At 40.7% G+C, this 121896-nt stretch overlaps 3 protein-coding genes and 1 long non-coding RNA gene across 5 annotated transcripts; 1 reads left to right on the plus strand and 3 right to left on the minus strand.

Annotated features, from left to right (window-relative positions):
- Positions 1-41784: 41784 nt before the first annotated feature.
- zbtb44 (zinc finger and BTB domain containing 44) lies at positions 41785-56183 on the minus strand. Of its 2 annotated transcripts, none has more exons than XM_037775835.1 (6): positions 55879-56183; positions 50565-51668; positions 49964-50048; positions 49261-49412; positions 47230-47530; positions 41785-43654 (listed from the first exon to the last, which is right to left on the minus strand). In XM_037775835.1, exons 2-6 carry the CDS (start codon positions 51628-51630, stop codon positions 43243-43245), a joined length of 2016 nt encoding a protein of 671 aa, XP_037631763.1. In that variant the 5' UTR covers positions 51631-51668; positions 55879-56183; the 3' UTR covers positions 41785-43242. The 2 variants fall into 2 exon arrangements, with proteins under 2 accessions (XP_037631763.1, XP_037631765.1); XM_037775837.1 differs by having other exon boundaries at positions 43482-43654; positions 47447-47530.
- A 6559-nt stretch (positions 56184-62742) lies between these two features.
- On the minus strand, positions 62743-84998 carry LOC119491797 (A disintegrin and metalloproteinase with thrombospondin motifs 8-like). Its single transcript, XM_037776017.1, has 9 exons — positions 83741-84998; positions 81329-81568; positions 74950-75082; positions 74646-74813; positions 73505-73797; positions 68877-69063; positions 67380-67552; positions 66407-66582; positions 62743-63895 (listed from the first exon to the last, which is right to left on the minus strand). Exons 1-9 carry the CDS (start codon positions 84455-84457, stop codon positions 63160-63162), a joined length of 2823 nt encoding a protein of 940 aa, XP_037631945.1. The 5' UTR covers positions 84458-84998; the 3' UTR covers positions 62743-63159.
- A 2287-nt stretch (positions 84999-87285) lies between these two features.
- Positions 87286-104954, plus strand: LOC119491796 (A disintegrin and metalloproteinase with thrombospondin motifs 15). The gene is made up of 8 exons (XM_037776016.1): positions 87286-88239; positions 91769-91901; positions 93670-93837; positions 98178-98461; positions 98557-98734; positions 98948-99123; positions 101823-101998; positions 103098-104954. Exons 1-8 carry the CDS (start codon positions 87286-87288, stop codon positions 103873-103875), a joined length of 2847 nt encoding a protein of 948 aa, XP_037631944.1. The 3' UTR covers positions 103876-104954.
- LOC119491798 lies at positions 95211-109748 on the minus strand. Its single transcript, XR_005207657.1, has 3 exons — positions 109738-109748; positions 106012-106016; positions 95211-95291 (listed from the first exon to the last, which is right to left on the minus strand). It is a non-coding gene; the product is annotated as an uncharacterized LOC119491798 (long non-coding RNA).
- Between the last annotated feature and the right edge of the window lie 12148 nt (positions 109749-121896).

Here is a 121896-nt window from a genome sequence, read left to right on the forward strand (position 1 = left end):
GACATGCCCACTTTATGATAATCACATGCAGTTTTTTGAATGCAGTATAAATGTGTTATTTTCGCCTATTCTAAAATAGTGTATTTGAATATTTCTGCAAACTGGGGTCCCTAAACAGTCTTGGAAATACATAAACTTGGTATCACTGTAAAGCTGAGACTCTTGTGGATCCAATGAGCCCAACTGTATTCATGTGTGATAATGTTAATCCCCATAGTAGACATTTCATTGTAGTGAGACCATTTTTTGAAACTTGGACCTCACAGTATAAAATGACCTGTGGTGACCTCTAGGATAATCACAGCCTCATGAAACTTTACATCCACTAACTAGAGACCTAAAGCATTCAGAAGATGGATGGCTTTCCTAGCCAGATTGACAATGAGGGGGTTTCTGAGCAGTTTACACAACAGAAGTGCTCACCATCCAAACAACGAAAAATGCAATTCTTGCAGAAATCTTCAAATGTCAAAAGTTTTTGATACCAAATCACAGCTTGGCTTTTTCAATGGCGTTCCTCAAGATCTTGGCATCTTTATGTGGTATTTTGGAGGGATTAGTGATCATTTTTATCAATTCTCGAGTGGTAAAAAATGTTTAAATTTAGCACCAAATCTGTGTAACAAATGGTATCATCACAATAATTGCTGCAAGAACTTATAAGACATAAGTTAGCATGGGAACGGCCATCATATACTCCCATCATAATGTTCTAAGCCCTTATACACTCTCACAATTTATTTTTAATTCATTAATTTATTCATGTTTGTTTCTGATTTATGACTAGAACAACTTGATACACAGTGCTGAGCTGCATCTCACATTAATCTTCTTCTATGTGACATCTACTGTTGACCTGCTATCTCCCCCTAAAGACCACCTGTACACCCCTAAAAAAAGACAAAAACAGATCTATTGTGGGTCTCAGAGGGTTAAAGAAGGTTAATACACATGCAAACATGTATTTGGTATTTTATATTTGTAATGAATAACGAATTAAGTTTTGTCTTTGATATTAAAGGGTATGTTTTTCTTGCTCACTGTTATAAAAGCCACATCAAATCAAAGGGGGGTTAATAGTTTTTTTAATAGGCACTATAAATAGAGCTGGGTAGAATATTATTGCAGTTTTAGGAATATAAATATGTACAAATGTTGTGTGTTTCCAAGCTGACCTCCAGTGGAATCCTTTGGTCATAACAGCTGAAACACTCTGCAGTTTATCCACTAGAGGGCAGTAAGAGACAACTCAACACAGAAAACAGTCTGACAGCTACACAGCAGTGACAGGCAGGCCAACGGATGGACTGAAAATACAAGTAAACACAGAACAGGAAGATAAAAAATCAATAACAGAATGGTCCCACACATGGAATGGTAGACATCCACTGTAAACACAGATTGGATCAGACAGTCAATAGAAAGAGTCCGTCTGACATGCAGACAGAGAGGAGGAGCAGGAATACAGTTTCTCTCATCTCTCTGTCATCCGGGCTTGTTCGAACAGCTTTTGCTTATCGTGCTACACTGCTGAGTCATGATTTATCACAGGCTGGGTCTGATCACACATCTCCTCTGCTGCTGTTAGTCTCCACTGTCAACAAAGAACAGACTGTGCTCAGGTCAGACTGATATATCAGGCCAAGCTTTTTTTTTATTGGAAACTGGATATCGGCCAGTCGCTGTCTACTCATACAACTGCTGCTTCTACTGCTACTGTCACTATTCCTACTGCCTACTTATGATATTACCAATAATGATCATAATAATGTCTAATGATGGTCCACACATGAGGGTTTAAGGGTGCATTCACACCAGTCTTGTTTAGTCCGGTTGAACCGAACCCTGTAGCTTTTACCCCCTTGGTGCGGTCCGTCTGTATATAAGAAGTGGACGTAGTCACCGTGACGTTACCCATTGGTTTGTGGACTGCCATTTTGAAGCTTTTGAAGCCTCGAGTTTGGTATTTTGGCCATCGCCATCTTGGTTTTTGGCGGTCTTTTGCAACCAGAAGTGAAACGAAAGGGTGGAGCTAAGTACAACTGAATGCTGAATAAGATGTTTTTTAGGCGACCAAAAAGGTTATAATTCATTTTCATGAGCCGAAAACACATAAGTTCTAAGACCAAAACACGGATAACTCCCGGACCAGACAACGCAGTGGTAGCGACCTGTCAATCACAAGGTAGCCACGCCCTAAAGCATCCCCTGCTTTATGGTCTATTCGACTCTAAACGGGACCATAATTTACTTGCTGTATTGACGAACACTTACAATGTTTACTGAGGTGATAAATCAAGTTAGAAGTAGGTTAATTTTCTCATAGATTTCTGTACAATTGGACTTCTCTTTGGAGGAGTCGCCCCCTGCTGGCTATTAGATAGAATGAAAGTTTAAGGCACTTCCACATTGGCTTCATTTCTCAGTCCCCAGAGTCGCCCACTGGAACATTAACTTGGAGTCGTGTTTATGTCCATCTGATGAACTTAAGTTCTATATTCACTCTCTTTTATCTTCGTTTTTGGTCTCCACCAATTCCTGACGGAAACATCTTGCTTTTCAGCTACTAACTGCTTCACTATGTTCACCAGCTAGTAGCCAACTTTGTCTGGTCTGGTGACATAAAATGCCATTATGAGGCCAGTGAAAGTTGCAAGCAAGAAAACCAAAACAAGGACCTGAAAGGAGCTAAAATGCTCCTTTTCTGAGGGCAACTGCAGAGTAAATCTCTGTGGGTTTGCCACTATGAGGGACACCTTTCACATACCGTAGGCCTCATGTGATCAATTGTTAATAGAATCATATTGATTATTGTTTTAATGCAGAACTTTACTTGTATTTTGAGTAGTTGTGTACAATGTGGAATTGCAACTTTTACTTAAATTAACGAGCTGAAAACGTCTTCCTCCACTGGAACATATATATGGATAGGATTGAGCTGATTTTTCTATCCAAAAAATATCCATATTACCTTAATAAATCCATATCATTCCAGTCCTAGACTGTCTATATTCTTTAGTCCCTTGTTAGAAAGAGATGCTCCAAGAGTGTCCTCCCTTTTCCACTGCTATATGTTACATAAGAGTTGATGTTGAGGAACAGCAGTTTGCCTTCTGTCTCCAAAGTCTGTCTCTGAAAAAAATATTATTTTCCTATTATGCAATCTACCACTTTGAAAATGTGTAAGTTCAAACTAATTCATAAATATGTCTTTGACTAAGATAACAACCGAGACAAAACCCGACCAGATGGGGTCTGTCAGTTTAATGTGTGTCTGTTTAGAGTCCGTGACCTGAAAAGTCAAGCCAGGTTAGAAATATCTGTCATGTACAGCTGGACAGTCGCATTTTATAACAAAACCAGCAGAACCTTGTAAACTTTAAGACTAATTTGGGATTTTCAGCCTCTTAAAAAAACATCCCAAATTGTTATTTTCTCCGTGTCCATCAGGGATAACATGTTTCTTATCACAGGACATGGTCTTGGACCACTGAGTGGAATTTTCCAGAGGACGAAGTACTCTGTCTCGGACGGAGGAGGAAGCTGTATTGGAGAGGATTCTTCGTGGCTTCCTGTGCGCAGCATGCACATTTAGGTATTATTCTCATAAAGCCAAATTCCAGCTTGTAAAGTTTTGGTATGTCTCTGAGCCCCGTGCCACTTACTCTTTCTTGGAAATTATAGTGCTTCGTCACACTCGAGTGAAATACTTTAAATTCTTCAGAGAGTCTGGAAGATGTGTTTTGCTGAGTGGGGTAATATAAATGTTTATTCAAGCCCTGCCTGCGCAGATCTTCACATCGCTTTGACGCAAGGAGAACGACTCACATGAATCTGTCTCTCTGCAGAAATACCTGATCTTAGTGCATGCTAGAGAAGCCGGGAAAAATCAGACTTCAATTGCATTTTTATGTAGTCTTTCAAATAAAAGTAAATAATAGTTTGGCTTCCACTGAAGCAATGGTTTTCAGTTTACCAAAACAAACGGGTATTGTTCGAATAAAAGTCTCAATATCAACGCGTCACAAACACGGTAGGTATCTGGAACAAATACGGTAGTTATAATCACACAAAAAATATAGCAGTGGCCTCTAACAAACCTATCAAACTTCACCTAACAAAGGACACACAATGTGTCCACACTGCTATACTTTAGACAAATAAAAATACAAAGCATGAACTCAGAAATCATCATCAGTTTCCTAGCTAGCCCATGCACACTGAGCTCCAGTAGGTATCCACACGTTATGTTCAATCCACCCGCATCGGCAATCCTAGACTCTGGACTGTGTAAACAAACACTACTTTGGTTTTGTATCCTGTATATATTTTTATGTATGGCTTTTACCACCTGGTTACACTAGTATTTCCATGCTCAATCATTTGGGGAGACCATGAAGATGTACATCATATTCCATCTCTGCATTATTTATTGGAACTCATCGCTGGAGAAAGGGCCAGTTTCACCAAATTTGGATAAGAGAAAGAATGGATGGATAGATAGATAGATAGATAGATAGATAGATAGATGTTACAGCAGCAATTTACGTACATCAAAAAACTCATCACCCACACAAACGACATGAGGTAAGTACAAAAAAACACAGTATTTACAAATCACTATATACAGACGTAGGCAAAGTTGTTGGTAACGTTCCGTTAAAGAGAGAAAAACCCACAATGGTCACTGAAATAACTTGAAACTGACAAAAGTAATAATAAATAAAAATTTACTGAAAATTAACTAATGAAAATCAGCTGTTGCTTTTGAATTGTGGTTCAACAGAATCATTTTAAAAAACAAACTAATGAAACTGACCTGGACAAAAAATGATGGTACCCCTAGAAAAGATGTAAAATAATGTGACCATAGGGACATGTTAAACTAAGGTGTGTCCTGTAATTAGCATCACAGGTGTCTTCAAACTTGTAATCAGTCAGTCTGCCTATTTAAAGGGTGAAAAGTAGTCACTGTGCTGTTTGGTATCATGGTGTGTACCACACTGAACATGGACCACAGAAAGCTAAGGAGAGAGTTGTCTCAGGAGATCAGAAAGAACATTATAGACCTTCATGTTAAAGGTAAAGGCTATAAGACCATCTCCAAGCAGCTTGATGTTCCTGTGACTACAGCTGCACATATTATTCAGAAGTTTAAGGTCCATGGGACTGTAGCCAACCTCCCTGGACGTGGCCGCAAGAGGAAAATTGATGACATATTGAAGAGACGGATAATACGAATGGTAACCAAAGAGCCCAGAACAACTTCCAAAGAGATTAGAGATGAACTCCAAGGTCAAGGTACATCAGTGTCAGATCGCACCATCCGTCACTGTTTGAGCCAAAGTGGACTTAATGGAAGACAACCGAGGAGGACACCAAATCATAAAAAAGCGAGACTGGAATTTTCCAAAATGCATATTGACAAGCCACAAAGCTTCTGGGAGAATGTCCTTTGGACAGATGAGACAAAACTGGAGCTTTTTGGCAAGTCACATCAGCTCTATGTTCACAGACGAAGAGATGAAGCATCCAAAGAAAAGAACACTGTACCTAATGTGAAACATGGAGGAGGCTCGGTTATGTTATGGGGCTGCTTTGTTGCATCTGGCACAGGGTGTCTTGAATCTGTGCAGGGTGCAATGAAATCTCAAGACTATCAAGGCATTCTGGAGCGAAATGTGCTGCCCAGTGTCAGAAAGCTTGGTCTCAGTTGCAGGTCATGGGTCCTCAAACAGGATAATGACCCAAAACACAGCTAAAAACACCCAAGAATGGCTAAGAACAAAACATTGGACTATTCTGAAGTGGCCTTCTATGAGCCCTGATCTAAATCCTATTGAACATCTGTGGAAGGAGCTGAAACATGCTGTCTGGAGAAGGCACCCTTCAAACCTGAGACAGCTGGAGCAGTTTGCTCACGAGGAGTGGGCCAACATACCTGTCGACAGGTGCAGAAGTCTCATTGAGAGTTACAGAAATCACTTGATTGCAGTGATTGCCTCAAAAGGTTGTGCAACAAAATATTAAGTTAATGTTACCATCATTTTTGTCTAGGCCAGTTTCATTAGTTTGTTTTTTTAAATGATTCTGCTGAACCATAATTCAAAAACAATATCTGATTTTCATTAGTTAATTTTCAGTGAATTTTTATTTATTATTACTTTTGTCAGTTTCAAGTTATTTCAGTGATCATTGTGGGTTTTTCTCTCTTTAACGGAACGTTACCAACAACTTTGCCTACGTCTGTACATACCAACTACAACTTTAAACTAGAAATAGAAAATACAGTAAAAATAGAATTAAAGTGATGTCTCTGCTGTGCAAATTGAAAGTAAATGATCTGTTGTGCAAATGCAGACATATACTGAGCCCCTGATCTCCACAGACACGACTCAGTGAGCCGTGATTAGCTGAAGGCACGCTGCTTCTCAATCAATAACACATTTCGTCACATTATAGTAAAATGGAAATGTACACGTGAAACAAAACCCATGAATTTAAGCAAGCAAAGACAGCCAACATACTCTTACATAAAAGTAGTGATATATTACAGTACCCAGCTCTTGGACAAGCACATGGAAACATATTAAGTTGAAGGGAATCTAATCCTTTTCTTCAGCACTTTATATAAACAATTTCTCTTTCTGAATGTGCAGGAGTGAGAGTGAGCAGGACACATTAGTTAAGCAGAGACTTCTGTGGATGAAGCAAGAGATGGAACTATGAGGTAAACCAGACTGCTGGAGGGAACACTCCTTATCAACCTGGCATCAACCCACTGTAATACTGACAATACTGATAATGATGCACATGTATTACATTTTGTAAGATTACATGATGAAGACATAAAGCTCCAAAGCAATTTAATCACAACAAGAAAGCAGCTACTGTACCTGAGGCAGTGAACAGACGTCCAATGTGGCCAAATCTTCTGTGCAGGTGCATCGGTCAAACAAATAAACATTAATACGTCAAGAGGAAGAGAGTCTAGAGCGCAGAGACAGACTGCATGTCATTCAATCTAATATGTTCCACCTTTGCAGCATTGGTAGTGATTTAGTTACTTTAAAGTTCAAATCCTCTGGTGTTTTCATAGACATGGGTAAAGCCTGGCCCTGTTTGCTTCCCATAATAAAGCTCAGGGAAGCAGCTGTGTGCTCCTCTTTATTGGAAGTGGATTTCGTGCATTTGCCAAACCAACCACTCCAGTCTTCATCCATCACTCTTGTAAAACCAAAACTTTGCAAATTAACATACTATTCTTACTAAGTATGATGTAAAACAGAGTGTGTAGTGTGTTCAAACTGTATAATATGTGTTTTTTTGTGTACGCGAGAAATGTCCATGTATACTACATTAGCAAGAAAGGATGAGACATATACGCTTACTGGATAAACTCAACTGCCCCATAATGCACTGCGTCTCTTCGCACTGTCCAATGGCAGACTGCGAGACAGACGGTTAAAATAATTAACCGGTTGGATAAGATAATTACGAACGATGCATTGCAGAGTGGCGTTAAAGCTTCAGTAGGCAACAATTTTTGTTGCCTACTGAAGCTGAAGTGCTACATGGGACTTTTTGTAACGTAGTATAAATCTACCGCGTCGGTTTCCCATGCGCGCTCACATATGCGCTCTCGCGTGTGGCTACGCTGTTGAGGTCGCTCCTCTGCCCGCCTTCACTCACACAACGCGCTCGTACTTGCTCCACCTCACGTTCATGCACGCTCACTACACACTGCAGAAGAGTTAGTTTAGCTCTGAGAATATCTAGTGAATGTACAGTGGACGTTTGTGCAGAAATAACTGCTGCAGCTCCTCCAGACCAACAGAGGTTTCCCGTGTCTTGTGAAGTGACGGGGCTCCGCAGAGAGAAACGTTATCGTCTCCAACCAGGTGCCGGTGTCTCCCTCCCACCGCCGTCAGAGACGATAACGTTTCTCTTTCTGCTTCAGCCCCGGAGGCTGAAGCAGCGGGGCTGAAGCAGGAAAAGCCAACACTAGTATCAGCATTGATTCATGTAGAGACCTTCGTCTGGTCAGCTAACATTACTGCCAAGCAGGTGAAATATAGAGTGATATTGTGGTTTTAGCTGACGTATGTCGCCTCACTGTTTTGAGCGATGCTCGTTCATATCTATGTAGAGCGAGCAAGCTCGAACCCGACGCTGACTTCCGTTGACTTAACGGCCACAGGTGTCGCTGTTAACAAGCAATTCTGAAAGTTACAAACAGTCTCTTTAACCTTTTTCTGTCTAAAATAAATATAAATGACATTCATAATGACGTGAAATGGCCATTATGAAAGGCAAACTATGTAGAAAGAAAGGGCTGGCAGCAGCAGCAGAAACGCTGTCGGTGTGGACGCCACACGCGTGAGACACGCAGCAGTTCAGTGAGGCAGCCGTCACACGCTGCTGACGTTCACTGTGTGGCCCGGGCGTTAGTTCCTTTAATGTGTGCATGTGAACGTGCCCCACTGGCTAGCCCACTGTTAGTCCTACTAGCACCGTTAGCTGCGAGCCACTATTTACACACTATCAAAAGAAAATAAATGACTTCTCGTATGTCATTTTATTCTCCCTCAATACATTTTTCCCTTGTGTGTTACAACACTTTTCTCATCTCATGAACATTCCTGTGGCCAGGCAAAATCATCAGATTCTCATACACCCAATTTGGCCTAATTAGGGGATTAAGAGCAGAAGCAAATGTTTACATTCACCTCGGGACTCCTCTAGTCTGGATCACTCCGTACAGTGCCGGGCCCAGCTCACAGACAGAAGCTGCCCTCAGTTCACAGACAGGCCAATTTGCTGCCGGCCCCCAGAGGTCGGCATGCGGTGCGGCTAGACGTCAGCAGACGCTGCAGGTTCAGCAGAAACACACAAGCAGAATTAATATCAGCACTGCAGGAATGTGTTTAAGGGCGAGAGGTTGTATGGATTGTTTTGGGTGTGGGTGTGCTTGTGTGCGTAAGAAAGAGGACGAGGGCAGGAGGCAGGGAGGCACAGAGAGGGAGAAAGTGCAGTAAGCTGTGCGCTCACACACCATAAATATTGCCTTTTCACTTGCTGTGCCTCTTTCAACCAGTTTCTGTGCTTTGACAGCTCCAGTCTCCTTGAATGGAATTACACACCCGTAGTGAAGGCCTTTGAAGTTCACACACACACACACACACACACACACACACACACACACACACACGGTGCTGAGGTCGGACAGTAGCATGAACAGTGGGCGCATTAATCCGTCAGGCCACCCAATGTCCAGTGTTTTACTCTGAAAACAAAGCCAGCCCTGATCTGTTAACCAGGGCTAACACACTGAAGAAGCCTTGCAGTACTACTAATGAGATGATCACAAGGTTTTTGTACTCGAGACTCGAGTACTCAGTAGCAAAATAGCTCGGTGTGTTTTTGACTATTTAAAGCCCTGCAAAGAACTTTACAGCATCTTTCAAATTACTCTGATGGCTTTAGGCTTTGTTTGTAGACAAAAACAGTCCTGGTGAATCCACCAAATTGGTGCAGTCTAGGGTCCAAATTCAGACATTTTCAAACAATGGAACAATTGACTATGATGTGAAAATGTTGCTCATTGTGATAATTCCACAGATAATTACCACCCAGTCTGAGTTTTCCTCAGTTCTACGGAGTGTTTTAGCATCTTTCAGCTCCTTTTTGTAGTTTTTTACGGCCCGCAACTTAAAGGGGAACACCACCTAACTTAAAGTGGCAGTAAGCAGTATATTTTTGGCATCAGTGGGCAAACATTCCATAATAACCTTTCAGCATATTGTAATTCAAGTGCTCTGAGAGATAACTAGACTTCTGCACCTCCTCATGGCTCTGTTTTCAGGCTTTAAAGAAATCTAGCCAGTGATGGAAGACTTTGGCCAATCACAGGTAATTTCAGAGAGAGAGCGTTCCTATTGGCTGTGCTCCGGCTGGTGGGCGGTGCTTGGTATTTCCTCCACAGATCTCAACGTGGCTGCCGGGTCACAAACTTTCTCTTTTTACAGCTAAACAGTACACTACAAGATGATTCTGAAAACATTTGAGGAGAGAAATAGGCATTACAGTAACAGAATGTTGATTAATATTTGCGCTGCCTAGTTTGACCATTTGATTGGAGTTTGTGAGTGATGGACAGCCGGCTCTCATAGACAGAAGCTGGACGGCAGACTCCAGATCAGCTCTGACTGCATGTTTGTCCGGAAGACACAGAGGCATTTTTTTTTCAGATTACCTGTCTCATGGACTACTGTCAGGATATGGTGACCGTTTTATAAAAATAACTTTTTTTAATTATATTTGTTCCATTTCCACCTGCTTGAGCTTAAAGAATACTAATATGTTATTTCCCTGGCCTAGGAAAGTTAAATCAATATTTGTGAACATGAGCTACTCTCTCTCAAAGCCAGAAACCAGAGAAGTAAGCCTCAAACTTGTGATGTCATCAAGTATAAAGTGTGGACCTGCTCCATAGACAACGAATGGGAGACTGATGTTGTGGACCCACAGAATTCCCACAGTCTCCTCGCGGCGTGTCCGATGTCACGGTGCCATTGCCGCTGTGCGGCGCATTTCAGGCGGCATCACGTTCCCACTCCAAACGAGCTACACCTTGGGGAGGAGACCGGCGGTGGGTCCGCCAAACAGCTCAGCTTCAGATGGTTGATCTGCACACCTGTACCGGAATGAGGCAGCGGTGGGAGGAGTAGCAGCAGGCCGACAACCCGCTGTCTGGAGCCTAGAATGAAGACTGGAGTTGATAAGCAGAAGCAGACACCGTTAGCTATCTAGCTAGCTTATATCCTGACTCCATGACAACACACGTTGAGTGACAGCCCCCTCATTTGCATAATGAAGAACAAATACAGAAATAAATAAGTTTGGGGGAATAAATAAAATAAATAGTGCATAAATAAATAAATAAATGCATAAATACATACATTTATAAATAAATATAAAATAAATGCAAAAATATGAATGAGAATATATACATAAATAAAATAAATAAAGAAGCAAATTAAAACAGAAATATAAATTTATGTCACATGTTATCAATTAATTAATGGCTACATTTATTTTTAATATTATTTTTCTACATTAGGGACACATTTATTTATTTATTCATCAAGTCAGTTATTTATTTTTTGTTTTGGCAGGTTCCGTCCTCCATACCTCTGAAACGTGCTTTATGAATAAAACTGCCTCGCCATGTCTTATATGCTTCTCACTTTTTTTATAACTTGTGAGCGGCCTCAGAACCTCATGTTTACTTTTATTTGCTATTTCCCAAAAGTCTTTTCACACACTAATATTACAAAACTATTTGAACAAATATGGGAAGATGTTTAAGTGTTGATTTCACTCTTTGTGTAATACTGAATGTTTCTTACGTTAATATTAAAGCTAATAGTCTGTCGTCAACAGTTCTGCGTCTGTAGATGACGTTTTGTTCATTTGATGCTATACAGAGCAGCTGGCCAGCAGAGAAATTAATGCGGAAAGCAATGACATATGAAGTGAAGCCTGCGAGATTGAAAAAGAATATGTCCAAACCAAAGTGATGTACAACGTGTGGTCCATTTGTGAAGCCTTTTGCCATGGGCACTCTGAGGGCTGATGTTGGAGGAGTTGATTTCCAGATGTGTCTGCACGCCCTGACTTATGTAAGGTAAGGAGTCTGCACAGTGGGGGCAGGCGTTGGCCGTCTGCTCTCTTGATTGAAGAAGTTCAAATGTTGATTCAGTCTCAGTACACTAAGTATTTCTCTTTTCACTGTAGCAGGCATCATTAACCCTCTCCTTATTCATTCCTCTTGCGCGCAAACTGCAAGTCTTCAATACGCTGCACATCGTCTGTTTGCTTTCCAAACTGACCTCATGAATGAAAACACATAGGCCCATAATGACCGTATTTCATAACTTTTTGGCTGACAGAAGCGGGCCTGACAGCTTCAATTCATTTGTCGTGCAAAAGCACAGAAAGGTGGGCCTGTCAATCGACTTTTCTCTACGCATGAGCTGACACGAAGGATTAAAAGAAAACAGAACCTAAGGTTTGCTTGAATCACTCCTGTATGTACAGTGTCATCCCTCAGGGCCCAGCTATGTGTGTTTGGTTTACTCACCTGTGTGGACCTGCAAGTACTCCTCAACAGGTGCTTCTGTGGTCCGGGGTTGTGGTTGGTATAAAGCTGTTTACTTAAATAACAGCAGTGTGTGTGTGTGTGTGTGTGTGTTAAGCGGGTGGGGCTGCTTGGCCGCTCAGCTCTCAGAGATGACATCATCTGTTGCACTGATTGAAATGCCTACAAAATGCTGCTCAGAGCAAATTGAATTATGTAAAAACTGTTCACCAAACACTAAAAAAATTGAAATGACCTCAAAGTAAATGTTAATAAGGTACTCAATTAAAAAGGACATTGTCCCTTGTGAGATTTTCCACATGAAGGCAGGACAGAGGGTCCTTTCTTCCAACTTTAAGCTGGGGTCGGCAACACTGGAGAGACCAGCAAGAGTATACGCTAGATTTGTTCATTTGATTGCTAAAAATGATCCAACTGAAAAAACGAGCCCAGTGTTACCAACTCTTTTTCAATGAAAGTAGCTAGCAGCACTAGCAACAAAAGTCACCAAGTCTTCAACACTGACGGTCCGGCCCACTACCCCAAAATGACCGGCAGGCAGGCAGGTAGGCCGTCCAATCATTTCATTCGGCCCGATGTCGAGCTTATTACAGTCCTGCGACAGCCACAGATACCGGATTCTTCTCATTTTCTTTTTTTGGTAGAGCATTTGATTTATTGATTGCTGTCAGGATGTAATGGGAATATCATCAAACATAACAAAAAAGGCTTCTAAAATACATTACCTACCCGAGCTTTAAAGGCCCAGATCTTCTGACCAAATAATCAACAGGTTTATTTACACATCTAAAGAACAACTTTGACTTATAGATGAAAAAGCAGCATTTTGTAAAAGCATTAACCCACATGTTTTGACCACTTGGGGGCAGTGGAACCTACGAACACAACACTGAGATGTTAACTTTGTTAGCAAAGTTGCTTGTTTACACATCCGGCAGTTATTAAGCAACATTAGTTTTCATTCAAAGTTGTGTTTTTGGCCACCTGATGAATGTAAGTCCAATATTCACACCTCTTTTAGCTCAGTTTTGGTCACCACCAACTTCTGAGAAAAATATCTGTCTCTTTAGCTGCTAAAGGCTCCGCTATGTTCACCAGCTAGTCGCTTTGTTTGTCTGTTTGACATTTGGTGCTAGGCAGGTAGTGGGTTTATCAGAGCATTTTCTCTAAAAACAGCTGCCTGCGAGACTGATGAGAGCCATGAGAGTGAACCAAAACAGAAGGGTCAGAAAACCAAAACAACAAGCTAAAAGAGGCTAAAAAAAACCCTGTAGAGCTGAGGGGAACTTCAGAGTTGAGTGATAATTCTGTGTGGGTCCGTTACTACAAAAGACACCTTTGACATTACACATTGTTTTTTGGTTCACTATTGATGTAAAAATATTGACTCTTGCAGCTTTATTAGATAGACAGAGGAGGGACAATGCAGAGAGATCACACCTTCACTCATGCTTTACTTTGTCTACAATCACTACCTTTATCCTTTTATGTTTGTTTGCATCATTCAAGGACATGATTACCATGGCAATAATCTACGCACTCACACTGTGTCACATTATTCAACACGTATGTTCTATTGAAAATGCATAATTTCAGTGGAGGACTTTGAGCAACTGAGCATTAAATCTAGTTTGGTGTGTTGATTTTACAAAAGGGCAGAGTTAAGAACATATTTTGTCACTTAACCTTTATGGCATCTCCCATACACATAGTTTAAAAATGACACTGTAGCTGCAATGTGTCTTTTTTTTTTTAGAAAGTCCTGGTTATTTAGCCTAACCCACAGAACTCACTGTTAATCATTTTCATTGAGAACTATTCTGCATAGAGAGGGACAGTTGGCAATCAAATATAAAGGATAAGGCTGATGTTATTGTTCTTATTGTCAACTAATTCAATGAAAAGTCTTAAACCAATGACTTGTCCCTCAGTACTTTCAATTTACGCTTTATGTGGCATTCAGGCCCAAGCACATTTGCTCTTAGTAAGGATGTAAATCACAATTACAGTAATCACAAAAATCTAAATATAGTTTTATTTTGAAAAAGGCCAAGAAATACATCAACTACAGTGTGTGTGTGTTCATGGTAATGAAGGAAAATGTCACTCAGTGCAACAGTTACCCCCTTTATACCTGGCATTAAATTGGCAGACCCAAGATAAGCTCTGACTGCTTGTTTGCAGATGCCATTAGGAGCACCAGAGGAAACTGGAGGACACAGAGGCACATGATTTTTTTTAAGGTTACCTGTTTCATGAACTACTGTCACGATATAGCGACCGTTTTTAAAAAAATAACTTTTTTTAATCATATTTGCTCCAATCTAGCCTCCAAGCTTTAGATAAAATGTGGATACAAGACGCATTTTAATGCCAGGTGTAAAGGGGGTCTGTGTGGCTTACTGATGTGTTTTTTTTTAACTATGGAGCTCTATGGCACAGAGTAATAAAATATATCAGACAGCACTTGTTAGTAGGATCAACTCATTGTTGATTTTGGTCTTTTCATGGGATTTGATGACGATATTGAAACAGTATAGAATATCATAGGCCTTATCATTTCAGAAGGAAATTGTACTCACTGAAAACTGTTGACTCAGCTCAGGTTGCTCCCTGGCCTTTAAAGTCATTCTGGGAAAGGCGAAAATGACGCATTTTCAGGGGTTGGAGTGCGCACCAAAAACAAAGTGATGACGCTTGAACTAACTCCTGACATGCACTGGACATCATTGAATTACTGATTTCAAACAAAGTAAAGGCATCTAATGGTATCAACTCAGGAACATATAAGCCTCTCGGTTACAGTTACAACAATAAATGTCTCCTACAACAGTGCTCACCTCTTTCTAAAGCTGCTATAAAACACAGGGACATACAAAACAACACTACAAATAAATGAACTTAGTGAAACACAATATACTCACACAAAAAGGGTAACGGGATATACCTAAGATGGACCTTTTAAGAAATAAGCAGTACCTAGGCTGCAGCCTATAACACAGCCTATCTGCTCGTCATTTGTATTATAAACTGGCTGTTTTTAATCCAAGGCCACTCCTGACGTCAGCACTTTTGGAGAGGAACCTGCACGCATTCCTGAGATGAGGAGGGATCCAGACCCAGACTCTTTTCCCCCCATCCTCTTCCTCCTCCTCCTCATCATCCCCACTGCACTTATCAGCCTGGACAACAAGCGGAGCTCTCTGCAGACAGGCTCGTTGATAGATCAATTTGAGCAAACTTACAAGTCTATTTTTTTTTTTTTTTTTGCTCCAGACTGCCAAATAATGACACAGTGGTGCATTTTCTGAAACACAACTATGCGGGTTTATTGTTCGACAGCCAAGGCGGACTGACTTAAACTTGCCATGTGAGGGGAAAAAAAAGGTTTATTATTTACGAGGTACATCTGCTAACCCACAAACCCAGGTACAAACATGTTAAAATGTCAGACCGGTGCTGACAGTGAATTATTTGCTATATGGAAATCGTTCAAAATGGCTCATATTGTGTAAAACATTTGCACTGAGCGTTCTCATAAGACAGCTGTCTTGGCAAGAATAGGCCTTTCTTCCACTCATCCTTTCATTCTTTTCTAACAGTATTTATACTTGATATATCGTGGCTGCAGCTAAACCGTTTTTCACTGTTCTCTGTTTTTTCCACCTTTCTCCCACAAATCATTGGGAGGTGCTGTATTTACAGCGGGGAAAACCACAGCGCTGTTTGCTCCAAAACATAAAAATAGCTTACGTTAAAATACCATCCCCAATCCTCTTGAACGTGTTCCACACTGCTTTTAGGAACATAAACATTAATTGTGCTCATTACAGGACCTGTAAATCTGCTAGTAAATACTTTCAGAGAGCCCCTTCGACACACCTACACTATCTGTGAGCTGGGAAACACATGTTTGAAATGTTAGGCTACATCAGACAATGTGATAATCTGGGTAAATTATTTTCATTTTTGGATTATAATTAAGAAACTAAATATAAAATAAGCATTAAAATGACCTCGTCTTATGCCTATTTTGCTCAAAGTTAGTGTGAAAACTAGAAAGGGCAAAATGTTTGCCTATGCTGGATTGCAAATGTTTTAAGTAGGGCTGTCAGTCGATTAAAATGTTTAATCGCAATTAATTGATTGTCCATAGTAATTTGCGATTAATCACAAGTTTATCACACTTTACAGACATGCCCACTTTATGATAATCACTTGCAGTTTTTTCCATGCAGTATTAATGTGTTATTTTTGCCTATTATAAAATGGTGTGTTTGAATATTTCTGCATACTGGGGTCCCTAAACAGTCTTTGAATTAAATAAACTTGGTATCACTGTAAAGCTGAGACTCTTGTGGATCCAATGAGTCCAACTGTATTCATGTGTGGTGATGTTAGTCCCCATAGTAGCCATTCCATTGTAGTGACACCATTTTTTGAAATTTAACCTCACTATATAAAAAATGACCTGTGATGACCTCTAGGATAATCACAGCCTCATGAAACTTTACAGCCACAAACAAGAGACCTAGAGCATTCAGAGGATGGATGGATGTCCCAGCTAGATTGACAATAAGGGGGATTACAGAACAGAAGTGCTCGCCATATAATCGCAGAAAAATGCAATTCTTGCAGAAATCTAAATTTTTTTTCTACCAAATCACAGCATGGTTTTTTCTATGGTGTTCCTCAAGGTCTTGGTATCTTAATGTGGTATTTTGGAGGGATTATAGATAATTTTTATCGATTCTCGAGTGGAAAAAAATGGTTACATTTAGCACCAAATCTGTCAAACAAATGGTATCGACCCAAAAATTGCTACAAAAACTTATGAGACACAATAGAGATGGAAAGAAGGAATGAAGATGGAAATCATGTCCTTCAATCATAATGTTCTAAACCCTTATAGACTTTTACAATTCTTTTTTGAATAATTCATTCATTCATTCATGTTTATGACAGATTTTTGACACATAGGGCTGAGCAGCATGTCAAATTAATCTTCAGATTCCCAGCTTTCAGATGATGTACACCACTTCTATGTGACATCTACTGTTGACCTGCTATCTCTCCCTAAAGACCCCCTGTACCCCTCTAAAACAAGACAAAAATGGGTCTATTGTGGGACTTTTAAGGGATCTCTGGCCCCAAAAAGTTTGAGAACTCCTGATTTAAGATATCACTTGAAATGTAAAAGAAATGTTAAAGTGTCCATTTTTATGTAAAGGCTGCAAATCTGCATGCACGGCAACTCCTTATACATTCTTAGTAGGATATCATGATGAAAAATATCTCTCCATGTTCCCTGAAATTCATATGCAGGTTCTGGCCTCCACAAATTGGCCACATGTGCTGGCTGACACCGGGACTACTGGAAAATGTCACAGGTGTCATAGGCGTTTTACTGTCACTGCTGTCAGGTCGGCTTTTCCATGACTTCCCAGAAATGCAATGGAAAGACTTTGCCATGAAAGAATGGAAAAAAACAGCTCCAGACCCTTTTCTGATGGTTGGTTGGTGGGTTGGAAATCACCGCATCGCTTAAAGAAATCCCTCATGTGCTTCAAATACTGGTCCTATTTGTCTGATATAAATTTCAACCCTGGTCTCAAAATGAATTACAGCCGTTGCAGACAATGGCTGTGGCGCACTAATGAGGGAAAAAGTGAAAGCATGCTTTTAATATCTCCAGCACGTGCCTAATGTCACAAATCTGTCATCCTAAGAGCCTCCTTTCAACACGTATGTGAACAGGTTGAATCACTCACAGCTTGTGCAAGTAAACACGTCACAGAATGTGAATGAAACGATGATGCTACAGAGTGAAAAAACAGGCCCTCGCTTTGTCATCTGCTTTGCCTGTGCTGGATAAGCTTTCCAGGCAGTACCTTTGAGATCTCTGGGAGGATTATTTGGGAAGATGAGACCATTGTTTGATGTCAGATTCATGTGTCAAGCAGAGATAGTGTCCTTAGCAACGGCGGAAAACAGTGGATCACAAATACGATTTTGAGAGCGGCGGAGCCAAGAACCTCATCCCAGTATTGTTACAAGAATAACACATTCTTGGAAATTACTTTGAATAGCTCAGTTGTGAGTCATTAATTTCATCCCTACTCCCCCCGAGCACTGGAAACCTCTGCTGATCAGAGAAAAATGCTAACAGGTTCCACTCTAGTGAAATAGGCTATTATGATTTCATTGTCTTTCTTTGGAAGCTTGTTGTGATGCCATTTACAGTAACTTTAATAAAAGCGTTTACTGACATTCTTCTTCCAGTTTTCTCCAGTAAGGTGTAGGGATCATGAAGACCTTCTCCGGAGCAGAGGAAGTAAACATGACACCTTTTTTTCTATATCCTTTTGACCTTCCGAGACCCACAAAAGACCCATTTCTGTCTATTTTAGGGGGGTACAGGGAGTCTTTAGGGAGAGATAGCAGGTCAACAGTAGATGTCACATAGAAGTGGTGTACATCACTTGAAAGCTGGGAACCTGAAGATTAATTTGAGATGCTGCTCAGCACTTGTTCTAGTCATAAATCAGAAATGAACTTTAATTAATCAATTAATCAATTAATTAAAATAAATTGTAAACGTGTATAAGGGTTTAGATCATTATGATAGAAGTATATGATGGCCGTCCCCATGCTCTATTATGTCTCATAAGTTGTTGCAGCAAGTTTGGGATATGATGTCCTTTGTTACACAGATTTGGTGCTATATTCAAACATTTTTTACCACAATAAAAATGTTACATAATCCCTCCAAAATACCACATTAAGACAGCAAGACATTGAGGAACACCATAGAAAAAGCCATGCGGTGATTTGGTATCACAAATTGCATTTTTCGGCAATTGAATGGAGCACTTTTGTTCAGAAACCCCCTTATTGTCAGTATACCTAGGACAGCCATCCATCTTCTAAATGCTCTAGGTCTGTAGTTTGTGGTTGTAAAGTTTCATGAGGCTGTGATTATCCTAGAGGTCACCACAGGTCATTTTATACAGTGAGATCAAATTTAAAAAAATGGTCTCATTACAATGAAATGGCAACTATGGGGACTAACATCATCACACATGAATACAGTTGGGCTCATTGAATCCACAAGTCTCAAACACACCATAATAGAATAGGCAAAAATAATACATTTATACTGCTTTCAAAAAACTGCAGGGTGTTTGCTCCAAACTGCATGTGATTATCATAAAGTGAGCATGTATGTAAAGGAGAGACTCCTGGATACCCATAGAACCCATTTTCATTCACATATCTTGAGGTCAGAGGTCAAAGGACCCCTTTGAAAATCGGCACGCCAGTTTTTCCTCGCCAAAGTTTAGCGTATCTTTGTAGCGTTATTTAGCCTCCTTCCCAACATGCTTTCATGACATGGTTGGTACCAATGGATTCCTTAGGCTTTTTAGATTCAGATGATACCAGTATCTCAACTCTAACTTAGCCCTCAACAACCTCTGAAAGTCTTAACTTTCACAGTAACTTTATGCTACTGTAACCTATAACCCATGATGTCACCAGGTCAACAAAACCACAGTGTCACGGTAGCTGCAACTCTTTCGACTATAAGGACAATAGTGTTCATACTAATAATAACAGAATAAGAAATAAGAGATTCTTATTTCGACAATACACAAAAGTCTATGTCTTAGTAGACTATAACAGTTTTTTTTCCCCCAAAAATGAAACAGACAAGAAAAAGAATTTTGAGAGCTGGAAATCTTAGCAAGCCTGGCCAAGCAATCATTGAGTTACTGGTAGAGATCAGTGACCCTCCACAGACATAGCAGGGGCTTCATGTTACATAGCAGGAATATACGACTCACTGCCACTTAAAGAGCATCCCTACAGGGCGATCTCTGATGCATATCCAGGTGTGCTATGGGTTTGTACATTGTTGGTGTGGCAGCGAGGCTGCTGAAACAGGCTCTCTGTTTACAACAAGTAGTCCGATCACTGGGATGAAGCGGGATTTTAATGTTGTTTCCACACGATGACTTGAAAGGGCACGAAATGAAACAGTAAAACTTCCATACTTCTACTTCTATTTGCTACCTATACTTAAACCCTTTGAAACTTGCTTCTCCTCTCCTCTCCTTATATCACGATCCAGGATCAGATGAAAGTTTTAATTTTTCTATATATATTTGACTTTTATTTTAGGTCCTTGATTTAATTTTGTATCTGGAGACACAGCTCCTGGCAAACTAACAGAAATTACCGTCCTCTAGTTACTGAATTACTTATTCAAATGCTGAGCATCTCCAAAACTGTAATGTTTTTAGGAGGCAGTCGCCAGAAAGAGAAAATAAATGTCATTGCTTTTTTTCTTTTGCATAGCAAAGATGTGACTAAATACATGAAATCCATGCTCACATGTGTAGACACATGCCAGCTATCTGCTGTGGCAAAAACATGTGATTCATACTCTCCAAAATACAGGATTACATTACCCACTTGTTTTTTAGTTGTCAAAATAAAAGTGGGCTATGCCTGTCCATTTTCATATGCTATCTATTAATACTTGTATTCTCAAAATTGCAACAGTGTTTTGTCAATGCAGTGCTTTTACATTTATTGGGGATGTTTTTGATACAGAAAAAGCTAATGCCTGAACACTACTCCTGCCACAATATTTTTATTGACTATGTTTCGATCCTGGTTGGATCTTTGTCAGGTCAAAGTGTTCGAAAAGGTGGAAACCACACCCATATTTATACATAAAGCCCACCAATAGGCAAACGAGCTCTATGATGGCAGGTGAAGTTCATCCAAAACACCAGCGTGATAAAAAACATCCACAGACAATTCACAATTTGATAAAGTACATAAAAACAGCAATACAAAAGCCACACTTCTACATATCATACTTTTATATATAAAACATCTTATTTATAAGCATTATGTCATCATCACATGTATCAGAAAATCCATCACCTACATTCAAATATGTTACATTTCATTAAGGTAGAGATTTAATTTAATACAGATTTAATACTACAGTACAATAATTGGGATTAAAACACCCAAGTTATCTAAACCAAATACGGAAAAAAGACACACCTGTTTTTGTTTTAGAGAAAATGTTTGATCTTGATGTTTTTGATACACCAATAATGTTCCCATATCTTATTACACTTGGCATTCTTTCATTCATAAAACTTCCATAACAATGATTTATTTTACGATTAACTGTTATCCTCCCTTAGTCATCTGTAATTGCCTTCTCAAGAACTAGTAATTATTAAGGGATCACTTACGGTAAGCGGAAAGTCACATCCCTCTTCCCGCTCTGTTCTTCCTGTTGAGTTTACAAGTTGAAATCTATTTTTGTAACATACAAAGATTCTCTTTTATATTCTAACGGTGAATTCACACCAGGCAGAAGTGAGGCGCAGCTTGCTGCAATAATGACATTTTTCTGCGGCCAGGAGGCGTGTTCATGTGTTTCAGGCACGAAGAAGTTCTTTGTAACAGGTCAACATGTCAAAGGGGTCACAGGATCTGTTTACTGATTGGCTGCCGGTATTCTCTGGCCATACTTACATACATACTACTCGCTGAGCTCGGGAGCAGCAGCCGCAGCTTTTCAAAGACATTGCATGGTAGCTCGCCGCAGGCCGCTCTTCGCCACTGCTCTGGTGTGAATTTGGTGTAAGACCAACCCAGTTGCCAACAAATGTTGACATTGTACGTATCTGCAAACCACGGATACGTTGAAACTCGATGTTTCTGAACCAAAAACATTGATTCATATCAACATTTCTACATATCAACATTACAGTATAACCACTCGTGGCACTTTTGAAACTGCATTCTCAATTACGTTTAGGTTTAGGCAACAAAACCTCTTGGTTAGGTTTAGAAAGAGATCATGTTTTGTGATAAAATAAGTACTTTTGGTTTCACACAGGACACAAACACAGGTCTCCTGGGTGAAAGTCTCATGCCATCAGTCAACCCCCGACCTCTTCCCTATACGTGGACTTACACAGACTTTGATTAAACATATTTGTGATAGGTCAAATACAAATGTAATCCAGGAAAAACAAAAATTTCCCTCGAAACGTTATTGACAAAGCAGTTTTATGGGAACGTCATTTTTAGTAGACCAGGCTGCTAAGACAGTTTTTCCCAAGGGCTAAATGAAGATGATTAAAGGGGTGAGAAACATGAAATCTTATCAATCATTTCTGTTTTATTGTTTCTGATTTAAATTTTTCTTTAAACTTGCCCTTTTCTTGTAAAATTGTGGCCATTTTACCCTTTTCTGAGCCTCTAAATCTCCTTTAAATGAAACAATCAGTGTTTGGCAGAACTATACTCACAACTCATGTCCACACAAAAGGAGAAACCTGTAAGTAGACCCTGCTTCATTTTAAGGGGTCACAAGCTCCAAAAGTTGGGAACCACTGTGACATGAATATGTGTCACATCAGGACAAAAAAAAATAAAAAAATATTAATGCTGTAGGAAATGGCCTCTATAAGGTGGCCACACATTGTTCATATGTTTCAAGCCAGATTAAATTTGCTTAGTTTCTACAGACCTATTTTAACCTTCCTGTTAACTTCATTATATCATAAATATGGGTTTCTTTCATCTAACTGGCCCAAAATAACATGGATGAAAGTAATTCATAATTTCTGGGGGGATTTTATCATTAAAAAATTAGATATAATTTCATGTAAATGACGTTTATTGACCATAAATTACAAAAAGAAAAAAAGTGTAAAACTTGTAGTAATGAGTTGGAAAGCAGTTAGCTAAAAAGCTGTAATTATGTGCTGCCATTGAAAATGTTTTATATTATAATATTTATAATATTCTAAATAAACTTTGACATATACCAGTCTGTGATAATCCATCAACATTATGTTCCTCTGATACTAACTATAGTCAAAATAATTAATCATTTCTGCTTTTTTTTACTCAAAATTAGGTGTAATTTCATGGAAATAATGTTTATTAACCATAAATTACAAAAAAAAGTGTAAACAAGGTGTAACACAGAATTGGGTGACCGTATGCTTTATAAATCATCAACCAGACCAAAAGTTGTACGGTCGACGGGAAGACAACAGGAGGGTTAAATAGACTGGGTGCTCTTTTTAAACAGTCAGTGATAAGAATAAAGGTTTATGGTGTTGAAAAAGTGCACATTTTATTAAGGGGACCAGGATAAATCAAGGCCAAGATCAGTTACCCCTATGCAGAATATCAACCATGTGGAAAATAGGCAGTCTTACACCTTATTACACAAACTAAAAAGAGCATTAATGGAAATGTGACCACTCAGAGTGCAGTGACTTCATGCACTACAGGCCTTTCATATATTGCAATGCCATTTAGTCTCTTGGTGCCTGGCAAAAATACTTTTAAATCCATCTCTAGTTAGGTCAACTGTCATCTGACTGTGTGGGTCACTGAAAGGCCATCCGCACCCAACAAGAGCTATTCAACTCTATTCTGGTGGCCAGGGTAATAGACCACCGGCCTGCTCCCCTCACTCCCACACCTTATAGCATACCACTCTGTTCAGGAGCATTAGCACTAATGGAATACACTGCTGGGGTACAGAGTACTGGGCCATAAAATGACTCTTTATAAATGTCAACGCTGTTTTTTAATGTAAGTGATACTGCAGAGCAGGTTGAGGTGGTTTTACTGGAAAAAGGCTCCCCTTACACTGTAGATAACCATACTGTACCATACTGGGAAAATGAGGGTTGCTCTTATGCATCAATGCAAATGATCAGCCCAGGCGCACAGCAGTTCGTGAAATAGTCATGAATTTTAATGTATTGATTCGTGTGCATAGACATGAATTTCACATTTGTTTTCGCGATGGTCAGCATGAAATCAATTTGTATGCAATCCACGTAATTGTGAACCAGGAAGTATAAAGAGAGGCGAATGCAGTGTGGGGAAGAGGTCGGGGTGGATGGTTTCAACTGGACTTTCGCCCAGGAGACCGATGTTCATGTCCCGTATGAAACCACAAGTTAAAGTTGATTTATTTGTCACGTAACTTCCGTACTTCAGTTACTGTACAGCACTTCCAGAGTTACACATAGCTTCATAAAAACACATAACAACACATAATTTCATAGCAACATATAGCTTCATAAAAACACACAACAACACATAGCTTCATAGCAACACATAGCTCTAGTAACACATAGCTTCATAAAAACACTTAACAACACATAGCTCTAGTAACACATAGCTTCATAAAAACACTTAACAACACATAGCTTCATAAAACCACATAGCTTCATAAAAGCACATAACAACACATAGCTTCATAGCAGCACATAGCTTCATAAAAACACATAGCTTCATAGCAACACATAGCTTCATTTGAGATAATTCCAGGTTTCCAGGTCACGGGAGGAAAGAGGACGCGAGGTAGCATAAGTTAGCGTAATGAAAAGCACCCATGATACACACACAATCTAAGCACTGGCTCTGCTTGCTACTCTTCCAACAACTGCCGTTCACGTTTTCGCGTCGGCCACCGTAGCTCTCCAACACGCTTGGCACACGGGAGAGGCTTCAGCTGGTTGCAATCTCCTCACTTCACCGATAGATACCACCTGATCCTACACACTGCACCTTTAATAGACAAAATTGAGGGATCCTTATCATAACATTTATTTCTGTTAGTGTTTATGTTAAAAATGGCCTTTATATCCCACCAACACAATTAAAGCTGAAGTAGGTGAGATTTAAGCAAATATGATTAAAAAAAGTTATTTTTATAAAACGGTCGCTATATCCTTATAGTAGTACATGAAACAGGTAACCTGAAAAAAATCATGTGCCTCTGTGTCCTCCGGTACTCCTAACGGCATCTGCAAGATTTCACAAACCGGAAGAAAACAAGCAGTCAGAGCTGATCTGAGGTCTGCTGTCCAGCTGCCATCTATGAGAGCCGACTGTCAATCACTCGCGAACTCCGACCAAACGGTCAAACTAGGCTGCACTGATCAAATATGAATCAATATTATGTTAATTTCTCGCCTCAAATGTTTTCAGAATCATCTACTGTTTAGCTGTAAAATGAGAAAGTTTGTGACTCGGCAGCCATGTTGAGAACAGTTAAGGAAATACAAAGCACCTCCCACCAGCTGGAGCACAGCCAATAGGAATGCTCTCTCAATGAAATGACCTGTGATTGGTCAAAGTCTCCCGTCACGGGCTAGATTTTTTAAAACCCGAAATCAGAGCCATGAGGAGGAGCAGAAGTCTAGTTTTCTCTCAGAACACTTGAATTACAATATACTGAAAGGTTGTTATGGAATTTTTGCCCAATGATGCCAAAAATATCCTGCCTACTGCCACTTTAAGTTGAACTAATGAAGCTTTTTGGGTGAGTGATGACACACCTCAAACTCTACAGCTACAGGTTTTCACCTTGATGTAATGTATCTGGATGAGTCGGATTCATCTACACACTGTAACAAATGATGCTGACACTCTCTAGCGTTTCTATTGTGAACGTCTATGGATAGACTTTCCTTAGATGATTATTACTTACTTATACAGTCTAGTGAGAGACAGTGTAGAGTAGGCACACATACAAGTAAACCCTAGTAAAGCTTTTGCCAAAGTTTACTCATGCCTGCAGAATCATTTTTGCCCATCCTTATGAGGAGAAGAATTAGCGTATGTCTGGTGACACTTTTGCAAATGAACTCCCGGAGTCGTCAAAACAGAGCGTCACTTCCAGTTCAGAGTTACTGAGCTGACTATGTGCAGGCTTCTGGAACAATAACTGACAGATAGTGACGTTATGCTGCAGTATGCAGCCAGTCCAGGCGTTACAGTGCTCTAATGTTGATGCTTTTCTCTGTGTGTGTGAACCTCCTCTATGTAGAGCGTGAAGTGAATAAGCAGGCAGGCAGGCAGACGATGGGCCCGTAACCTGGTGACGAGAGACCATATACGGCAGCAATCTGAAGGAATGCACCGCAGCGAGGAGAGCCCCAAACACTCACACATGCCACACACACTTTTCCTCCAAAGTTGATACCACTACTCAGATGGATAGGTTTTCTTTTAAAGACCTAGTCCTGCTAACCTCACTATACAGTCTGACAGCAAGAATTTTACACCAATAACCCGAAGAGTCCTCGAGAGCCAGATGCCTCCTTAATAAATCAAGCTTACGTAAGCACCTAGGAGTGCTATTAGACAGCCTCATAAAGCATGTCTTACTCTACGATGCAAGAACATCACTGTAATGTTCCAGAGATATCTGACATTTAAGACGCCCCAAATTGCCAAACAGCTGCAGAACAAAGACAAGATGCAGCAGCAGTGCAGTGCGGTGTGTCGTCTGAAGCTCAAAATCGCCTCCAACACCGTGGCCATGCTGTCACTGTACTTTAAGAGTCAGGCTTGGCATTTATTACACCATTAATGTCTGTTTTCAAGTTTCTTGGCGGAGTTTTGGATTACACTAGACAATATTTCTATCAGCCTAAATGACAAAATGGAGCTGAAATGGAAAAGGGCACCCTATCCAAGCTAAGACGTCATATTTCCCTCATTTGTCCTAATGAAATGTGGCAGGTAGAGCGAACGGTAGGGCATCATCTCAATAAACAGGAAGTGCCAAAAAACAGCAGCAAATCTGTGCTCTGTACAAAGAAAAGTGGACGGCTGGATACTTAACTACCTGGCTCGTAAATAGGCATGCTGTTATTATTTTTTCTGATATCGGAAGACAGCCACCTCTCAGCAGCTAACTTGGTGAGTGCAATATTATAACTTATAATAGAAATGAAAGCTATGCAGCTACGAAAATGAGATGTAAATTCTAATAAACCAGAATTATGATTTCCAGATAACGTATCTTAGGGCGCTTTCAAAAATTAGAGTGGCATTGATACTTTTGGTTTGTTTTCTATTTAGTCTGGTTTGGTTTCATAGTGCACAAATTAAAGCGGACCAATTAAAAAAATTTGCTGACGGACATCTTTATCGTCTCAAGAGCTGCCACTTGTATGAAGGGGATCGCGGACTTTGATATATTGCTGGCAACTTTTTTTCACTTTGACTCGGCACTGATCTACTGTGCACACGAATTCCTTCTCCTCCGGTTTATTTCAAATGACTTTATAAACGGCACTATTTTTGCAGACTTTATTTAGAACATTCTGTATGTTCTGTTCTGCCCCGATGTCAAACAAACATCGGACTTCTTTAGACGTCTAGGTCAGTTCTCTCCCACTCATGTTAACCTCTCCTTTACCTGGATCCATCTCAACAAATGTTTGCACAGGCAGCCTGCGTTTTGGTTCACTTCCTTCAATCCATATTCTTTCCGAAATAACGTCCCATGGTAGTCCACTGGAAGGGGCGGGACTTCCCCACTTTCCTATTTCCTCTACTTGCTCGGACCACCCCCATCTTCGAACTAGGTCTTCATTTTGATCTCAACTACACTGTAAAGTTTTGTGACTGTATCTTGCACAGTCTCGCTGACAAAATCTGTCCACAGACAGACAAAAATATAAACACCTGGCAAAGTACTCAAAACTGCCTCTGTGGTAGTTCTTGCTACAGTAGGTTTCTCCAGGACCACAATTCCCCATGATGACACACACACACACAGACTCACAAGGTGAAAACAATACCAAAGTCACTGTCGCAGTTGGTAAATATTGTAGCTGTCATGTGCATAGGCTAGTGTAGAAGTGATTTAAAAAAGACTGTCATTGAATCCAATTAGTTTTTTTCCAGAAACGTTCAATATCAGCGTTCCTGTCTTGCTTTTTGGATGGATTTTGTAATTTGCGTCTCTGTAGGCAGCAGTCTTTCCCTATGAGCTGTCATTACTGCTCACGCAAACTACCTCGTCTGTTTATTCCAAACAGAAGCATACAGTATGACTAAACAACTTTCTTCATGCAAAGACAATATGGCTTGCATTTGCAACAGTCAATGCAAAAGCTTTCAATTACTGTTGAGTCACAGTAAGTAGCAAAACATTTTATGTTCAAATGTTTTGACTCACTCGAAAAATCTATTTCAGATATGTTTCCAAACTTTATCCGGCCACCTGTCTATCCTTAGGCCTGGGGCACATTTTTCAACAATATCAGCAAGCCGTCCAGTCAGTTACATAACGAAATCAACCTTTAATACATGTCTTGGTCACTGTACAGCATGGTTGCAAACGTGACTTCCTATTCAAGCCTTGGGAAGGTGGCCTCCTGCCCTGAGACTCATATGATTTCTATAAAAAGAAAGCGGCCTCACGTACAGAAGCTAGAGCCGTCAAAGCAGAGGTCCTGCTGTGTGATTCAGTGGCTGCTGCCTGCAGGCACGCCACATAGTTCTGCTTGAACTTATGTGACAGAGATTTATTGTTTTAAAAGAATCAATTTGAAGCCGCTCAGCATGGACCCGTTGTTGTAATTGACCCATACGGTCAGGCTGTTCAGACTTTGTGCGGCTGTCGGGTTTGACTGTTATTGTTTCAGGAAAGTATAGTTCCATGTGTTTCAGTACTTTTATATATACAAGTCTTTGCAGACAGGAGCAGTTAGTCTGCAGCCTTCGCCCTGCAGAGTTCAGTCCCAGCAGAAGATTTGTGTCATTGGATGATTGCAGTGGTTGTGATTAAAGAACAGCCTGTTCTGGGTACCCTGTAGCTCTCATACTGACCATTGTTTTTCCATTCACTCTGTCTTTTGTTTCCACTCATTTCACTTTATTTCATTTCTGCTCATCAGTGAACTGTACAGAAATGCCAAGATATGAACTGTAAATATTGGCCAAAGTATTCTGTTTCAGTTTACTTTCTTTGAAATGAGCAATAGAAATGATATAAATAAATTTGATCTCCGCTGCAGTGTTACCGGTAGCTCTTCAAAGCTGCATGAGGCAACAATAAATATCTTTTTTGGGCACTTGGGGGCAGTGGAACTATAGTTGTAACCTCAACTTTGACATATTATCTCCTTATAAAGCTGATAAGGTGATATTAGATGATATTAGGGATGCTAATTTAGATTTTTTGTCTAACTGATAACCGACCCTTGTTAACCAATTACGGTTAACTTAGCGAGTTTCCGACAGACCGTGTGTGTGTGGCGGCGGTGAGTGTGGGGTGGGGTTGTCGGTGGCGTTATAGCTGTGAACGTAGCTGTAGCCATGTGTGTACAGTTTATTTGTCGGTGAATAAATGCTAAAACTCCTCAGACCCGAGCCAACTTCCTGTATCTTGCAACACTGGCCCAGACTCTCTTAAGGTGGGCTGTTGAGGTGGACCAGCTATTCTCCTTTAAGTGACAAGCCGCTCCTCTGAGTTTTGCTCAGCTTTTTAATTATTTTTTAATTTCTTTTAACCGTTTAACCGATAGCATTAATCAGTTAAATTTCTTAATGTCGTTTAAGGGTTAAACGGTTAATTATTGACTCCCTAGTTTGCAAGCAGTCGCTTAATGTCTGTACAATGTTTTGGGCCAATCAGTTGAGTAGACATGAAGATATTTCACTGCATAAGTGAAACATTTTACCTGTTGGTGGCACTAGTTGAAAAGTCAGAGGATCACTAAAGTCTATAGGATTCATCCTCTGGGCACCATGAATATCTATACCTAATTTAACGGCAATCCCACCTACAGCTGTTAAGACATTTCACTTAGAGTCAAAAATGTCAAACGACGCTAGAGGAAGAGATAGGGGATCACCAAAATCAGTAGGATTCATCCTCTGGGAACTATGAATGGCTGTACAAAATGTCATGGCATTACATCCAGATGTTATTTCAGTCTGGACCAAACTGGCAGACTGACCAACAAAACCAACAATGCCATCCATACAGCCACACTGCTAGCTAGCATGGCTAAGAAAAGCGAGCGTTCATTGCAAGTCGGAAAGGACGCAAACCCAAGACTTCCGCCTGAAAGTCAGACGTGTTGCACGCTTCCTCTCTGCCTTGCTACATACGGTAAATGGCACACAGCTTCCTGTATTGGCAATGACCGTAAATCATGTGGTTCGTAATTATTAAATAGGAACATAATTCCCGGGCATTCTCGGCTAAAAGACGGCATCACAGAACCAACACGCTGCTTGATTGATGGGAGGTGCAGTAGAAAAAACATCAGTAATGACCTAATTGCAGACACATTGGTCAAAAAAACTGAGAAATTATTTAAAATGGCAGAGGGAAGTGTCTGGAACATCATGATCAGACACATTGCACGGACGAGGAGCAATAAGAGGAGTTCTGCTGGGAAAAGCACGACCTTAGTTTTAATTAGGCACATGATCCTCAGAGAATATATTGTTTGGCGTTTCTGTCAATGTCATTCTGACGTTTGAGGTGCAGAAATTGAAATGATGCAAGGTCCCGTCTAATGACAATTATATAACGCAAGCTTTGGTTTGGCTGGTGTAATGTTAATGTGGGCTAGGGGACAATTTGAACAATCAGATAGCTCTGCTAACAGTGATCACATGGGCCTCCAGTGCTCTCCAGTGCTTTTAACACCATACAGCCTGATGTTAGGAGACAAGCTCAGGGCCATGCAGGTGAACACTCCACTTTTATCCTGGATAACTTATTACCTGACCAGCATGCCACAGTCTGGGTTTCCACCAAAAGTTCCCAGGACTTTTAGTCCCTGGAGCTACTTTTCAAGGTATTAAAAGGTTCCTTCAGCCCACTGTTGTGTGTGTTTCCACCGTGGTTTAAAGACCTGCGAAGATTAGGCAAATTATTCAGCTGACATATGAAAAAGCAACATGACGTGAGACGAGGGCTGCTGGTGGTCACAGCAGTAAACACCCTTGCAGCCTGCAGTTCAGTGTGTCCGCCTGTTTACTCTAAAAACATGCTGGAAAAAGAATGTTGATGTACGAAGCCCCCCTAGATGATGTACTTCGGTAAGTTGGAAAGATATTGACAGATTCAAACTTCCTGGATCAATAACTCATAACAGAAACATTGTTAAAACACAAACAACGGCTCTGTCTAACCGTAGTAAGGTAGACAACGAGCTACAACCTCATTTTAATCAAAACGAGTCGTCCTCCTATAGCTGGACACATAACATTGGTCTCTATGTGCAGCCGGCTGTACTGTGAGACGAGTAGTCAGGGACCGTCTACAAAGTGCAACGCCGAAAAGAGAAAAATATTCAATAACTTCAGTATTATACAGTGTAGTACCACCAAAATTACTTCACACATCAATGATCTCATCATAGTTGTACTACAACACTTAGTTTGGAAAAATATGCTTTTGCATAATTTTGATGAATTTTGAATGGGAAAAATATTCATTTCAGCTGAAACGCGTTCGTTTGTTTGCCCAAAATAAACTAAAAAAGACTCTTTATCTATTAATATAAAGTGGGCATATCTGTAAAGGGGAGACTCATGGGTACCCATAGAACCCATTTTCATTCACATATCTTGAGGTCAGAGGTCAAGGGACCCCTTTGAAAATGGTCGTGACAGTTTTTCCTCGCCAAAGTGTAAGTTTTGAGCGTTATTTAGCCTCCTTCTCAACAAGCTAGTATGACATGGTTGAGCCCGCTACAACCTAAAAATCACAGGTTGCGTTAATGCGTTAAAGAAATTAGTGGCATTTAAATTAATTTGCATTATCGCGTTAACTTTGACAGCCCTATAGTCTTCAGTCACCAAGGTGTTCCACCGAGCACCACAGGAGGTCATTCCTGCCGGGGAGCCATAAAACTGTTTAACTTATCCCTGCTTTAACTTTTGAACTTCTGAATCCTCGGTTATAGGCTATACTCCCAAACAAACGCGTATATGCGTGGACACCATGGACACATATAGTTCTGTTCATACTGTCCGCTTGGAGTATGCGTTCCACACATGTGCAGTAGATTGGTACGCTACCACTTGTGGCGGCGGACAAGTCTGCGCAGTCACAACAAAAAGGCGGTATGTTGCTTAAGTTATAATTACAAACTTTCTTCACGGCAATTTGCACATTAACTTAAAAGACCATACTTTATAATGTTAATGTTAGTACTTTTTTTAATTCTTTGCATCCGAGTACTGCTGCTGTGACATGCGAATTACCCTCCGGGGATGGATAATCCAGCGGCAACACAATAATTGGATGGCGGAAACAGCGAAGTGTGTGGTTACCAGTCCTTAAAAAGCCATAAATGCAAGGCGGAGCAGCAGGGCAAGATATGAGCTGTTGGTTAATTGCTACAGGCCCTCTGGACTGCCCCCACATGTTTACCTCCTCTTCCCTCATCCACGCGCTGCGGGACATCACGTGATTCCAAGGAATTTACACTGGAATGAAGGCTGGATGTTCCATGTCTGGCTAAAATGAGGCTTTTCCAACCCTAGAGAGCAGATTCAATTCTGAGCTGTAGTGGAAAGAATCAAACAGCAAATAAAGGTCTGAGAAGCTCATTAGGATGGAAATTGACATAATACTAGAGGTGGGTGAATAGATTTCCCTTATTGCTTCTATTAGCAGATATTTGGTACAGTAGAGCTACTGATGGACAGACGTGCTGAGCTGAGGGAAAAGGGAGAAATCAGCTCAGTCAATACTTTTCAGACGCCTGTCATCGCTGTCCCTGAATCTTGGAAAATAACGGAACAAATGTATTCACTTTTTACATAACTGCAAGACGTCAGCCACAAGAATGGCCAGTAACATTACCGGAGGTCCTGGGGTCACTTCTTGAAATACAGACTTTGAATGTCTAACTATTATTTTCTGTGGCTACAAAAAAAGCCTAATGAATCTGGCAAGAATGTGATTTGTGGAATATTCCATTGAATCCAACCCCTTCCATTGATTGGGAATGTATGACACGTGTATTAGTCATGCAGTGTGTTTTATTTTTCCTGGCAGCGAGGCTCACCGCAGCATTATCACTCTCCTCACAAACTGCTGTATCCAGTTTGTCTAAAATCCCCCTACGGCCGCGCACGTCCAACAGATAAGCCCAAAATGTAAACAAGTCATAAATGCATCTGCAAACACATTTTTGGCTCCGCAGTAAAAGTTTACAAGGAAAAAATAAGAGCCCAGCGTTACGCAACCGGGTTGTAATGGAGGCAGTGCATGCAGGGTGAGTTCCACGAGTGCATGACTTCCATCACCCAGTAATTCATATTCATCCACCTGTCTTTTCCCAAACAGATAAACTGTAGCTTTGTTTTCGCTTTTATAATAAGTGATTAGCTTGCAGCTTGTTGAAAACATCCTGCAGAGTTCTTTATCAACAATACATGGAAAAGATGACAGGGGCTCTAGGAATATTCTATTTTGTATTACATTACATTTCTATGAAAAAAAATTCTGTTCTCTGAATTCTAAGAAATTGGCTTCATCTTTGAAAACACAAGTCGGGCAACATAATTTTCTACGATGGGTTGACAGTCTATACCAGAGGCCAAAACCAACAAACATGTGACTCCGTAAAATGGAATCGATCAGCTTCATTTTACCTATCATCAACCCCAATAACACATCCACATCCACCAGTTTCTGTCTTCTTCAACCAAGATTTCCAGTAATATTTATATTTAAAAAAAGTTGATTACGGAACACAGATTTATACCAAACCATGACATGTTAATCATCTAAAGATTCCTTCATAGTTCTTTGTGAGATAAAGGTCGCTTTAAAAAAGCTAAAGAGGTGGAGGAATGTTGAAACCTCATCTGTGACGATGGTTAATCCAAAGTATTCCAAAGTAATTTATATTTATAGAGCGTCAAATCAAAAGCTCCCATGAGCAGCACTTGGTGCGACAGTGGCAAGAAAAAAAAAATCCCTTTAACGGGTAGAAACCTTTGGCAGAACCCGGCTCTGTGTGGGTGGCCATCTGCCTCCACCGGTTAGGTTGAGGAATTTTAAGACCAATTAATACCGAGAAGCTCCTCTCCAGTCTTCAGACGGGATGAGCTGGATCACCAAATTTTCAAAACCAAATATCTGATTGGAAATATTGGACAGGTTTACACAAGTGTAAAAATAGAGGAAATCCTCTTTTATCCACATTTCACACATTCTTGATTTTGCCACATGTCTTGTCCACTGACAGTACGTCCGTATTGGAAGCAATGGAGGCAGTGTGCTTTCAGAGGAGGGAAGAGCGCAACTGAAATCTGGACGGATACGACTACTTACTAGATAAGATCATCGATATTTGACAATTTTGCAAATCCAGATTACTTTCATACCTCTGTCACACCGATAACCAGGGTTGGACCAAGCCTTTTCTGTTCTTAACAAATTCTAAATGGTATGCACGTGTCTTCAGCCACACAGGGAGTGATGCCTTGTATGTTTACGGAGACAATAATTGTGTTTTTTTCTGTTATAAATGAAAGAAAAACAGTAGTTAGCTCTGGCAGCCGTTTTCATCAAATCAGACGAAGAAAGAACTCAAATTTCATCAACAAAAACACAGATGAAGAAGAAGCACATGAATGGCTCGGAGGCTGTTCGCGGTAAAAGATATTTGGTGCTGTCGATGCTTTTTGTTTTCCTTGAGAGACAGCGGTGCCGTTATCCTCGACTGCAGTGGACCGCTGAGGTTGTTATGTCTTACTGTGCAAAGTTCGAAAGTTCTAAAAACTCATTTTTAATTTTACAGGTAATGCTACGTTAAAACAAGCGATTCTTCTGTGCATCTCTGAAAGAGTGGTGTACTAATGGCTAACTGGTGTGCAGATAGACGTCTGAAACACTGTCAGCACAACACAACGTATGATTCTTTGAAGACAAACTAGGAGGACAGTGCCAACAGAAACAAGAGAGCAGTCGACCACTGAGTTATGTAACTAAAGTCCTATTTGCACGGGACTAGTATTACCTGGAGGTCTCTTGTAATTTGTAATAACTGCAGATGTCTTCTGTGATCTTAATCCCGTGCGGTTCGCCATGTTTGTAATTTGTCAAGTAAAAATTTCACCACAATTACCTACCATATTTCGGTCATGTGATCATTGTCCCGTGCGAATCGGCATCTCGTGATGTGGGGTTGTATTTTTTGTTTTCTTGGTGCCTTTTTTCTGCCTCTTTTCCAGTCAAGAAAGCAGAGGCTCTGTTAGCAATCATAAATGAAAGTTTTGACAGCATTTTGGATGCAAATTCAGGAGGCTCATCTCACTTCACAGCATGGAGACCCATTTGTACAGGCACCAGAGCAAGAGGTCTCTGTGAATATATGAACATAAATAGGCCTATATAACATAAAAATAAGTATAATATTAAATGCGGATATTATATAGTATATATAATATTTTTAATATAAGTGGATGTCATATAATGTCAGTAAATTACATGGGGGTAATTTCTAAATCACGAAGTCCAAATATGCGTCTCAATTGGGGTTTTTACGGCAGTTTGCAACCCACGGTGTCTCGCCTGTTTGTGGACAGCTCTATGCGTTTTACACAAACCAACCAGCCAACAGTTTGCAGCAACACGTTTTCATCCCAACTCGTCATGTACTAACGCTGATAAGTAAGAGCTGATCTGAGGTCTGCCGTCCATCTGCTGTCTATGAGAGCTGGCTGTCAATCACTTGAGAACTCCGATCAAACGGTCAAACTAGGCAGCGCTGATCAAATATTAATCAATATTCTGTTACTTTAATGCCTATTTCTCTCCTCAAATGTTTTCAGAAACATCTTGTAGTGTACTGTTTAGCTGTAAAAAGGAGAAAGTTTGGGACGCGGCAACCATTATGAAATCTGTTGAAGGCACAACAAGTTACGGTCACATGACCAGAGCGCAGCCAATAGGAACGCTCTCTCTCTGAAATGACCTGTGATTGGTCAAAGTTTCCCGTCATGGGCTGGATTTTTTAAAGCCTGAAAACAGAGCCATGAGGAGGTGCAGAAGTCTAGTTTTCTCTCAGAACACTTGAATTACAATATGCTGGAAGGTTATTATGACATTTTTGCCCAATGATGCCAAAAATATACTGCCTACTGCAGCTTTAAACAAAAACACTTGCTTAGGTTCAGGCAACAAAACCACTTAGTTAAGTTTAGGAAAAAAACAACATGGTTGGGCTTCAAACTACTACGTTTGTACGGTGGAAATAACACTGAACATTGTGAACACGGGACATGAACGAACAGCTGATTGTAACGTGAAAGTGAAAGTGAAAGCACGGGACGCCTTGCGTTAGGCCTACGGAAGACTCGGCTATCAACAGATTTTTGGATACGTACAAATATCGCAACGACCTTTTCAAGAAGGTGATTGAAGCAATGAAAGAGGGAGGCTGTGTTTGCATGGTAGAGTATGCACGGCTGCATGTAAACGGTAATATTAATTTTAATGAGCCATGTAAACAGCTTAGTAGGAATAGTGTCTTTTTCGGAATAAGGGCAAGAAACAGAATATTTTGTGCATGTATACAATGGAAGAGCTGTGCATGGTGACATATCACCAATCAGACTGCAGTGTTGTTTCCTTATATGTTGATAGCTACAAATCTAACCCAACAAAGGCTCAGTGTTGACCTGAGCTTTTACCAAAACTTTGCATTCAACAGAGCACGAGTGTAGTTCAGACTGCTCTTCATGTGCTGGGGGCTTAAAAAGGATGACAACAATCTCTGAGCTAAAACATTAGTGTTGGCCTTCCAAGATGACAAACACTCCAAGAAGAGAAATAATTCTGAGGATGTGACTCCTTTCTACACTCTGTGCTCTGCGTGCGACTTCATGTTGGGCCGGTGCCTGCGTGGAGTGCAGAACTTTAAAACATTGAATGCTCGTAAGCATAACAAAGGTGTTTTGACCGCTTTAACTCCTGACACATCCCCAGAACATCTGGGAGAGCGCTGGTTGATCCAAACTCCAGCAAAAAATTGTCAAATTTATGGATTTTAGGATGTCCTGGTGGCTCAGGGGTCTAAGATGTTGACCATGCGATATGCTTGCAAACATGCAAGTTTGGAATATACCCACTTCAGTTCAGTTGTGTAACTCTAGCTGTAACTGAAGCTCCATATTAGCTTTAGAAAGCATTTTTGCACTGAACTAGGACTGAGGACTTTGCCCCAGAACTCTCAGGGCCCTGAAAGCTCCAAAATTACTGTCTTGAATCAAATTGCCAAATGGCAAATCTTGCTCCCAGCTAGAAAACTAGAAACTAGAAAACCTAAGGAATCCATTGGTACCACCCATGTCTCACTAGCTTGTTGCGAAGGAGGCTAAATAATGCTACAAAGTTACGCTAAATTTTGTCAAGGAAAAACTGGCATGGCCATTTTCAAAGGGGTCCCTTGACCTCTGACCTCAAGATATGTGAATGTAAATGGGTTCTATGGGTACCCACGAGTCTCCCCTTTACAGACATGCCCACTTTATGATAATCACATGCCGTTTGGGGCAAGTCAGAGTCAAGTCAGCACACTGACACACTGACAGCTGTTGTTGCCTGTTGGGCTGCAGTTTGCCATGTTATGATTTGAGCATATTTTTTTTATGCTAAATGCAGTACCTGTGAGGGTTTCTGGACAATATTTGTCATTGTTTTGTGTTGTTAATTGAGTTCCAATAATACATACATACATACATTTTCATAAAGCAAAAGTCTTTACCTTTAAGGTACATTTTAACAGAAAAAAGAAATGTGATTAATTTGCGATTAGATATTTTAATTGATTGACAGCCCTAATATATATTCTTTTTAGATGAGCAAGGTAAATATTATTTAGTTTGTGAGTAAAATGTCTGCAATAAAATGTAGATTTAAAAAGTTCTAATAGTTGCAAGCAGCGACTATAAAAACAGCCTTTGCTTTGTGATGACGTAGAGGTTTAGTAAAGTCATGTGTGTGCAAATTAACTTAACAGAAAAAACAACTTCAGACAAGTTTTAGACTTATTCCGACATAGGTTTTTTTTTTTTTATTTACATTTTTATACTTTTACAAAAACAACTCTTTTTTAATAACAGGACTGCAAAGCCAGAACACTAGCAAAGATTCAGAACAACCATAAACTCTAAAATACAGAGTGGTCTTGTCAGTTTTTAACAGCCAACTGTGGAATATGATCCAGTTAAAACACTCAACACCACAAACGTCAGTTCTCCCTATACAATGTGCAGGTTGCATTACTATCTGGGATGTTTTTTGTACAGTTTCTCCAAACTACAGTTTAAATACAGTATCAAAGACACAAAATACAACATCTGTCTCAAAGCAGGTTGTAATCAAGTAGCCTACAGTATAAAGAATATGCAACATCGTATGAGTGTATATACTGTATATTTATATATTCATATATATATATATACACGCACACACACTGCAAACAGTCACAAAGTGAAGACTACCAAGGCCCCCCATACTCCCAAACTAAGCTGTTCTATTCACATTTAACAAGAATATCCAAAGATGCCATGAAACAGCAACCGTAATACAAAAGTCACCAAAAATATATATGCCATGATGAAGAGCTACCATGTTTTGTTTTGTTTTTTTTCGTATATTTTCCTACTTTTAAATAAACCATAAGGACTGGAAAACATATACAACATCAAGTGTACATTGAAAAGGCATGTCCTGTATATAATCAAGATATTTCAAAAAACATTGCACATAAAAAGGGAGAACGTACAGAAAAGAAGAGGGCATGCTGAACAACAGATCAAAGCTACGCTGGATGAAGAGTCATCGACAAATAAGGCCTTGACGGAACACATCGCCAACTGAAGACATGCTCTCCACTTCACAGAACACATTATGAACATGCAACTTTAGAAACAAACAGAAAGGAGCTGAATAGAACCAGTCGTTTGATATCAAAGCTTTGTTCCTTGTTTCACAGATCAAACGGGTTCCTCGCCTATTTGATTCACCTTCAGTCACATTTTGAATAAAACAAATTATACATTCTTTTTTATTTTTATATATATGTATATATATATATATATATATATATATAATTCACCATTCCAAAAGACAAAATGAAATCTTTTAAAACAACACCTGTCCATTTATTGCACACCATTGGTTCACAAAAATATTTTGGGCACTTTTGCGTTTCAACAAACAGCAGCATTTCATTATAAAAAAGTTGTTTGAATACAGACACAACTGGACACAACAGATGAAAAGCGTGACGTACAAATGGAGAATAGAAAACATTTTTTTTTTTTTTTTTCAATTTTGATATTGTGCAACTAGAGTTAATAGGTCCATTTACTAAGGCTAGCCTCTTAAAATGCACAACATCATACAGTGTTTTTAAGGGGCGGAACAGCAGGACCCCTTACTGCTAAATAGCATGGACCACTTAGAATGATTATCTTTCTTTTATTATGTGCAATTACTGATTGCCATGGCAAATCCCCAATGAGATAGAGAACATTTTGGTCCTGTAGGAAAAAGCATGATTTGTACCCAGATAAAAAGGGCAAATGGCACAACTTTTGAAAAAGTGACTGATAGGATGGCGCAGGGTGACGCAAGCTCTTATTAAGACAGCTCTCAGTGAATTTCGATGATCACAACAGGGTAATATCAGCCGATTAGACTGTTGTCAGGCTATTAAATAGGCGTTATCGGTCGCTATAAGCACCATAGATGTGGGTCAATCGGGGCCTACTACACCCACTAGTAGTTTTTATCATCTACTCACATGGTAGATCATCAAAAGAAGTTATAAAAGAACACGACAGCGATCTCTAGCGACCGTAGTATATGACAGGAGCAGAAGCAGAAGTCAGGCGCTGTAGTATAAGGGGTGGAGGTCGGGGGTGATGGATGAACTTACTTTAAAACATAGTTATTTTAAGCCAAAACACAATGTTTTTCCTTAAACTTATCTAAGTGTTTTTTTTGCCTAAACTTAAAGATGTTGTAGTGTTGTTGTCTAAACCTAATTAAATGTTTTTGTTGCCTCAAACGTGACGTTTCATTCAGTTTTACATGTTAGAACGTGTTGCTTTTAAGTTTCACTTTCACTTTTACAACCTAGTAGGCGCAGTAGGCTCATATTGACCCACATCTATGGTGCTTATAGTGACCGATATCTCCTATTAAATGGCCTGATAACGGTCAAATCGGGTGGTAATATTGATGCGCCCTCATCACAGCAATATTCATCTTTACATTTACAATCAACCCTGTAGATGAGGTCTTACATCCTGCTGTGATAACCCTTAATGTTGGCTGTTTGTACTACTTTCAGGGGGCGACAGAAAATAAACAACAAACAACATACTCTGTCACAGTCGGTACAGTAGCATTCAACTCATGGATTATTACCACGGGTGTCATTATCTTCTCAAAAATACAGGCACAACAATGTCCAAGTAGATAATTACAACCATGTTGGCACAACACAGGTAACAGGAGTTGGAAGTTTGACCCAAAATCAGCATTAAAAAAATGAAATTAGTAACGTCAACTGCCAAACTGTGCTCCATCAGTTTACGGCGAAGAATAAGCTCTCGCCTAACACAATATATTCATCATTTATAATGATTCAACTCACAGTATTTGCATTCACCCATTAGCATGCTCCTATAGAGTGCTACAGGAATGAGTCCTAAAACCCGGATATGAGTTAGCATTTCAGCACTTCCTGTACCCTCGTCTGGAAGTCAATGGGGTTTTTTGAATGGATTTTTAGTTAGGTGAAGAGATTTTATTACACGGCTTTGTTGAATACTCGATTGTGATTGATCAATCACGGCGTTCTACGGTCTGTTATTTCTTTATAGCAGACCGTTGCTATGTATAACAGACCGTTGCTAGGGGCGCAGTTCTGATGTCGGACTCTGGCGGACTGTTTTAGTGTAAAATTATTGATTTCTTAAGTAAGTAGCCGTGTAATAAGCGGGATAATGTACAGCTAGCGGGTCATTGTTGTGAAATAAACCCCTTCAGGACGATGAGAGACCTTTCCGCGGTGCGGCATCGTCCTGTCGGGGTTTATTTCACAACAATGACCGGCTCGCTGTACATTATCCCTTACTTAACATTTTGTTCTATGCCAAAATACAAAATACATCAATAAATACCCCATTCATGAATTTTGAAGCCTTTATGTGTGTTTAAAAAGGCGGTGACTAACAAATGGCTCAATGAGACTACTAAACGTCATCACGGCAACTCGTCCGCCTTTACAGCCTCGTTGTGTATACTCGCAGTCATGCAACTGTGTTTCTTTATAGCATTGACATTTAACAGCCAACATTAGCTTTTTACTTCTGGCGATTGCATTTACACTTCAAAAATCATAAAAGTGGTGTTTATTTGTGAAGATTATCTTGCTGAACAAAACGTGTAAGTATCATAAGGATTCGAGGGAACCAGGGCGATGCTAACTTCCGTGTTGTCCTACAAAAATACGTCATCCCTGGAGCACTCCATTGCTTTTAAAGCAATATCATCACATACCACCCAGCCACCTGTTCTGACTGTAAACTGGCCATCACAGATAGCAATCACAATCTCTTTTCATCACTTCCTGCTTCCCTGGCTGCAGACGTAGTTATTTTTTTAAAATTTTAGTCAGGGAATTTTTCATGATGTAGTTTTTTTTTCCCTTTGTGACAACTTAGGTAAAGAAAAAAAAACAACAACAACAGAATGCTGGTGGTTAATCCACACTTATAATATTCTTGGTATATCACTCACAAAGGATAAAACTTTAAAAAAGACAATCATGTTGTACCTAAGTGAAACATCGCTTCAACAGTCATGCAATATCCTAGAATATCAGCAGTGTACCTGTTGGTAAATCAGGACGACCAAAACTTGAAAACCATGTGAGATATCAATATTTAGAACACAAACAGACTGAACAAAAACGGCCATTTGACAAGCAGGCCTAAATTCAACTGGGATAAAATGCTACATTACCATATCTTAGGAGCCCATTTGGGAATAGAACACCGCAGCTGTTGAGAAAACCTTGTAACTCCAAATATGGAATTTGTGTTTTACATCAACTTTAATTTTGTCTTTTACTTTGTTGGATTTTGAAATATAAAGATGCATCAGTGCTGATCCAAGTTTGACTAAACTACTAGCGTTTAGTTTCTTTGGGAGATACAAGGTTTGATTTAACAACAGTGTTCATTAAAAATAAAAAATAACTTGTAATAAGTCAGAAAAAAAATTATACTGCACACAAACGTCTTAAGGGAATATTCTGTCAATATAATTTCAAGTTTTAAAACATTTAAAAATGAAATGTACTGTGTTCATATAGATAAAAAACAAATGCACATACACACACCTGACATATCGTATTTCACAACACCCGACATACACAGCATTCAAATAGTAAAACTACAGTACAAGCTATTGCAATATAGATAATATTGACATTTAACAGTTTGCCTATAGCGACGGCACTGAAGGAATAACACAGTCTCTGCCCATACAAACTAGCATTTATCACTACAAATGAAAGATTTTTTTTCTTTAGCTCAGTTTGCAAAGGCTTGATTTGTCACTGTTGGCAAAGTCAAGACCTCTTCTTCCTCTACATGTTGCTTTGTTAAAATGGGAACTCTCAGGCACTTTCCAAAAAAGAAGGGCAAGGCTTGGATTTGACAGACCTCGAATTGGCTAAGACAGAAATGACTTTAGCTAGTGCTGCATTCACGTCATATGGGAAGAAAAAACAAAACAAACCTTCCTAAAATGACTTTTCAAAAATACCGTTCACTTGCTTCACTTGAAAAATACTACTTTGAAACTCAGGTTTGGTGATGGATTGAACCTTCAGTCAAGTTTGGGGGTGGGAGGGAATCATTTCAAATACAAAAAAAAAAGAAAATAATAATTTACTTTGCTGGATTTGGTTTGGTGTAAAACTCAAATAAGTGCATCCGTGTTGCTGCGTGAGGAAAAAACATCATCGATGCAACTGAAGTCTTCAGAAAACTTCAATCGTGGCATCTTGATGGCTTCACATGATGAGCTTTCAACATGTGCACATGTCCAGGTTATCCATTTTAACCGCCAAGGCATTTCAACATATATTCCCATATGACATGACTGCAAAAATAAGACATGGTGAGCAAGTAGAAGGCTTGAATCACTCGATGGTAATGGAAGCCAGCTCCTTGGCCTGGACATGCTGCTGCTGCTGCTGCTCTCCTTCAAACACCTCTGGGGAACTGCCTCCTCCACTGTTGTCCATCTTGGCCTCCTCTGTCATGGCGGCCGTCTCGTCGGCGTCCAACTTGAGGGAGGCTGGGGCTTCCAGGGGGTCCAGGGGCTCGGGTGAAAGGAAGCCGGAGGAACTCTCGCAATTCTGGGTAGAGGAGGAGACCTGGGAGATGACGGGCATCTGGACTGAGGAGGAGGACGAGGCTGCAGTGGTGGTGGAGGTGGAGGTGCTGCCCGGGTAGACGGGGTGATGTTTGGACTCCTCTAGCTCATACTGGACTCCCAGCGCCTCCTCCTCCTCCTGTACCTGGCTCAGGTAGTCGGGCACGAGGAAATCACTGCACAGACGAAGAGAATGAGAGGAGTTCAATGTCCTTTCATTTGACACAATTTTTTTTATTTAAACTGTATGTTAAAAGCTGTTATATTAGCTACTTTTCACAAACATAAATGCCTCAGGATAAGAGCAATGTGCAAGAGACAGACGTTGTATCTAGGGCTGTCAATCGATTAAAATACTTAATCGCTATTAATTGCATGATTGTCCGTAGTTAATCCAGATTAATTACAAATCAATCACACATTTTTTATCAATTCAAAATTTACCATAAAGGGAGATTTGTCATGTATTTATACTCTTATCAATAAGGGAGTGGGCAATAAACATGGGCATGTCTATAAAGAGGAGACTCGTGGGTACCCATAGAACCCATTTTCATTCACATATCTTGAGGTCAGAGGTCAAGGGACCCCTTTGAAAATCGCCCAAATTTATTGCAAGTTTGGAGTGTTATTTAGCCTCTTTTGCTAGCTAGCTAGTATGACATGGTTGGTACCAATGGATATCTTAGGTTTTCTAGTTTAACATGATACCAGTATCTTCACTCTAGCTTTAAAACTGAGCCCACTACTTATGGGGTTACAACAAATTCGTGCCATTATCGTGTTAACTTTGACAGCCCTAGCTGTAGAACCACTGTCTTTGATGGATTTTTCCCTGTATCACTCATTTCTTGGGTAAAAAGCTGGTCTAGAGAGCGTTTGCTCTTCTAAAATCTCTTGCTTTTACATAGCTGATTTATTGCAGCTATGGAACTCATCTTGAAGTCATGGCACATCCGTGCAAGGCCAGAAGAGAAGGCTAAAGATCTTTTTTTTTTTACTGTTATCTGAAGGATATTAGTTGTGTGTTTCCTCCTGCCGTAATGATTTCAGTATATATAAACCATTTATTTTCTGAATAGATATGAAGAAATATTCCATGGTCTAAAAATGTGCGTTTTGTCAGCTTAAAATTAAGTCAAACCATTTCCCTGTGATTACATAATTTCTGAATACAGGAAGACAAAGCTTATTTTAAGTTCAAAATCCATCTTGAATCCCTCTTAACTGAGAGAAACAATTACAAGCATGTTCTTTCCAACTTTCCGTACAACATTTGACGCATACCTGTGGGCACGGATGAATTAGTCAAACAACAGAATCAACCAAGGAAGCTAAGATGCATTGGCAACAACTTTTTTGTGATGGCTTAAGTGTAAATAGTGTGATATTTGGACGACAGCTGAATCTGACAAACTGGTCTGCAAAATCAGCAACTTAGGAAAAAATAAAAAAATACAGCATAGTTAACATATCTTTTTATGTGGAGACTGAGGATGGGAGTTAAGAGTCTGACTGGATTGCCAGAGAATTTTCCACACTGTTATGATCTCAGGCGTAGACCTTCTACTATAAAACTTTTGAGGAGTCAATGGCCCGTTTGAGTCCTGCCGACCTGTGAGGGCTTGAGTTGATTAAGAAGTGGAAAAGTCTGGGAAATAAAAACACTCTTCCACTTTATAAAGACACTGTGTTCTGACTTTCATAAGGCTTTGCGGGCTGAGCTGCCGATAAAAACAAACAACCTACTCGATTTGGTTACGGAAAATTGATCCAGATAGAAACAAAATTATTTAAGTTGTGTTTTGCAGCTATTGTAAAGGTCACACGTTTGAGCACAAAGTTTTTAAAAGGTGCAAATGTTTCTCTCATGACCAAAGAGTAGGACTATAAAATGACTGTACGGTTGATAAGTGTGTTCGATTAATATTGTCTACTTGATAACCCACTTCATCCTCACATCTCATGGAATTTTGTCAGTAAACAGAGCCAATACCCAATACTTGAGGCATTTGCCATCTCTTTGCCATGCTAAAGGAATAGTTCAACATTTTGGGGGAATACGCTTATTCACATTTGTTCCGAGAGTTAGATGTCTGTACAGTAAATATGAAGCTACATTCAGCAGCCAGTTAGCTTAGCTTAGCATCAATACTGGAAATGGGGAAAATAAAGGTAACGAAATCCGCCAGCACCTTTACAACTGACTTATTAACACGTTGTTGCTCGTTTGTTCAATCTGTACAAAAACTGAAGTGTAAAAATGGCAATTAGCAGTTTTACGGGGTTATTTCCGGGTTATTTCCTGTCTCCGCTGGAGCATAAAACAGTGAATTAGATATTTAACTAGGGCTGTCAATCGCTTTAAATATTTAATTGCGATTAATCACAAATTAATCACACATTTTTTATCTGTTCAAAATGTGCCTTCAAGGGAGATTTGTCAAGTAATTAGTACTTGTCAAGTTTTTATTTACTGCGCTTGCTTTATGTAAATTTATACATTTATAATTGGAAATCAATTAACAACACAAAACAATGACAAATATTGTCCAGAAACCCTCACAGGTACTGCATTTAGCATAAAACATATGCTGAAATCATAACACGGCAAACTCAAGCCTAACAGGCAACAACAGCTGTCAGTGTGTCAGTGTGCTGACTTGACTATGACTTGCCCCAAACTGCATGTGATTATCATAAAGTGAGCATGTCTGTAAAGCTGGTCATACGCTGTACGATTTTAGAAATGTTGTTGTGTACTTCCAACTCCTACTGTACGAGTAGATTGTTTGCGATGTAAAGCCAAAGCTCGAGATTTATCTGCTCATAATGTACGTGTAACTTCGAAAAAAAACAGGACCCGTCAGCCCCTGAGGGCCATTCTGGTTGTTGACAGTTATCAATAAAGTTTGGTTTGAAAGCTCCGTGGCAGGTAAAGTTTGTTTGCTAGCAGACGTGTGTACAGGTCACAATGCTAACATGCTGCCTTGATCATCTGTGCCATCCTGTTTGCTGAAACGTCTAAAAAAAAAAAAAAAAAAAGAGGCGCCGGTGTATATGGAGGCAAGGAAGACATGCAGAGAGTTGGAGGTAAGCTAGCTACGTTTTACTATATACAGTATATTGTACATTGTTATCTTGATAGCTACGCTCTGATTACTGTAAAAAAACTGTAGAAAAAAGGCGCTGACGTTGGGGAATCGGCTTGTGGCTCTGCTTCAACTATGCGAGAGCATTAAAGAAATTAGTGGCATTAAAATAAATTTGCGTTAACGCGTTAACTTTGACAGCCCTAGTTTTTACTCTGCCATTTCTTTGGGTTAAACAAACGAGATACACTGATTAATCAGTGAGCTTTACAGGTGCCGGTAGGAATATCTTGTTACTTTTGGACAGTGCCAGTCTAGCTGTTCCCCCTGTTTCCAGTCTTAATGCAGATATGAGAGAGGTATCAATCTTCTCATCTGACTCTCAGAACAAAAATGAATAAGCATATTTCCCAACATGTCAAACTGTTCCTTAAGTTAAATCAAAACTCCCCAATAAATACAGTCAAATACTTCAGGTGCACTTGATCTGTGCATTCAAATCAATTGCAATCATCTCAAAAACAGTTCTACACAACCAAAGTCATAAAAGGAAAAAACGATCAAATGAACCTCAGGTATTAGAATCTAAACTGAAGTTATTGTCTGATCCAGGTGAGATCTGAGTAAATGATGGGGGTCAGCGCCCCCGGACTCCTCACCTGCTCTGGAAGTAGTTTGCTAGTTCGGATGCCTCATGGTTCAGACTCCTCAGGTGTACAATTAAATTGCCAGAGTTGGTGAACATGGCCCCGCACGTTTTGCACTCGTAAATCCGCGGCTTGCGGATTATGTGTCGGGAGACCCTCATGTGGTGCTTATATTCACCGAAGGACGTGAATGTGGCGCTACAAATCTGGCACCGGAAACAGCGTTTACCTTCGTGCTTCAGCCGATGCATCTTTAAGGAGTAGGCCCGTGTGAACTTTTTCCCACAGCGGTCACACTGGAAAGGCTTAATGCCTGAGGGGGAGAAGAAGAAAAAACAAAGTTCAGCTGATCTATACATTAGCATCACTTGTGTTAGTATCTGTGCGTGGGTGTGGTGAGGTAAGGAGGGGGTTTAATGACAACATCTTACCACAAAGTCGACCTTAACGGTTTTCCAAATCACTGTTTCCCAGAATGCCCAGAACAAAAAGCCTCATTCATTCATCACTAAGCTGTATAAAGGTGTAGGAAAGTACAGCAACCCACAATCATTATCCTTTTATTTAGATTTCCATTAGCAACTGCACTACTGATAATAACAACAACTCTCTATGTACACTGTTGGTGGATTCCAGTTCACTTTTAAATTCAAAATATATATATATAAAATATAAATATTAGGGTAAATCGAATAAAATAGTTAATCGTGATTAGTTGCACATTTTTTTATGTGTTCAAAATGTACCTTAAAGGGAGATTTGGCAAGTATTTAATACTCTAATCAACATGGGAGTGGGCAAATATTCTGCTTTATGCAAATGTATGTATATATTTATTATTGGAAATCAATTAACAACACAAAACAATGACAAATATTGTCCAGAAACCCTCACAGGTACTGCATTTAGCATAAAAATATGCTCAAATCATAACATGGCAAACTGCAGCCCAACAGGCAGCAACAGCTGTCAGTGTGTCAGTGTGCTGACTTGACTATGACTTGCCCCAAACTGCATGTGATCATCATCAACATCGTCACACATAAATACAATTGGGCTCATTGGATCCATAAGAGTCTCAGCTTTCCTTCTACATGGTTGGTACCAATGGATTCCTTAAGTTTTCTAGTTTCATACGATACCAGTATCTTCACTCTAGCTGTAAAACCGAGCCCTCTACAAGGTCAAAAATCACAAGTTGTGTTAATGCATTAAAGACATTAGTTGCGTTAAAATGAATTTGCGCTAACATGTTATTATCAATGAATCTCTTAATTTTAGATTTTTCAAATCTTAACAGATTTTGAAAATGTGAGAAACCCCACACATAACGACATGTTGTGTTAAATGTAACAGTTTTGTTCCTATAGTGTGTGCTAAGCAACGATTTGGCCAAAACAGCACACACTAACAGATTCCATTCACGAACAACAACAGTCCCAATTAAAAAATCTCGCAAAATCTCTCGCGTTCAAACGTGACTTTACTGTAAACAAACATGGCGGCGGACGGGCAGGAAGAATTAGCGAACCCTGTTCTCAGGGTTCCCCACAAACAACAGGATATCTGAAATTGATGCGACCAGGATGGACTTCCGCACCGATCGTGGGATGTAAGAAACACTCTTAGCATACCTCACACTACGGAAATATCTGGAAAGATAATCTTTACAACCATCAATAAATCGGGGCTTTGCTGAAATTGTCGGGAGGGGGGGGGATTGGGCCCAAAATCAGCTTGATTCTTGTGTAGTGTGTACCTGGCATTAAGTAAGCAAGGTGAAGGTCCTGAAAGATACCACGGCAAAGTGTTAGCCTGGTTTTGCACTCTGCGGCTCACGTTAGCACAGTTTTCGAAAGGGAGGGGTGAGCAGAGGGGTATTCAGTTGGTCGCAATCTGCAAACATACCACTAGATGCTACTAACTGCTACACACTGGCCCTTTAAACTAAGAAACATTATGTTACCTTCCAAAGATGCCCAAGATCAATACTCAAAGATTAATGCTTCAATGTGAAGTTTTCATTTTCTCCATTTCACGTACCGGAGTGTATGAGCATATGCTGCTTCAGGTTTTGAATGCGTGTGAATCTGACTCCGCAGGTTGGACACTGGAAGGGCCTGTCGGGGCCGTTGGTGCCGGGCCTGGCTGAGGGGCTGATATAGAGGTGGTACGGATACTGAATACCTTCTAACCTGAAACACAAGGAGAGGAAACGTCAACGTGACATTCATATAGGGACAGCTTCATTTTTCAATACAAATGAGAGCACATACAAGCTTGAATACTCGAAAATCTACTTTGACATGTCGTAACTCATCATAACACAATGTAACTCTTTCAGAGTAATCTGCTTGTCTCCTTGCTTATGAAAAATAGCTTATGAGCTTTGAGGGGTTCCACTCTGAACTACGTCAAGCGACTGGTGTGTTGTTGATGTAAGATGTTTTCGAACACTGTAACGATAGTGATATGCGTCAGATTGTTTGAAGTTCAATCCAGGATTTCCAGTTAGATGCCACGTCAGCTTTCCCATAAAAATGTTTGTGGCTCGAGGCTTTTACAATGTGCAACCAGCATTCTCTATATTATAGTGCATCGTGTCTGTGACATTTCAACTTGACACCTTTTTAATTTATTATCTAATCAGGCGTGGCTCAGACCAGATCCAGTTATGAGGTTTACGTCTATATGTTCTTTACTGCTTATGACTTGCCTTGCTGCAAGTTGTAACAAATCGTGATACCTTTCATCATCTTCTGCGTGTCCACCAGTGTTAGAGGCGCTCTGCATTGACGGCAAGCCCTCAGACACTCCCTCATCCATCGACCCTGGTAAGAGCAAGAAAAAAAATGTTACTCATATGGTAACTGCCTACTGAACATCTGGCTACAGAGTCAAGTCTAGAGCATGTTGGACTGTAGGTCTTTGAAGGCTAATCCCATTTTTAAGGATTGATGCTGCTAGATTAAGTAGTTAGCTACAGTAATAGCATGCCTTTTGCCTTTGGATGCTGGTTGCTATAGGTTACTGCTTTAGGTAGTAAGTTAGCTGGACATGCTACAGCTCACGTTAGTGCAGACAGTGTTTAATCCCTCCATTCCTTACACTATTGCTCTGGTAGTTTTTGAGAGGCTAAAAATAAAAGACGTCCCTACAAACTCTTTATATAAGGAGTACCTCCGCATGCACACTGCTTCAACATATAGACAAATTCAAAGACTGACAGACCTGCTGTGCCTTGTTAATGCTGCTAAACTATGATTGGATAATCGCTGTTCGGGGATGACGTTTAATGGTCAATTCTAGATACTATGGATCATTTAGGCAAGGAGAAATAGCCCCACCTATAGAGGAGGACTGTGGACTGATGAGGAGCTCCTCATGGACCTGTTCACTCCCCGGCACCGTCTGCTGGTCACTCAGCGAGCTCTGGGAGGCACTGACCGGCTGCGAGGACGCCTCTTGGACCTCCTCATCACTGAGACGCTCCACCTTCACCCTCACGTCTTCCTCCTCTGCCGGCATCGGCGATGACACCACCTTGGAGCCCTCACACGTTAGGAAGTCACTGAGCCGCCGGCCGACCCCCACCTCTGAGGTCCCTGGGGCGCCCTGCTCTAAACAACGAGGGCTTTCCTGGAGCTTTGATTTGTCCGAGTGGAACCTCCGGTCGATGCCGAACGGGAAAGTCCATGGGAAGGCCAGGGAGGACTCCACAGGCTGGGCTGTGCTGTCTGAGAATGAAGGAGATGGGTTGGGGATCTGAGGGGAGGTGGTGACCATCTGTGTAGTGCATTTGAGCGGACTCTCCGGCGATGCCATTGTTACAAAGCTTTTGCGTTTCCGTCGCGATTCGCGGCATATAGGAACGTTTCTCTCCATCACGCTGCAATCAGATGAAACAGGTGACACGCTGCCGTCCAAGGGCGTCAGGGCACAGTTCGATGAGGCGCTCTCCGGTGCTGATTCATGCGGTTTATCTGCCGTAATGTTGTTATTGTTGCCGTTGTTACCCGGGCCCCACAGAATACTAGACTTCATGAACTCCGAACATGTGCTAGCAACGGCAAACATCTGCATGTAACTTGCAGCTGCCAGAACATCGATGATGTTCTCCGTGCTAATAGAGAGGGTAGATGTGTAGGCATATTCCAACAGAGGAGCAAAGCCGCTAACGGTCACGTGATGAAGATCCAACACAAACTTCTCCTCCTCTTCAGGCCGGCCCACCAGTTTGGAGCGGAAGAACTCACTGCAGCAGGCCAGGACCACTTTGTGGGCCAGGAAGAGCTTGTCTTGGACCCGAATGGTGACATCACATAAGTGACCCTGGTTGCGTAAAGCGTTGAGCTTCTCCAGCATCTCCTGGCTGTGGGACGTCGAGCTGTGGGTGAAGGTTTTGACCCCCATGTTGGAGTCAGTTTATGACTGTGTACAGGAAATATGTCCTGCAGAGAGATGGAGAAAAAAAAAACCACTTCAGTTTTAAACCATATGAACTTTATCTCAGATCTCAAACAATATGTTTGTTAAGCTTTGTTATTCTATGTGTCAAGAACTTTGCGTCATCATAGTGATATGTCTGTCTAATGACAGGCTGGTCTCATACACCGTTCGTAGCTATATATATGAAAAGTAATGCACGTAATTTGTATATATCCCATGAGATGATTTCTGTGTAATTCACGTAATCGTGAACCGGGAAATATAAAGAGCGTCAAAAGCCGTGCAGGGAGGAGGACGGGTTGGATGGGTGGGTCAAAAAACACAGGACTTTCAGCCAGGAGACCTGCGTTCTTGTCCTGTGTGAAACCAAAAGTCACTTAACTCAGGGTTGATAATTAACCTTTTAGTCTACCTGCCACTGTGGCTGGTGATTCCAAAATCTACCAGCCACTCAATAGATTACCATTGTTTTTTAGGCTAGTGTGAAGCAAATCTAGCAGCCACTTACGCATATTTTACCCGCATTTCCTAATTTCCAACCCTGCGTGACTTACGTACTAGTAACACCACCTCCGGGGTTATTTTAAGCCAAACCACAATTTTGTGTTTTCCTAAGCCTAACTAAGTAGTTTTCTAATCAAATCCTAACCAAGTTGATCTTTCCCGAAGCCTAACTAAGTCATTTTATTGCCTAAACAAAAGGACGTTGTTTCCTATGAAGATGGAAGTTTATTTTAAAAGCACTGTATGCATGTAACGAGTAACGAATTGACACGTGTTGCTGCACATTCATAGGAAAATGAACGAAAAAGGAAGGAATAACCTTTTCATAAGATATCATACAACCGTTGTATGAGAATACGTTGCTAATGAATACCTAACTAAACAAAATCCAGCCTTAGCAGTTAAAGAATCGGGTGTGAAATAACAGTGGACTCTCACTGAACCACTCCATTAGAAATCAATACGTACAAAGAGAAAATGAGATATCAAATACCCCTCTGCAAAATACCAGTCCCGTGGTAGAGACAGGATCAAAAAAGGCAAGTGCATTGTGGAACGCAGTGGGTGTGGGTAGGTACAGAAAAATACGAAGGTCCTCTCTGAGGGGAAGGCAAGGTAAGGGGGGGGGGAGGGTGAGAGCAGGATAGGGAGCACGGAGGACAAAATGCCAAGTTATGTAACAACAATCAAAGCAGATGCGCAGCGATGCGAGCCAGACCCATGTGGAGGCCAGTGCACTACAGGATGCTCAGCAGCTGTCTGCGAGACATGTGGATCCTCTGAGGCATGAGATTTTCCATCAAACAAAAGCTCAAGTGAAGGGGCTCTCGCAGGGAGAGCGCAATTCCATTTACAAACACACACACACAGACCACAGGAAAATACTCTTGGGCTACGTTGGCCCAATAGAGGCAGAGTGAATTATAGACCTGGGCTGCAGAGGTGCAACAGGAGAGTGCCTAGATTGTACCAGCAAACAGGACTAAGAGAAATGAGCTTAAATTTCACCATGAGGTTTTCTAAAGGCTAAAATGTCTCCTATAGGAGAATTACTGAGTTAATGTTAAAGGTCCCATATTGTAAAAAGTGAGATTTTCATGTTTTTTATATTATAAAGCAGGTTTAAGTGCTATATAAATACTGTTAAACTATCAAAATGCTCAATATATGGAGAAATACACACAGCTTGTTTTCAGAAATTGTGCGTGTGAAACAAGCTGTTAGGATTTCTGTCCATTTGTGATGTCACAAATATACAATATTTAGACCATTATACGGTTTTAAACAAACATTCTAAATGTGTCCCAGTTTATTTCCTGTTGCAGTGTATGTGAATGACATCAGCTGACAGGAAATAAACATGGACACAAGCTGTTGCCTAGCAACGCAATTCCATTGCAATTCTGTTGAAATGCACTAAAACGGAGCGTTTCAGACAGAGAGTAAATACAGGTATATTCAGGCAGACAGTATGAGGAAAATAAAGGTTTTTTTGAACATTACAGCATGTAAACATGTTTTAGTAGAAACACAAAATACAAGTATGAACCTGAAAATGAGCACGATATGGGACCTTTAAATGATTTCTATTAAGTTCTTCCTGACAAAGAGGTATTAAGTACATGAACTCGAGAGAGCACTGATGCATACAATTCCAATACGATCTGATAAAAAAATACACCATTTGGCGTAAATTACATCTTTTCAGAGAGGATACATGAAATGATTCTTTTATGTGAGGATCTGTTGATTGTTTTTGTTTCACTTCATTGTACACAAAATAAGCTATTTGAAGACATCACCAGGCCACTTGTTATTAGATATACATAGATCAGCTGATTGATCAATGATTATGTAACTTGGAGTCAGCAACAACAGTTACAAACTATTCCAATTCACCACACAAATATGCATGATGGCGATAGAGGAAGAGGAGGCGTAGCCTTCAGCACCTCCATGCTTCAGCTTGGTACTTTTACTCTGTTTACATCACGTAAACAAGTGACCGTGAGCGCTGGGCTGAAACAGAAAGCTGATAGCTGATAGTCAACGTGCACACAAACAGCAGAAAGGCTGTCTGTCTGTGTGGAAGGCACGGGGTGGGGGGGGCTAAGTGTCTGCTGGAAAAGATGCTGAACAAACATGTTTTCAACAACAATCACAGTTTAGCTAACAGTGTCAAGCTGATACAAGTCAAGTCAGCCAGGAGATGAAAAGTACATCCGATTTTTCCTGTCAAAATAAAAGACACGCACCCAGCACTGCAACGCTTTTTTTGTTTGGTATTTGATTTCAAACAACTAAAGTCGTTCTCAGACATTGTAGTGCAATGGGCCAATCATTTGGGTGGTTTTTAAATTAAGTTGAGTTACCTGCATTGTTCTCTTCAAAAAATAGTTCTGTTCGTGTGAAATATTATAATCTATATTTTTCCATTCCAAGCTATTGCTACGTAGATAAGATAAGAGATAAGATAAGATATTCCTTTATTAGTCCCGCAGTGGGGAAATGTGCAGTGTACAGCAGCAAAGGAGATCGTGCAAAAAAACAAGATGCATCAGATAACATAGAAAAAAAAGAGCTTAACAAAGTGTAACAAAATATGAACCATTTAAATAGAAGGAAGTATAAAAAATAGGAGCAGTATATACAGTATTGACAATAAACAGACTATTAACAAAATTGCACAAGTGGAAAATGATATTGCAGTGAGAATGAATGAATGAATTTCCACCTGAAAATATCAGGTTATTGTCAGTCTTTTGGTGAGTAGATGGTATACTGGGAGCAGATACAACCATAACTATTTTTCCATTCCAAGCTATTGCTACATAGATACAACCATTACTAGACCACGGCCAGCACTGCTCCCAGTAGACCACTTATTTATTAGATATTTTCAGGTGGAATTTCATTCATTCATTCATTCTCACTGTGCAATATCATTTTCCACTTGTGCAATTTTGTTAATAGTCTGTTTATTGTCAATACTGTATATACTGCTCCTATTTTTTATATTTCCTTCAATTTAAATGGTTCATATTTTGTTACACTTTGTTCAGCTCTTTTTTACTGTGTTAGCTGATGCATCTTGTTTTCTGCACTATCCCCTTTGCTGCTGTACACTGCAAATCGCCCCACTGCGGGACTAATAAAGGAATAACTTATCTTATCTTATACACAAAACATAAACTGTTTATAAGCAAGTAGAAAAAAAATAAGTCAATAAGCGCAAAGGGAATAGTGCAAAAAAAAGGAGCTGTATATACAGTATTGACAATAAACAGACAATTAACAAAATTGCACAAGTGGAAAATGATATTGCACAGTGAGAATGAATGAATGAATGAAATTCCACCTGAAAATATCAGGTTATTGTCAGTTTCTTGGTGTGTAAGTGGTCTACTGGGAGCAGATACAACCATAATTATACACTCAACATAAACTGTCTATAAGCAAGTAGAAAAAAAATGTCATTCAATTTACCCCATTTTATTTTGAAGCCGAATTCTCCACACTTCCGGTTTGACCGTAGGTAACCCTGGAGACGTCGACGCAGTTGCTAAGCTACAATGCTAGCGCTAGCCGACACGCCACAGTACTATTAGTTAGTCCCCTCTATCAACACTAAGACAACACGACAGCCGTATTAAAGCACACACAGCGGGGTTAACAGCTATCAGACTGACTCTACGAAGTGGGAGTTACCTGGTGGTATGAGGCCCGTGGTATCTGCAGGGCCTCGGGATGAAACAGCTCAGTGATCGGAGGAGACAGCGGTGCGGTGCGGTGCGGTGCGTCCTGCCTGCTGCCGCTTCACTCCGACCACTCACATTCCCTCTGCGCGGCTCTCAGGCTGCCTGTCAGCCGCCCAAACACTCACAGTTGAAATGAACGCTCACATGAATTCACATGACAACAAGTTAAAAGTTGTTGGAGGTGTTTTGTGTTTCCTTTGTGCTCCCCGCTGTCCTTTATGCGCTGTGTTTGTATCCCCACAATGCAACGCGCAGCAGCTCTCACGGTACTGTACAGTTCAGAAACAGGAAGTCTCACATTCAGCAACATGTACTGTACAACCTAAGAGGTATAATGATAATCATAATAATCATAATAATAAGACCACACTACTCAAGACACTGCTCAGAAAATCCCCTCTGTTTATATTAATGATATAGATCTGTTAGTATGATCAACACATGCACAAATGTGCTGTAAACATATTTCTTTTCTTCATATTATCACTTACTTCTATTTTTAATTTAGGTATTCTGACTTTTGGAAAATACAATTTACACCTAACTTCAATTTTTTGTCATACTAGAACTTGCAATGTGTTCATATTGCCCCAAACTTCTTCGTTAGGGCTGTCAATCGATTAAGATATTTAATCGTGATTGTCCGCATGATTGTCCAAATTAATCACACATTTTTCTATCTGTTCAAAATGTACCTTAAAGGGACTATTTGTAACTTTCAGAAATGCTTGTTAACAGCGACACCTGTGGCCGTGAAATCAACGAAAGTCAGCGTCGGGCTCGCGCTTGCTCGCTCTAAATATACCTGAACGAGCGTCGCTCAAAACAGTGAGGCGACACACGTCAGCTAAAAGCACAATATCACTCTATATTTCAGCTGCTTGGCAGTAATGTTAGCTGACCAGACGAAGTTCTCTCCATGAACATGATTTAGATCTGATCCTAGTGTTAGCTTTTCCTGCCTAAGTGCAGGCTGAAGCAGCGGGGCTCTGCTGCGTGTCTCCCTGCTCTCTCCGCCCGCAGCCGGAGAGAGCAGAGGAGACACCGGCACCCGGTCGGTAACGAGAAGACAACGACGTAACTCTCTGAAGAGCTCCGTCACTTCACAAGACACGGGAAACCTCTGTTGGTCTGGAGGAGCTGCAGCATTTATTTCTGCACAAACGTCCCCTGTGCATTCACTAGATATTCTCAGAGCTAAACTAACACTCTTCTGCAGTGTGTAGTGAGCGCGCGTACACGTCTAGAGGTGGAGGACGCGCGCGCTGTCTGAGTGAAGGAGAGCAGGCAGCGGAGACGAGGCTCCGGTCACACGCGAGCGCGCATATGCGAACGCGCATGTGTGCCGACCCGCTACATTTATACGCTTAAAAAGTTACAAACAGTCCCTTTAAAGGGACTGTTTGTACATGTATAAATCACCTAGGTCGGTGTCCCATGCGCGCTCGCGTGTGGCTACACAAACTACACGGAAGCACCAAAACCGCAAAGTTATATCTAGTGAAGCCCGTCTGTTAAACAGTGTTGGCCGCGGTCGGAGGACGAGGGGGAGACCATAGCTTTGGTCTCGAGGGCCGGAGTCTCTGCTCCTCTGCTCCTCTGCCTGCCTGCTTGCCTTCACTCAGCTCGCTCCACCTCACGTGCATGCGTGCACACTACACACGGCAGAAGAGTTAGTTTAGCTCTGAGAATATCTAGGGAATGTACAGTGGATGTTTGTGCAGAAATAAATGCTGCAACTCCTCCAGACCAACAGAGGTTTCCCGTGTCTTGTAAAGTGACAGGGTTCCGCAGCGAGAAACGTTATTGTCTCCGACCGGGTGCTGGTGTCTCCCTCTGACCGCGGTCGGGAGGCTGAAGCAGGAAAAGCCAACACTAGGATCAGCAGTGATTCATGGAGAGAACTTCGTCTGGTCAGCTAACATTACTGCCAAGCAGGTGAAATATAGAGTGATATTGTGGTTTTAGCTGACGTGTGTCGCCTCACTGTTTTGAGCGATGCTCGTTCATGTCTATTTAGAGCGAGCACAAGCGCGAGCCCGACGCTGACTTTTGTTGACTTAACGGCCACAGGTGTCGCTGTTAACAAGCATTTCTGACAGACAGTTCCTTTAAAGGGAGATTTGTCAATTATTTAACACTGTTATCAACATGAGTGGGCAAATTTGCTGCTTTATGCAAATGTATGTATATATTTGTTATTGGAAATCAATTAATAACAGCTGTCAGTGTGTCAGTGTGCTGACTTGTCTATGATTTGCCCCAAACTGCATGTGATTATCATAAAGTGGGCATGTCTGTAAAGGGGAGACTCGTGGGTACCCATAGAACCCATTTTCATTCACATATCTGGAGGTCAGAGGTCAAGGGACTCCTTTGAAAATGGACATGCCAGTTTGTCCTTACCAAAATTGAGTTAGCTAGTATGACATGGTTGGTGGTGATGGCGAGATGAAGCTTCATGAAGCACTGAAGCTCCCAAGCAAATTGGTTCGCAAAAGGGTTCATTTCACGAGGCTTCATCTGGGCTTCATATGCTCACGGTCAGATAGTGTAAAACAGGTACATATATTTCAGATATGTGGCAGTGGATTAACTGGGCACAGGGCAGTGAATGTGCTTGTGTAACTAAGGGGAAATTATAGATGGGAGACATTATACATTTTTTATTCAGGAATAATAAGTTCTCAACTGTATTTCGGCTTTGGGTATCTTCAATGACATCATTAGTCTAAAACCATACAAGCCTCGATACGCGCTTCACAGAAAACTTCCTGAATCACTCGACACACGCTCCGATGCCTCGGCACATCACGTAACATCACTAATGGTTGGCACCAATGGATTCCACAGGTTTTATAGTTTTATATGATACCAGTATCTTCACTCTAGCTTTAAAACTGAGCCCGCCGCGACCTCCGAAAGATCAATTGTGTTAATGTGTTAAAGAAATTAGTGGCGTCAAAACGAATTTGCGTTAACACGTTAACTTTAGACAGCCCTACTTACTGTACATTCTGTTGTCTTGTATTTTGTGTAATTTGCTGTTGCTGTAATATGTTATTTCTTATATTTCTTTTCTTTGTTCTCATTTCTTCTTTTTAATTATTTGAATATTTAATTAATTATTTCCTACCTTTAAGGCAATACTATACCATGTCTGCTAGAAAGTATTCCCTATAAAATGTGGATGGTGATTGATATTCACATATACAACCATTGTCTTTAATGAGGTGGTTTTTATTTATTTTTGAGCGTCTATGACATTTTTTACCTATTCTGCTTCCTATTTTAATTCCTGTTTTATAATATATATATATTTTTTATGTCAGTCGTCGAATATCTTTCTCATCTTGATTAAACTTGATACGAGTGTGAAAATACCAGGGAAAGCAATGGAAATAGATTTATATCCCTGGCAAAGTCTGAAATGTTGTATTTTATAAATGTATTAGAATGCCGTCAGTAGCCTCACCCAAACCAAACCAAATTCTGTATATGATATTATGAGCCTATTGGTATGGTTTTCACATCTACTAAGCTCAGTCAGCTGTGAATAGACTAAGACTGACATTAAGAATAGGATATTGTTAAGTCACTGCTGTTGCCTGTTAAATGGAGGTTCCTCCCTAACCACTGCTGCTCAGTATGTTTTTATATGGCTGTCTTTATTTTAGATGTCTGAGCAGAGAAGCTATTCCAATGTGGGAGGATTTTACTGAGCATCTTAAGGGGTTTCAGTTTGTAAAACCAGCAATGAAATCTACTTCACCCTGCTTTTAAAAGTGGCCGACCCACCTCGAAGAATTCCATTATTCTGGCCTTTATTGGAAAGTTTTAGTGGCACACAATGTCCTAAAAGAGTGCTCTGGAAACCATGAAAAACTGAACATTTGTTTGGAATTTATGGGTCATTTTGAAGTATGGCTCCTCCTGATATTGGCACATGATTGTTGATATATACCCACCAGTCTGGACACGAGGATCCTCGTGTAATGAAGTGGTTGCACTAAGTTACCTTTTGGACGTCATGGAGGATAAGTTGCAGTAAAAGAGAACCATGTTTTGACATAAATGTGTTTATTTGACCATTTTTATAGACAAAATCTCAAAGACAGCAGCATCTGCCATGTTAATTACATCTCCAAGGTAAAAATTTTACAAAAATAAATAGTTTAAAAAGGAAGCTGTAATAATAAAATAGTATGGTCCTTCACTGAAGGGATATAGGCCTAATGCTCCATCTCTTTTGTTTTATAACATATTGTAAATTAACAACAGGAATGAAGAAATCAAATATACATACAAGAGTCTGAAAACAACTGTGAGCGTTTGCATATGATGCATTAACAAATAAAAGTCTGGAAATGAATAAAATTAGTTATTTTTCATATACACGATAGATAGTATGCGTATTACTTAACCTAGTAATAACACCTCCAAAGAAACATTTGTGGCATATCAGATTGTACCACTGTTCCTTTCAACTGCATTATAATGCGCCTGGGAAAAAGGCTAAGAATTAAACTACAGGGCAGAGGGAAATTCTCTGTCATGGGTTACTGTGGTCATGAATGTCCAGTCATTATCTATGCTAATTCATTTTACACACCGTGTAAACTCAATGTCTATCAATTTCTAGAAATTCTATACGTCTAGTCGCTATAAGCCCCATAGATGTGGGTCAATAGGGGCCTACTACACCCACTAGTAGATTTGATCATCTATTCATATGGTAGATCACCAAAAGAAGGTATAAATGAACACGACATCGACCTCTAGTGATCGTAGTAATTATGACAGGAGCAGAAGAGGAAGTCAGGTGCTGTAGTTTAGACTGTGAAACTCCACAAGGGCTGGAGGTCGGGGAAAACACAGGTTTTTTTAACCGGGAGATTTGAGTTTGCATCCAGTGTGAAACAATGTGTAGCTGTCTTTGTGTTTGTCGTTTTAACCCAAAACACAATGTTTTTTTTTGTTGCCTAAACCTAAAGAACTTGCAGTTTTGTTGCCTAAACCTAAGTTGTAGTTTTATTGCCTAAACCTAATTGTTTTTTTGCCTAAACCTGAAGAAGTTGTAGATTTATTGCCTTAACGTAATTATTTTTTTGCCTAAACCTAAAAAAAGTTGTAGTTTTGTTGCCTAAACCTAAAGAAGCCTTTTTGTTTGTGTTCAAAATGTGATGTTTTATTAAGTTTTACAACGTGTCAGAACGTGTTGCTTTTAAGTTTCACTTTCACAACGTTGTAGGTGTAGTAGGCCCCTAATGACCCACATCTATGGTACTTATAGTGACTGATAACGCCTATTTAATGGCCTGATAACAGTCGAATCGGGTGGTCAGAATTAGTGTCACTGAATGGTTTTCCCACAGTTCAACAATGCAAATATTCAGGATAAAAATGTGACATCTTCATCATCACAATCATTCAAACCAACACATTTTGGTATGTGTGTAGAAAAGAGAAGCAATCAAACAGGAGAGCATTACAACTCCGATGCATCAATCGTATGTACCTACCTCAATAACAGGTAAATGGCTCGATCAAAGCTTTGTAGGGGTTTGAGTTCTGTGGAGGACAACTGGAGGTATATTTACACTGTGCTGGTGTTTGACAGCAGGTTTCATGTCATTATTCTAGCCCCACTTTAAATGATAGCTAATTCAGAAAGACATACTGCAGATTATACCAAACTTGTATACCAGAAAGTGAGTTTCTGTTTAAAGTGGGACTAGAAAACTTCTCTTTCTGGAGAAAACACACACAGAGCACCTTCATCTAGCATCTATACATAGCATCACATGTACATCCTGAGGTAGATTTATATTGTTTCAAATCTCAATAGTGGTTGTCAAATGTCAATAAAAGATGACAAAACAATATTCAGGCAAATGCCCCTGATGTGACTTGATGCGACCGGTTGGTTACATGGATGGTTTATGAGACAATGGGCCCCCTGGGCACAGGCATGTAAAAGGCCCCCCACCCCTCCTACATACTGTAGAAGCAAGACCTCCAGACTGAAAGATACACAAATGACTACAAACAATATGACACACTCAAACCACATTTTACAACTGGACCAGAACTCTCAGAATCTCAACAAAACCCCAGAACAACATAGAGATGTTGTTTGTAGTCATGTTGCATCTTTTTGTAGACATTTTTGTTGCTTTGTGTCAAGTTGTGGTCATTTTGTGTCTCTTTGTGGTCATTTAGTGTTTCTTTGTGGTAGTTTTGTGTCTCTTTTTGGTCATTTTGTGTCTCTCTGTGGTTGTTTTGTGTCTCTTGGTGTTCACCTTGTGTCTCTTTGTGGTCGTTTTGTGTCTCTTGGTGTTCTCATTGTGTCTCTTGTTATGTGTCTCTTTGCAGTTGTTTTGTGTCTCTTTGTGGTTTTCTGTTTGTTTGTGGTTGTTATGTGTCTCTTTGTGTTTGTTTTGTGTCTATTTGCAGTTGTTTTGTGTTTGTTTGTGGTTGTTATGTGTCTCTTTGTGATGGTTTGTGTCTCTTTGCAGCTGTTTTGTGTTTGTTTGTGGTTATGTGTCTCTTTGTGATGGTTTTGTCTCTTTGCAGTTGTTTTGTGTTTGTTTGTGGTTGTTATGTGTCTCTTTGTGATGGTTTGTGTCTCTTTGCAGCTGTTTTGTGTTTGTTTGTGGTTATGTGTCTCTTTGTGATGGTTTTGTCTCTTTGCAGTTGTTTTGTGTTTGTTTGTGGTTGTTATGTGTCTCTTTGTGATAGTTTGTGTCTCTTTGCAGTTGTTTTGTGTTTTTTTGTGGTTGTTTTGTGTCTCTTTGCAGTTGTTTTGTGACTCTTTGTGGTTGTTATGTGTGTCTTTGTGGTTGTTATATGTCTCTTTGCAGTTGTTTTGTCTTTGTTTGTGGTTGTTATGTGTATCTTTCTGGTTGTGAAATGTCTCTTTGCAGTTGTTTTGTGTCTGGTTATGGTTGTTATGTGTCTGTGGTTTTTAAGTGTCTCTTGTGGTCGTATTGTGTCTCTTTGTGGTTGTACTGTGTCTTTTTGCAGTTGTTTTGTGTCTGTTTACGGTTCTTATGTGTCTCTTTGTGGTTGTTTTGTGTCTCTTGGTGTTTGCTGTGTGTCTCTTTGTGGTCGTTGTGTGTCTCTACACCTGGCCCCTTGGGTCTGTGCCGAGGGTGCCCATTCAGTAATCCATCCATGGTTCGTAAGTGCAGTCAGACTAAAAAGGGAAAGTTCACTATACTCATGTTCTTCATAAGCACTCTTGGTTGAGACATTCTGCGGAGACTGGCTCTGGGATTTTGTTCGGATCGCACTTCTCTGGCTCAACAGTCTTCCCAGTGTAGTCTATGCAGAAGACGCTGCGGCGCCGCTCCCCCTGGCCACAAGTTCGTGAGCAGACTGACCAAGGTCCCATCTGCCATATGGGGCATGGCAGATCCCCGCAAGGCCTGATGTCTACGGGCTTCAGGTCTTTGTCGCACTGGCTGGAGAGGAAGCCCGCGGTGTCTCTGCATTCAACGTTCCTCCTGGACCATCCGGAGCCACAGCTCTTAGAGCACTCAGACCACTCCCCGAGCACCCAGTCAGGCACGCCGAACGGATGGATGATATGCAAAGACGGCTTCCTCTCCTTGGATTTGTTGAAGGTCACATCTCTGGGAATGAAAAAGGTATATTTGACCTTGGGAGGGTTGGCGTCCCCCGCAGTGGCGAGGAGTTGGATGGTGATGGCCTCCTTCAGCTGCCTGAAGCTCTGGATCCTCTCCAGCGTGGTGGAGGAGCCGCTGTACTTTAGCACAGCACCCAGCACAGGAATGTCCTGCTCCACCGTGGATACAGAGAAGTTACCGTTGAGGATGTAACTGCCACTCTCTCTCTTTATAGCCAGGTAGTTCCCATCATGTTTGATTCCTCTGTGGCTCCGCTGTTTGACGTCAATGTTAGTAGCACCAACAGGAATTGTGACAATGTCACTGTATCCGTATCTGGTAGAGAAAACAAAGAACTAGATTTAGATAATGTACACACTTCGTTTTCTTACTTCAAAGAAATAGTTCAACAATTTGGGTAATATGCTTATTTACTTTCTTCCCGGGGCCATAGCTCTCGCAAATGCTAAAAAAATACGCCAAACCAACATCTGTATATCTCACTGCTTGGGCTGCAGTTTGCCATGTTATGATTTGAGCAATTTTTTATGCTAAATGCAGTACCTGTGAGGGTTTCTGGACAATATTTGTCATTGTTTTGTGTTGTTAATTGATTTCCGCTAATAAATATAAACATACATTTGCATAAAGCAAACATATTTGTGTAGCTCCCATATTGATAAGAGTATTAAATAACTGTTTTAAATACAAATTTCCCTTTAAGGTATATTTTGAACAGATAAAATGTGGACTTAATTTGAAATTAATCAAATTAACTACTAAAAATTAATCAACTATTAAAGAAAATAGTGATACAGTTACTATTACACGCAATATTATGTTTTGTGATACTGTATCAATTGTCAAAAATACTATAGATTTTTAATTAATAGCTTACTTACTGTGATAAATGCAAATGCAGATCCCACAGTTCTGATTGAAAAAAAACAACTTTTTTTTTTACTCAGATTTTATGCATATGGCAGTGTGTTCTTTATACTATGACAGTTTTCCTGAAATTAGATTTAAAAAAAAACAAAACTAATAGTATCGCAATATATTGAATCGTAACCACTGTATCATGATATGTATCATATTGCCAGATTCTTACCGATACACAACCCTATTAATTAGTGATGTTAGGTAAGAAAGTGCCAGGCTAGCAACTGTATATGCTAATCTAGGGTAATCGCCTCTCGACTGCAGCTACGTACTTAACGCACAGACATGAGATTGGTATTGGTCCTCTCATCGAACTCTTAATAAAGCAAATATTTTGCCCTCTTTTATAGGTCCGCTGTTTCTACCCTTTTTCACTTCTCTATCAATAGAGAACTATTTGTCTTATACGCCACAGGTTGTTGGCAGTGTAGGACTTGAATTTTGTTTCTTGGAAATAGCCAACATATGAAGGACATGTGTAGTGGTTGTCATGATATAGTAAAATAACAGTGTTGGAATTGAGATGTTGAAAGGTTTTATCTTCACTAATAATAAACAGTGAAAGTAAATTACAACATCACACGCTCAGGTTCACTGACGGTTTGAGCAGAGAAGAGCTCACTGTCAAAATGATGAAGGCATCACAAACTGCACTATGAATTGAAATAACACTGACTGAATGGAACCTCTTTGGTCATGCATTTCTAAATCATATATTAAATAGAATTACAGTATTTTGCCTGATTTTTCCATGTTTTTTGTCCGATCAAAATAACTGCTCTCATTGCTGCAAAAACCGTCCCATCGTAATAAGCAAGAGGAAACAAGGCTTTCCATGCTACAATCTCTCATCAGATTAGAGAATGTTCAAATTATAAAGAGGCTCAAATATGCCATGGGCTAGTTTTACTGCTGATTTAATGTGTGCTTTAAGATGGTGATGATAGCTAGCCGCTTGTGCAGTGCTCTCGTTTTTCACCACAGCAGGATTAGCAAAACCGGCCTCTATAGTCTTTTTTCACTCTCCATCTATAGTGCAAGAAATGCATGAATACATTTCAATTAGGGCTGTCAATTGATTCAAATATTTAATCGCGATTAATCACATGATTGGTCATAGTTAATCGCAATTAATCACAAATTAATCGCACATTTTTTATCCGTTCAAAATGTTCCTTAAAGGGAGATTTGTCAAGTATTTAATACTCTAATCAACATGGGGATGGGCAAACGTGCTTGTTTAATGCAAATGTATGTATATATTTATTATTGGAAATCAATGAACAACTCAAAACAATGACAAACATTGTCCAGAAACCCTCACAGGTACTGCATTTAGCATAAAGAAATATGCTCAAAATCATAACATGGCAAACTGCAGCCCAACAGGCAACAACAGCTGTCAGTGTGTCAGTGTGCTGACTTGACTATGACTTGCCCAAAACTGCATGTGATTATCATAAAGTGGGCATGTCTGTAAAGGGGAGACTCGTGGGTACCCATAGAACCCATTTACATTCACATATCTTGATGTCAGAGGTCAAGGGACCCCTTTGAAAATGTCCAAGTCCATTTTCCCTTGCCACAATTTAGTGCAAGTTTGGAGCGTTATTTAGCCTCCTTAGCTAGTAAGCTAGTATAACATGGTTGGTACCAATGGATTCTAGTTTCATATGATACCAGTATCTTCACTCTAGCTTTAAAACTGAGTCCGCTTCAACCTAAAAATCAGAAGTTGCTTTAATGCGTTAAAGAAATTAGTGGCGTTAAAAGAAATTAGTGTTAACGTGTTATTATCACGTTAACTTTGACAGCCCTAATTTCAATAAATCTGAACTACATACAACTGTTATTATTTTATCATTTTCATAGCCTATGTCAGGTAAACATTTTTGGAACACTTACGTTGCTTTGTTGTAGGAGCCTGTGATCTTTCTACAGGTGATCCCACTTCCTCCACACACTCCACACTTATCCACTCTCTTGTTGGATCCAATCACCTGGTCACAGCCTGCCTTCACACACTGGCCTTGGACACACACCGATGTGGTGTCAGGGCCACAGGTCGTCCCGTCAATCACCTGCAGGGACACAACAAGCAGGTGTTGTTGGTTCTTTTATCACAAGTGTCCCGCATCTTGTAGTTTTGTTTAGTGATTGCTTGGTTCTTGTCTGGGATGTAGCTCATATTCTATATTAAGATGCAGAGACAATGACTTTTGACAAATAATCTAAACTGAAGGTCCGCTTATTAGCTTTTACCGGAGACAGTGACATGCAGCTGAAAGGTCCGCAAATAAGATAGGAAGAGGAAATTGAGTTAAGATTTTAGATTTAAAAGAAGGACTGTCAAAGTTAACGCATTTTAGTTTTAACGCCACTAATTTCATCAACGCATTAACGCAACTTGTGATTTTTAGGTTGTAGTGGGCTCAGTTTTAAAGTCAGAGTGAAAATACTGGTATCATATGAAACTAGAAAAAATAATGAATTCATTGGTGCCAACCATGTCATACTGGCTTGTCATGAAGGAGCTTATTTGCCCACTCCCATGTTGATAAGAGTATTAATTACTTGACAAATCTCCCTTTAAGGTACATTTTGAAAAGAGAAAAAAATTTATGATTAATTTGCGATTAATCACGATTAAATATTTTAATTCGATTGACAGCCCTAGTAAAAAGTGTTTCCCACTTGAGGCGACGCATTTACAAATGCTACATATTTGGCTTTCATTTTCCATGCTAACATTAACTCAGAAAACTGCCAGATGTAAAATTATTTGTCATCGCATCACCGAAAAACTCTGATACTCAAAGATTATGTGTTTTACGGTACAATCGTGTTTTTTAAATGACTGTGAGTGCATATACTGTACCTTTGATTCAAACACCTTAAATTCACTGCTGCCCCTGGCCCTGCAGAACAGCTTACATCTGTCTCTGGGAGAAACACCAGCGTACTTTGGGATCCACTGTTTCATATTCCCGTTGTAGTCCAGGTAGTTGGGGCTGTTGTACTTCTCACACTGCTCCTCTCTGAAACTCTTTCCTAAGGTAAAAGATGGAGTAAAGCTTAGACTATAATACACTGAGGTCAGCCCTTGAAAATCAAATCATTCCTAGGTAAATTTACTAAATGGAGCTGCCTAGCCAAAATACTGTACATGTATGTATAAACAGTCTTACAGTAAAATATGTTGAATACATCAATATTAATATTTCTATATTAGCAGAAATTCAGAACACATGTTTTGCTGGATTTCCTGCAGTGTACTGACTATCACAAGAGCTGAAACGATTTGTCAATTCATTGATTTGTCAATTGACAGACTAATTTTATATGGGATATTTGGATAACCATCATCGTTTGGGTCATTTTTCAAGCAAAAACACCAAACATTACCTCAGCGTGCCAACTATGATTTTATAGAAATAATGAGCAGTTTGATTATATATTCATCATGATATTCAAATCAATTTCAATTCAGAAGGTTTATTTTGTTACATGCTCTTCCAATGTGTGCAGTAAAATGCAGGGTAGCATAATATGGAAGCCCATTCCCGCCAATGTGATGAAAAGAAAATAATTGTGAAGTCCCCCTAATGACAAACTTTCTCAAAATAATGACTTAATATCTAAAAATAATGAGAAACTTTCTCAAAATAATGACTTATTTATCTCAAAATAATGAGTTAGTATCTTAAAGATAATGAAAAACTTTCACGTGTCATTATTTTAAGAACACTTCCCATTATTTTGAGATACAAAGTCATTATCTTGAGAAAGTTTCTCATATTTTGAGAAAGTTTCTCATTATTTCGAGACACTAAGTCATTATTTTTAGGAAGTTTGTCATTACAGGATCTTTTTTTTTCATCACAAAGCTAAGTTTTTTTTTGTTATTTTTTTTTTCTTTTACTGGCAGAAATGGGCTTCCACAGACCAAAAACAAAACAAAGCTAGTGTGCAATAAAGACAACAATAGAATGACTTGATGAGTCAAAATAAGAATGACAAAAAGAAATATAAAGGCTCAAAATTCAAAGATGAAAAATAAATATATGCAACATAAGTGTTAAAATACTTAAAATAATGAACTGATCGATATGACACTGGTTGTTCACAGGAAGGCCGTAAATTGATATTTTGGTGAGAATGCATGATGATGATTGATGAATGATATTATATATTTTATTAATATTGTAGGTTTCCATATTTCTGTATTTGTCCACCTTGTCAGATGTCTCGTTACACCATTGCATATTTTTATTTAGTTATTAAATGATTATGATCATATTAAATGTATTATTTTATATCAAAACTATCAGCAGCTTGTACTGTTTTTTTAAATCTGCATCGTGTTAATTCTCACCGTCGCTGTTGTCACAGAGCTGTGTGTTGCAGGACTGGTACTGAACCCTCTGTCCCTCGCAGTACTTCCCTCCGTTCTGAGGCACCGGGTCAGTGCACTCCCTGTAGGAGAACTCCACCCCACCTCCACATGTTCTGGAGCACTGCTGCCACGGTCCCCACAAGCTCCAGCCGCCGTCCACAGCCACCTGCGGTAAAACACAGCGAGAAAAGAGGGGGAAAAAGAGCAGTCAGAGTAGTTGGTTAGAGCTCAGTGCCAAAGGCAATCTCAGCTGTGTAGCCTAAACCACAGTCTGGGCTTCTGGGTTTGAGGCCGCACAGTGTGTTGGCGTGCTGCGACTCCAGGCTAAATCTGTGTTGAAGTTCGGCACGCGCCTGCTGTCTGCCTCTACCCACATTCCTGCCACATGTGTCACTCACCACTAGTGGAACCTGCCATGCTGCAGCTTTGTAAGGCACAACTGAAAGTGTGTGTGCTAGCGTGAGTGTCCATTCCAGAAGTTTTATGAGTTTGGACCAGCTAACAGCCCAACTGCCAGCACGTCTAGGTTCATAAACAGATGTGTGATCATAACACAAGGAGAAGATATCAAGGCAAGCAAGCTAAAGTCAAACACTGAGATGTATAAATGTTCTTTAAGGAAATATAAACAGGCATCTTGAGGCAACCGGATTTAAAGTCACCAAATTCCAACAGTGCTGTGATCCATATACAGTAGCCTGTACTTTTCATTCATGCATTCCTACTTAAAACTGCTCACAGCTGCAATAAAGTGCCATATATATATATATATATATGTACTCTCTAGAGTTTTGTATTGACAACTTTCCTTCGCAAGCTAACCTGGACGTTTTTTCCTAAAACAGTAGATTCTATGGAGCCCCTTAAGGGACACGGCGAGAATGCACATTTTTTTAGGACTACTTCTGCGTTACCTCGCAATATTTTGCGCTCCCTTGCAATATGTTTTACGTTACCTCGCAATATTTTGCATTCCATTGCAATATGTTTTGCGTTCCCTTTTGCGTTCCTTCGCAATACTTTTCTTCTTCCATTCCTTCTGAGCGATATAGTATGTCTATTTCCACTAAAACTGCTCCCAGCGCAACGCCGTAGTATGGTTCATGGATGCACATTAAATTAGTGCCACTAAATACTTGCTGCAAACGTGCTGAAACAAGAGATTAATGCTTAAAATATTATTGCAATTAAACGCTGTGGATAAAGCGGGACCCTCTTCCATCTGTCTTTGGGTGCAGATTTGTGGTGATGTGTGTGTTGGGTTCATGCCGTGACGCTCTGAACCATCAACGTGAGGTAAAGCTTTTCCGTTTGCTGAGCTGTCGTTATTAGGCTATACGTTTAACTGTGATTGGTGCAGCTATTTCAGAGCAATGAGACCAGTGATGTAACTGGCTGAGTATGTAATAATCAGCACCACGTCGCACATGGCTGCATGAACCAAAATAGAAGGTGCACATGGGGTGACGCACACAGTACAACCACCTTGCATATGACATCATTATTCAAATTTCAACTGAGGGTGCAAAATATTAAACTGAGGGGGGAATGCACGCTTTTGCATGCATTTTGCAAAACATGACAGCTACAGTAGATGGGATCAGACCCCCGGTTCTGGGGCTTGCACTGGTTGAATTTAAGTCACTACACAGCCACTAACTGAAGGTGAGGTCACTCTCCGGAGCTGCCGAAGTAGCGGCAGAGCTTCAGAAATATCTCACTTGCTTGAAAACCTTGCCACTGATGTATAAATATTTTTATATTTTAGTCCAATCTCAAAATAAAATTCCTCCCTCCTTAAAATGAACCTCTCCCACGGATGTGTGCGCTCCATTGCATTGGTCTCCATTGCGCCGAACTGCGAGCCGCCTAAGGAATGCAAAAGTATTGCAAGGTAATGCAACATGTGTTGCGAGGGAAAGCAAAAGTAGTCCTCAAATTTTTTTTTGCCGTGTCCCTTAAGGGGTTCTGTAGATTTCCAATGGAAAGGTTACATTGGGTTGTTGATAAAAATGGTCTAAATCAAACATCTTATGGTAGCTGTTCTGGAGCTTTCAGTCGTATCACTAAATCTTCAACTGTGTTTGCTCACTTGTCGTAGAATTTTAGAAGTTCAAATTTCCATTTCTTTTGGAGCATTTAAAGATAGAATGTGTCACCTTTTATGTGTCAAATCAGTGTTGATGGTAAATGTAGTTGATTGAAGCAATACATTCCTCAGTGCGTACCATATTGGCCGAAAAAGCAGAGTTGACAGCTGCAAAATCTGTTGTTCTTCCTGCATCCAGCGCGACGTGAAGTTGGATGCAAGGAAAAACTACAGGCTGTTCCAGCTTGGATTTCTGATCTCCACCTCTGGGTTGCCAGGGGGCGCCGTGCTCTAGATGCTGCTCAAAAACAGAACGCCCTTGTTCTCTTTGCTTTTATTGCAAACTAGCAACGTTTCCAACAGCAAACATGGCATCCCAAAATATGAGTGCAGAGGACGTTATGGACGAGGATACATTTTACAGTGTTTTGGCTGACTCAGATATTCAGCCGTATTTGTTCGAGCCAAAGTATACGGCCGAATGAAATGCAGCGGAGAGATGCAAGAAGAGTTGGCCGACGGGGACACTGGGCGTCAGAAGCTCGCGCATAATGCATCCCGGTACATGTAGGCACTGCTGGCATGCAGGAGAAGTGGAGAAGAGGAGAAGAACTCGGCGTTCTCAGTCGATAGCACGCACTGAGGAATTGATTGCTTCAATCGACCACCATCAAATCTGATTGGACATGCACATAAAGGGGGCCAATTTTCCCCTTTAAAGGACTTCTTGTCCATGTTGGCTAAAAAGTTGAACTTAAAGTATATTCCTGTCCTTGAAAACAACAATTTACAAAAACAATCTCACCTCCAGGTTCATGTAGGAACTGCTGTGGAGCTTTTGATTGAATCACGCACTCTTCTTCAGTTACTGTTTCAAGAATGAACTTTGGCGCTTGAAATCTTATGATAGTTTTGATCAAGAAGAAATTTTTCCAAGCAGGCAAATCAGCACATATATTATTGATAGGTGGAAAGTTAATTTATGATGATTTACAGTATTTTTGTTGCAGAACAAACCGTAAAACTCTCAGACAGACATTAGTCATATTTTCTTGTAAATCTGCTATGAGAAGTTGTCTCAAAGTTGCTGACATACCAGTTTCATTTCTACACTTCAAAGGAAGTGACTAATTGAAACTTACTGACAGTTCTTAGTAGCATGAAACATGCAACGGGGAGTAAATTACGAAAGAGTGCACAGTTACTGTCATATTACATCCTTTGACGGTTGATGAGGTCAGTACTTCTGGTAACCATTCAAAGAAAGTGTGAAATGCCCAATGCAGCTTTAATATTGTCTTGTGTAACCCTAACTCCTAATCCTAGGGTCTGATTGGCTTACCCTGATATTCTTACTCCTCATGTCTAAATTAGTGCTGTCAATTGATTAAAATATTTAATTGTGATTAATCGCATGATTGTCCATAGTTAATCGTGATGGATCGCGAATTAATCGCACAATTTTTATCTGTACAAAATGTACCTTAAAGGGAGATTTTTCAAGTACTGAATATTCTTATCAACATGGGAGTGGGCAAATATGCTGCTTCATGCAAATGTATGTATATATTTAATATTGGAAATCAATTAACAACACAAAATAATGACAAACATTGTCCAGAAACCCTCACAGGTACTGCATTTAGCATCAAAATATGCTCATATCATAACATGGCAAACTGCAGCCCAACAGGTAACAACAGCTGTCAGTGTGTCAGTGTGCTGACTTGACTATGACTTGCCCCAAACTGCATGTGATTATCATAAAGTGGGCATGTCTGTAAAGGGGAGACTCGTGGGTACCCATAGAACCCATTTTCATTCACATATCTTGAGGTCAGAGATCAAGGGACCATTTCGAAAATAGCCTTGCCAGTTTTTCCTAGCCAAATTATAGCGTAAGTTTGGAGCGTTATTTAGCCTCCTTCGCTAGCTAGCTAGTATGGTGGGTACCAATGGATTCCTTAGGGATCTAGTTTCATATGATGCCAGTATCTTCACTCTAGCTTTAAATTGAGCTTGCTACAACCTTAAAATCCCAAATTGCATTAATACGTTAAAGAAGTTAGTAAATTGCGGACCATAAAACCAAAACAATGAGCTGAAAGACGCTAGAAAACACTCAGAAGTTCTTTGGTGAACTGCAAAACTCTCTTTGTTTCACTACAAGTGAACACACATATACATTCAACGCACGGTTAATATAACATATTGAATAGTGCAGTACGAAAGCAAGTCTATGTAACTTTTAGTTAATGGCGGCCACTGTCAAGACAATTACAGGACAATGCTAAATGCTAAAACGTAGCGTAACAGCACATGAAGAGAAGAGATACTACAAAGTCAGCTAACTGACTCAGTAGGTGGTTACACAGCTAAGTTTGCTATCATTAGTCACCATAAGCTACTAGTTATAGTAGACCAACTAAAGCTGCAGCAGAAGAGTGTATTGCATTGAGCAAGGGGTTGGTTTTATTGTTAATAAATTCAATATTTCAGAATAAAGAAGCAGTCTCACCATTGGCTGCATCACCTCCTGAGTGGACATGCACACTCCGTGGAAGCAGGTCCCGTTGAGGCTACAGGGGGTTCCGTCAGCCCAGGGCAAGCTGCCGTTTTTGGTGGAGCACTGCTGCGTCCCGTCCTCCTGACACCACAGCTGGCTACAAACATCACTGTCTGAAGAGTTGGGGCATTGGACAAACTCCTCTCCAAACATCTGCTGGCACTGCTGGTCCAGGCTGTACTTGGTGCCTGGCAGCTCTCTTGGTAACGGCATGGTGCTCTCTGGGACATCCAGCAGGCAATCCCCTGTGGTTACAATACAAAGCAAAGCTGTATGAGTGTGATTATATTGTGGTTTATGGAGATTATGAACTTTGCGGCACTGTGGCAATTGCAATATGTGTTGCTCTTTGTGTGTGGCATGACAACGGTGGAAAAATATTCCGGGCAAGTTGTGTCTTGACTATAAAAATGAATAATTTAAATTGAAGTGATGAGGAGCACTTTTATAGGGAACCTAGTGATCTGACTCTGGACATTTGACAACTACTCCAAATCAGAATTAATGATCGTTGTCTAATAATTCTTTATTACATTCAATAAGCTTCTTGTCTGGAGTCGTCAATGATGTCCGCAGTTCGGAATGAACATTCTCAACCACACAAGTGTTTCTTTTTTTTTCAAACTGATAAAGAACATATTTTGCTGACACCAGCTGTTGCTTTTGGCTGAGGAGGTGAAGAACAGGAAGGGGTCCATTGTATGACTCAGTGGAAAAGAAGGTTCACTGATAGGTCTAGGAAGGATACAAACAATACAAGATGCAGAGGTGGGGGAGAGGGAGGCGAGACAAAGAGAAAGAAGAGTGAGGAGGAGAGGATGTGGAAAGAGATGTGGAAATTGCAGGCAAGATAAACTATCCCTACAACCCATAATTTGAGGGGAGCGACATGTTTAAGCAGGAAAGCCATAGTTAGAGCGCGAGAGGAATAACAGTATGTTTTATTCATCTCTGAATCAGCCCTAATAACAGAGCTACGGTGTCGTGGCAGACGTCCATGTTGGCAGAAGGTCTCTCCGGAGCTGCTTAGTTTATGATTTACTCGGTGTGTAATCTTTAACATGCTGGGTCGACAACCTCAAATATGTCCTACCGTGTCCATTGTCAAAGAACTCTGTGATGTAGAGGGCGCTGCAGGGAGACCAAGGCGCCGTCATGTTGAGGCTGACAAACAGAGGAGCCATCAGGTGATGTCCACCCAGATCTCCAAACAGCCTCTCACAGGTCTTGGAGTCGTCATGAGGCATACTCAGCACATGACCTGCAGTGGGGGGGGGAGGAAACATAGGTTCACAGATGTACAGAAAAGTGGTTATGAATGATTGAGAATGACTTTAAAGCTACACGTTTCAGAACACCCAACCAGCCCACCCATGTGGCAATAAATGTGAGCTTACCGAGCTCGTGTGCAGCTGTGAAGGCAGCTTGCAGGCCGTTATCCTCGATGACTGAGCAGCTTCTCTTGGGGTCGCACATCGTCCCGACATCGGCCACACCCAATGTGTCACAGCTCTTCTGTCCGCAGATGTCCTGCAACACAAACAAACACGCTGAAACTGGAACACCAAAGCCATGATGATGATGATGTGAGATTTGAAAAGCTGATACCAACACTGAGATCTTTTGTATTAACGTATACAAAAGTATATGTTCGAAATCAGAATTGTGACCATTTTCAGGCCAGAAAATTCCTGAAATTTTGAGCAGGTGTGTTTACCCAAACTGTATTATGTATTACATCTTACTAAGGTTAAGAAGCCTCGAATACAGAGTGACACAATGTCACATAAAACTTACTTTTTACTGGTATATGCCAATTTTGGTATATCACTGCGAATTATGATGTGCCACTTTTCACCTGCAGGTACTGTGAACATTTTTTTTTCTAGCCAGGCTACCAGGGCTATTGCTATATATCATGTACGGCAAGCGCATTGAGTGTAGCCTTGGACATCCATACATCCATCCGTCCGTCCGTCCGTCCGTCCGTCCATCCATCCATCCATCCATCCATCCATCCATCCATCCATCCATCCGGGGGTAGCTGGCTAATCAGGGAATTCCCTCTCCCCAGCAACGTTTTCCAGCTCTTCCTCAGGGACCCTGAGGCGTTCCCAAGCCAGACAAGATAAATAATCTCTCCAGTGTGTTCTGGGTCTACCCCAGGGCCTCTTACCAGTTGGAGGTACCCGGAAAACCTCTAAAGGGAGGCGTCCAGGAGGCATCCTGATCAGATGCCCGAACCACCTCAGCTAACCCCTTTCCACGCGAAGGAGCAGCAGCTCTACTCCGAGCTCCCTCCAGATGTCTGAGCTCCTCACCCTATCTCATTCTTTCGGTCACTACCCAAAATGTACGTAGAATGTAGATGGACCAAACTGTCTACTTGTGAAACAATCCTGTCGTACACGTCATCTCTCAACTCCAACTCCAATCCTCCATCTCAAGTTACTAATCGGACTGTAAACATTGAGCAACGCATGGTGGAAAAGGAAGTCTTGTCCCGGACATCTGCTGGCTACACCGGCAAACATAGCCCCTTACCTCCAGAGGCTATCCACTGATTGCACGACAACTAACATAACCTTGTTCTCTTACATGTATGCCCTGACGAGATTTTGTTTACTGGCCTGTTTTCACTGTTCTTGTCTTCCTCTTGTTGTTCTGTTAGTGTTTTGTCTTGCAATAATAATAATAATAAACTCTCCACTGAATCCAAGATGCATACTTGAATTGGGTCCAATTTAATTATTTCATTCAAATCATTACAGGTTAAAGGGGAACTACGGCCATTTTCAAAATTCATACATGTTATTCATATGGTCAGAGACAGTCCAAAAATCCCGCAAATCCATACATTAGAGTGCTAAAACTCAAACTTATGATGCCATAGGGTATAAAGTCTGGAGCTGCTCCATAGAAAATGAATTGGGAACGATAGATGACACTGAGAGCACCCAGGGGAATGTTCTGAGTATATTTCACAACAGAAAACATTAGATTATAATAAATCTCATTTGGGTATAAAAACAAAAACAATCATTCTGTGGGTAAACAAAATCAGTCCAAGCTCCAGACTTTATACCCAATGACATCACAAGTTTGAGACTTACTTCTCCGGTTTCTGGCTTTGAGAGAGAGGAGCCTGTGTTCACAAACATTGATTCAACTTTCCTAGGCCATGGAAATAACATATTGGAATTCTTAATTTTGGTGGTGTTCCCATTAAGGTCTTGTCATGGACAATCGGTGTAGTATTGAACAATATCGGCTCGATATATTGTTCTCACCCTAGATTAGGCTGTTTTCCCTTGAAAGCTAGTGACCCTTTGCTTAGAAACAGCTGGCGAATGGACCATTAAAGAGTTAAAGACATTATTCTGTCAAATATTAAATATATTAAGTGTATGGGCAGCTCGAAGTGTCAGTTAATCCTGTTTGGCGAACCTTCGCTCTCTATTTGTGTCCAGTTGTTTTTCTGCCACTTTTTAAGAAACAAATTAAAAACATATTGCTCAGTGTTTTCGTCATAAAAACAAAGCAAGTAAATATCCTCGGCATGCAGCTGTCCCGAGTTGTGATCTGGGAAAATGAAAAGTGTGGTGTATCAGAAATCTTTCCCTGCTCGAGAAGACGCCTGGCTGTGTAGGACGGAGACGGACGCGTCCATGACCTTGCCTCGCCTCAGCCCCCCAAAAAAAAACCATAAGGCAGCAGAACCCTCTGTGATTCGAAACACATCTGGGCTTGGAGCTGCTGCTTGAACGCAGCTCAGCGTGCGTTTGTACACCTTGTTCCACAATAGCATCTGTCACTCATGTATGCAGACACAAAGTAAGATGTGTGGGTCAAAGCACAGGCCACAGTATAGCATTTAGCGGACAGACGAACAAACACGCACATACTGCACAAGACCACAAGAATGCATGAGAAAAAAATGTTTCCACTACATGCAACGGAGTGCAAGTTTTCACTTTCACAACAGCCAGTAGTAGACTGCGGGATACATGGCACACATCTTCAACCCAGATCCAGCCGCACACTCAAGCTGACCATTTAAAGTGTCTCAATCATGTCAGGGCTGATTTGTGGCTCCACTAAAGTTAGCTCTTCCACAAGGAGCCTTCCGTCCTCGACATTTCAAAGCATATCTCCGCTGAAATGGAAAAACAAACACAAACTGGGTTTGCGTGAATGATGGTTTCCACTGACCGAAAGCCGCTCCAGCGCAAGACTGCAAAAGCCCATATGTTGTATTCATCATCTCCCAGATCCAGGGTCAGATTTACATGCTAACGTCATTCAGTAGGCAGATAAATGCCAAGTCTGTCATCAAATCAAGCTGCAGCCTGGGCACTTATAGCTATAGACATGTAATAATAGAGAAGTCACTTGCGTAATGTATTGTCTGCTAACACCTTGTCAACATGCACATACCAGATGGAAGAAGGCAGCCAAATACAGCAGAACCAGCCAATCACAACTCAAACCCTAAGGACTTGTGAGCGTATTTCCTGTCGGAGCATCCATAAAGCCCAGTTTGTTTGCTCTCTGTTGACATTCCTTCTGCTTGGAAAAGATTACAACTCTTCCATCTCGACGATCCCTTTTCAGCGTCCTTAATTTACCCAAAGAGCTAGAACTAGAAAGGCTTTCCTTTACATCACCTTGTTTCATTTATTCCCCCCTCTAATCTCACAAATGCTCCTGAGTTGCTTAAAGGGGACATATGATGAAAAACTCACTTTTTCAGTGCTTGTGCACATACAGCCCATGCAGTCGCACAGCAGTTTGTGAAATAGTCACGGAATTTAATGTATTGATTCATGTACATGGACATGAATTAAAAAACATTTTCGTGATGGTCAGCACGAAATCAATTCGTAATTGATTAATTCACGTAATTGTGAACTGAGATGTATAACGTGGGGAGGAGGTTGGGTGGATTGATGGGTCAAAAGACTTTCGCCCAGGAGACCGGTGTTCCTGTCCCATGTGAAACCACAAGTCAAAGTTGATGTATTTGTCACGTAACTTCTGTACTTAAGTTACGGCACATCCGGAGTTATTTTAACTCAAACCGCCATCTTTTCCTAAACCTAACTAAGTAGTTTTGTTGCCTAAGTCTGACCAGGTCGATCTAATACTAAACCTAACTAAGTAGTTTTATTTTGAAAAGATTGGAGCGGAAATTGACACCTGCGTCACGTGTTGCTGGACATTCGTAGAGAAAAAAACGCACAAAAAATACATTGTTGAAAGTCGTGCTGTGCATCAGGAAGAAAAGGGAAATTTGTGTCTATGCACACGATTCAATTAGATTACATTTTGTGACTATGTCACGAACTGCAGTGAGACTGTGTTGAATATACCACCTCTGAGTATCTCCACTAACTAACTACCTTTGCAAAGGTGCACCATACACCATACTGTATTTTTCTCGCAAGCCAAATAGAGCAGATTGGGGTTTTCAGGCGCTAAAACGGAGTGTTTCAGACAAAGGGTGAATACAAGTATATTCAGCCAGACAGTATGAGAAAAATAATGTGTATTTTGAACATTAAAGCATGTAAACATGTTCTAGTAGAAACCCAAAATACAAGTATGAACCGGAAAATGAGCGTGATACGTCCCCTTTAAAGAGCAAGATATGACCATAGCTGTCCCAAAGCAAGGGGCTCTTTTTCAGCTGTGACCTCACTATAAACACAACTGGCCATAACATGCACCTGTGTTACTGTAAGACACTTTGGTTTCAAGTAATTCTCCTGTGGTTGAGTCTGGTGCTCAGAAACCACATTGTGTACCGCAGCTGGCCTGGAAGTTGAATTCCACCAGGGGTTTAATTTGTGACTCATCCTTGCTGGGTTATTGCCTTCTGAATGGAGAACAACATATATACCAGACTTTCAGGGGTGTGTGTGGACTATCCATTCTAATAATACACTGTAAAGCATTCACAACATTGTTTGAGTTGCAACAGTCCAAACCATGCTGTGATGAAAATCTGTGTTTTGAAACCACTGAGTCATGGAGCCTGATACCAGATATATTTTGTACTACATGTCATGAATGAGTCCTAAAGCTTGGAAATCAGTTAGCATTTCCCTCATCTGGAAGTCAATGGGTTTTTTGAATGGGTTTTTAGTTGCCTGATATAAGGTCTGTGGTTAGCACAAGCTGAAGACATTTTACGTTCTGATCTTTAAAAATACATCAATAAATATCCCAGTATCATAAACGTGTTTGCCACAGAGCTTGTTTTCTGCAAAAATCCAAAACTCAAAGGACAAATCCCATTGGCTTTTTGTCGAGGGAACCCAGTGTGATGATAACTTCCTGGTTCCCTGAAGCACTCTATATTGAATAGTTTTAAAACTCCATTAATCATATGTGGTTATTGTTTTGTTTTAGTCTCCTCAAACTCTCAAGGGAAATATGTGGCTCATTAGCTGCTCCACTGTGTTCACCAGCTAGTAGCTAACTGGCTAACGTCTCCCTGTTGTTTGGTGTTGAGCAGGTAGAGTACAGTTTATTAGAGTTGTTTTGTTTTTTTTGCTGAAAACGGCTTCCGGCTACGGCTGGAAATAAAGTTGATGAGAGCAGTGAGACTGAACCCAAACAGTAACGTTGCAGGCCAGAAGCACCCCCCTACACACACACACACACACACACACACACACGCACACACAAACACAGACATTTCAATATGAGTAAACTGTCAATGTGTTATAATTTAGTTTCTACCCGTTAAAGGGGAGTTTTTTCTTGCCACTGTTGAGAATAAGAATGCATGCTCATGGAGGATCTGTTGTACAGTCTAGTCCTGCTCTTTATGAAAAGTGTCTTGAGATAACTTCTGTTGTGACTTGATGCTACTGTATATAAAAAAAATGTACTGAATTGAATTGAATTGAATTTTGATGTATCTTTCCCCTTAATTTTCTCAAAAAATTCACAGTAAAATGACTTCAATTTGACATGGTCATAGGTCATAGTCAGGAAGATTTTACTTCTCAGCAAACATATTATGGAAACGTTTTTTTATCATATTCTTTGGTGACGTTACATATTCAACAAGACTTATTTAATATATGTGTAATTGCTCTAATGAGAGTCTTTCTTTGTGGTTTTTGGCTGCTCCTAGTACCGATACCGTAACAGCACGAATAGTAGCACATCAAATTGCAAGCGGTGGCTGGCTTGTCCAGGTTTTACACGTTGCTGCTGTTGCGCTGTGCTACTGTGTGGCCGACAAGAAAACGTGAATGGCCCTCTCTAGAGCCATCTGGAGAAGAGCCAATGCTTAGTGTGTGTGTGTAAGTGGGAAGTGAAAATGAGCATAGTCTGGTTTGTCCGTTCTGGGTTACTGTAGAAACATGGCGGAGCAACATGGCAGACTCCGTGAAGAGAGGACCTGCTCCCTATGTAGATATAAACGGCTTGTTCTAAGGTAACGCAAACACAACGATTCTTATTATCAGGTGATTATACACTAAAGAAAATATACTTATTAATATTATATTCCATTTCTGCCAATAGATCCCCTAATTGTTACGCACTGGTCCTTTAAAGATGGAATTTGGTGTTCCCCAAGGATTCATTCTGGGGCCACTGCTATTTTAAATAAACATTCAGCAAATTCAATCAGATTTCTTTTAACTCAAGGTCCATTTATTAGCTTTTTCTGGAGATTTCAACCGCATCTCACTGTCTTCCTTAGTGTATATGTCATATACATATAATGTTTAAAACAGTTATGTACTTGGCCCTCACCTCTCTGGTGAAGAGCATGGCGGTGTCGTAATGCTCTGGATGCCTCTGGCTTGGTGGGTTGAAGAGCTGCTGCCAGGAGCAGAAGTTCCTCAGAGCCACGCCTCCGTTGCTGGAGAGCTCCGGGCCGACCTCCTCGTCCTCCACCACCAACATCTTCACCACCACTATGTTTACTGAGTTCTTAATGCTGGGGTGCTTGTAAAGCTGGGCAGCCATTGATATCAGGGTCAGAATGTAGTGCTGTGGAGGGGAAGAGACGGGACACGACATTTAAAAACTTCCACAAAATCAAACTTCTTTGCTCGAACAGCACAAAGACACAGTGAAGGATGGATAAAAGAGTGGCTGTTCATTCAACAGAGGCAGCTGTCAATCGCTCGCAAACTCCGATCAAACAGTCAAACTAGGCAGCGCTGATCAAATATGAATCAATATTCTGTTACTGTTATGCCTATTTGTCACCTCAAATGTTTTGAGAAACATCTGGTAGTGTACTGTTTAGCTGTAAAAGGAGAAAGTTTGCTCCAGCTGGTGGGCGGTGCTTGGTATTTCCTCAACTGGTCACAAACTTTAACATTTTACAGCTAAATAGTACCGTAAAATTTGATTCTGAAAATATGTTATGCGAGAAATAGGCTTTCCATTAACATAATATTGATTCATATTTGATCAGCACTGCCCAGTTTAACCATTTGGAGTTTGTGAGTGATTGACAGCTGCTTAGAGATGGCAAGGCTCCAGATCAGCTGTGATTGGTTGTTTTCCTCCGGTCTGTGGAATTTTGCAGATGCCATTAGGAGCACCGGAGGACACAGAGGAACATGATTTTTTTCAGATTACCTGTCTCATGCACTACTGTCAGGATACAGTGACCGTTTAGTAAGATAACTTTTGTAAATCATATTTGCTCCAAGCTGCCTACTCCAACTTTAACTGTAAAGAGCTTCCTCCAAATACTTTCTGTTCCCTTTCCTATGATTGTGTCATGGGAGGTATAGGGATGGGCAGGTTTTCCACAGTGCTGTCATTGGGCTGTGTTTTAGTGGAGAGCTGGTAAATCACAATGAATGTACCATGATGTGTATCACAGAGTCTTCCATTCCAGCCTTGATGCACTCACTTTTTCTAGGGTGGGATGATATTCCCATATAAAAAGTTTTTTCCACATGTGCTACATGAGCCACATGTTGATTTTTGCCTAGGACCTCCAAATCACTAAAACTGCTCATAAAACCAGGGTAATGACATTGGAAATAATCTGATTTGTACTGAAAAGCCAATATAAACCCAATTTCCCCATCTAACCTTTGTTCACTTGACCCTGGTGCCTAGTAGCCCTTATATACTCCCTTTACTGTGGGATGAGGCAGATGGTCTGGTAGCTGAGCTGCTTGTTAAGTACAAACAGACTAGAATTCAGCTGCTCCAGATTGTGGCAGGATCATGGATTGTCCACTACTTGTATTAAATTAAATATTTAGTTAAGCAGTGGATTGAAACAGGACTGATATTAGGTATGGAGCATAATTTTAGGATTTTTTTTTCATATATTCCATCAAATTTTGTTCAATTTAAATAGTGGATGTTCTGATCTACAGCAGGAAAGGGCCCTTTAATTCAGTTTATAATACAGAGTAAAGACAGACTACACTACATGTAGATATTGTAAGCCTTGTGAATCTTCCCTGGATGATGCTGAGGCTCTGCTGCCAAATCGTGACCAAGTCCTTAAGGAATGTGGTTCAGCATTGCTTGCATTTCTGTTGCCTGACCTCTTACTCAGCCTGTGGAAAACAGGGAGCCCATCGATTTCCTCCCAAAGTCCCCTCAGTGCCAGAACGTGTTTTATGAAGCAACACAGAAAAAACAAGCTCCTGCCACTATATCCTCCTGGGAACCAAGTTAAAAAAAAGTGTCTTCCAATTACTTTTTTTGTGATTTCCTTCCTATTTAGGGTTAAAAGAAAATCTTAACAATTTAGGCTTGTTAAACTTTATTTTTATTATCGACTGTAAAGTGGACTACAGGACTATTTCAGTGTGAAAAGACTAAAAAAATGAACACATTATGGCTGTAGAGTGATATTAAACCAAGAATACATTCAAATGACATATCACTGGAAAGCCTAGGATGTCCTCTTTACAAGACACCAGGGGTTGATAGAGAGTATCAAAAGAGAGGATATGCATGTGGGAAAAATGTCCACTACAGAGGACACATGTCAATGGGCTGGGTCTTAGGAGGATATGTCTAGACTGGGAATCCTTGCGAGCAGGATGGATGGGGGGAAATAAAGTGGAAAAGATGACGACGTTTGTTTATTTATGGGACAGTCTAATATGCGAAATTAAACTTAAAAGAGTTGTTTAGGTTCCTATATCAACAATGTGTGCAGGAAAGAATGTGTCTGACCTTTATTTCATCTCCATAGAAGTGTGTCATGGTTGAGTCTGCTACCACCAGGGTCTCTATGAACCGAGGCGCGGAAACAAAGCGTCTCCGGCGAGGTTCCCTCCGTGCGTCACCGTCACCGTCACCGGGATGCGTAAAACTTTCCCCATTGTGCTTCTTCTTCGCGTGATCAAACAGGAGGGCAATACCGTGCATACTGTTGGTGAATGTCCTCCTCTTGATGACATGCAGCTGCTCCACAGAGTCTGGCTCCAATCCGCCAAGTTTGGGCTCAATTAAATACTCGATCCCCTCCGTTATGAAGGAGCCAAAGATGCCTGAGCACAAACTGACAGCCACAACCGAGCTCTGGTCGTGATCTACACTCCCAGAGTAAAAGCAGCTCATAAACTCTCCTCCACTCTCCTCCGTCTGGTTCATGCGTTTCTGGAGATCCGCACCTGGAGCTGTGCGTAAAGCTCCAACATCTCTGGCTCTTCTGATGCGCTGGATGGTGAAGGAGGGCGAGATAAAGCTGGTATCAGGGATCAGATTTAGAGTCAAGTCCTTGCCAAACGCACTGAGGGTAAATCTCGGCTGTTCCTCACTTCTTTTCCAAAAGCGACCACTGATTCTTCCATTTATCCGAACAGGTACAACATCCTCTGATTCAAATGGAGCGGAAAGCGCCGCGTTCATTACGCACAGCAGTAAAAAGATCACAGGGGAGCACATCATCTTCTGCAAATGGAAAATTGTATTGCAATGTATGTCCTTTTATATCTTTGGTGTGTGGCGCGTCTTCTTCTCCAATCGAATATCTCCTCAAATTTAAAGGAGCTTTTCAAATTTAAAGTGTTTTTTTCCAGCGTTGTAGAGAGCCAGTCTTGGTCAATCTGGTATTTAATTTCAGTCTGTCTTTGAGTTGTCGTTTTCTAATTCCCTATAACCAAGCCTGTGAGTCCTGTTGTACCACTCACCCAGCACCGCTGCAGTCTGGACACATCGGGGGTATTTATACTTTCTGCTCTTCCCTTGGACATGAGGGGGTTTATTTTTGATATCCTCCGTTGCTGGAAAATTCTCCTCCCACTCGCAACTTCGTGAGATACTCGCAGGATAAAACGGATCCAATGAGAATAGGCTGACACTCCCCCCTTCCTTCTGAAATAGCTTGACAACCGTGCTCCTATTATTAACCCAGCGTGCTATATGGACATCTATACTATACGCATAGCTGGAAGTCCTCTACTTGGGGTTATTTCGGAGCCGTGTGTGAGTGGCAGGTCCTCCACAGAGCCAAGATCTGCTTTATCCATGCACAATGGACCACAGCTGGACAGAGAAAAGGCACTGTGTGTGTGCTTGGAAATGTTTAATCACATTAGTAGAGCTATGAGAAGAATGATGTTTTTTTATGCAGCATATATGATCTGCAGAGAAACATTCTTTGAATATTAAAGGTCCCATATTGTGCTCATTTTCAGGTTCATACTTGTATTTTGTGTTTCTATTAGAACATGTTTACATGCTGTAATGTTAAAAAAATATATATTTTCCTCATACTGTCTTCCTGAATATGCCTGTATTTACCCTCTGTCTGAAATGCTCCGTTTTAGTACATTTCAGCAGAATTACAAAAGAAGTGCGTTGGTAGGCAACAGTTTGGGTCCATGTTTACTTCCTGTCAGCTGGTGTCATTTACATCCACTGCAACCAGGAATAAACTGGGACACATTTAGAATGTTTACGTTTAAAACCGTGTAGTGGGTCTAACTATTGTATAATTGTGACATCACAAATGGACAGAAATCCTAACGGCTTGTTTCAAATGCACAAATTCTGAATACGGGCTGTATGCATTTCTCTGCATATTGAGCGCTTTGATACTTTCACAGTATTTATATAGCACTTAAAGCCGCTTTATAATATAAAAGACCTGAAAATCGTACTTTTTAGAATATTGGACCTTTAAGATAAATCAAAAGAGTATTTATCGGGAAAAAAAAGCAGCTTTACCCAAAGAACAATTAAATGGTTCCATGAAAAGACTCAAATAAACCAGATTTTTACTCATAATGTTAAAACAAAGAACCCACTATGTCCAATTTTTTTAAATTTAATTTACTACTGCATATTTTGTTTGTATTCATGATCATTTCTTTCCAGCAGCATTCCAGCGAGTAGAAGCATTTTATTCATGATGCTAATAGAGGGCTTTTCTAAAAAGGCTTCTGCTGTATTACAAGACTAAACACATGTTCTGCCAGGCACCATGTAAATCACTTTATTAAGTCTGTGTGCCAGCAGAATGCCAGCTCTTTAAACAATTTTTTAAAACATGATCCTGGTGGTGCAGTTTAACACGTTCACCGCCAGGTGGCGCAATAGTACAACACACTAGATGGACTGAAGCTCCAGTGAACTTCAGGCGCAAACTAGGTGTCGCTCTTTGCCTGCATTTCACTTTGCACTTGTCTGAACTTTTTCTTATACGCATGGTGATAGGCAGAAACATAAATGTGTTTAAATGTGAACGTACTCCTCCGATGAATGTGGGTGTTTTAGAATATAATAGAAACCTTTATTGTCATTGTATTAAATACAACGAGATTCACAGTTGCAAATTCTGGTCAGTGCTTTAAAACAAATACTTGACAAGACTAAACGACGCAGACAAAACATATAACAGGTATAAACACACACACACACACACACACACACACACACAGTTATAAAGCAAATAAAACAGGTAGAGTAGATGTAATAAAAAACTATAAACAGAAGTGTTACCCTAGAAGTATAAAATATAAAAATAGATGTAATGTAAACAGAGGTAATTGCACTTGTAAAACAGGTAGAATAGATGTTACAAAAAATAAATGTAAACAAAGGTAGTTGCACTTGAGTCATATATATTTTCTCTAGTCATTCAACTAATTTAATGTGTTTTTAAGAAAAAAAATGTTATGGAAAAAGAAAATTAATACGCAGAGAAAGGAAACGGTGATGTTTTTGGGGACATTGTGGAGAAATGTGTTCCACTGTTTGGTTTACAGTTTGAAAGTTATGGTGCAGGTGTGTTGTTTTGTCGTGTTTGCTCCCTGTCGGTTTGTCTGTTCGCAGTGTCTGTGTGCGTGTGTGTGTGTGTGTGATGCTCCAGCTCCTGTCACACATGCTGTACAGCAACAATAATATTTGGAGAGTTACAAGTGGCTGCGGTCTGCAGCACAAACCGAGACGCATGACCAATGAGCTCTCTCTCTCTCCTTCTCTTGCGCACGTTCCCAGATTTCAGTTGACAGCGATCATCGGTGTGTGTGTGTGTGTGTGTGCGCGACTTTAAAACTCAGCAGCTCAGATAAGTTGGTGGCCAGAGTGGAGACGGTGCAAGATGGAGAAGCAGCAGCTGGAGCTGGAAGGAAGGCAGTGCGGATGCTTCATTTTCTGAGGATGCAAAGCGGCGCTCCATTGTGCCATTACGCGCAAGTTCTTCACTTCACTGCATGCAAATAAGCACCGAAAACGAATTACTGAGAGTTCTTCACTGAGCAGGAGCAGCAAAGATGGCTATACTCATTAGTTCTTTGATTGTTTTTACAAAGTTCCTATTAACGTATTGCATGGAGGTAGATTTCTGCATACCTGTTCGCGTGGATCATCCAAAGCACGAAAAGCATCTGCACATGAAGCACACGGAGCACATCATGAATGAAAGACAGATGGTTTACAAACTAAGTGCATTCAAACAGGAATTTCACCTTCACCTCACACCGGATGCCAGTTTCATTGCACCGGGCAGCTTGCCGCGTGAGAAACGCTCCTCAGCATCCAACGCCTCTTCTGCAACCGCATCTGACTTACGGGAATGCTTCTACTCTGGTACCGTCAACGCGGAACCAGACTCCTTCGCCGCGCTCAGCCTGTGTAAAGGTCTCACTGGGGCGTTCTCCTATAAAGGCATGGAGTATTTCATCAGCCTGAGGACCGAAGACGAGCCTGGACATGGAAACTCTTTGGACAGGACGCATGTCATCCGCCGCCGCAGACGCGTTGATGCGCACTCGGATGGCAACTTCACCAGCAGGTGTGGAGTCACACCTGACGCCAACTTCAACATCTCCCTGGAGAAATACAAGCACTTGGAGATTGATGGTTTGACCGAAACTGTGTGGAAAACCTTGGGGAGGTCCAAGAGGTTCGCCTCCATCCCCAGGTTTGTGGAGGTGCTGGTGGTGGCAGATGAATCTATGGCTACATTTCACGGGGATGACCTGAAGCAGTACCTCCTGACCCTGATGTCAGTGGCAGCCAGGCTTTACAAGCACCCCAGCATTCTCAACGCCATAAACATCGTGGTGGTGGGCTTTGTGGTGATGAATGAGGCTGACAAGGGACCTAAGGTTTCCAGTAACGCAGCCCTGACTCTGCGCAACTTCTGCTCCTGGCAGAAGAAGTTGAATAAACACGGCGACAAGCACCCAGAGTACTGGGACACTGCCATACTGTTCACCAAGCAGGTAAGCAAAGGGAGGAGTGAGCTGATTCACACAACCAGCTGGAATGCATCACATTGGTGGAGGAAAGAATAGAACAGAAATACTGCACTGGCATACACAACTTTGGCATGAATGGATTGTGAGACAATGGTTTGTAGTCATTTGACTGACTTTACAACAATAAATATTAAAGCTGCAGTAGGCAGAATGTTTTTGGCATCATTGGGCAAAAATTCCATAATAACCTTTCAGCATATTGTAAATCAAGTGTTCTGAGAGAAAACTAGACTTCTGCACCTCCTCATGGCTCTGTTTTCACACTTTAAAAAAAATCTAGCTGGTGACAGAAGACTTTGACCAATCACAGGTCATTTCAGAGAGAGAGAGTTCCTATTGGATGTTCATTCAACGGAGGAAGCTGTCAATCACTCGCAAACTCCAATCAAATGGTAAAATATGAATCAATATTTTGTTACTGTAATGCTTATTTCTCGCCTCAAATGTTTTTTCGGAAACATCTTGTAGTGTACTGTTTAGCTGTAAAATGAAAGAGTTTGCTCCAGCTGGTGGGCAGTGCTTGGTATTTCCTCAACAGATCTCGACATGGCTGCCGGGTCACAAACTTTCTCATTTTACAGCTAAACAGTACAGTAAAATATGTTTATGAAAACATTTGAGGCGAAAAATAGGCATTACAGAAACAGAATATTGATTCATATTTGATCAGCGCTGCGTAGTTTGACCGTTTGGTCGGAGTTTGTGAGTGATTGGCAGCTGGCTCATAGACAACAAGGCTCCAGCTCAGCCCTGATTGGTTGTTTTCCTCCGGTCTGTGAAATCTTGCCATTAGGGGCACCGGAAGACACAGTGGCACATGATTTTTTATCAGATTACCTGTCTCATGCACTACTGTCAGGATATAGTGACCGTTTTATAAAAATAACTCTTTTTAATCATATTTGCTCCATTTCTACCAACTGCAGCTTTAACTGTCAGCCCTATGGCCGTTCAGTTATCCATCCATTAAGTCGTGTGTTGGTGCAGCCTGTCGACTGCACAGCTCTGCTATAGTCCCTTTTCTTTAGTTCAGTGAGTCACTGGAAAAGAGCAACTGAGCCAGTTCTTTCCATGAAAGACCTCACCTCGGTCTGCTTCAACGGAATAAGAACTGGGTCACTATCTGCCTATATAGTCACCTTCAGCACATTGTATAAGAATCCATTCATTCAAGCTGATGTGACACCATCTGAAGCATTCAGTCTTGTCAGAGCTGTCAGATAATCCCATGTGGCCACCAGAGCTGCGACCACTGACAAGTAAATCTTTCTCCATGATCACTAAACTTCTCTCTGTGTCTCCCTCTCTGATGTCTGGTTGATGGTGCCTGCTTTCCATTAGGTCCGGTTTGGCTCTGGCTGGCCATCTGATACACGGCGTCTCTCCTTCACTGCATAGCAACATACAAACACACTGCCAGGTCAAAACGACTCAAGAATCACCTCAATACTGGGGAGAGATCCCTTATTTACACTGAGGGCACTTATATGTAGGAAAGTCCAGATCCGGCGTTGTTGTCCTTGTAGGGCACAATGAGTGCAGCTGCTGAGATGGAAAAAATCTTGTAATAGGTTATGGAGAGCAAGTGGTGTGGAATACACGTGGCTGGCAGAGGGTGCTTCTGGCATCACTGGGCCTCACCATAACACCAGGTTAACAAGTTCATGGTTGACTATGTGATTGTATTTTCTCTGAACAAAGTGGATTTGATAACATAATAACATCATTCCTGCCCAAAAATATTAAATCAAAGACAAAATCACCGTGTTCACCGCCCAAAGTTCGACCAGTTTGAACTCGGTGCAGCGATAAGCCGCTGTTGCACCGCGCAACCCATTGGAAATGATTTGTTTCAGAGCGCGGTGGTGCCGTTGCCGCGTACTGTGTGATTAGCAGGCCCATTAGAAGAGACTACAGCCATGCTAGCAGTGTGAAAATGTACTTACTGTAGGTACAGTGGTGCATTAAGCTAAATGCCTGCATGCTAACACACTCAAAATGATAATGCTCGCTGATGTTAAGCATGTATGATGTTTACCGTGTTCACCATCTTATTTTAGCGTGTTAGCATGCTAGCATTTAGCGAAATTAGCAATAAACACAAGGTGCATTTCCATCCACTTTATTTTGATGCACATTTTCAATTTGCGCTTCAAAAAACCTTAGTGAACACGCATAAAATATCTTGAAATATCGCTAAAAAGTTTTTACTAGGGCTGTCAATCGATTGAAATATTTATTAGTTATTAATCACATGATTGTCCGTAGTTAATCGCAATTAATGCGAATTAATCGCATATTTTTTATCTGTTCAAAATGTACCTTAAAGGAAGGTTTGTCAAGTATTATATATCTATATATCTATCTATTTATCTGTCTAATAGCTGTTGAGATATCTTAGTTTTGACCATAGACTGTAGACTCAGCGTGACGTCACCCATTGGTTTGTGGACTGCGATTTTGAAGCCTTGAGTTCTGCATGTTGACCGTCGCCATCTTGGTTTTTTGGAACCAGAAGTGACACGAGAGAGTGGAGCTAAGCACAACTGAATACTGATTAAGACATTCTTCGGCAGCCAAAGTGGTACAATTAACTCTCATGAACTGAAAACACACTTTGAAAGGGTTAAAGTTCTAAAACGAAAACACGGACAACTCCCAGACTAGACAACGCTGTGGTGGCGACCTGTCAATCACAAAGCTGCCACACCCTAAAGCATCCCATGTTTTATGGTCTATTTGACTCTAAACTGGACCATAATTTACTAGATGAACATCATGCTGTGTTGAAGACGACTTGAAACTAGCGATTGAGACCATAAAATCATGTTTACAATGTTTACTGAGGTAATAAATCAATGAGAAGTAGGCTCATTTTCTCATGGACTTCTATACAATCAGACTTCTTTTTGCAACCAGAGGAGTCGCCCCCTGCTGGCTGTTAGAAAGAATGCAAGTTGAAGGCACTTCCACATTGGCTTCACTTGTCAGACCCGGAGGTTGCGGCCTGATTTGGACCAAAGTGGTGGACTGACCAACTGACATTGTCATCCCTAAAAAGATAATCCCATGACACAAATGGAGGTACAAAAGAGGAGATAGCGAGAGAGTTGTTGGTAAACTTGTAAAGAAAAGACTGTAGTGGAGTTGACATGGTTTTACTTTAACCTGGGCTATGTGCTGCAGGTGGGACTCATCTTGTCCTCCCAAACTATCTTCTTACCTCTTTAACTAAACACCAAGAGGAATTCTGCGGTGGGCTATCTCTCCTGACCCTCTGCTTCAATATATTTTAAGAACAGAGCAACAATAAACAAACCACAGCCCCATGTGCTTTGTATTAGTGCTCTCCATGGTCCGTTCATTCTGTAGCTCGAGGCACAGCCACACAAAACATGTTTGGAACAAGTCCAATCTGATTTTTCAAGATTTCTATAAGAACGAAAGAATGAAAGGCATGTCACGATGAACACTTGCTTCTCTGTGTCACCAGGATCTTTGCGGGGCCACAACCTGTGATACGCTGGGGATGGCTGACGTCGGGACCATGTGTGACCCGAAGAGGAGCTGCTCCGTCATTGAAGATGATGGCTTGCCCTCCGCTTTCACAGCTGCCCATGAACTTGGTGAGATAGTTGTTTTGTATTTGCTGTTTGTATAATGTTCATCATCAAGGGGACTGAACACTCACATTAAGCATTTTAAATGCTTATGCTAATGCTAATGCACATTTGGCCTCAGAGTGAGATATGCTCAGGGCACCAGCTACATATAACCTTCGCTTAAAATGTCAAAAGGAATTCTGCAGTCAGAATTGACAGACGTATACGCGCCTTAATCAGTGTGGAAACTGGCCTGGCCGGAGGGCTTCACAACTTTCATGATGATCTATATGGCTGTGGTTCTCAGTCCTGGTCCCACAGCACTGCTGGGTTTCAATCCTAGCAGTTATTTAATTGCATTCCCCTGATGTTCGGTTTGTAAATCAGTCCCTCGTTAGATGGGCACAATCAAAACCAGCAGGTCTCTGGGCCAAAGTTGAGATCTATGCATGTTCGACATTACAGCTGCACAACGTAACTTCGCACACTGGCAGCCGCAAATAGAAAGAGAGAGCTAACAGTTAAAACAATCTAATGTTCAGTCACCATGAATTATTTCAAATGATAACATTATACTACTAACAAATGTACACTTATCTTCAACATGTGATGCTTTTGTGAAAAGGAGAAATTAAGCATAGAAAAGGGATGAATGAAGAAAAGGAAATAACACCGGTGTTTCCAGTTTTCTGTGGACAGAGTCTTCACTCACTGCTCTTTAGGAAACACTTTGCATTGTTTTCGAGCTAAAATGTCCAATTCACTATAATTGTGTGGTATGAGGTACAGCGTTAGCTGTGTTTGAGCACACTTGTGTATGTAATCTGCCAAATTAATTGGGATAGTTGAATCTTCTGGGAAATACACTTTTTTTTTTGCGATTAAACTGTCGAGGCAAAACCAAGCACCGCCCACCGACTGGAGCAAACTTTCTCATTTTAAAGCTAAAACTTTCTTACAGCTTTCTAAAAACATGTTAAGTGAGAAATAGGTAACAGAATTGTTTCATATTTGATCAGTGCTGCCTTTTTTGACAGTTTCTTCCTGACCTGTTTTAGTCTATGAAACTAAATGAAGAAGGAGGTGAAGTCACACAATGCTAATCCTGCTTTTTCAGTGCAATGCATTGGATGACATACTGCAGTTTGACACACTCCTAAAACTGTCGAGTTAATGCAAATCCTACTAATAATACAGGTGACATTTTTTTTTTTCACATTTTCAATAATCAGTGGTTGAGGCTTTAAAAGAAGCAGGACTCTTGCCTGAAACCAGATACACAAGTAACTCATGAGGCCCCAAGAGAGGCATTGGTTTACACTGTCCTCATGTATGTTAAGTAATCACACAATTTCCTCTCAAAATGGTCCCGTCTCATGATTGAATACGCTGAAACACTTGTTTTTTTTTCTTTTGGAAAGAACTACATGTTCATATTTAGGGAATGAAATTATTTCCTTGGGAACCAAATTCCCCTGCCAGGTCCTGGTTTAGAACATGGACGTATGCCACGCTGTATATTCCCATGGATAACTGCATTCCTGTCTGCTATGACATCAGCTTGAAAATCTGTCCAAGTTGAGTTTGCTTTGCCTTATACATACATACATACATGGGTGTTGAGATGTCTGGCAAAAAGTTTCTCTTTGTGTTAACATTTTGGTCGCCTCAGAGAGATATCTGTCCAGTAACTCTTACTAATTGTGTTTTAAATCATGGGAAAAGAGAACTACCTGACTCTAACAAAGACGTGACCTTCTGTCTCTCTTCCCACCCTCCCTTCATCCCTCAGGCCACGTCTTCAACATGCCCCACGACAATGTGAAGGCATGTGAGGAGGTATTTGGGAAACTAAAGGACAACCACATGATGTCTCCCACGCTGATTCAGATCGACAGGAGCAGACCCTGGTCTGTGTGCAGCGCAGCCATCATTACTGAGTTCCTGGACAGAGGTCATGGTTAGTAAACACTTCCTGTACAGGTCTCTGGACTCAGATGGACCACTAATTCTGTCCAGGCTTCGTGCTCTCAGCTGGTTGTAATCTAATTGTACCCACACATAAAAAAACAGAACTTGGCTCTATTTCGTCATGGCTACATTTTTAATTTCAATATCAGTTTCAACTTGGAAGTGATCACACGTACTTATTTTATGTTTTACTCTGATATAAGCCCAAAGAAATATTCATATATTGGCTAAGGCCTGTGTTTATTCTTTGGTACAATTTTTTTCAAAATGTTTGCCTAATTCTCAGGAAATGGGGTCTTGGAATAGAAAAGTCAAAGTAGTTATATCTAGGGTCAACACACTTCAACACTTTGAAACCCAATTCACAATAAATAACAGAGTGAAATCCAATAGCAAGAGGATAAAACCTTATAACAGCATAATATCAACACCATGTCTAAGATGACAAGGGGAACAATCCACAATAAAGGCTTACTTAAAGCTGCACTAATCTGTATTTTATGTGAACAATGTAATGTGAAAGTGATCACTTGTAGTGATGAACCCCCAAGGGAATTATCACCAGACTCTGTGAAGTGTTATAACTTCTTTCAGCTCAGTGTTTTGGTTTTCAGGCCCGCAGTTTTAATGTTTTGGTTCAGCCTCAGCACTCTCACCAACTATTAGTTTCTTGCTGCAGCAGGCAGCTGTTTTTTTTTTGCAGACAAGGCTCTGATAAACCCACAGTACCAAACAAGAGACAGACAATGTTAGTGATGCGCTGGCAAACAAAGTGGAACATTTAGCAGATTTTCATCTTGGGAATTGATGAGGACCAAAACAGATGGTGAATGGGACTCACATTCAACATGTGGCCAGAAATCACAAGACAGTAGTATTACAGTATGCAGATCAAGGCCACAACATGTCAACCATGTCACTTTTAGCGTGTTGTGAAATTCTTCCTCCCAAAGACCAAAAAAAAAAAAGATTAAAGGGACAGTTCAGGTGTTATATGAGGTACTTATCCATAGTCAGTGTATTACCTACAGTAGATGGCGGTCGGCACGCCCTCAGTTTGGAGACACAGACATGAGTACCAGCACAGGAGCAAAGCAATGTACTGCTGTGGATGGGGGCAGTAGCGAAATGTATTTTAGACACCTAAAAATTGGCCCACCTAAAAAAAAAAAAAAAAATCAATATCACTTTAAAGGTCCAGTGTTTAGGAGGTGGCTGTATCTAGCGGTGAGGTGAGGAGATTGCAGCCAACTGAAGCCTCAAGCATGTTGGAGAGCTACGGTGGCTGACGCGTAAGCGCGAATGGCCCTCTCTAGAGCCATCTGGAGCAGAGCCAGTGCTTAGAGTGTGTGTGTGTACGTGGGAAGTGAGTGGTGAATCAAGAGAGAGAGAGAGCGGCGGTGACGGGAGCGAGTAGTTATCAACTCCGGCCCAAACAGGAAGCTGAGTTCGGTTTGTCCGTTCTGGGCTACTGTAGAAACACGGCAGACTCCGTGGAGAGGACCTGCTCCGTATGTAGATATAAACGGCTCATTCTAAGGTAACGAAAACACAACGATCCTTATTATCAGGTGATTATATGCTAAATAACACACTTATTAATATTTTATTCCATTTCTGCCGATAGATCCCCCTAATTGTTACACAATGGTCCTTTAAGCGTACACTATATTTTGAATATTTTCGCCACTATATCTTGCCGTCAGACAGCACTTTCCGATGGGGAACTGAACTGAAATTAAACTTATCTATGTTCTATTCAAAGCCATCAGATTCCTTTTGTAGCAACAGTATAGATACATTTCACCATGTCATCAGTTCAGTTCTCCATGGGAAAATATTCAAAATATAGCGTACACTTGAACTGATATTCATTTTTGTTAGGTGTCTAAAATACGTTTTGCTGCTGCCCCCGTCCACAGTATTTGCTTTGCTCCGGTGTCGGTACTCCCGTCGGTTTCTCCAAATCTTGGTCGTGCCGGCTGTTGTTAGGTAATACACTGACTATGTGCGAACTATCCCTTTAATGCAGGTTTAACGTTTGGTTGGTGGACATCTGTACAGCAGTTGCCATGTCACGGTAGACCTGTAAATACAAATATATATTATCTCTAAGAGACAAAATGATGGAATAATCAATCCCAAAGCACATTAAAACTCAAGCTACATCACCTTACATAGGATCAGAATTCTGGATCCTTGGCTAGAAATCCTGTTAGAACAACAAACTCAAAGTGAAGCACCTAACTGAGTCCTCATGTCTAAGGGTTTGGGAAGTGCTTGAGAATGAGAAACTAACAGAGTCGCTCATATTATTTGCTGATCAGGAATGGCATTTTTGATGTACTGTAATATCTGAGTACATATTGTTGTATTTTGATGATGACACATTCAGATATAAAGTATCAACTGTACAGTGGTGGATGAGAGCAGAAAGAAAAAAAGGTTTTATAAAGCAGTAAATGTCAGATTTTTGAGCCAGAAAGGGAGAATCACATTATAGAATTGGCACATACCAGATTCTCACTAGCTTCAATGCAGAAATGAAACACTTTGTGGCAGAATTACACTGGAGTGCATTGAATAAACATTACCCACTGAGGAAACTGAACAATTCCGAGGAAGTATTTCTTCTTGAGATGTAATAATTAGGGCTGACAATTGATTAAAATATTTAATTGCAAATTAATCACATTTTTTACCTGTTCAAAATGTACATTAAAGGGAGATTTGTCAAGTATTTAATACTCTTATCAACATGGGAGTGGGCTAATATGCTGCTTTATGCAAATGTAGATATACTGTATATATATTTATTATTGGAAAATCAATTAACAACCCAAAACAATGGCAAATATTGTCCAGAAACCCTCACAGGTACTGCATTTAGCATAAAAGATGCTCAAATCATAACATGGCAAACTCTATGACTTTCCCAAAACTGCATGTGTAAATGGGAGCCTCGTGGTTACCCATAGGATCCATTTTCATTCACATATCTTGAGGTCAGAGGTCAAGGGACCATGCCAGTTTTTCTTCGCCAAGATTTAGTGTAACTTTGGAGCATTATTTAGCCTCCTTTGCAACAAACTAGTATGACATGGTTGGTACCAATGAATTCCTTAGGTATTTTAGTTTCATATAATTTCGGTATCTTCACTCTAGCTTTAAAATTGTGCCTGCTACAACCTCCGAAAGATAGGCGTCTCGTCGGATATTTTAGAGGTTAATTAAAAATTGCCAGTTGTGTTGATGCATTAAAGAAATTAGCGGCGTTAAAAGGAATTTGCATCAACGCGTTATCATTGCGCTAACTTTGACAGCACTAGTAATTTCATATGCTGATGATGACATACAGTATCCAGTCCCAGCATCCACATTCAATATAACATTCATAAGTGTATTAATATATCATTGGGCTTTTTCCCCTCAGTAGCTCGTTTATGCCAAATCTTCTTCTGTCTGTGTGTAAACGTCTGTAAGTGACTGTGAGTGGATTCTGTGTAATAGACAGAATTAGCATACCGATTTATTACCTCCCCTCGACCAGCCCTCTTACTGTAACGAGCAAATGAGCATTTACTAAGTTTAACAACCCAAAGCTAACAACACTGTCTTTTCTACATGAGTCATTTGCTTATCTAAACATTATCTGGTGCCTGCACTGTCTCTTATAAACAGCTTGGAGTCTGCTGTTGTACAGACTGAAAGCTAAGTTGTTGAACATACAGTACCAACAGTTCTGAGCTCATTCATGGACATTCTTTTAGTGCTATCATCCATAGTTTTAGTCAACGCGATAATAACATGTTGATGCAACTTTGTTTTAACGCCACTAATTTCTTTAACGCATTGACGCAACTTGCGATTTTTAGGCGTTAGCGGACTCAGTTTTAAAGGTCTCCCCTTTACAGACATGCCCACTTTATGATAATCACATGCAGTTTGGGACAAGTCATAGTCAAGTCAGCACACTGACACACTGACAGCTGTTGTTGCCTGTTGGGCTGCAGTTTGCCATGTTATGATTTGAGCATATTTGTTTTATGCTAAACACAGTACCTGTGATTTCCAATAATAAATATATACATACATTTGCATAAAGCAAGAATATTTGCCCACTTCCATGTTGATAACAGCGTTAAATACTTGAAAAATCTCCCTTTAAGGTTCATTTTGAACAGATAAAAATCATTAATTATGGACCACCATGCGACTAATCGCAATTAAATATTTTAATAGATTGACAGCCCTAGTTTAAAGTGGACGTTTGTGAGTGAATGCAGCTGCGGTCTGATTGTTTGCGATGTTTTTGGTTTGTTTCTGTAGGAGACTGTCTGCTGGACCAACCTCAGAGGCAGCTGTCTCTCACAGACAACCTGCCTGGTTCCAGCTACAGCCTCCATCGCCAGTGTGAGCTTGCCTTTGGCCCCGGCTCCAAGCCCTGCCCATACATGCTGCCCTGCTCCAAGCTGTGGTGCACCGGGAAGGCCCGCGGCCAGCTGGTCTGCCAAACCCGACACTTCCCCTGGGCGGACGGCACCAACTGCGGTAACGGCAAGGTGTGCTACCGAGGAGCCTGCACTGATAAGAACAACACCATGCACATCAAGGTGAGAGACTGCAGCAGTGCAAGGCCTGTCCTGCTTGTTTTTTTTTTTTTTGTATTACAGATGTACCATTGTGCCTGTTTGTCTATTGTCCCAAGGTGGATGGCCGGTGGGGGAAGTGGGGAGCATTTGGAGGCTGTTCCCGAAGTTGTGGAGGAGGAGTTCAGCTGGCCAAGAGGGAGTGTGACAACCCCCTTCCTGAGAATGGAGGCAAATACTGCTACGGCCTTCGCATCAAATATCGCTCCTGTAACCTCAACACTTGTCCTGAAACAGGTAAACTACTCTATGCCCTGATGTAAACTGCAATTGTTAGCAGGTCCGGCTAACTAGTTTCCCACCTATAGTTACTATAGGCCATAAGCCTTGGCAGAGGTAATTAGAAGCTTGTGTGTATCAAAGTATCGATACCACAGTATTGATACGCCCATCCCTATGTTGGAGTAGTTGTCAATCTAATCGAAGGTTGTTTTGTTTTTACATCTCCAGGTAAGAGTTTCCGTGAGGAGCAGTGTGAGGCGTACAATGGCTTGAACCTGAACACCAACAGACTGGGTTCCTCGGTGGTTTGGGTTCCTAAATATTCGGGCATCTCTCCCAAAGACAAATGCAAGCTTATCTGCCGTGCCAACGGGACTGGGTACTTCTATGTCCTCGCTCCAAAGGTATGTAGCTGATTGGTATGTTCACTTCACCATTCCTCATAGCGAGCATACCATCCCATTGTATCTCATTTAATGAACTGTTTTTTCTGATTGTTGAAAAAATGGAATTAGTTCAATAATATAAATTATATGTGTATGACAACCCTGTGGGTATACACCGTGTTAATAAGTAAGGGATAATGTACAGCGAGCCGGTCATTGTAGTGAAAGAAACCCCAACAGGGCGATGCCGCACCAGGACACAGAGCGGAGGGGTGGACCCCGACGCGAAGCATCGTCCTGAAGGGGATTCTGTCACAACAATGACCAGCTAGCTGTACATTATCTCGCTTATTACACGTCTACTTACTGAAGAAATACAAAATTTGACACAAAAATGGTTCACCAGAGTCCAACATTAGAACTGCGCCCATAGCAACGGTCTGTTATAAAGAAATAACAGACCGTAGAACGCCGTGATTGACCAATCAGAATCGAGTATTCAACAAAGCCGTGTAATAAAGTAGAGTAACTACTTCAAGCGAAATAATCTATTGGCTTTCACTGGAGGCTGATTGGAGCCTGATAATTGCTAGCTGTTGTGCATGCTGTTGCAGCCTGTAGACGGGACTGTACATAGAGCAATGCTGTCAGCTTTCATTGCTATGAATGAAAAACAAAGTCCAACCACACTTAGATCTGTCTAAAACACTACACAACGGTACACACTACATGAGAATCAAGCCGATTGTTGGGCGATTCCCCCCTCCCGACAATCGTCAGCAAAGCCCTGATTTTTTGATGGCTCTAAAGATGATCTTTCCAGATATTCCTGTGGTGTGAGAAATGTTAAGAATGTTTTTTACATCCCCCGATTGGCTCGGTTCAATATTTACGGGATATCCTGTTGTGTGTGAGGAACCCCGAGGACAGCCGATGACACAGTCATGTGGGAAAGAAAGATAGCCGAATGAGAACCCAGCTGACTGAGGAAGGAAGGACAACCACAGCTGTCATGGCGGCCGCTGATAATGCATGAGCTAATGCAAAACGTGAAGCATAGAGTAGTAAGATTGTTGTTCTCTCTTGTTGTTCATGAATGAATCTGGCCAGATCGTTACTCACCACACACTATAGGAACAAAACTGTTAAATTTATTCTATTGTACTTGCTAATGCAATCTGATCTTGTCATTCAACACCTCATCATGAGTCAAAACCTCATGGGTGTAGTTGAAACATTTAGATCTCTGTTCACATGGGTATGGTATGATCTGGGCCTTATTGGCAATGCAAGAAGTGATAGCTCATTCTATCCAGTGCGGAGCAGTGAGAGGTGATGCGTTGGTGGCAGCAGAGAGAGCTGATGCTGCTGCTGCAGGATGGATAGAGTGGTGAGAACGGGAAACACGCAGGGACAGTATCACTTCACAGCTGTGGCTTGTCAGCAACTATTTATACAACCAGAAAGGAAACAAGCTTGTAGCAGCAATACAAGCCAACATCTCGTTTAAACACTAAAGGACACTGTACACTCCCTCTGGTGCTACTTTTGACTTTCTATTTATGTGGCTCTTTGCTTCATTAAGTATGTTTAGTCAGAACAATGAAGTATGTAAATATGGTAGACCATGGGCCTTTCTCAAACTGGACCCAAACCGCGAACTCCGTTTGTAGTCACCCTCACAGCTGAATGAAGCACCCTTCTTTAAGGCGTAGGGTATCAATACAGCGGCAAGCTTTGGTAGGAACTTCCCTCTCTCCGACGGAAACTGTCGCAATGTTTCGTAACCATGGTTTTGTATCAAGCGGAGGGGATGTGCAAAGGATGTGCAAAGGTTCACAGTATTAAGAATAAAAAGAATATGCAATATAAAGAGAAATTAAAACTAAAAAATGTAACTTACTCCCATTCTGTGGTGCCATTTATTTTCTTTTTTGTAAAAATCCTTTTGTTTTTAACTCTGATGTTCATGTGCTTGTTTTTTTTTTTTTTTGCATCAGTCCCTGTAAATATACAATAACACTTTACAATAAAAAATAAAAAAAAACGTCTGCCGTTTTCTAGACTAGACAAGGGTAGATTTGATCCTAAACACAATGTAACCTTAACTTGTTAACGTGTTGACTTCAGGACATCTAAGACTACATACATGCTGAAAATCAAACATTCTTACTGTATTAATTTAGATATTTTCCAAAGTAAAGGTCCCTAGAAGTGCATGATTCAACTTTATCCCATGGTCTAGTGTTAAAAAAGTTAACAACAATTGCAATAAATCGCAATATCGAATCACAATACTTGTAGAATCGCAATACTTAAAAATTGCAATACATAGCGAATCGGCACCCAAGCATCGTGATAGCATCCAATCAGGAGATCGTGTATCGTCCCAGCCCTAATTTATACAGTGTGTTCCATGACGAACACAAATCACCACTGCACATGGCCAGTAAGTCGACATCGATGCCGGCTCGGCTCACTGTTGGAGGGTTATAGAACCCACTTCCACTCCCCACTAATTGGTTTGGGATGGCACTTAATATGGCGGACCCTCCACGCGAACGCGCAAACAGAGTGTAAGTAGGTAAGGAGAGGGTGTAGGGGGCGGTTTGAGGAAGGCTCCATATATGTGGCTTGCTCTGTCTTTCCCTCTGTTGTTCCCGCTTACATATTATCCACTTTAAGGTTGGCATGATGTAATGTCTCACACCCTGTAGGTTGTGGATGGAACGCCCTGCTCTCCTGACACCTCAGCTGTATGTGTTCAAGGAAAATGCATCAAGGCAGGCTGCGATGGCAGGCTGGACTCCAACAGGAAGTTTGACAAGTGCGGCGTGTGTGGCGGCGACAACCAGGGCTGCAAGAAGGTCTCAGGAATGTTCACCAAACCTATGTAAGTATAACATGTCAGCACATACCACTCTTAAGTGTTACATTTAAAGTGCTGGGACAGGTCAAGGTCAACATTGATGTCGACTTTATATGGTGGTGAGCTGAAGGTTTGCAGTAGAGATCTCTTTGCTAGATGTGTGTTCCTGAAAGGAGGAGATAACTGAGCTTTTTCAACCTGTCATCAATCTCCACTGGCATCAAAACACAAGCAGCCCATGCTAACCAATCAGAGTTGTCCCAACGTGGTATCTTTGTAGCCGCCGCACATAGCCACCATAGTACCGTATAGCCTCTTAATGCAGAACTATAAATGAAGCTTTAGGAATAGCCTTGAAGTAATGGATGACACTTAGGTCGTACTTTGGCAGCATGTCCTGTAAGTATGCAGTGATTCTCAATATATTCATGGAAATATGTATTTATAAATGTTTAATGTATGGAAAGACTGTATCAGGCTCTGGAAAATGGATAATATTACAATCCAAGACATACTAGCTCAAAACTTGAAACAGCTACCTAAGTAAAGTTAAAGAGGCCTTTACACTACCTAAATTAAGATGGCTAAATAATGCTCCAAAATTCTGCTAAATTTTGGCGAGCAAAAACTGTCATGACCTTTTTCAAAGGGGTCCCTTGACCTCTGACCTCAAGATATTGAATGAAAATGGGTTCTATGGGTACCCACGAGTCTCCCCTTTACAGACATGCCCACTTTATGATAATCACATGCAGTTTGGGGCAAGTCATAGTCAAGTCAGCACACTGACACACTGACATCTGTTGTTAACTTTTGGGCTGCAGTTTGTCATGTTATGATTAGAGCATATTTTTTATGCTAAATGCAGTACCTGTGAGGGTTTCTGGACAATATTTGTTATTGTTTTGTGTTGTTAATTGATTTCCAATAATAAATATATGCATATATTTGCATAAAGCAAGTATATTTGCCCACTCCCATGTTGCTATGACGTTATCATAATACAAAAATGCTTTAACTTTGTCAAACCTATAAATACATGAACTTTTATGTTTACAAGTTACATTTACATCTTGAAAGAATAACCATTAAGCATCACTACATCTTCCCTCTTTCTTTTCAGTCATGGCTACAACTTTGTGGCGTTGCTGCCTGTTGGAGCTTCCAACGTCGACGTCCGTCAGCGTGGCTACCGAGGCATGGTCAGCGATGAAAACTACTTAGCGGTGAAGAACCGGCACGGCAAGTACCTGCTAAACGGCAACTACGTGGTGTCGGCCGTGGAGCGCGACTTGCTGGTGAAGGGCAGCTTACTGCGCTACAGCGGCACTTCCACATCCGTGGAGATTCTTCAGGCCACCAGACCCCTGCAGGAGCCTCTGACGGTGGAGGTGCTGTCTGTAGGGAAGATGACTCCTCCCAGGGTGCGCTACTCCTTCTACATCGCCAAGGAGAGCAAAGAGGAGAAGACTCTGCGGAAAGAGGAGAGAAGCCACACGGCGCATAATAGTGTCTTGGCGGACAATAATAGGGTAGAAGCTAAGAAGCAGATGATGGGTAAGAGGCCGGCCAGTCACTGGGTGACAGGAAGTTGGGAATCGTGCACGGTGACTTGTGGGAACGGTCTGCAGAAGAGGCTGGTGCAGTGCCAGAGCATGGAGGGGCGTACTGCAGTTGACTGTGACAGCGCTGACAGGCCTGTAGCGGTGAGAGCATGTGGGGATCCATGCCCCATGTGGGATGTCGGGGCTTGGTCGCACTGCTCCAAGTCCTGTGGAAGGGGCTTTAAAAGGCGGCCAGTGCGCTGCATGACTGAGAACGGTCTGAATCTACCTAGAGACCACTGCTCTGGAAGGAGGAAGCCTCAGGAACTAGACCTCTGCAATCTGAAGCCATGTTAAAGCCGAGCAGACAGCCCAAGGACTTATTTTTGTCAAAGTGATGATTTGAAATAACTTTGACTAAGCCCAAATCAGCACGATAATGATCCCATGGCTGTGTTGGATGGAAACACTCTCAAATGCAGCCTGACTGTGCCTGAACGGGCGTCTGCTACACCGAAGAAAGCCAATGGAGACAGGGAGGGTCTCCCTCTGTTGTTTGAAAAGACAGACATCTGTTCAGAGAGACACGAGGGAAATCTGTCTCCTTGTAAACTGTCAAACCATCTGCCTCAGGTTTGACGTGTGGTTAGTCTACCTCTACCAGGAAAGATGACACAACGCCTGAGCATGTACAGAGAGTATCAGAGGAGAAAGCTGCAGAGAGAGAGAGAGACAGTGATCGCACACAAACATAATTTCTCGCTACAGTTCCGCGCAGGGGATGAAATTGCAAAAGCAGAGAAAAATGAAAGTCCAGGACAAATAGATGAAGCACGGCGAGGTATAACCTCGGCACTCACACTGTGCAGTTATCAGAAGCAGATATCTCACCTGTGAATTGACATTTTTTCTCATTTCACTGAAGAACAAATCAAAATGTGAAACACAGTACTGTATCATTCACGCAACATTCAAGACCCGAATGGTCCGAGCAGTTTCTACATCTTTTTGCTGTTGTAATCTTTCTCAATTCAGTGCTATTGGCTGTTGTCTGATGTAGAATAATCAAAGCCTGGAGCCAATCATACTTCCAGTCAGAGCCAGATCATAGCTTTACAAGCATTATATCCTTCCAAACTGAAAAAAAATTAATTCATAATCAACAATAGATCCTACATACTTGACACAATATAATGAATTTGATCAATATCAAAGAATTCATACATTTTATTTCTGACCAAAAAAGTAAAAAAATATTTTTTATAAGAGAAAGTTAGTTTCGAGCTAAGATGTTAGCATATTCTATCCAGTGAATGTAGGCTGTTTGTAAGCTGCAATCATAATGTGTCTGTGTCAGTTCTGTGTAAACCAAACCGACCAATGCTCAGCTGTTTGTTCTATGTTGCCAAAGAATTATAACCTTCAAAAAAGCCTTAGTTCTGCGAGAGACGCCTCTCTGGTTGAACTTTTTTTTTGTCTGCTGCTACATCTACTCTGTAAATCACTCGTCCGGTGTTCTACTTTGAGAAAAAAATCTGAAACCAAAAGGGAGATTATGGCGCCCCCTAGTTTTGCATTAAGTCAACGCAACCCCGTTAGGTATCCGCCTATGTAGATGGAGACCTTTCGATACAGCCAGGACATAAGCAGCATTAAAACAGTTGCATGACATAGTACAGCCCATAACAGAGTGCATAGCAGTAGTAGATGATATAAAAAGACTTAAACTCACAATGAATGAAACATGTCCAAATATGGAAATTAGCTATGCAAAGCCAAGCCAAGATAAGGGCAATATTTTCAAACACTTTGCTTCGGGTCGGTAGTCTGGATGCAGATTTTGTACAATTTGGAGCTGTTCCATAGCTCAAATGTTAACACAAATACACAAGACATTACTATAATATGGGCATTAATGTTGCTAAATGAAGATACTGCTTTCAGGCCATGCCAATGACCATTTTAGGAGTATCACTTTAATATTCTGCAAAAAAACAAAAATGGTTGCTATGTTGTTGCTTCTGTCCTTCTGTTGAATAGCTGCTTCCTCATCTCTAGCCCTTAATGAGCAGACATATTGCATCATGCCAGCCATCATTATCCTGCCCCATCCATCAACATTTATATGGTTCGATCATTTGCTCATTATTCTCTTCAGTGAACTGTTTCAGAAAAAGGATGATCTTCTCTATGAAACACATTGATTGTGAAATTAAAGGGACAATCCACCCAAAAACACAATCAAACACCTATAGAGTTCTCTAGGGATGATGTATTTTTGTAGGCCGACCAAGAAGTTAGCATCACCCTGGGTTCCCTCAACAAAAAGCCAATGTGATTGTTCCACTGGGTTTTGGATTTGGAAGCAGAAATGCTAAATGCAACTCATTCCTGTGTTTTATGACTCATTCCTGCAGCACTCTATTGTTGTACTTTGCATCATGGGATTCCATTTTGTTGTTTTGAAGGGAATTTTTCATTCCATCGGATAACCGTTACTGCATTTCTAACACAGCTGGTAAATATGCGTGGTTGGACAGAAAATGGATCAGCGGTCTTAAAAATACTTGGTAAAAGTCCAGTTCTGGTGTCACACCCTAAGATTCAACATGCAAGGGCGTCTGTCTGGACCATTTCACCATGTTTACGATGTTCAATAATGAAACTGACAGAAATTCACTGAAGAGAAAAGAATTTCACCATGTCTGAGATTAAAACCTTCAACATTTCCAATTTCACATATGGAATGCATCAAACATCACAGAATAATAGTTAACTATTTGTATTTGAAGGTGGACCTTTAAACCAATGGACACAACACATCCTTCAAGACAAAACTGATTTCACTCTTACTTTCCAGTCTCATTTGGTTCAGAGGACCAATACTACTATCTAAAAGATGGCGTTGTACAGTTAGTTTTTCTTTCTTCCACATCATGTACAGATAATGTTATTTTTTTTGTCTTTTGTATTGTATACTATGTATACATTCATCTAGCTGTATGAAATAAATATATATATAAGTATATAAGCATATGCTGAATCATGATTGATCATCTGTCTGTCAGATTTTCAAGTATTTTCTGTATATTTTACATTAAGACAACAGGGAAATATGACTTCCCTACTGTAAGTCTATCCCACATAGTTGGATGACAGACTTAGATGGATATCTGTTGTCTCTTGAACGTCTCCCTTTGCCCCAGCAGTATCTGTTACAGCAGAGTTCTGCTGTGCCACGCAGTCTTCCATCACATGAGATGAGACAGTCTTGATACCTCAGCTCTTCTCCAACTGAAGCATGACCATAGATGAAAACATGTTCATTCATCCACTTTGGTATTCTGCTGATTCAAGCTCCGTTGTCCCGGCTGTACTGTAATAACACACCCGGCTTGGCCAGCACCTGCCCAGTAAGCTCGATGCATTGTTGGACAGACGTCTCTCAGACCAAGGATTTGACCCAAGTGAGGGTTTAAAGGTCCTTACTAATATCAATATGTTTGGATAAAAGATGTGGATGATTTGCGCTATACACATAATCACATAGATTCTTGTTGGCATATTATTATGGCTGTCAATCGATCAAAATATTTAGTCGCGATTAATCACATTATTGTCCATAGTTAATCGTGATTAATTGCAAATTAATCGCACATTTTTCATCTATTCAAAATGTACCTTAAAGGGAGATTTGTCAAGTATTTAATATTCTTATCAACATGGGAGTGGGCAAATGTGCTGCTTTATGCAAATGTATGTATATATTTATTACTGGAAATCAATTAACAATACAAAACAATGACAAATACTGTCCAGAAACCCTCACAGGTACTGCATTTAGCATAAAAATATGCTCAAATCATAACATGGCAAACTGCAGCCCAACAGGCAACAACAGCTGTCAGTGTGGCAGTGTGCTGACTTGACTATGACTTGTCCCAAACTGCATGTGATTATCATAAAGTGGGCATGTTTGTAAAGGGAAGACTCGTGGGTAGCAATATAACCCATTTTCATTCACATATCTTGAGGTCAAAGGTCAAGGGCCCCCTTTGAAAATGGCCATGCCAGTTTTTCCTCGCCAATAGTTTGGAGCGATGATTGACCTCCTTCTGGACAAGCTAGTATGACATGGTTGGTACCAATGGATTCTTTAGGTTTTATAGTTTCATATGATGCCAGTATCTTCACTCCATCTTTAAAACTGAGCCCATACAACCTAAAAATTGCAAGTAGCATTAATGGGTTAAAGAAATTAGTGGCATTAAATCGAATTTGCGTAAACGTGTTATTATCACAATAACTTTGACATACATATTATGTTAAAAAGGGTGTGTAAAACTAGCTTGTATGCATCTTATTGGATATGAAAGGTCAGTTAAAACCCCTACGCTCCCATGAGGCTTTGACACCGTGCTGATGGTTTATAACCATGGGATGTGTTGCTGGATGCTGGTGGAGAGGAGGGGGGAGCTAGCTAAGAGGGGATGGGTCTTACTGTAGGATAAAAGATTGAGGCTTCTCTCCTTCCCTCAAGATATCAACATTAACCCTTCCTCATTGGGATACACCTACAAATGATCATCATCATCATTTCATTTTCTCAGACTTGACTTGGTTTACAAACCAGTTATTAACCATTAACATTAAGTGTTACAAATATCTGGTCCATTCAATTTTATAGGTGTTTTACAAACAATTTCTTAAAGGTTTACAATTAATTTCATAATCATTAAGAGATACGTATATATAGTATATAAAAAAAACTGATAAAATAACAAATTATAGCATTACTAATAATTAATAATTTATTAGTACCATGAATTAGTATTAACAAAAAATATCACCAGCGTTGTGCTTCAATTAGGACGCTTTCTCTTGCCTTTAGTCCGCCAAGTCTTTTTACCAGCATGTGAGTTTGTAGAAGATTAAAGTGAACATGGAGGAATTTAAGACTGAGGCCTGGACTTTTCATGTTCAGCCTGGTGTCCATTCCTTTAAATGTTCAACCAAACCAAATATCCACATGCTCTGAATTCCCCGAGATCTCACCTGAAAAGCTCAAACTACTGAGCCAGTAAACCAGATGTGCTTTGTGTTTGGCTTTTATAGATGATATCTGATGGAGAGAGTTTAGTCTGTCTGTCAGTGTAGCCTGTGATTGCAGTTTGCTAAAAACACAAACACAATTTCCCAGTCGTCTGAAGGCCTTCTTTTAAAGCTGCATGGGATCATTATCCAAAACACACTTGTCAACCTGAATCACAAAGTTACAGAGAAGGAAAAACACTCTCTACAGCCACGTGTACATTTGCATAAACTAAACTGTGTTGTCATTATTTCTGCTTCTCCAGCCACAGAAAGTGACGTTTTTTTATTCAAACTCTTAAACAGCAATGACTCAATAATGTTTGATCTTTTTTCTTTTGGTGTCCCTTTGGTGTGTTCTGCTATAAAGCAGTGCAGACAGGCCGGGATGGTAAATATGAGCACGGCGGTGTGCAATTTAACAAAGTCACATCTTATAACTCCTGGGTGTCCAGTAAAAGAACAGACCTCATGTGACGGGTTAAATGATGAGTTGGAGCATCCTCTGCAGGATGAAGTTACATTATGGCATGCTGGCTGGACTGGTTGACCCAGCAGGGAGGGGGGGATTGGATGGAGATGAGTGAACCCAACCTGGAAAGAACTCAGATGGGTGTGTAGTCTTTCTTTATACCTAAATGACAAAAAACATTGCTTGTCAGTGTCGTCCCAAAACAACCCATATGGCTGTTCCAAAAACAACACATATGAGCATTTTTTGGTCTGCTACCTCTATGGTTGAAGTTTTATTATGTTCAGGCAACTAAATCAACTTAATTAACCCTCTGAGAACCACAATAGATCTTATATAAGTAATATACGTTTTTTTAGGGGGTTCAGGGGGTCTTTAGGGGGAGATAGCAGGTCAACAGTAGATGTCACATAGAAGAGGTGTACATCATCTGAAAGCTGAGAACCTGAAGATTAATTTGAGATTCATCTCAGCACTGTGTCAAATTGTTCTAGTTATAAATAAAAAAACAAAACATGAATTAATTAATTAAAATAAATTATAAAAATGTATAAGGGTTTAAAACATTATAACCAAAGTATAATAATGGCCATCTCCATGCTCACTTATGTCTCATAAGTTGTTGCAGCAATTTTTGGGTTGATACCATTTGTTACACAGATTTGGTGCTAAATTTAACCATTTTTTACCAATCAAGAATTCATAAAAATGATCAATAATCCCTCCAAAATACCACATTAAGACACCAAGACCTTGAGGAACACCATAGAAAAAGCCATGCTGTGATTTGACATCAAATACTTTGGAAATTTTTGAGATTTCTGCAAGAAATGCATTTTTCTCCGATTGGATGGCGAGGGCTTCTGTTCTGGAAACTGCTCAGAAACCCCCTTATTGTCAATCTAGCTAGGAAACCTATCCGTCTTCTGAATACCCTAGGTCTTTAGTTTGTGGCTTTAAAGTTTCATGAGGCTGTGATTATCGTAGAGGTCACCAAAAGGACATTTTATACAGTGACGTCAAGTTCCAAAAATTTGTCTCACTACAATGAAATGGTCACTATGGGGACTAACATCATCACACATGAATACAATTGGGCTCACTGGATCCACAAGAGTCTCACAAGAGCTTTACAGTGATACCCAATTTATGAAATTCCTGGGAATTTCTGGGTGTGACCATAGAGAGAAAAAAATATAGTCTATATATTGAGGCCAGGGCAAATCTGCTGGTTATATTTTGTGCAACCAGCATCCGACTGTTGTAAAACAAACAAACCAAACTGTCAGTGCGTCATGACGGAGATAGCCCTGTGATTAAAAGGGGTGAAAGTAGTCAGTTATAAACTACGATTGTCACAGCCTCTAATGCACCCACCTACAATAATGTCTTCTTTCTAATCTCATCCTGTGCACAAGTGCGCCACAAGTGCGCCAAGTTAGCCATCCGGATGAAAACGCCTATGGTGGGTGCATATTATCGAGGGTCCCGGTTTGGGGGTTTGAAAATATGGTCACCCTAGATCAGTCAAGTCAGCTAATTTCAGGAGGTATAGTAGTACACTCATGCAACGTCTGAAACTGACTTACCCACTTCTTCACTGTGTGGTTGAATTAGCTCTTAAACCCTAACAGTCTAATAGCCTTATATTTCCCATTTCATTGCTTCAAAGACACACAGATACCTTGTTTAAACCTGATAAACAATATCAAATATTCTTGGCCTTTATCAGTCTATTCCAATCTGTGAAATCGCTTCAGCGGAATATTCAAATACAAGATGGCAGTTTTGAATCGTTGGATACACGGCACATTCTTTGAAGCAACTCTGCTTGTAATTTAGCTTGACATGTTGATATTTCTGTAAACTTTGCTATCTCCACTAGAAAGTTCCAAGACTTTTGACAAAGCTTGGCGTAAGTATCGTGTTTATAACGACGGGTGTGGCAGGGTGGAATAGGTTCATGGAGCCATGATTCACACACAAGCAGGTTGAAGCACTAGACTTTACTGTGTGATCTGGACTACTTAGGCACGAGGAAGGACTTCTTGTATGACACTAATAAAAATGTTTCATTTAATTGTGTCTGGAAATTAGATCAACTCGCTTACTATTCTGTTCCACTGGCCTACACAGCTCCTCCACCCATTTCATCACCTCGCACCATCTTTAAAAAAGTAAAGAAGCATAGACCTGCAGTGTCTTCCTGCGTCATCACTGTTTGAGTCTTTAGCCACTTTAATAGACCTGGACTGTGCCTGTCGCATCCTGAATGGATCAGACCTCTATTGAATGTGAGCTTTGGTCCAGTGTATTTAGAAAATCACCCTCTTGGAGTTCATCTTAAGGAGTTTTACCTCACAGTGGGCCGCTGCTGTAGAGAGGTGTGAAAAGAACCCTCGTCCGGAAATCACATTATCTGCTTTACACAACAACACAGCAGTTGACACGGCCTCTGCCAAGAGCTGAGTGGATTTTGATTTACTCCCCCCACCGCTCTTCTCCAACCGGAGACCTGACCACCTATTCAGACCCTGCTCATGTGGCTAATGAGCATGAAGGGTTAATGTGTCCCAGTCCATGGGAACCGCTGAGGCTTTAAGTTGGCCTTTCTTTACATTGACTGAACCGCAAAGTCAAAATGACCAGCGTTGCAGAATTAAATGCATGTGGAGGGCTGTAAACAACTGGCTGTGACGTTCATTTGCTAAGCCAAGGGGTCGGGAAATACATCAAGAGAACCACTTGTTTAACAGGCTCTTTGTGGGGGGGAATACACTGAATTCAAGCAATAACTGAAATTAACTACCGTTCCACTTAGTACCCAAATTCCATGCAACAGGACACAACAACAAGACAACTGCTATCATCACAGCCATCTGCTGTTTGTAATGCACATGTTGCTTTTGAAGTAAGGCAATAGTTGAAGGGATATTTTGCCAAATGTCCTTTTTACAACATGTTAAAGTATATTTGATGTGGCCAGGGGTTAAATTAGTCCTCACATTTGTGGTACTTTGTGCACTGAGGCAACAACTACAAAGTTATACTACAATAAATGGTGTTTTCATCTTTATTCTTTGTTGCCCTATTTCATTATTTATTTTAAAGGGGACATACCATGATCATTTTCAGGTTCATGCTTGTATTTTGGGTTTCTACTATAACATGTTTACATGCTTTAAAGTTCAAATAACACATTATTTTTCTCATACTGTCTGTCTGAATATACCTGTATTCATGCTAGGTCTGAAACGCTCCGTTTAAGTGCATTTCAACGGAATGGCAACAGAATTGTGTTGCTAGGAAACAGCTTGGGTCCATGTTTATATCCTGTCAGCTGATGTCGTTCACATACACTGCAACAAGACACATTTAGTATGTTTACGTTTAAAACTGTGAAATTGTCTAAATAGTGTAGATTTGTGACATCACCAATGTACAGAAATCCTAACGGCTTGTTTCAAACGCACAGTTTCTGAATATGGGCTGTGTGTATTTCTCCATGGATTCAGTGTTTTGATACTTTAACAGTATTTATATATCACTTAAACCTGCTTTATAATATAAAAGACAATCTCACTTTTTACAAAATGGGACCTTTAACAATTCAATAGGTTCTGTGTAGTACATGGATCAGGCAGCAACCTCCGGTTCTGAAAAGTGAAGCCAATGCAGTTCAACCCCTCAAATTGTTATCTTCAAAAAGTTCTCTTTGGATTCAAGAGTTGATCTTGACCACAGCCTTTTCACGAACACCATTTTAGGCCAGTCTACTGTCTGTGAGAGGATCAAAGGGTGACAAATGATTCTGTGCTTTTTTCAGAAGACCTATAGCTCCTGTTAGCAACTCCCCTTGCCTCGGTGGGAGACAGACTTTTCCATTCTGGGAATAGGAATTGTTTGACGTTTGGTGCTTTTAGGGGGTCGTCCTTTCATGCTAATGTGTTATTCTGACAAATGGAAGTATGTTGAGCAGTGTATATGTTAAGTTACAGAGACTGTCCTGTACCTGCTAAGGCTCAGGTTCAGTTCCAGCAACATATGTCTTATTGATGTGTTTAGTAAAGTAAATAATGTCAATGTAAATGATAAGTTTAGCTGTGGAATGAACAACACAGAAAAAAAGCCTACAGTGAAGATAGGTAACAGATAGGCCTAATTATGCCCAAAAATGGGAAAAAGCATTTGAAATGACACTCAATAATATACAGTATTATGGGGGAAATCCATCTTTATGGCCCTTTTTGTAAAGAGAAATCTAATACAAGTTAAAATTCAGATACAATTTAACATTGGCTATAGTACAAATCTGATCTGATTGCATCCGTCTTTGTTTTCCCAGGCTACATGCAAATCAGTGTAGCCCCACTCCAGTGGGTGGCGGTAATGCACATGAAGCTGTTTGGTTGGTAACGGTTAAAAAACAACTAAGCGTCTACAGCCATGCCAACAGCTCTATGAGACAACACAGTGGAGTTTATGCCTGGTTTATACTCCTGCGGCTGTGTGCCCATGCATTCTATAGAGGCTGGTGTTGGCACCTCTCGTGCACGGCAGTTATACATAGTATACTGCGCATAACATGTAATTATTTTTTTTTATTTGGACCCGCGGTTTTCAAAACCAGTGTCAAGCGGTTTTGATTTGATAGGCGTGATTTAATAGTTCCATATAAGTTTGGCCCAACACAACTCAGTGTCTGGAAAAAAAAGGAACACCATAGAAAAAGCCATGCTGTCATTTGATTTCAAAAACTTTTGACATTTTAAGATTTCTGAAAGAATTGCATTTTTTGCCGATTGGATGGTGAACACTCCTGTTGTGGAAACTGCTCAGAAACCCCCTTATTGTCAATCTACCTAGGACAACCATCCATCCTCTGAATGCTCTAAGTCTTTAGTTTGTGGCTGTAAAGTTTCATGAGGTTGTGATTATCCTAGAGATCACCACAAGGTCATTTTATACAAAATTATTATTATTATTATTATTATTTAAAAAAATGGTCTCACTACAATGAAATGGCTATTATTGGGACTAACATCCTCACACATGAATACAATTGGGCTCATTGGATCTACAAGAGTCTCGGCTTGATACCCAATTTATGAAATTCCAAGACTGTTTGGACCCCAGTGTGCAAAAATATTCACAATACATACTACATTAAAAAAACTGCACTGTTTTGTCCCAAACTGCATGTGATTATCATAAAGTGGGCATTTCTGTAAAGGGGAGACTCATGGGTACCCATAGAACCCATTTTCATTCACATATCTTGAGGTCAGAGGTCAAGGAACCCCTTTGAAAATGGCCATGCCAGTTTTTCCTCGCCAAAATGTAACGTAACTTTGGAGCGTTACTTAGCCTCCTTCTGTTATCCGTATCTTTACTCTAGCTCTAAAACTGAACCTGCTACAGCCTCTGAAAGACAGTAAAGTCGGTCCGGATTACGGGTCTCAGAGGGTTAACAGGGATCAGGTAAACTCTACGGCAGCACATCTTCAGACAAAGTGCTTGTCAGATTGTCAAACCACCCCTTCCTAACATCTTAAAAGGGGGTGCGTCCGACAATTTTTGTAAAACCGTCAATCCAACAGTCATGCCCACTTCATGCAGCGATTGGCCAGATGTACTGAGGTGAGAAAGTAACTACGGTTTGAACAAGTCGTTTTTTCATTCTTCATTTCAGGAGTTTACGCTGCCATACCAACAGGACTGCAGAGCAGCTTCTATCGTCAGGCTGTGAGACTACTCCACCTCCTCCACACCATTGTTTTTCTCATTTTGTTGTGCAGCCCTGTGTTCTACAATGACAATAAATTCACCTTGAAGCCTTGAAGTGGCTAAAGGCTGAAATATGCTTCTCTGGGCCACACATATCCGAACCTGTGGGGGTTATTCACGTTTGTTTCTTTTATACTTGAACATACAACTATTTTTCTTCTGTGGAGCAACCAATCAGCTTGTTTGAAGCGCCACACCGCATGTTGAGATCTGGGAGACGTATGTGTTAACCTCTGCGACCTACTGACGGTTACCCATAACACCCTTTGATGCATAGGTTCACAGGGAACTTTATGTGTATCTTCACGGAAGCGAATGTAAATGAGGCCTGAGGTCTCACAGCCAATGGTGACTGGCGTTAGCTTCCAGTCATTTTGTGGTAGAACAGCCACGTTTCAGGTAGATTAAGTTTGATGTTCCATCTGAAGTGATGCTTGATGATTTCTTAGATTTAGAACTTTACAGGGCAGGGCTTCCGGCTGGGGCTTCAAAATCAACTCAAACAGCTTTAGCTCATTTCTCTGGGCGCCTGTGTCGTCATATCTAAATGTTGGCTCGGGTCAGACAGGAGTCCTTCCTCTGGAGGAGGAGAGGCTGTGGTTTGAATCAATAAATCTAAAGGATCAGAGCTGCGAATGTGGGGTTAACAGTGAAGGCTTCATCCTCGAGAATTTATTGGTGGTGTCGTGTCACCGTAGCTATCTTGCTTTAAAGTGAAGGATTGATGGTCTTCAACTGGAGATGAGATACTGTAATATACACTCAGACCACAGCCACATATGTGATTTCAGCAGTGTGTGGTTTCAATTATTTCAGTTATACAATTCAAATTCTGTCCACTTTGCATATCATTGCATGAGAGACTGACTGCACACTGACTTAAAGTGGGGGGAGGCAGATTATTTTTGGCATCATTGGGCAAATCTTCCATAACAACCTTTCAGCATATTGTAATTCAAGTGTTCTGAGAGATAACTAGACTTCTGCATCATGGCTCTGTTTTCAGGCTTTAAAAAAAATCTAGCCTGTGACGGGAGAGCGTTCCTATTGGCTGTTCATTCAACGGAGGCAGCGGGCAAACGGTCAAACTAGGCAGCGCTGATCAAATATGAATCAATATTATGTTACTGTAATGCCTATTTCTCTCCTCAAATGTTTTCAGAAACATCTTGTAGTGTTACATTTAGCTGTAAAATGAGAAAGTTTGCTCCGGCTGCTGAGCAGTGCTTGGTATTTCCTCAACTGATCTCAACATGGCCGGGTCACAAACTTTCTCATTTTACAGCTAAAGAGTATCTACAAGATGTTTCTGAAAACATTTGAGGAGAGAAATAGGCATTACAGTAACAGAATATTGATTCATATTTGATCAGCGCTGCCTAGTTTGCTCATTTGGTCGGAGTATGCGACACACGAGTGGGATATTTATTGATGTATTTAATGTCATAGAACAAAACGTTAAAATCTCTTCAGCTTCTGTTAACCACAGACTTTATTTCAGCCATCTGACTAAAAACCCATTGAAATATACACGGACTTCTTGTGTTTATTTTCACCGATTTTACAGATTTTACTTGTTCCTGCAGGACTCTATTGTAGTGGAGTAGAAGTGTAAAGAAGCAGAAAATAGACATACTCAAGTAAAGTACAAGTGCCTCAAATTTGTCCCTGTGTAAGTGTACTTAGTAACTTTCCACCACTGACACACACACACATACACACATACATATTTAAATGTTAAGAAAACACCACTCTGATCCACCTTCACGATAACCTAAAGACACATTAGTCCCTCTGGATCCTATTCCTCTCACTTCTTCCTCCTCTTTGCTCCCCACAAAGAAAGAAAAAACTTAATGAGAACTAAATTGGGGTAGTTTCCAGCGCATACATAGATTTAAGTTGCCATGGAGACTTTGCAAAATAAGGGCCGGGCTTAGTTAACTGCTCTCCTAATGTTTCAGCAATCATCTTGGCTGTAATGAAAAGCAGCATGCTAAAAAAAAAAACCCACAGCTCTTTACAGTCCTCTTAGTTTTATGGTTTTCATGGCTGCAGTTACGGTTTCACAAATGTGTTTAGACTCCTAACACGGATGACACATCGTGATACATTTTACAATCTTTTTTCATGTAGCCGCTGCACAGATTGTGACAAAGTTGTTTATTCAAAGATGCTACACTGACTCGCAGTTGGTTAGCAAAGGTCAAGTTGCTGAGAAAGTGAGAGCAGCACCTTTGAGATGCCGGCCTGCCGTCCCTGCTGAAGACGCCAACAATGAGTGATTCACTTACTCCACAGAGACTGCACATTTTAAACGCTTGCTTGCTCTCGCACAACAAGAACGCCTTTTGTTATCTGAAGGAGATGGAACCGATGGATGGCAGGAATCCGTACGACATGCCAATAGGCTTTGATCCCACAGAGCCCTCTGCTCTGCCTTTGGACGACAGCCATAGCATGTTGTGAACGGGACTTATTATAATGAGAGCAAGGAGGGAAAAGTGGATTAGGAGGAAAGTAGGGGGAATTTTAGGAAAAGTTAAGGAGAGAAATGGAAGAATTCCTCAGCTGTAATAACGCTGACTGTGGTTATACTGTAAAGGCATAGAGTGAGACGACATGGTTTTCATCACAACACGCTGTGTTTGCTTAACAAGTTTACACTACAGCGGTTCGCCTCGGTCTGCACTGATGAGCCTCTCTGAAGGGAGCTAGCGCTTCAGAGGACGGTCTCACAGCGAGTCACTCAGGTGGAGAAGAAGCAATCTGGAGGACGTCTAACACACACACACACACACACACACACACACGGAAAAACACTGACAGAAGTTAAGTAATGAAATCTCTCCACAAAGTTTTTGGCATCATTGGTGGTTCATCCCCGGTCATATGTCGAAGAGTCCTTGAGCAAGACACCAAATTGCTCCTGAAAGCTGAGCCAGGCTGTGTGAATGAGTATTTAGATTACATCCTGATGGGCAAAATTGGCACCTTGCATGGCAGCCTCTGCCATCAGTGTATAAATGTGTGTGTGTGTGTGTGAATGCTGACATGTAGTGTAATTGCTGGCTTAAATGACAACTGGTAGATTTTAGACATTGTGTGATGCTTTTTTCGGCAGTTAATATGGAAAAAAAACTTCAGTGACAGTAAACAATGTTAATCCCACCGTTATAATAACGCGATACAAGTTGCAAAGAGAGAAATGTTCTAAAGCAGAAATCCTAAAACAGGAGAAAAAGGAAAAGCTTAAAGACACTGCAGAAATGTTGCAGAGGATGTACGGCGGTTAAACATTGGACAGGAATGCAGAGTTCGTGGCTACAACAGTGGAGTGACTACTGGGGCTGTTTGTGTGCGGCTTGGGAGTATAACCTTCAGAGACAGAGGAGAACACAGGTAGCTTACATTAGCCAAAAATGTCTAATGATTGTTTTGGTGACGAGCTGAGATACTGTAATATACACTCAGACCACAGCCAGATATGTGATTTCAGCAGTGTGTGGTTTCAATTATTTCAGTTATACTTTCAAATTCTGTCCACTTTGCATATCATTGCATGTGACACTGACTGCACACTGACTTAAAGTGGGGGATGGCAGAATATTTTTGTCATCATTGGGCAAAAGTTCCATTATAACCTTTCAGCATATTGTAATCCAAATGTTCTGAGAGAAAACTAGACTTCTGCACCTCCTCATGGCTCTGTTTTCAGACTTTAAAAAATCTAGCCCGTGATGGGAAACTTTGGCCAATCACAGGTCATTTCAGAGAGAGAGACATTCCTATTGGCTGTTCATTCAACGGAGGCCGTTACATGTCAACAAACACTATAACGTGAACGGCAAAATAAAGTAGTCCTTCGGTTTTTATTTTCTTAGCAATCCTGTCTTAGATCGGTCTGAATGAGACAGCAGAGGCGGAGAGGGTTTAGCAAAAGGGCAGTTAGCTCTGCTGAGCTCTATGAGCAGCCTGATCCATCCCATTCGCCCCCTCTATCAGAGTCACTCAACAGATGTCTTTTGTTGTTTTGACAAACCAGACCTGAACCTTAGTTATCTCCAGTTCAAACAATCATTTACAGCTAAACCCTGGGCATTAGATTTAGGCATTGTTATGTTTGGTATCAATCATTTTTACAGTGACATCCTTTTCTCTGCTTTGCCAAGATGTTTTGTATGAATCACTGGTTTTGATCTCTCAGCAGCACACTTTCTATCTAAATCGCAGGCTTGAGTTGTATTACATAATGCTTTTTTTTTCACCTATACAGGAAACATGCACGCACAGCCATGCTCGTATCATAAAACTGCTGTGTGTGTGTGCGTGCGTATGTGTGTCATAGCATTTTAACAACACAGTGGAGTGAGGAAAACATGCGGTCAAGACTGTAGACGCACAAGTAGTAAAAGCCTCTTTTTATAATGGGTGTTCTCATGCTATCCACACAGTCTGTTTTCAATGTGACAGCATTGGATCAAAGACCACCATACTGAAACATATGAAACACTAGATTGTGATGCCAGTGACATGATCTTTTTGGTTTTGACAGGGTATCAGGTGTAATATTGGAGCGAGACGGAGAAACAGAGAGTGATGTAACCAGCACAGCAGAAGACTTTCACACGGACCATTAATCACTGACGTCTTCAAAGCAGTCTCATGCCAAACACTGGTTAGTATAACTAGGATGGGAACTCAGCGGGATCCAAAGTAAAACCACATACTTTGTCGATGGCAGGTTCAGCCTTTTATTTCGTCTTTTATATTCTGTAGTCATGTTTCCATAAAACTGTTGCACAAGTTTTGATCAAAACTTGTGCAATATTCAAATATGAATCAGTGTCTTTCCATCAACTCTCTTTAAGCCAATATATTCAGTAGGACATAAGATTATATATTCAGTTAAGTACCAGTTTTTCATCTAATATGAGTGATTTTTTTGATAAATTCATTTGTCTCTTAATACCTCACCCCTCTGGTATCAGCAGCCCTCATCTGAACTTGAAATGGGGATGTTGCAGTTACATACAGCTGTGACAACTGCTCTTTTTATTCTCTATTTTTGGGGCTTTCTGTTGGAGGGGATGAGTCTAACAACGAGTGACAGCATGACATGAAAGCTTTGTCCATAGTGGGAGAAACAGATGAAGGTACAGTAAAAGTGTATTCCAAAAAATGTTTCCGTTGGCATTTATTGCATCTTCTTTATATTGATATGCCAACTTTTTCACCGCAGCCAAGAGTAAAAACATTTTTGCGCTCTTTTGTCTTTCTCTAAAACTCTGGCATTTTCATTTTTTTTTTATATTTAAAATGTGTATAAAACAGGTGGATTGAAACAAACCCTTATCATCCTAACGCCATGTTACTTGAGCAAATCACCTCTGTGGGATGGCAGGTGATGCGGGACTGACCAGCCATGCAAGCCAAGGGAGTTTACGTTATGCAAAAGAAGGTGAGTGATGCGGTGCTGGATCAGGAAGTTTAGTCTTTACCAGCTGTGGAAAAAATGTCTCTGGAGGACATGTATTTTCTCTTTTCTTTTCATTTTGCTGTGTTCGGGACGTTTCTGGGCGGCCTATAAAAGCGTAGCAACCAGGTGCCTGATCATAAGCATGCATCCAAGAGATCGCTACGGCACAGCGACGGAAAAAAACACAAATATAGCGAGGCGAAACGCCAAGTGGGCGAAGCCTGTTTCAAAAGGAGAGTGAATCTGAGGTTGGCTTTCACCTGCTGGCGAGCATCCTAACCCTCGTTGAGCCGGGGAGGAGAGGCCAGCTTTGACTGTTGTGTTTACAAACCAAAACCAACAAATGCTACTCATTGTGCCTTTAAATTAATGGTCTGAAAACATAGAAGGTTGCTTTATTTCACAAGCGAGAAGCTTGATCGTCAGCAGTTTAACAATTTCGGAACCCATCGGCTATCAGTCTGACGATGAATAAGCATCTGGGGGCAAAAGGGGTGATATTTCTGGGGTTCCGGTGTAGCCGTGCGCTGCTCATTGTTTACAGTCTGATTAGCAACTTGAGATTTGAAACTGGAGTTTTAGTTGAGAGACAACATGTACGACCGGATTGTTTCACAAGTAGCCAGTTTTTAAATCAATAAAAAGCTAAATCCTCATCAGATGATGGTTTGTGGGTTCCCAGATTGCATTTCGGCCAATGCGTTCCACCTCCTTTGCTCTCCACATGGACTGTTTACCTGCATGCATCCAAAGCCTGCTCGAACGTGATTGGTCAATACTAATCGGACTACAAACGAAAACCAGAATGCTTCCGGTACCAAAATCTTGTCCTGTTGCCTACAGATTCTACATGGGAATGCAGAATCTGTTTATAGATATTAGCAGCTTAGCTTCTTGCTTACTTGTTAGTGTTGACCTGCCCACAGTAACACATGAGAAGTAGTATGGGTGTCAAAATTTGCCTGCTTCTTACCCAACAATAGGTATGATTAAGTGTAAAGAAAGAGCTGCAGCCAATTGTCCAGTTTACTGCATTGTACAAAGTGGGGTCCAGGACCCCCAGGGCTCCTTGTGGAGGTTCCAGGGGGTCCCCAGCAAAAAGGGGAATGATTTACTTTCATTATTATTCCATTTATAAGTAAAACAATGACAAAATGTAAGACTATTTTAGTCACGGGTTTGATACACTTTCTGTAATAAAACATCTAAAAGCAAAAATGATATCAGATGGGGGACCCTGGAACAAAATCAAATGGGGGTCTGTGGTCTAATTTGTGTCAGTTTAGGGGTCCTTGACGTGAAAAACTTTGGGAACCACTGCTATAGTGTACAACCTTTTAAGGTCAGATATGTGTGAAATCCAAAGCTTTCTATATATAACTTGAACTATGCATATGAACATATCTTCAGACATTTGTGAGACATTCTGTGAAAAAAAATGTGCTAACACTTTAGGAACATGAAGACCTTGTAATGTGTGAACTGTGCATGGCCCCAGGCGCTGGAACCAATAACTGGGTCTTCCTTTTATGTTGGGTTTCCTTGTTTA

The sequence above is a fragment of the Sebastes umbrosus genome, chromosome 7 (assembly GCF_015220745.1).
Source record: "Sebastes umbrosus isolate fSebUmb1 chromosome 7, fSebUmb1.pri, whole genome shotgun sequence".
Classification (NCBI taxonomy): domain Eukaryota; kingdom Metazoa; phylum Chordata; class Actinopteri; order Perciformes; family Sebastidae; genus Sebastes; species Sebastes umbrosus.

Bases quoted from the DNA above. Each gene is read 5' to 3' on its own strand.
- LOC119491796 (XM_037776016.1), top strand. From the start codon at position 87,286: ATGGCTATACTCATTAGTTCTTTGATTGTTTTTACAAAGTTCCTATTA. The intron at 88,240-91,768 runs GTAAGCAAAGGG...CTGTGTCACCAG, and splicing joins CCATACTGTTCACCAAGCAG to GATCTTTGCGGGGCCACAAC. The intron at 99,124-101,822 runs GTATGTAGCTGA...CACACCCTGTAG, and splicing joins TCTATGTCCTCGCTCCAAAG to GTTGTGGATGGAACGCCCTG.
- LOC119491797 (XM_037776017.1), bottom strand. From the start codon at position 84,457: ATGATGTGCTCCCCTGTGATCTTTTTACTGCTGTGCGTAATGAACGCG. The intron at 75,083-81,328 runs GTGAGGGCCAAG...TTTGTGTTGCAG, and splicing joins CCATGCTCTTCACCAGAGAG to GACATCTGCGGACAGAAGAG. The intron at 74,814-74,949 runs GTAAGCTCACAT...CCCCCACTGCAG, and splicing joins CACAGCTGCACACGAGCTCG to GTCATGTGCTGAGTATGCCT.
- zbtb44 (XM_037775835.1), bottom strand. From the start codon at position 51,630: ATGGGGGTCAAAACCTTCACCCACAGCTCGACGTCCCACAGCCAGGAG. The intron at 50,049-50,564 runs GTGGGGCTATTT...TGCTCTTACCAG, and splicing joins TCCACAGTCCTCCTCTATAG to GGTCGATGGATGAGGGAGTG. The intron at 49,413-49,963 runs GTATCACGATTT...CTTGTGTTTCAG, and splicing joins CACGCAGAAGATGATGAAAG to GTTAGAAGGTATTCAGTATC.